Here is a 121,896-nt window from a genome sequence, read left to right on the forward strand (position 1 = left end):
AGAGACCTGCTTTCTATTCCTGGCTCTGCAGCTAGCTGACCTGGGGCTTCCCTTTCTGAGCCTCAGTTTCTCCATCTGTGAACGCCTTTGTAACAAGCGTGGCAATTTACCACTGAAAAGCCCTCGCTAAGAGCAAGGCCCTGCTATTATCACCTTGCTTAAAAACCACTCCATGCTGCAGGAGAGGTGAAATATGCAGAATTACTGAGTTGTACCAGCCAAGGACAGTATTTTGTAGATTTGCTGGAGTGTTGTTAATTTCACAAGGCTAAACGCCCATTAATCTGCAATATTGGACTTATTTACACATCTCCACTGGCCTGGAGCTTCATCGACAAAAATTAAAGGGAATATATTTTGTCTGGAACCCCCTGCCGCTGCTTCCATTTCCCCATGCAAGTACCTTCGTCGGGGATGATTAATTCCTATGGGAAGGGGGCCAACATTTAATTATCTACATCAAAGAGATACCCTTGTAAACAAACAGCGCTGCCGTTACTTACTAGCCAGCAGGGCTCATTTGCCTTCAGCTGGGATCAGAGTATTTTCACCTTTGCCATGAAATGTCTGAGTCAAAAAATGATGGGGGAGGGAGGGGGTAAATCTGCCCATCAGCATCTTCAGAAGTTAATATCCTGCCGGGTCTTAAAGGCGCCCTGGGTTGGTTGCGTCAAATGCTGTAGCATCTAAGGCTGACTTTGCACCCTTTTGTGTGTCCCTCTGTGAGATGTGGGGGATTTTCTTGTTTTTTTCTTGTTTTTTTCAATGGTTTGCATGCAGAGGGGGTGGAACTCAATTTCCCTGGGTGTTACTGGTTTAAGGAAGTGATGGGAGAGGGAGTTTGTTGTCACAGAGGACCGGTGAGGGAACTTGGGACCCCAGCCAATGACCTGGAGAATGGACACCACAGCAACTGGCGACCTGGTGACCCAGGGACCCCAGCCAATGACCTGGAGAATGGACACCCCAGCAACTGGTGACCTGGTGACCCAGAGGCCCAGTTCAGGAGTCGCAGCCGGTTCTGGCCAGTGGGAGGACAATGGGCTGCGGAGAGAGGACCCCGGTGCCCTGACCAGCCGGTTCCAGCCAGAGGGGGCCAGAGGACAGAAGAGAGGAGAGGAGGCCCCAGCGACCCTGTTTACCTGGAGAGAAGACAATGGACAGAGGCGGGGCTTGGGGCCAGTGATATCAGATGCCCAGCTGGGAAGCAGGGGGGCTCGGGGCTGGAGAGAGGGAGCAGGCTGAACCCACCTGGATGCAGGGGAGACTGGGATGTGCTGTGCTGAGGGAGGCCAGGCCTGAGGGCCCTGAGGGTTTCCTATGCTGCGTTCAGATGCTCAATAAACCCCCCTGTGTTACGCTGGGTGAGTGTCACTCCAGTCTAGAGATCAGGGTTGCATTATTCCCTTTGGGAGTGCAGGCCCCGGGGGTCCAGAGCAAGTGGATTCCCTGAGGGGGCCCACGTCAAGAAACAGGTGTGCTAAGAGTCAGAGAGGTGTGGCTCCAGGAGGCGAAGGGGCTTAACCCCCAAGAGAGAGTGGACCACCGAGAAGGGCTGTCTCACTGAAGGGGGCTCCCCCCACGGACCGCATGGGGCCAACAGTGGGCAGGACCTGTGAGTCCGTGACACCCCCTTTGTGTGGCTTAAGCTTCACTGGAACGTGCCTGTTTAACAAGCCTTGGGGTTGGTGTGGAAGTAGTGGACTGGGATCCAGGACTCCTGGGTTCCTATCCTCAGCTCCAGACGGAGCACGGATGGGGAGCCAGGACTCCTGGGTTCTGCGTATGAACTCTATGTGGGAGTGTGGATTGAGAGCCAGGACTTCTGGGTCCCTAGTCTCAGGTCTGGGTGGAGAACAGACTGGAGCTAGGATTTCTGGGTTCCCAGTCCCAACTCTGCGTGGGCTAGTGGTTAGAGCAGGGAACTACTTACAAGTTCTATACTCAGCTCTGCAACTGTTTCACTATATGGTCTTGAGCAAGTAACGTCCCCACTTGGTGCCTCAGTTTCCCCCTCTGAAATAATGGGTTGATAAATTCCTCCCTCCAAGAGCTTGAGATCTCAGAATGAAGGAAGCTCGACAGGGGCAGCTTGTGACTTAAGAATTCCTAGAGGGAAGGTCCTGGACTCCAGGCTGTAGGCACTCTCCCCAGTGGACCGCACCCTCAGCGAGCCAGGCAGCTCCGAGCTCCTTGAGCTGAAGAGGAATCTCCATGAGCAGTAGAATCATAGAATCATAGACTATCAGGGTTGGAAGGGATCTCAGGAGGTCATCTAGTCCAACCCCCTGCTCAAAGCAGGACCAATCCCCAACTAAATCATCACAGCCAGGGCTTTGTCAAGCCTGACCTTAAAAACTTCTAAGGAAGGAGATTCCACCACCTCCCTAGGTAACGCATTCCAGTGTTTCACCACCCTCCTAGTGAAAAAGATTTTCCTAAACCTCCCCCACTGCAACTTGAGACCTTTACTCCTCGTTCTGTCATCTGCCACCACTGAGAACAGTCTAGATCCATCCTCTTTGGAACCCCCTTTCAGGTAGTTGAAAGCCGCTATCAAATCCCCACTCATTCTTCTCTTCCTCAGACTAAACAATCCCAGCTCCCTCAGCCTCTCCTCATAAGTCATGTGTTCCAGTCCCCTAATAATTTTTGTTGCCCTCTGCTGGACGCTTTCCAATTTTTGCAAATCCTTCTTGTAGTGTGGGGCGCAAAACTGGACACAGTACTCCAGATGAGGCCTCACCAATGTTGAATAGAGGGGAACGATCATGTCCCTTGATCTGCTGGCAATGCCCCTACTTATACAGCCCAAAATGCCATTGGCCTTCTTGGCAACAAGGGCACACTGTTGACTCATATCCAGCTTCTTGTCCACTGTCACCCCTAGGTCCTTTTCTGCAGAACTGCTGCCGAGCCATTCCGTCCCTAGTCTGTAGCGGTGCATGGGATTCTTCCGTCCTAAGTGCAGGACTCTGCACTTGTCCTTGTTGAACCTCATCAGATTTCTTTTGGCCCAATCCTCTAAGTCTCTCTGTATCCTATCCCTACCCTCCAGTATATCTACCTCTCCTCCCAGTTCAGTGTCATCCGCAGACTTGCTGAGGGTGCAGTCCATGCCATCCTCCAGATCATTAATGAAGATATTGAACAAAACCGGCCCCAGGACCGACCCTTGGGGCACTCCGCTTGATACTGGCTGCCAACTAGACATGGAGCCATTGATCGCCACCCGTTGAGCCCAACAATCTAGCTAGCTCTCTGTCCACCTTATAGTCCATTTATCCAGCCCATACTTCTTTAACTTGATGGCAAGAATACTGTGGGAGACCGTGTCAAAAGCTTTGCTAAATTCAAGGAACAACATGTCCACTGCTTTCCCCTCATCCACAGAGCCAGTTATCTCGTCATAGAAGGCAATTAGATTAGTCAAGCATGACTTGCCCTTGCTGAATCTATGCTGACTGTTCCTGATCACTTTCCTCTCCTCTAAGTGCTTCAGAATCGAGTCCTTGAGGACCTGCTCCATGATTTTTCCAGGGACTGAGATAAGGCTGGGTCCTGGATCCTCCTTCTTCCCTTTTTTAAAGATGGGCACTACATTAGCCTTTTTCCAGTCGTCCGGGACCTCCCCCGATCGCCATGAGTTTTCAAAGATAATGGCCAATGGCTCTGCAATCACATCCGCCAGCTCCTTTAGCACTCTCGGATGCAGCACATCCGGCCCCATGGATTTGTGCTCGTCCAGCTTTTCTAAATAGTCCTGAACCACTTCTTTCTCCACAGAGGGCTGGTCACCTCCTCCCCATGCTATGCTGCCCAGTATTGAGGTCTATGACAGTATTGGGGGTCTATGACCCACAGAGGAGAAATTATGGTTCCCTCCAGCAGAGGGCAGTGGCGATGCACGTGCCCCAGCCAGGAGTAAGCGCTGGCTTCTGTTCAGAGTCCCGCAGCTGCTGGCACACGTCTGTGGCTCACTCTGCCCAGCTCACCTGTGCTCCCTCCTCTGGGACGCTCCTGCCTCCAGCAAAGTATATTGGGACGTGAAAGGCATGTTGCTGGAGCAGCGGCCCACAGGTCTCTGCACTGTTGGAGATTGAACACTCATCCCCTATTCATGCTTCCATCGGGTGCGCCCAGCCCAGATCCAGCCGTCACCGAGACAGGCTGGGTTCGTCCCATGGCAAGCTGCTCACTCTGCATGGCTGGATTGCTGCTGGCTCACCAGCGGAGAATGATGAAGCCCCAACCACAGGCCAGTGGATTCCCGTCACAAGCCAGTGCCCCTGTGTATCCTCCATGCCTGCGGGGGCCCAGCCGGAATCCTCTCTGACGCCATCGGGGCAAAGTGTTCCAGCACGTCTGGGGAGCAGCTGATTTCCTCCCCCTCAAGTTTCATGTTCGATCTTCATCCAGGCAGGCTGGAAAAACCCACAGGGCCAGAGTCTGCTTATCTGACATCGCTAGCCTGGAGCTGAACTGGTTTACAGCAGCCGAGGAGACTCTGGCCCCGCCTCGCATCCCTCCGCCCTTTGTGTTGTTATTATTTACTTCCAGTAGCATCGAGCCAAGATCAGGGCCCCATTTTACTGGGTGCAGAAGAGACCACAACCAAGATCAGGGCCCCATTGTGCCAGGCACTGCACAGACCCCGACTGAAAACAGGGCCCATTGTGCCAGGCACTGCACAGGCCCCAACCTGTTGTGCCAGGTGTTGACAGACACAGGGTGAGAGACTGTCCCTGCCTCCAAGAGCTCACAGTCCAAACAGACAAGGCAAGGAAAGGAGGATTATCCCCATGTTGCAGGTGGGGAAACTGAGGCACAGAAAAACACCGTGACTTACCCGAGGTCATCCAGTAGTCTGTGGCAAAACCAGGAACGGCACCCAGAGCTTCTGAGTCCAATGCCTTAATGACAAGGTCATCCTGGAGAAATAGCCAACCTTGTGACGAAACTGCATCCGAAAACAAAAGACGTTAGAAGGTTATTTAGATGGCCAAGCCCTTGAGAGGTAGGAAAGGTCAGTGTTAGGTTTGTCTGGGCACCGCTTCGGCCCCCTTGCGTGGCCACCCTGAGCTTCAAATGAGGCATGGGCCAGGTGCAAAAAACCCAGCACAGATGCTGCCGTGAAATACTGCCCGGTGATGCAAACGCACCAGAGGTGCTTCAGCAATCGTAAATCTGGCATCCCCTGGCTTTCAAGTACTTGGCTTTGCCACATAAATAACGGACCTTTTCTGGACAGGCTTTTTTTATTCAGGGAAAAAACAAACGTTCCCGTGTGCAAGGGCGAGCGCCCCTCCCCCCACGCCCTGTGTCAGCGGGAGCAGTGTTTCTCCGCCTTTTCGATGCCAGGGCCTGGTCTGCTGGCGCTGCCTTCCGAACCTGTGTCAGGGAGATCTCAGGGACCAGGGCCAGGCCACGAGAAACACTGATCTGGAGGGTTTGAACCCTGAGCTTTCCCCACAGGCTGCTACCACCTGAGCCCCAGCACGTCCGGCAGCTAGCAGCAGGAGAAAGCTATTATCCCCACTGGGGCCAGATGCCAGAGCTGTCTCTCCCCACACCTGCCCTGCTACAGCTCTTCCTATCTGTTCTCAGTGCAGCGGCGGCTGCTGCTTTGGTGTCGACGCCAACCTGGCCTTAGAAAGGGTCTTTATTTTGTCAGGCTGCCAACGGGTCCCCTGGGGGAGGCAAGCACGGAAGGGCATCGGTGATTTCTGACCCTTTAGATCTCAGCAAAAGCTGAGAAGGAAATTGCAATGCGACAAAGAAAAGGCACTTCCTGAGCCCCAGGGTGTTCCCAAAGCCAGCCCTCAAAGGAATGATGGAGGTTCCCGAAAGCTTTTAGAATGGGACAAGTTAGACAACCTAAATACAGGAGTATTGACCTAAATACCTGCTCCCCCTCTAATAATCAGCTCTGATGCCCCCTGCCAGGCTTCCCCGCTTCCCCAAGCTTTTAACGCTAAACATAACCTGAACCAACCAGACATGGATATTGCATCATTTCACTGGGATTGTACACCTATGAGGAGAGACCGCACTCGAGTCAGGCAGTCAGCACCTGTCTCTCCCGTCCTGTCTGGCCTCGCTGTAAACTCCTCAGGGCAGGGAGCTGTTTCCTGCCCTCGGAGCCTCTAGGATCAGCACAATGGAGCACTCGGAAAACACAAATGACTAATTAGAGACTGGGAGGCGGGGGGAATATGGTGTGGGGAAGGATAGCTCAGTGGTTTGAGCATTGGCCTGCAAAACCCAGGGTTGTGAGTTCAATCCTTGAGGGGGCCATTTAGGGATCTGGGGCAAAAATTGGGGATTGGTCCTGCTTTGAGCAGGGGGTTGGACTAGATGACCTCCTGAGGTCCCTTCCAACCGTGATATTCTATGACAGGAGCCAGAGCCTCTGGGAAATCCTGACCCTCTCTGTGCCCACTGGCTGAGATTAGAAATATTCCCACCAAGGCAGCTCTGTTCTCCACTGCCCTGGATTTTGGGCCTGATTCACCCTCCACCTACCCCGTGTACAGCCATCTGCCCCCGTGCAAAGTGGGTGTGAAACGCTACCCGCGCCGCTGTGCAAAGCATGGGATGGCAGCAAATCAGCTTTTCCACCCTGACTGGGAGCCCCCCCCAGCTCTTGCCAGGGAAAAGCCCGAGGATCTTTCAAACCCGCAAGGTCTTGGGTATGTCCCACCAGCTCCCAGTGACTCCGGAGCGTCTCTGCACAGAGTCTGCCCAGATCCCGAGACCCGTCCATCACCAGTGAGGTTCTAATGATGGGCAGCCTGCCGTGTGCGGGCGGTCGATGGATGGGCTTTGGCAGCAGGGAGGAGGGCGGCTTGCAGACATGTCCAGAAACGCACGTTTCCCGTCAGCTCCAGATTAGAAGCGAGAGGCCTGGAAAGCCACCAGTCCCTGCTTGCCAGATCCTCCTGTCAGCCGTCTGCACTGCAGCAATACGGGCCCCAGGCCACTTCAGTCGCTGCCCCCTCGTGAGCCCTGGCAGATGGAGCTGCTTGGCCAGGCAGACGCGCAGGAGCAAATCGCCCCTTGGCTAACCTGTGTCGTTTCCATTGATGTCAACGGAGCTAGGCCAGGCGTCACCAGCCCAGGAGCTGGGCCCTGTAGGAGGCAATCGGGCAGCTGGGGCGAGGCCAGGGATTGTTCTTTGCAGGGCAAATCGTCAGCAGGTGCAGAGCAGCAGGTGCTAGCAGTGGCCAGTGCAGACCAGTGTGTGTTAGCCCCCCTGCCCCCCCCACCGAGGCCCGATCCACAGGTGCTATGATTTTGTCACAGCTACCTCTGGGGTGGCTGGTCCTGGTGAAGCCCACATGAGCCGGGGTCTTTGCTTGTTACGCAGGGGGCCTGGAGATGTTAATATCGCCCTTGTCAGTGTCACTGCTGGTCCCATTTTAACGCCTGGTTGCTTGTTCCCCTGCCCCTCGCGCAGTTAGTTATGCCAGTGCAAGGCGGGAGCACAAGCCTCCCTGTTCTGTTTCTCTCACGCTGGGAGCCAGCCCCCTGAGGGCTTTTGCTCCCCCTCCACACACAAATCAGTGGGACTCTGGACCGAGAAGGGACCCGGGATCCGGGAATAGAACCCAGGTGTCCCAACTCCTGGTCCCCACCTGCAACAATAAGACCGAGTGCCTCTGACCAGTAATAAGGACGCTCAGCACTTATGGTGCTTTACGCGTTCAAAGCTCTGCACAAACATCAACTAATTAATGCTCCCAACGCCCATGGGAGGGAGGTGAGAGCATCTTTTCATCTTCAAAGTACTTTACCACCTTCAGCTAATCCTCGCACACTCCGGGGAAGTCGACAAGTGCTGTAGGTGTCATTAGCCTTCTTTTGCAGATTGGGGAGGAAACTGAGGCACGGAATAGTGACTGGCCCAAGATCACGCAGCCCATTGAGCGCAGAGCTAGGAATGGGACCCTGGAATGCTGGCTGCTACTGTCCAATATGGGATGCCGCTCTTTATAAGTGCGTCGGTGTTAAACAGCCAGCGTTTGTCTGCTGGTTACCAAAAGGGGCAGGGAATTTTACAGCAGCCCACGGGAGAAATAGGACAGTTGGACGGGCAGGTCTTCCCTGGTTAACGCTGAGCAGGCTGAGGCTGTCAGGCAGCATGCACTAGTGGTTAAATCAATGGGCTTGGAGCCAGGACTCCTGGGTTCTTCTGCCAGCAGCTGATCTTAAACAAGCCCCTTTCCCCTCTCTGTGCCTCAGCTTCCTCCAATGCTGACATGCCTGCCTTGCAAGGGGGTCTTCACAGTTAATGAGCCATGGACTGCAAAGCACAGTGGGGGTCCCCCAGTCAAAGCTGCTTTAGAAATGCAAAGAACTACAGGGGCCAAATGATCTTTTCCCTTCCCATCTTACTGAGTTAAATGCCAGACCTTGCTGGTGCTGCTTTACAACAGGGAAGAAGAGCCCTGTGAATGCCCCCATCCATCACACATGGAAGCCACTAAGCCAGCCAGCAGCCTGGGGCTTGAGCCAGAAACAGAGCCAAACGCTCAGGGCTTGAGCTAAGGTGCCAGCCGCTCTCAACCCACCAGCAGTGACAGGGGAATCCGGCAGCAGGGACCACGTAACACGTATCTCAGAACGACCAGTGGGTTGAACGCACTACGTGATCAGCTTCTGCTCTCTGGTGTAAATCCAAAGTAATCTGGACTCCACTGACTCCCCATTTACAACGGTGTAACTGAGGTCACGCTGGCCCTTCTGCATTAGCGAGAGCATAGACTTTCCGTCCCAGTAGTGGAAAACACAGTAACCTCATTGATGTCACAGCGGCCCCTCCAGATTCACACCAGTGTAATCCCCCTCTGATGAGTGTGGACAAACCCCCTTGAGTGCGGTGACACCAGCTGGGTGAGCCGACATGACTGGCTCAACTCCCTGCCACTCGCAGGCCGCAGCAATACGAAAAAACTCCGGCTCCAGAATCCCAAGGGGACAGGAAACCAGAGCAAAGGGGCAGGAAGTGGGTTTAATTAAAAAAAAACAAAACAGCTCTCCACAATCCAGCTTCGGTGTGCTCAGCCTGCAGTCTGGGCATGTGGCTCCCAGGAACGGCCCTGAGTCTGCCTTTGGAAGGGGTTAGTATTATGCATATTACGGTAGCATCTCGAGGCCCCACTCAAGAGCCAGGGCTGCAAAGCGCTGCAGGGACACATCCGTGTGTTCCAGGCTAGGATTTAAAGGTTAACTAACAGGGTTTAAAAGTCAAGTGTAGACGTGTTGACGCTGGATTTAATGCGTGCTAGGCAGCCTTTCCCCAGTGGCTGGAGTACTGCAGTGGGAGTCCGGGGCCATGGGTTCTATTCCTGGCTCTGCCACCTGGCCTGCTGGGTGACCTGGAGCAAGTCTCTTTCTGTGCCTCAATTTCCCCATCTGTCAACTGGTGATAAAGGCACTGACCACCTCTGTAAAGTGCTTTGAGATCTGCTGATGAAAGAGCTGGGATTATTAAAATGGTAGAGCTAAAGTCTAAAGGTAGAGCTAAAGGGGAGAGCCTAGCTTAGCCTATGTTTTGGGCCCTACCAAGTTCACGGTTCATTTTGATCAATTTCACAGCCAGAGGGTTTTAAAATTGGTCAATTTCACGGTTTCCCATGTTTACATCTGAAATTTCATGGTGTTGTAACCAGGGGGGTCCCAACCGAAAAGGGAATTGAGTGTGTGTGTGGGGGGGGGGGGTCACAAAGCTGATGTAGGGTGTTTGCGGGATTGCCACCCTCATTTCTGGAGTCCGAAGGCAGTGCAGCCAAAGAGCTTCCTGCAGCTGGGGAGGTACCTGGAGGTGGGTCTGATCTCCCCGCAGTGTTGGCCACACAGAGGAAGAGGAAATCCAGTCCCTCTCCAGCCCAGCAGACTAGCAGCTGGGGCCTGGTGAACGGTAGGGGCTCCTGGCGGGGGTGCCCCAGCTCTGCCCCTCCCCCCACCCCTCCGATAGCTAGATTTCATAGGGGAAGGTCTGATTTCATGGTCCGTGACATGTTTTTCACGGCCGTGAATGTGGTAGGGCCCTACCTATATTACAAGCAATGTGGCTTGGCTCCACTGGACGGTTAAAACACATTGGTAACAGCCCTTTAATCCTTGTCTAGGCAAAGCCCTGGTGACAGAGAGCCTCTGGGCCCACAGAGTTTGCAATACAAGCGAGAAGAACTATCAACTGCCTTTTACAGGTGGGAAACTGAGGCCCAGAGCCGGTTAATGATGTGCCCCATGTCACACAGAGCATTTGTGGCAGAGCCCCAGTTTGAACTCATGTCTCGCAAACGACAGCCCTGTGCTTTAACCACTAGACCAGACTACCCTGCTAGCAGAATGCCACCCGCGTGGATCCCAAGGACACTGGTGTCTGCACCAATTGAGCTGATCCAGAGCAGGGGGAAAGCCAGTTTACTCCATCAGCTCCCAGCCCACTGAATGGAGGCTGCTCCCAAATGCCACAGAGCCCCCTCCACGCTTGCTGCTTCGGATGTAAATGAGCTCATTGAATTCATTCCCCTGCTCCATAAGCAGACGTGTGTTGTCCAGATCAATTAGCTCCTCTGACAGTCCCAATCAGCCGGTCCCCGTGGTGTCAGCCCAGGGACCCAGCTGGGGGCCACTCATGCGCCAATCCAGCCACAAACCACCGAGCGGGGGGATGAGGGGGGTGAGGAGCACGGCCACACTAACAAAAGGCCGATTAGTGATCAAGAGCCTGTACAAACCCTCCTTCGTTAGGCTAGCCGCAAGCAGCGAGCTTCAAAGACAGAGGCCCCCAAATCAGTTCTTGGCAGGGGATACGGAGCAGCTCCCCAGCCAGTGCCAATGGGCCAGGCACCCTTGAGGTCAAAGGACCCAATCCCCAGCTGGTGTGAATGGGCACCGCTCTATCAGAGTCAACGGGCCTGATGCCCAGCCGGTGTGAATGGGCACCGCTCTATCAGAGTCAACGGGCCAGATCCCCAGCCGGTGTGAATGGGCACCGCTCTATCAGAGTCAACGGGCCAGATCCCCAGCCAGTGTGAATGGGCACCGCTCTATCAGAGTCAACGGGCCAGATGCCCAGCCGGTGTGAATGGGCACCGCTCTATCAGAGTCAACGGGCCAGATCCCCAGCCGGTGTGAATGGGCACCGCTCTATCAGAGTCAACGGGCCAGATGCCCAGCCGGTGTGAATGGGCACCGCTCTATTAGAGTCAACGGGCCAGATGCCCAGCCGGTGTGAATGGGCACCGCTCTGTCAGAGTCAATGGGCCAGATGCCCAGCCGGTGTGAATGGGCACCGCTCTATCAGAGTCAACGGACCAGATTGATGCATGTGACACTGAAGTCAAAAGGATCTAGCCCTGCCTACGTCGCTGGGTGGGGACAGAAACATCTCGGGTGCTTCAAGTCTGCAAGGAACCCTCCCCCCAAGCCAAAAATCTGTCGGTGCTTTAAGAAAAGCAGTTATATAATCCGCTTAAAGGAATTGAATTTGTATTCCCAGCGTGGCCAAGATCCATACTGGACAGACAAGGGAAGACAGAACCGGAGTGAGATAATGGTGGAGGGATGAGAGAGATCAGCCTTTGGTGGGGGAGGCAAATAATGACTAGATAGAGAGATAATGGACAGAGAGATAATGGGTGGGGGGGGCTGGCTAGGTGGAGAGGTAGCGAATGAATGGCGAGGTAATAACGTGGCGCTAACAGATGGATGTGGGCTGGGTATTGATCTGACAGTTTAATTCATTTGAGGTCACCGCGATGGAAGGTCACGGTGCAGCCTGAGCGTGGGAGAGCAGCCGTGTTTCCCCAACAGATCAGGGCTCCTCTCCGAGTCTGGGACGGAGATAATTGGGTTCAAACCTTCCCCAGGGGCGGGGGACGGGGGGGTCAAATGTACATGACGTCCATCTGTGGCAGCCGCTCGTGCTGAGTCAGGATTGCTGGAGCACACCAAGGCTCCCCCCCACAGGCCCGTATGCAGCCTCTGTGTGGGAGAGGAAGGAGGGGGCGGTGGTTAAGGCACTGGGTCGGGACCCACGAGACCGGTGCTCAATTGTCAGCCCCATGAGTGAGTCACTCCATCTCCCTGGGCTGTGTAAAACAGGGCGCATGGTCTAGTCCCCCTGTGAACTGCTGCCCCTCGCTCTGTGGGTGTGGGGCAGCCGGCACGATGGGGCTAGCCCCCCACCATCCCATCGGCTGCAGTAACACACGGAATAATGACACCCCTGCTCCTGGGCTGGAAGGGGGTGATGCAGAACGTCTCTCTTCGCCTGGGTCAGGGGAACCGCCCGCCTGCCCAGTGTCTCTGTTAATGGAATCCAGGGGGTTACATCATGTCCCATGGCAGGGGCTCTGAGTGCGTGGCTTGTGGGGAGCCCCGTCTGTAGAAGATTACACAGCAGACCTCAAACAGCTCAATGAGAGAGACCACAGGGAGTGCTGAGCTCCCATCCTAGCTTTTGTAGAGCAAGGGGCTGGCAGCCAGGACTCCTGGGTCCTATTCTCAGCTGTGGCATTAGAGGTTAGAGCAAGGGTTCTGGCAGCCGGGACTACTGGGCTCTATCCCCAGTTCAGGAGAGGAATGGCATCTCGTGAGTAAAGCAGGGTTGCAGGTGGCCTGGGAGTCAGGACTCCTGGGTTCTATTCTCAGCTGTGGGAGGGGAGTGGGGTCTACTGGTCAGAGCAGAGGGAGCTGTGACTCCGGAGATCTGGCTTCTATTCCTTGCTCTGCCTGTGATAAACCATCTGACCTTGGGCAAGTCTCTGCCCCCTCTGGGCCTCAGTTTCCCTCCCCGGTCCAATGAGCACAGTGGCACTTGGTGTCTCCGGGGAGCGGTGAGGCTTGGCGAGTTCGGAGCAGTCTGGCGCAGGGGGAAAGCTCGCTGCCAGTACGCAGCATCGTGGGCAAGAGAGCAACGGAGTCCTAGAAACAGCACCAGGGTGCCCATGATGCTACAAGAGCAATGTGAGGGCAGCTGCCTTGGACCCTTTCCTGTCCCGCCGCACAGCCCGGCTCACTCCATCGGCCTTAGTTCTTGAGACGAGGGGATTTTCCTGCTGGATGGAGATGAACATTTCCACTGCCGTGTTTATTGACGATTCCAAGCTGCCGGCGCCCCACCACCACCCCGCGCACCGACGCAGGTAAGTGCCACCTGCCTGGCACGCCAGCTCCCTCCTTGCCGCTTTTAAATGCCAGCTGCAAAGCCTTTCGCCGTGGCTGCCGGGTTCTCCCAGCCAGGCCGCTCGCCACTGATGTCCAGCCCGAGCTGTAAATCAAGTTTGAAGGGAAACGTGCCTCTCCTTGGAATCGCCTGGCGTAAAGCTCAGGCTGCCACCACAGCCGGCCATGGCACGGGGAAGGGCACAGAGCCAAAGCCCGGAGTCTGCCTGTGAGAGGCCAAGACGCTGCTGATGGCAAGTGCAGGTCACCGGGTTGGCGGCAGCCCGGGAGAGCAGTGGCAGCGTAGAAGGCACGGTTCCTGTTAGCCGATTCCCCTCTCTGCAATCCAGGGCAAACCCTCCGCTCAGGCAAGGCCTGAAAGCAGCTCTTTGGGTAGCCCCCGTGCAATGAGTTTGTGGGTTCTCGGCCCAGATCCTAGCCAGTTGGCATTCAAGTCACAGATGCCATTGGTGCGGCTACCTCCCCTTATCGGCAGCGGGGAGGGATGTTGCCCCTTTGATCCCAGCAGTTTGCCAATATCTGGAGTCTGGCTGGGCTGTTTCCAGTAGGAGGAGAATTGGAGGCTGTGAGCAGAGATAGTCTTTGGTGCAATCTGGATTATTTACAGAGGGTGGGCACAGAATCCTGTCCCCCTGAACACAGGAGAAACGAACAACAGCAGGGAGTCTCCTTGTTCTGAAGTCCTCAGGTCTGCTCCTCCGGCAGCTCTTTGCCCAAGAAACCCCGCCTGTCTGCTTCCTCTCAAGGTCACACAACTGCTTCCCCTGGTTTATAGCAACCAACACACACAGGCTGTGTCCCACCTCCTCACCCCTGGCCTCTAGACCCAGAGAAACCCTTCAGCCCACAGGGCTCAGCTCTGACCTACCATGTCCCTTGGGGGGCTGTCTCCATTGTGTGGAGCTCTTGCTGCTACCCATCATTGGCAACCTAGTCAAACGTGAGCCTGGCTCCCCGGGGTTTATCTACATTCTCACGGCGAAGCGTGTGGATGGAGACACACTACAACAGGGAAGAAGTCTGTACCGAGGCACTGGGCCGAGCCAGCAATGTGTGGTCTGAGGACACACAGGAAAGTGCCTGAGGGCTTTTTGTGTGAAGGGCGGGGTGGGCTTAAACCCATCTCAGTGCCCACATCAGACCTCCAGTGTAGACGTGCCCAAAGGGGCTTAGTTGTTCCTTCCTTTGAGACTGAAAGAGAGTCTGAGATTGCCTCTGGATCAGAGAGTCCCCTGGTGGGGCAGCCCTCAGCCAGGCACCTAAACCCCATTGAAATGCATTTAGGTGCCTAATTCCGCTGGGCTCCTTTAAAAATTCCAACCTAAAGCTAGAGTTTAACAAGGCTATAAACCCTCAAGCTTCAGGGCAGGACCCCCACCTCTGACTGCCGGGGTCAGGAGGGGACGTTACCTGGGGGCAAGTTCAACCATCGTGGCAGGGATTCTTATATGTCCCTTTGCAGCAGCTGTTGTCAGCCATTGTGGGAGATGGATTCGCAAGCTAAACTGGCCCACAGGTCTCATCTGGTGTGTTAGGTTGGGGGATGCGGAGCTAGAGGGATCCATTGGTTTGATTCTGGCTATTCCTGTGACTGTGAGATGGAGCTGCTGAGATTTCTTCCCATCAGAAAAGCTTTTTCAAGCAAGGCAAAGCTGCTTTTCAAAGGGGACAAACATATTCTGGGGGAAGGTTCCGTTTTTCATGAAAATGAAACGTTTCCCGTTGATTTGAATCACAAAGGGAAATTTTCAGGGATTTGTTCGTTTGGGTTTTTTTGGGGGGAATCTGTCCCATTTCTTCCTTTTCCTCCCCTTTTTTCCAGTGTGGGGGGAGGAGAAGGCGAGAGAGGGATGGGTGGTCACCCCCTATGCCCCTCCTACTCCTCCTGCCCCCAAAAGAAGAAATTATTTCATTTTGATTTGACAAAAAATTAAAAATTCCCAAGGAAAGTTTTTAACATATGATTTTCCCCATCTTTTTTGAATGTTTTCCCCAGAAAATATCTTCCAGCCAACCCTTTGGTAAGCACATCAGACCTCCAGTGTAGACGTACCCAGAGGGGCTTAGTTGTTCCTTCCTTTGAGACTGAAAGAGAGTCTGGGATTGCCAGATTCGCGAATCAGGATCCCCAAATCATGAGATTGGCTCAGAAATCGTGAGATTCTTTATATATATAAATATATAGAAACACTGGAGAGACAATATAGGTAAGATACTATCTTTTATTGGACCAACCTCACCTACCTTGTCGCTCTCTCATATCCCGGGACCAATACGGCTACAGCAACACTGCACACATATAAATATTGGGTTATTTTTTATTTGCCTTCTCTTTTCTGAGCCTTCTGGTCACACCCAAGGCATGTTTTCAAGATCTTCTCTGCCACCACAAGAGCTGGAGACTTGGATTTTTAAAAAACAATTTTAGCGTCTCACCCCATGCCTCAGTTTCCCCATCTGACGCGTGGAGCCAATGATACTAACTTCCTTTATAAAGTGCTTTGTGCTCGACTGGTGAAATGCACTAGGTAAAAATGAGGGATTATCATTAGACTGGCCCTGGTCACCATGGTAAAGCTGCAAAGGAAAGCTGGGGTTCCCACCTGCCTCTGGGTACTGGGGGCTTCAGAAACACACTGCAGATCACGAGACTTGGCAATGCTGAGCCAGGCTGCTGAGGGCAAAGAGCTGGCCATGGAGTTCCCTGGCAGCAGCAACGTTCAAGTGTCTCTGTTGTTCTCAAGGCCTCGGGAATTGAAGGGAAGTGGCTAATATCAAGAGCCCTTAACACACACGCGTTGCTAGATCCTGCAGTGTCACCCCCTCCCTTGCAGTTAAGCAACCGTGCCTGCCCGCAGCTACCTGCCATGGATTGGGAGAGCTGGGAGTTTTTTCTGGGGCAGGGCTGTCTTGAGCAAGCCCAGGCTTGGGAATGATACATCCACCCCCCGACTCACCCCTGCCCGCCCTCTGCCTAACCCTGCTTGCTCAATTTGTTGACACAGAAATGTGTAATAATTACAAGGGCCCAGGGGCTGGGAGGGCAGAATAACAGCAATCTGCCAGCCGCAGAACGGGGTGGGATGGCTCAGAATCCCTAAGGAAATGAGGCCGGATTGCTCACTCGGGCTGCTGGCTAAGCCGGCTTGCTGTTCTGTTTGGTGCAGGTTTTTATACCGTGGTATCTGAGCATTAAGCCCCAACACTGCGCCTCCATCATGCGTCGCTTGTTGTCTCATTCTCTGCTGCAGAAGGGGTGAGCGGCTGGGGGTTGACAAATACTCCTCACATTGTAAACACTGCACTGTCTTGTTGGCCCGCATTTATACTGGGTCTGGAACAATGGTCCATGACTGAAGCTCCTAGGCACTACTGTAATACACCTAATAAATAATGTACAGCGCCTGACACAATGGGGGCCAGGCGTGCAGCCGGAGCGCCCAGATGCTACCGTAATACACCTAATAACTAATATACAGCGCCTGGCACAATGGGCTCTGGTCCATGACTGAAGGTCTGAGGCACTGCCGTAATACACCTCCTAACTAATGTACAGCGCCTGGCACAATGGGCTCTGGTCCATGACTGAAGGTCTGAGGCACTGCCGTAATACACCTCCTAACTTATGTACAGCGCCTGGCACAATGGAGTCCAGCTCTGTGACTGTGGCTTCTGGGTGCCACCACAATACAAATAATAATCAAAGGCAGACTGGCTCATTTCACAGCTCTGGCTAGTCCGCCAGCCACGCCCCATGGAGATGCTCCCAATTTTTCCCAGGATGACAGAGGAATCGGGTCCGGTCTGGAGACAACTCTTCATCCAGGATGGAAGCCCCAGCGCCCTACGCAGCAGACAGGGCTAGACCCTCTGCACATGCGGGGTTTTTAAACTAATTTATTTGTGGGGACAAAGTGTCCACCGATGGGGCCTGTGATTGGTCACCTGAGTCATGTGGTTTTGTTTCTGCTCCCTCATTGGGTGACTGAGGATGTTTTTTTAATTAAGACTTCCTAGCTTGGTTCTTATATGGCCCCCCCCATCACCGTTGTATCTCGGCGGCCCCTCCCGCACGGGGATCAAAGCATGCGCTGGGCAAACTATCCTCTCAGTGCTCCCTGGGAGGGTCATTTTACATCCCTTTTACAGTGGGGGAAACTGAGGCACAGACCTGTCACCTTGCCACAGCCCTGAGCTTTGCACAGCTGTTTGCACCCATGGAACGTGTTGCCCTTCTGATTGGCAGCATTTCACCCCCACTGCGCAATAGGGAACCCAAGCAAGATGCAAGCAAAAGGGAACCAGGCCTGAGATTCAGTGAATGGAGCACAGAGACGTGAGCATTAGATTTCCAAAGGATCTCAGTGCCAGACCTTCAAGGCTTAACAGCCCCTAGTGGGGCCAGATTTTCCATAGTGCCCAGCAGCTACTGTAGGGACAGCTGTGATGTGAAGAACCCAACCCCAGACATCCTGCGTTCCTCTGAACAGCAGGTCATTTACAGCGATGCCTATGTAATTGGATGTTTTGCTAAAAGGTCTGCTCCAGGAACTACTTGGGGGCAGTTCTCTGTTATCCAGGAGGACAGATGAGTTAATCTGTGGAACTCCTTGCCAGGGGATGTTTTGAAAGTTGAGACTATATCAGGGTTCAAGAAAGAACAAGATAAATTCATAGGGAATAGGTTAGCCAGGATGGGCAGGGATGGTGTCCCTAGCCTCTGTTTGCCAGAAGCTGGGAATGGATCACTTGGTTATTACCTGTTCTGTTCATTCCCTCTGGGGCACCTGGCATTGGCCACTGTCGGGAGACAGGATACTGGGTTAGATGGACTTTGGTCTGTCCCAATATGGCCATTCTTATGTTCTTATGATCACAGCAGTCCCTTCTGGCATTCAAATCTATGACCCTATGAATACAGCAGCTGAGCTCTGCAGAAAGTCTGGCCCTAAATAATTTGCCCGATGTCAGGCTGGGAATCTGTAGCTTTGTTGTCTCCTTCAGCTCCCTTGTCTATCTGTTTGCAGTGTTACTGTAGCTAGGTTGGTCCCAGGGTCTGAGAGAGACAAGTTTGGGTAGAAAGAAAAGGAGTACTTGTGGCACCTTAGAGACTAACCAATTTATTTGAGCATGAGCTTTCGTGAGCTACAGCTCACTTCATCGGATGCATACCATGGAAACTGCAGCAGACTTTATATACACACAGAGAATATGAAACAATATCTCCTCCCACCCCACTGTCCTGCTGGTAATAGCTTATCTAAAGTGATCATCAGGTGGGTCATTTCCAGCACAAATCCAGGTTTTCTCACCCTCCACCCCCCCACACAAATTCACTCTCCTGCTGGTGATAGCCCATCCAAAGTGACAACTCTTTACACAATGTGCATGATAATCAAGTTGGGCCATTTCCTGCACAAATCCAGGTTCTCTCACCCCCCTCCCAAAAACCACACACACAAACTCACTATCCTGCTGGTAATAGCTCATCCAAGGTGACCACTCTCCCTACAATGTGCATGATAATCAAGGTAGGCCATCAAGGTTGGGTAGGTGACAGCTTTTATTGGACCAACTTCTGTTGGTGAGAGAGAAAAGCTTTCAGGCTCTACAGACTCTTCTTCAGGGTTGGGAGAGGTACTCAGCGCGTCGGAGCTAAGTACAAGGTGGAACAGAGTGTTAAGCGTAAGCAGTTAACACATGTTGCAAGAGACCCATCAAGGGGCCATGTGCAATTGACATCTCTGCCATGGTAGGCCAAAGGAGGGTCATAGATTCATAGATATCAAGGTCAGAAGGGACCACCATGATCATCTAGTCTGACCTCCTGCACAACGCAGGCCACAGAATCTCACCCGCCCACTCCTGCGAAAAACCTCTCACCTATGTCTGAGCTCAAAACTGAAGTCCTCAAATCATGGTTCGGGTCAGTGGGTTACAGATTGTTGGACTCTGAGATGTGACTCTGCCCAGGCCAGGATTTTTTAGTGGCCAGCGCCATTGTGAGTTTAAGCTCTGAGGCTCGCCTGGCGTCTCTTGTCTTAGCCTTTGGAAGCTCTTTGAGGCAGGGGCTGTGTTTGGTCTGTGTTGGCACAGTGCCCAGCCCAATGGGGGCCCAGGACTGGGCTGTAGCAGGAACTGGGCCCAGCTGTTCTGAGTCACCGTCCAGCATCAAGACCCTCCCTCCTTTCCCCAGCAGGCCCATCCAGCTCCTCTACAGGGGCACGGGGCCAAGGAAAACCAAGGCCGAAGGGCAGGGGGAGCTGCCCGGTGGGGAGATCTCAGCATTGCCAGCCGAGGGCGGCTGTGGCAGCCCCCCGTCACTCCAGATGTCATCCCACATTGCAGCGGAGGGAAGTACCAGTTGTTCAAAGAGACCTTCCCGAGATCTTATTCCTATGTTGACCCCAAGATCGGAGGTGGGACCTTGTCTTCCCAGAGCTCCCCATCCACATGTCCTCAAGGGGGCTGGAGAATTTGTTTGCAGAGGGTGGGAGGAGGGGAGAAGATCAAGGAAATCAACATCCACGGAGTAGTCCCCAAAGCCCAGCTTGGCGCCCACCCCCCCATCCTATCCCGCTTTGAGCTCATTAGTTCCAGCTGGCGCTTCCATTAGCACTGCTGGTAATTAGCGGGCCAGGGAAATCATGTGTGGCAGGCGTTGGATCCCACCGGGACCCCCGCATCCTAATCAACACAAAGTTTTTCTGAGTCAATAAATAAATAAGACAGGCGGATTATGATGCAGGCAGGCCCGGGGGTGGGGGAGTCTGAGCTGCTGGAGAGCGGGGGCGTGGTGGGGAATCAGGCAGTGGGAGCATGGTGGGGAGTTGGGGGGTCTGAGCAGCTGGGGGTGATGGTGGGGAACTGGGGGGATCTGAGTGGCTGGGGGGTCATGATAGGGAGTTGGGAGGTCTGAGCAGCTGGAAGACGAGCATGGTAGGGAGTTGGGGGTGGGGTCTGAGCAGCTGCGGGGAGGAGTGTCAGGCCTATCCAATCCCTTTGCCCTATTATGTGAGCTCTTGACTCTCTCCCACCAGCCCCCCAGGCAGGGCAGGGTCACATACCTCCCTCCCCCTCAGCCTGTTCCAGATCCCAGAGGGGGTTGCTCAGTCCTGGGCTCTGGGGTTCCTCCCCTTGCCTCAGGCAGGAGGTGGGGCCCAAGGGCGGGGGTCAGAAGGACAAGGATCCCTTCTGCCAGCTGCAATCCAGGTGAGCTGCCCTCAGAGATGGGGTCTTCAGAGATCATGGGGGCTTCCCACACCCCAACTCCAGTGATCTTCCCCATCTCTGTGGGCCTGGAACGTGGCTGACTGGGATTCATCTCTTTCTGATGGGCCCATCATCATAGTGTCTGGTCATTACATGAGCATGGGCCTGGTGCTCCCCCATGGCAGGGATTGAGAAGCTACTAGCTGGGAAAGATTCACCAGAAAGACTTTGGGGGTGGGATCTAGTGGTTAGAGCAGAGGGGCTGGGAGTCAGGATGCCTGGGTTCAATCCCAAGCTCTGGTAGGGAGTGGGGTGTAGTGACTGGGGGGTGGAGCGGTGGAGTCAGGACTCCTCCTGGGTTCTGTCCTCAGCTATGCAAGTGGAGTGTGATTTAGCTGTTATAGGAGGGGACAGAGAGCCAGGACTCCTGACTCTGGGTAGGCAGTGCAGCCTAGTAATTAGAGAGGGTGGTGGGATTGGGAGCCAGGACTCCTGGGTTCTATCCGCAGCTCTGGGCAGGCAGTGTGGTCTAGCTGTCAGAGCAAGGAGGAGGAAGCCCAGACGCTTGGGTTCTATGGCCATGTCCGGCCGGCCCTGACTCACTGGGCAAACCTCTCCCCTTCTCCAGGCTTCGGCTCCCCTTTGGTAAAAGGAGTTTGGTAAAAGGAGTGTTTGGTAAAACACTGACCTCCTGGGGCTGGCGGAGCGCCATCGATTGGCATGTGTAAGCCTGCAGGCCGAGTGTTACGTTACCCGGTCCAGTGCCACCAGCCGCTGCAGCTACTTCTGATCTCATCCCCGCCAGCAGGGAGCGCCCATGGGCAGGGGAGGGAGAAGACGGGGGTGTCTCAGATCCTGGAGCAGAGGCAACAGGGGTGTGAGGGAAGGGGGTGAGAGGGTCACCATCTCTGCAGCAGCCCCGTTCTCGAATCACCATTTTGCCGAACTAACAAGCAAAAGCTAATTGCTGGAATTAGAGGAGCCCTTTGCCTGGGAGGTTGCAGGGAACAGCAGCTTCATTTAGGAGGCCTTTCTGTCCTTTAACAGATGAGCCTGGGGGTGCTCATTTGCATCTCACTACCCAGAATGCCATGCTCTTCCTGCAGGCTCCTCCTGGTGCAGAGCTGCTCTGGAGAGGGGTGGCCTTGTGGTGGGAACCAAGTTATTGAGCAACCAGCTACAGCTCCTTTCAGTCAGGGATCTCAAAGCACAGTGAGCATTGATTTACAGTGCCTGGCTGTGTGGTTGGTGTCTTACTGAGGCCACTTAATGGGTGGGGAAACTGAGGCACGGGAGGAGCGTGTTTTGCCCAAGGTGCCACTGTAAATTAGAGGCCAGGCTGGGGATGGAACCCAGGAGTCCTGACTCCCAATCCCAGTGGCTCTAACTCTGTCTCTCCCCCCAGAGCTGGAGGATACAATCCAGGCATCCTGACTGCAGTCTACCCATTCCTATGTCCAAAAGCAGTCTCTAATTGCTAGGGCCTCCGTTTTGGGGCACCCAACTGGGGACCCCCAAGGGCCTGCAGCGCTCAGTGGGATGCTTGAGGCCATATTCTCACGGGCACTCAGCATCGGATGTGCCCCTGTTAGGAGCCCTGGGCCCGAGTCCCTGCAGCTCCCACTGACTTTGCTTGGAAGTAGGGTAACCCAGCATCCCCGCTCCCTGACGCCGGCCACTCGTGCCAGCGAGGCCTGGTTAGTATTTTGATCAATAAAACTTGTTTTATTTCTTCCAAACCAAAATTGTTGGGTGTAAATCATCAGGCTGCGGCTACGGGTTAGTAGGTGGGCTTACCAGGGCTTAGATCCCAGCTTGGTGCCCTTTCTCTGCTCTCCTGGACAGAAAGACACAAAGAATTATGATGTGGGGGGCACAGAACCCCTGGCACCAGGGTGGGGGGAAGAGAATGGGAGATGCTGGTATGGGGAGGTACAGAGAACCTGCTGTAGAGGATGGCACACACAGGAGATGGAGAGATGCAGGGGGCCCCCTGTGAATGCAGTGAGCTCAGCCAACAGATGCTATAAAGCATGTAAACCCCCAGTGATATTAATATCACCCCTCAACCCGCAGATCTCACAGCATTTTACAAAGCAGGGTGGTTTTCAGCCATTGTATAGATGGGGAAACTGAGGCACAAAGCAGGGAAGCGACTTGCCCAAGGCCACCCAGTGGCAGACCCGAGACTAGCATCCAGGTCTCCTGATTCCCAGTCCAGTGCACTATCCACTAACCGCCCTAATTTGAGTGTAAATCATTAGGGGCCTGATTCAAAGCCCACCACAGTCAATGGGATAGACTGGCCTGGACTTTAGTAGGGTTTGGATCAGACCCTAGAGCTAGAAAGCAAAACAGACTGAAACAGAAAGTGAACAGAGAACCGGTGCCGGCTGAGGGGAGTGCAAAAAGTGAACCCACAAGCGGGAAGGAAATCGGCCAGTTCAGAGTCTGTCTGAACAACCCCAGAGTGATCGGTTATAGGAAATGTGGGATAGACTATTTTTATCTTGGCACTTTTCTCCCTCTTACATTATTAGTGTTCTTAGGTTTGTTACAGTAGGGCCACACTGTCTCGGGTGCTGCACAGACACAGAATAATCGAGATCAGGGCCCCACTGTGTCGGGTGCTGCACAGACAGAGAATAGTCGAGATCAGGGCCCATTGTGTCGGGTGCTGCACAGACAGAGAATAGCCGAGATCAGGGCCCATTGTGCCGGGTGCTGCACAGACAGAGAATAGCCGAGATCAGGGCCCATTGTGTCGGGTGCTGCACAGGTTCAGATCTATCTATCCTTGCAGATGAGTACGCACACATGGCAGCAGCAGGCCTTTAAAGTCGCAGCGACAACCACACAATCATAAAAAATGGCTGATCTTTTTTAAACTTTCTTCTCACTTCAAAATCCCAGCATCTTAGGCTGCTGTGTTGCTAATTACACCGGCACTTTCTACCCAGGCAAACGGAGCAATAAAAACACACAACTATAAACACACTCACACACAAAATCCAAATGTATTCATCATCTTCGTGCTTTCTGATTTTAAGAGAGATCAGGAAAACGGTGGCATGGTTTAAGATCTTCTGAATGAAAATAATTTCTTCCTAGATTTATTTATTGGCAGGGGCATGCACAGGAATTTAAATTTGATTGCTTTTAGAGGGGTATGTTCTGTGCCCTGCCGCAGCCCCAGGGGCTGGAGGAGCCCGCTCTCGCCACCATGGCCCCAGGGCTGGAGGAGTTCTGGGCCCCCGCTGATTCTTGGGGGGACCCAGGCCCCTGCTTGGCCCCCCCCCTTTGTGCAGGCCCCTGTTTATCGGGGGCAGGAGCGTCACATATTTTTATTTATTCAATTCCTCCCCCCACCCGCCCCCGTTACTGATGCTACACTTTAAAAAAAAAAGAGATAGAGAGAGAAATAATTGGCTAATTAGCACCCAAATGCTTCTTGGAGTGACAGATGTTTTACTTAGCACAAGATTTGTTGTGTGTTTATTCCCCACACCCTCAAGTGCACCATTTGTGGCCTCCCGTCGTGTGGCACTAAACCGGGACTCCTCTGTGCACCAGGAAGAGCTGTGCTAGAAGAACACGTTCTAGCCATGCATTTCCTTGCTACCTGGGCAGGTGTCTCTCTGCAGAAGAGCTTGGGCAGTGCCAACATCTTGCCAAGCCAGCCCAGGCCAGCTTTGCAGTCTTGTCCTTTTAAAGCAGCGTGGGGGAGGGCGGGGGGGGGGCTGGGTTTCCACACACTCTCTGCTGCTTGCCCATTTCTCTGCGGAGATAATGAGTCCTCCCACAAGTTGTTTTCTGGCTAGCACAGCCTCAAGTCTAACTTGGGGTAGAAAGTGTGGGTGTGGGTGTTTGCACACGCATCAGGGAGAGAGAGAGAGAGTGTGTCTTCACTACAACCATGTTTACACTAGGAAGCAGGTGTGGTTTTAACGTGTTAGTTGGTGTGTATTAACTAACACATGTTAGCAAACATGAATTAACTAATGTGGCAGCTGATCTGTGTTCATTAGCATGTGTTAGCTGGCATGTATTATCTAACACACATTACCTGGCATGTATTAACTAGCATGTTAGCTGGCATGTATTAACATTATCTGACATGCATTAACTAACGTTAACTGGCGTGTATTAATTAACACATTAGCGGACGTATATTAACATGTGATCTGACATGCATGAACTAACATGTGTTAGCTGGCACGTATTAATTAACACACGGTAGCTGGGATGTATTAGCTAACACATGTCAGCTGGCATGTATTAATTAACACACGGTAGCTGGGATGTATTAGCTAACACATGTCAGCTGGCATGTATTTACTAACATGTGTTAGCTGGTCTGTATTAACTCACATGTTAGCTGACATATATTAGCCAACGCATGTTACAATCCTAACCCCACCGAAGTCAATGGCAAACCTCACCTGTACTCATTGGAGCCAGGATTTTAGCCCCAGGGCAGAGAAGACAAGCCGGAGCTTTAACAAGTTAGCTGGTCGGGCTACACTGTAGGCTCCCCTCTAGGGCTGGCTCCAAGTGGCTTAAGACATGTTAAAATACACACTGCCCTGTCTACACTTGGGTTTTAACATGGGTCCAAACACCCCGTTTCCCAGTGAAGACAAGGCCCTGGGATAAAAGCTTTTCAAAACCTGGGTCAATAGCCTAGGGCACCCGGGGAGAATGCATTTCACACATGTTTGTGGACTGGCATTGACCCTGACGCAGCTGGGCCATCGCTGAGCGGCTCCAGGAGTCCCAGCCACTCCCCGGGGGCTCAGCACCGCTGGGGGACAAACCCGCACAGAAGGGCTGGCGGGAACGGGGCAATCTCGCCCGCAAAACCGACGGAAAGGGGGTTTCGCTTCCCTCGGGCCCTCGGCCTGGATGGGCAGCTCGACGGCTCCGACGCCCCGTTGGAGGGGAAACGTCCCCCTTTCTCTCGCACTGGGGACAAGAGGAAATTCCGAAACGGTGGAATATTGCCGGGGAGCAGAAACGTGGCGCTTCTGGGGCGAGGGAGAACTTTTCACGGGGCTGCACCGAAGGCCAACACCTCCTGGCCCCCTTTCGATCCTCCCTGGCCCCTCTTTCCTCTCCTCCCTTCTTCTCCTCGGGTCTTTTCCTCCCCCTCCTCTGATCCCTTCTCCTCCCTTTCCTCCCCCTCGGGGCCATGGGCACCACCCTGGGGACGGGCCTACAGCCCGGGCTCGCTCCCCCTGGCTTCCCCCTTCCCTCTCCCCGCCGGCTGCCGGGGAGCGGCGCTGGCTGCTGCCAAGGCCGGGAGCAGGGGGAGGACTCTGGGCTGGGCCGGGGGAGGGGAGCGGCAAGGGCTGCGCGGAGATTGGCGCTGGCTGCCGGGGGAGGGCCGGCTGGGCGTTGAGCGGCGAGCCCGTGGCAGGCAGGGCTTTGTTATCCCCCGCCTCGGCCGTCGGGGCGCAGGGCCGGATTATAACTCGGCTGCGGGGCGCCAGCTCCCCGCACGCCAGGGGATCGGGCCCCGGACGGGGCGGCCTCAACCGGGGCTGCAGGGATCGGAGGTAAGAGCCGCGGCGGGGGGCTGCTTCCCTGCCAGGATCGGGAGTCGGGGGCTGGGGTCGTGCAAGGAGCCAGCCCCGGCTGCCTGTGCCCGGGGCTGAGCGGAGCCTGCCCTGCCCGGGGCGGGGGGGTGTCCGGAGTTAGCGATTTGACTTGCTCCGTGGCGTGAAACTTCTCCCAAAGGCGGGGGGGGGGGGCGGCGATCGGAGCCGGGGGGGTTCAGCCTGGATGTGTGTTTGTGTGTCTCTGTTCTGCAAATGGGGGGAGGCAACCCACCTGGGCGGGGAGGTGCGCGCGTTGACACTGCAAACGGAAGCCCCTGTTTGTCTTGGGGGTGGGGGGCAGCAATGGGGGGGCGAGGACACGGGAGGGGGGAGTAATTGCATGGGGGAGGGGGGATTGCTTGGCAAGCGGCTCGCATCCTGTGTCCAAGAAGTCTTGTTTGGAAACCAGTGGGTTGCAGCCAAGGCTCACACAGCTGGGAGGCTGTCTCTGAGCCGAGCTCTTGGGGGGGCGGCAGGGGGGGAGATTGAGCGGCTGCTGCTGGCCTGGAAATCTGCCCCCTGCTGGAGGTGGCTTCTCACCTGCTCCTAGAGCGGGGGGTGCCGGGGGTGGTGGTGGTGGTGGTGCCGGAGCGCTGGCTGGGTCGGCAGGGTGCACCCCTCTTTCCCCCCAGGATGCTTAGGCGACGCCGGGCGTGCGGGTCCGTGATCCCGGGGGTCCCACGGGAGTTGGCGAGCCCACCGGCCGGGCAAAGGGGACCCGGCACTTTGCATCACCAAGGACTAAAGCCAGCGCTAGGGGGGCTGTTGTAGGAGACGGTGCGTTTATAGGGGACAGACTCCCTCCCCCCCAAACAAGCTGTCAGGGGTACCCCGCTTCGCCCAGGGCTGCCCCCCCCCCCCAATCCCTTCCCGACACAAATACAGACAACCCTGGTGAATTGTGGTGACTGCACGTTTCCCCAGCACCAGGAGCGGCGGCGAGCCGCGTGTGCAGAAGCCCGGCTCGCAGGCAGGGAGGCTGGCTGGAAAGTTTGCAGTTTATTCATTATTTTTATGCCCCGGGTGTTGCCGTTCAGCACGGTAGCGTGGGGGCGAAAAGAGCCCCGGGGGCCCCCCGATATGGGGCGGAGGGGTGAGGGGAATTCAATCCCCCTCCTGTTTTGCAAGCGCAAGTTTATTTTAATCCGCTGCCCTGGCTCGGACCCCTGCCCGTTTGGGCAGCTAGCGAGGCTCGGCGTGGTCTGCGAGCCAGGCTGCTGCAGTGGACAGAGCCATCTGGGTGTCCGTGTTCTCCCCCCCCCCCCAAACCGGGGATCTGGCACCCCGGGGATTGCAGGGTGGCTGCTGCTGGAAGGGGCAGGGGGCTCAGTGAAATTCATTCGGGGTCCGATGGCTGCTTTGGAAACCTTGGAAGGAGAAATTCCTTTAGTGCCCTGTTCTCATTGGTCTCAATCGGGGAGGGGAATGGGGGGGCGGGGAGATGGTATTTTGGGGGATCCTGAAATCAACGGTGGAACTGACTCTTTCCCTCCCGCTAAATGCCAGGATCATGGATTTGCTCCCAGATTGCAACCCAGTGGCACAATAAAACTCCTGTCTCCGCAGGCTCAGATTTAATTTCAGATCCTCTGAATGGTGCATGTGGAAATCCGTCCTGGAAAAACAAAAACAATCTCTTCTGGTTTTTTTAACCCTTTCCAACCGCTCCTTCCCCTCCCGCCCGCTGCCACACTAGTGTTGGCAGCTGGGCGTCGGGGAGGACGACACCTGTGACATTGCCTGTGAGGCCTGGAAAGGAGTCAACTCTTTGCACGAAGGGCCCTGCGTGTTGTGTCAGAGGCGAGGGCTGGAACAGATCCTCACTCGTTTCCTTAATAACTTGGTGGCGGCAGGTTGCAGTGTCGGATTCGGAAGCTGTTCTCCGCCGATAATGCCATGCCTGGCACACCGAGGGGGAGCGAGATTCCTTGGGACTGCATTTGTACAGCGCCGTGCGCGTCCAGCCTCGGTTACTCCTGTTTAAGAGGAATGGGCTCTAACGCGAGAAGGAAAGCGGAAGCTCCCATCATGGGGCTGCTTCCGATGGGGCAGTCAGACTGAATCAGGCTCCTTGAGCTCCTGAGCCCCGGGTGTCACACTCTCTTCTCCAGTCCCTCATGCTACGCCCCAGGTTTGGCCCGTGAGGTGTAAACAAAAGCATTGTGTAGGTTTCACTGTGATGCACGAGGCTGTAATTGTGGTTATTTGCTATCTGGATTATGGTAGCGTGTGAGAGCCTGCAGACATGGACCAGGACTCTGCTGTGCCAGGCGCTGTACATTTTTATTGCTATTAGGTGGATTATGGTATCATTTAGGAGCCCCAGATAGGGACCGGATCCCCATTGTCCCAGAGACTGTACAGACATTTGCTCAGCAACTGGAAAGGTGTGAAAAAAGTTCACGCAGTCCGAGTTCCATGGTTTTTAGAGCCACCAATTAGCAGCTCCTCAAGCATTCAGTCTTCCAATCAGGGGGAGCTGCGACACCATGTGATTCAGAGGTGCCCAACTGCACACCTCAGATGGCAGAAGGGAACCATCTGAAAGCAAGGCTGGCGGCCAAAACCAATTTGTCCAAAGTGATTTGCTGACGAAGAGCAACCCGGGAGCTCAGAGAGGGCAGAAATTCATGGCTAGAGCTCTGCGGGGGTGGGCATTCCCTTTCACGAAGGCGTGAGATGCTGAAAGGGGTTTTTTGTTCCAAATCTTCCAATGGAATATAGTGGGTAGGATGCAAGCTGGAACTCAGGATGCCTGGGTTTTAAGCCTGGCTTTACCACTAGCCTGCTGGATGATTTTAGATCAGTTGTGTCCCATTTCTGTGCCTCAGTTTCTCCCCCTGCTCTTTATCTCTTCAGACTGTGAGCTCTTTGGGGGCAGGGACTGTCTCTGCCCCTATGTCTGTGCAGCACCAGACACAATGGGGCCCTACTTTCAGTTTGGGTGTCTAAGCACTGCTCTCTTACATGTAATAGCCCATATTATTCCTAATGGAAAGTTAGAGTGACTCTGAGGTGTTTTGCACCATGTCAGTAGGAAGCAGGTTATGCTGTGACTGCGAATCATATTACATGGATCCCAAATCCCATTAGCCTGTGGAGGTATGAAATGTATTCTAGGAGACACCAGAGAGAGGAGCATTATGTCTTGTTATGAACTGGTGGAGAGACTGCCCTCTGCTGGATAGAATGGGAATGCCTCGACTGCGTGTCATTGGCCCTGTACTGCTCACGTTAGAGCTGCTATGGAGCATCAGTGGGAGCTTAGCTTGAGTGTCAGGACCCTCTAGATCTTGATCTGTTGGGAGCCCAAGGAACAACTTAGGGGGTGAGGTGTGGGGAGGGAGAAGTCGCTCCCTTCTGTGGCAAAGCTCTGAGGCTGCAGTAACTTTGTGGAGTTACCGCTGGTGGTGGGGCATAAGGGGCTGGGAAATCATGGCGCCCCGGGTGCGTGCGTGTATGTATATGTGATCCCTCCCCATCCAGGTGGGCAAGAGTGGGGAGGAGATCTGCTTCCTATGCCCCACACATTCCACCCCCTACCCTGCCCCCTGCCCGGACGCAGACGGATCCCAGCACAGACCTGCCGTGGGGCTGCGGATCCCTGGCCAGGGTGACGCCTAATTCCTGCTGTAGTGTAGGCACCATGCTGCCCCCCTGCCCTCTGTTGCTGAAGGGCTGGGAGGTGCAGCGTGGGTTGGCGTGGCGTTGGCAGGATGAGAGCCGGCTGAGTCCTAGGGACGCAGCCCCGGATTCCGGCTCTTGCATTGTGGCTCTCTGCAGGGATCTCTCTCTCACACTGGAAATTCAGGACGTGGAGCCGCTCCCGCCCCTCCCCCAACCTCCCTTTAGTTATTATGAACAATAAAAGATGGGAAGAGGCTCTGGAGGAGCAGGTGAGGGGCTGGGGGTGCCCTTCCAGCCCTGATCAGAGCCAGCCAGTGTATGGGGGGCAGGGATTCTCCCCCCTCCGGCCCTCTAAGATCACAGCTCCTGGTGTATTCAGGCCAGGGGTGGGGAGCTGGAAATATCCCCTCCCTGCCCCCTGAGCCCGTCAGGGATTACAACCGGACGTGGGGATTGGCTGAGAGACCCCCTGAGACTCACTCTGTCTTGCCAGCCCCATCTTCCTGTTAGGGGGGCTGTTCAATCTCTTGATTGGCAATTAGAGCTGTGGAAATCAGCTGTTATTAGACTAGAACAAGCTGGTTTAACAGCCCTCCCCCCATCTCTGAAGTTGGGGTGACTGCCGGTTTGGCAGCCCTGGAGACTCTCACTCCACCAATCAGGGACAGCTGAGGAAGCATCTCTCTCCCACTCTCTTTGCCCTGCCCTGAAGGCACCAACTCTCTAGAGGGGAGTCAGGCTTGTGATCGTGACCCATTCTGCCCTGGGCCTTTCACCAAGGAGACCAGTGAATGCCAAGCAGGGTGGCGTCAGTTGCCATCCGCCTGGCCACGCGGCTCATTGGGCCTGGGACTGAGACCCAGCAAACTCGTTTCACGCAGAGGGGTGCAGAACAGCGCCCTCTCTTGGAGGCTGAGGGACGCTGCATCTCCCACGCTCAGGCCAGCCAGTTCTCCCTGGCCCCTGGGGCAGAATCTCTCTGCCGCATTTGGGGCCTGCACCCTGGCAGGATGGGGTGACACAGCCATGTGTGGATGGACATGCCTGGTAACGACTGATTTCCCCAGCGCTCTGGTCCCGTGATTGCCTCTTCACCAGGATCACAAACAGCAGCACGGGCCCTGGGGCCATCTCCTTAGCCTGCATCCCAGAGCCCTTTGTACAGCCGAACGCTCCCTGGCTTAGTGTATAGGAGCCTTTGGCATAAGCTCTGAGCCCTTCCTGCTCCAGGGAAGGGAATTCAGTTCTCCTGTGCAAATCCCCCTCCTCCACCCCTTTGTGGTTTCCATTAGAAACAGCATTTTTCTTCACTTCCTGTCCCAAATGGGCAGGCGAGGAACCATTGGGACAGATCTGGGGGAGGAAAGGGGGATGTGATGCAGTGCAGCAGCTGAGGCACTGGACTCCTCGGTTCTGTTCCTAGTCTTGACCAGCCTAGTGACCCCAGGGAAGTCATTCCCCATGCCTCAGTTTCCCCACCTGTGAAAAGAACATAATGATACTTACCCGCCCATGTAAAGCATTTAGAGATGGCTGGAAGGATGAAAAATGTCCCCCCTGAGAGCTGTTAGCACTGTGGGTGTTTTAAGGGTTAAGCAGTGGTGGTGCTCCACCCCAGAAGTGGCTGCGCATCAGTGAGAGAGGAACTGACTCCTGGACTGTGAGCAGTTTTATGAAACACTGCTCATTGTACAGGTGGGGCCGTATGCTGCCCTGTCATTGTCGGGCCCCCGTGGGGCTGGGGCTGCGTGTGCTGGTTTGTTTTTGTCGGGTGTGCTTGTTTTTGGGTGCGCCACAAGGGGCCTTTCCCTGGGGACAGGCTATCCCATGGCTGCAGGGTTTCTTGCAGCTGTTGCAGATCCACCTGGCCCAGTATAGCCAGTGACCGGAATCAGCTGCAGGGTTTCTTGCTTTGACGCAGCTGATTGTGGTCACTGGCTATACTGGGCTATACTAAATGTGATCCCACCTGGTAATTCTCTGTGTATGCTGGTTTGTAATGATCGGGTTGCTCCTGGGCCATCGGGCCATGCATGCTGGTTTGTTATTGTAGGGTCTCTTATGAGTGCCGATTACCAGCATGCTAACAAAACAGCGAGGTGTGCTGGGACGCCACAAACCCAGGTCCTCACTCTCCTGCGGAGGTCGGGGTGTTTGTCTCTCCCCCTCCTCCCGGCCCCGAGATAACTGCAGCTCCTAGCCCAAGGAGACACAGGAGAGATCGACCCACTGTCCTCCCACATTCACCAGGTGACAGAGCTTTGGTCAATAACCGGGCTTGGCCTTTCCTCCCCCAGGGCGTCCATTGTGAGATCAAATCCCATGCCCCGCTTGGAGCTCAAGGATGGAAAGAGCCGAGCAGAGATTTCCATTCACAAGAGGCGCCCTCTCTTGTTCCTCTGGAAAACTATGGGTTGGTTCCTCCGCTTGGGGCCCTGGCACAAGATCCATCATCTATTTTTATTTCTAATATATATATATATATATATATAATATATTTCCTTCGGCTGTTAATTATAGCCCGCGTGCCTCAGGCTGCAAACAGAGCACCCTGACATGATTCCTCCTCTCTGTCTTTTGTTTACGTGCTGGTTTGTTATTGTAGGGTCTCAGGTGACTGCTGGGCCACATGCTTGAGAATTTTAGCATGGAGTGGCGCTGGTAACGCTGGACTCTCTGTGTTGCTTTGATTCTGTGGGGTCACCGGTGACTGCTTTGCTGTACACACCAGCTTTATAACTATTATTATTCTTATTTATTAGATGTATTATGGTAGCAATTAGGAGCCCCAGTCAGGGACCAGGACCCTATTGTGCTAGGTGCTGTACATTTGTATTGAAATTAGGTGTATTATGGTAGCTCCCAGGCACTCCCAGGACCACTGGACACTCTCCTTTTTATTGCTATTAGATGTATTATGATAATGTCTAGGAGCTCCTGTCCTGGACCCGTATCCCAGTGTGCTAGGCGCTGTACATTATTTATATGGAGTATTACAGTAGCTCATAGGAGCCCCAGTCCTGGACCAGAACCTTGTGGCGCTAGGTGCTGTACACACACAGAACAAAGAGATAGTCCTTGCTCCAAAGAGCCTCCAGTTGAGATCTGCACTGAGCGGCTGGAGCTCTCTATAACAGTTGTTGGGTGACTCCGAGGCGCCGGGCTGCGCCTCCTTCTTTATTGTTGCAGGGTCTCTCTAGCACTCTGCAGCACCCGCTGGCTTTATTATTGTAGGGCCTCTTGCAAATGCTGGCTGGGGCAACCAAGAGTTATCGTTTGACCCTGAGGCGCTGGTTTGTTAGTGCAGGGGGGGCTGGGGAATGCTGGCCCGCATGCACTGTGTCTTGTCCTGCAGCCAGTTGTTCGTTATTGTAGGGTCTTCGGTGCGCTCGGGGCAAATCCGGTCGCTGGGAGGTTTGCCTGAAGAACGCCCTTGGCGTTTGGCTCGGTTTTCGCATCTCCAGCCCTGTGACGAGCGCTGGGGCAGCTGCTCTTTGCCACTACGTCCCTGAGCTGTGGGGCAGAGAAACGCAGGGGGAAATGGAGCAACATTTGGGCTATGTGGGTCTGGTGCCTCGCACCGTGTGCAGGTAGCTCTACTGCAACATTACTGCCAAGCTCTGTGCATGCTGCCTTGACACGGTAGGGTACTCGCGTGGGCCTGGGGCTGTGGTGCCCGTTTGTTATTGTAGGGCCTCTCGTGGGCCGTGGGGCTATGATGCTGCTTTGTTATGGTAGGGTCGCTACCCACCGCACACCCGCTTCGCAGCAGTGTCAGGAGCTGCACGTCGTGCAGGGGGCAGCGTGGCCCAACCCCACTGAGCTATTGCCCTGCTGCACTCAGGCACCACCTGCAGACTGGGATGTTATGACCAGCATGATCCTGGCTTGCAAAAAATAAAGGACCAGAATTGTCTTGGCATGTTTAAGCTTTTAAATGAACAAAAGTTGCCTCTGATGAGCCCCTACCCTGCTCTCCGTTGCTTGCCAAGTCGCTGCTTTGCTCCATTTCTGGTATTTACAAGCCTTTAAAACCAACCCCAAATTAAAATAAGTGAATTGATTATTTCCCCCAGCCCTGATTACTGGCTGCAGCGGCTGGAATCGCTCCTACTAATGCTGCCGCTTCGGCTTTCACAAACAGCGTATAAATAAAGATCTCTAGTCCGGCTTCATGGGTTACAATTATGCTCCCCCTTCCAGCCTTATCAGGGTGACCTTTCAGGGAGATGGCAGAGTGCTAGATGCAATACAAATGTGCTCTCGGGCAGCGGCCTCTGCAGATGGGTAGGGGGCAACCTCACCCCATTGATTTCCCCCTGCCCCCTGGGCTTTGCACTGGGAGTGAATACAAATATTTTGCATTGTAATGGGGCCGGTTAATCCTAGTGCACGGTTATAGGGTAGGAATGGAACAGAGGAGCGGCCAGGGTGGTGGGGGGAAGGGGCAGTGCGTGTGCAGAGGCAGGGATCTAGGGGAGCGGCCCAGGACCCCTCTGCAACCCCCCACGGGCAGCGAAAGACAGGAGTGACTTGGGGTGCGGAGCCTGCTCCCCTGCCATAGGGACACCCTGCAGCCCCATGCACTCTGCTCCCCCACAGCCAGAGGGGCAGTGCAGGGGGGAGCCCTGGCACCGCCCGCTGGCAGTCTGCACTCCCTGCTCTGGGGTGGGCGTGGAGATGAATGGGGTGCTTGGCTTTCCAGGATCCAGCCCCAAGCTGCGGGAAATGTAAATAAGCAAATGTGCATCTAAATATTTGTCCTCGGTGAGCAGCTTGGGTGAGATGTGGGGGCCAGGATTCTACTGGGTGGGGACTGAGAACCCATTCCCTGCCCCCATGGCAGGGTTGCTTTGCTATTTGACAGGAAACACCCCTGCTTTACCCTTTCCCCACCCAAACCTTCTCCTGAGATCAGTGGGAGATGGGCCATCAGGACTCCTTTTGTTGCCGGCTCCGGGAGGGGCGTGGGGTCTAAGGGTTAGAGCTGGTGGGCAGGGGATCAAGACTCTTGGACCCTGTTGCTATGTATGGAAAGAGTTGTGGTCCAGTGGCGAGAGAAGGGGACCATAACAAATGGGCAAGTGTGCGACCCTACAATAACAAACTGGCATGCACACACCCTCAAATAACAAGGACTTGCTACATTTACAATGACAACCTGGCACCGGCTTCGCTTCTGTAACCAGCTTGCATGGGCATAACCCTGCAAATAGCAGACTGGCACGTACGTAGCCCTACAATAACAAACTGCTGTGTGTACACAACTCTACCATAACAAGGGGTGTGTGTGCTTGTGTGTGATGGTACAGTAACAAATCACTGTGCACAACCCTACCATAACAGCCGGGTATGTGTGCAACCCTCCAATAACAAACTGCAGTGTGTGCTCACAACCCTACCACAACAATGGGGTACATGCGCAAGCCTACCGTGTGTGTGACGGAAATAACAGCTTTCAGTTCCCAGCTTCCCCATGCAAAGCCGGGGATGGGGGCGGGGAATGAATGATTGTAACACTCCGATCACGCTAGGGACGGGATGTTTGTGTTAAGAGTCATGGGAAGAGCTGGGCCGACTGCAGGAGAAGGGGGAAATCTTTCCCAATCTCACGCTTTCCCAGCCCCTGCCGTGTCCCTTCCCCCCCCCCCCCCCGGGAAATGGCCAGCAGAACTTGCTGCCGGGGGTGGCTTTCGCTGGTGGGAACTGAGCCATTGTGGGAGCGTCTGGGCTGCGTCCGCAATCCAGTGTGGCGAGAGGGCGCCTGGCTTCAGAAACCAGGGCCAGAGGGAGCAATGCTGCTTCACACCAGCCAGGGATCCGGCCCCTTTGCAGGCCTGCGTCTCGTGGAATCGTTTTTGCCTGTGCAAAATGCTGCCCAAGTAGAAGAGACGTGGATCACACACACGAGGAGGTGGGGCATGGGGATCATCCTTGAGATGCTGGGGGCACTGGCAGAGATCAGGCCTTGAAGCTCCAGGGGGATTGGACACTGGGGCAATCAGATCCTGCGACACGCTGCAGGATCAGGCCCTTGATGTTGAAACATTCCCGATTAGTATTAATCCCTTAAAGATAAAGGCGCAATAAAACCCCACACGGAGGTCAGGTTGGAGCCTCTGGGTGGATAACAGAAGATGTATTTAGTGGAGGAGGCCAGGCCGACACTTTAAATGAGAAAACCAATCATTGTTCCAAAGAAGAATGAGGTGGTCAGCAAACAGGCCGGGCAGTTACCGCTTCCACAACACTGCCCCTGTGTTTGCATCCCGCTCACACTAACAATTATTCTCACACCCACCGAGGAGATAGTGGGTCGGTGGGCGCTCGGTCCGCTGACAACAGAGTGAAGGACACCTGGTAACCCCCTTGGCGTGTTAATTGGAGCGCGCCTCTATTTTAACAAAACTACTCCTGTGATAAGCCATCATCCCACTAATGAACATCAAACTGCCCCGCATCCTAGTCCCCTTTCCGCCACCTCCTGATTGGGGCTTTACGGGACACGTTATTTGAAATAGCATCTGCACCCGTTGTGGGCAGCGCTGTTGTAGCCGTGCGGGGCCCAGGATATCAGAGAGACACGGTGGGAGAGGGCATATATTTTATTGGACCAGCTTCTGTTGGTGAGAGAGATGAGCTCTCAAGCTTCCCCAGAGCTCTTCTTCAGGGCTGGGAAACATCCTGAGGGTCACAGCTAAATACAAGGTGGGGCAGATTGGGTTTCAAGGGGCCATTCGAGGTAAAGTGGCCCCTTAACACCCCTGAAGGCCTAGGGGGGAGGAAAGCAGCTGGGTGGGGTTGTCAGTGGGTCACAGACGGGGCAACAGACGCTCCCTAAAAGTGTGTGAGGGGGGCACTGATGCCCAAACTGTGGCCCCGTTCCATGGTGCGATCTGGTGCAGGGTCCTTGTTTGGTGAAGGTGGTTTTGCGTGTGTTAAGGTGTGTATCCCAGACTTTCTCCTTGGAGCATATTCTGTGGTACTGAGGCCCTGGCTGTAGGTAACAGATTTCTTGGTGTGTTTGGGGTGGTTACTGGATCTATGAAGGTAGGTGTGGCTCGCGGTGGTGTGCCGTGCAGGGGCGGGGCTGTTGGGGTAGAGGCGGAGCATGGGGTGGGGCCTGGGGAAGGGGTGGAGCAGGGGCGAGGCCTTGGGGGAAGAGGTGGGCAGGGGTGGGGTCTTGGGGGAAGAGGCTGGGCAGGGGTGGGGTCTCGGCGGCCCAGTTACCAGCCATTAGAAAGGTGGTCAGCCTATCCATTACGGAAGCTGGTTGCGATGTCCAGGAAGTGGATGCTGGTGTGGGAGTGTTCCTGAGAGAGTTTAATGGACGGGTGGGGGTTGTTGAAGTTGTGGGACGTATCATGGAAAATATCATCCATGTGTCTCAGGTGTATCATTGGTTTCATGGTACATTTTTTCCAGAAATATGTGTTCACTACTTACGCTAAACCATCTGTTCCGTCTTATATTTCGCTGGGACTCTCTGAGTACGTTTCCAGCCCCGGAGAAGAGCCTGTGTAGCTTGAAAGCTTGTCTCTCTCACCAACAGAAATTGGTCCAGTAAAAGATATTCCCTCCCCCAGCTCGTCCATCTGCACCAGTCTCCTTCCCATACTATCACTATAGATAGCGGTTTAATAAAACATTCACAGTTCTTAAAAACACTCGTTAAAAGCCCTGCAGAGACCAGTTATAACCAAAACAGACCCACAGCTTACCCTCGGGTCTTGTCCTTGTCTCCAGCTCATTTTTAACTTTCTCACACTACCGACCTCAATTTCCCACACTGCTCGAGTTGGGCTAATTTCTACTTAACCTAAGCTACACCCGAGGCACCTGGGGAGTTTGGATGCCTGCTGCGGGTTCCGGAGGAGGTGGGGTGATCGAACCCAAGGGCACTAATTTGGATTGCAGTTGCCAGGTGTTTTCTTACAGTCAGACACTCCGGTCGTTGTCCCCGGTCCAGCCCTGGTGAGGGCTGCGGTGGTTCACTGTGGGCCCTGTCTCTGTGGCTTTGGCTACACTGCAACGAAAAGCCCGCGGCAGCAGGTCTCCGAGCCTGGGTCAATTGACTCAGGCTCATGGGGCTAACGGTAGCAAAGGAGACATCTGAGCCTAGGTTCTGAGACCCCGCAAAGTGGGAGGGTCTCATAACCCTGAGACGGGCACTGTGGGTCTGTAATTGCAGTGTAGACGTATCCAGTGTGATCAGACCCCTGTTGCCAGGGCTGGCCCTGCTGTGAAAGCCACGCAGTTGGCGTTGGTGGCCCTTTGGGCTGCGTGTGGGGGCTGAGTGAGCGGGCCAGGCTGACAACAGGCACGGTGGAGTCGCACCAGTGTGGCCTTGAGCACTGCATCCCGTCATGCGGGTATCAGCTGGGCTTTGCTTATCTGGCACCTTGCGAAACAGCCACGGCGGGCAGGGTTGGCTGCTTTTACAGAGGGGAAAGAACTTGTTCCCTGTCACACAGGAAATCATAGAGATGAGAACCCAGGAGTCCTGATGGACAGGTTCATCTGCTTTAACCACTAGACCCCACTCTCCTCCCAGAGCTGGGAATAGAACCCAGGAGGCTTGACTCCCAGTCTCCCTTGCTCTAACCACTAGACCCCACTTCTCTACCAGAGCCGGGGATAGAACCCAGGAGTCCTGATTCCCAGCCCCCCCTTGCTCTAACTACTAGACCCCACTCCTTTCCCAGAGTTGGGGGTAGAACCCAGAAGTCTGCAACATTACAGAGGACAAGGGGTGGTGAGAGGGCAATTGTAACAAACCTGGAACTTGCTTTTGCCGAGGGCTGGGGCACAGGGACGGGTGGATGGAGGAGCTGGATGGGTGAGGGGGGAAAGGCCCCCCCCGCATCCTGCATGGAGGAGACTCAGCCATGTGGGTGAGCTCTGATCAGAGCCCCCACCCTTCCCTAACCTTGCAGCCCTGAGGCTCCAGCCTCCCTGCTGAGCCTGGCTTGTCCCAGAGATGATGGCCCTGCTGCTCTGCTCTGCTGGTGTTTCAGGCCTGCTTTGCAGTGGGGTGTGCCCGGGGGTGGGGGGCGTGAGGGAATCGGGCTCCGTCTGTGGCTGATGGGGGATAGCAGGGAGGGGTGTCTCAGCCATGGTGGGGATGGTGCCCTGACACGCTCCTCTGCTCCGAGGCCCTGGGCCTGCATGGTCACTGTCACTTGCTGCTTTGGGCTAGTGCCCAGACAAAGGGCTTGTGGACAGATCCGGGGCCCGTTCCGGCTTCTGCTGCTGACTCTAATTGTGACCTTGGAGGAATCGCTCCATCTCTCCAGGCCCCACCTGTGGGACAAGGGCACTTCCTGTGTCTGTAGAGACCGGGAGCTCTTCAGGGCGGTAACTGGCTCTCACTCTCCCCGGGCAGCGACCTGCTCGACAGGGCCCTGATCTCGGTCACTCTGTGTCTGGGCAGCACCTGGCACCAGGGGGCCCTGATCTCGGTTACTTCGTGTCTGGGCAGCGTCTGGCATGACAGAGCCCCGATCTTGGTCACTCTGTGTCCATGCAGCACCCGGCATGGGGGGGCCCTGATCTCGGTTACTCTGTGTCTGGGCAGCGCCCCCACAATGGGGCCCTGATCTCAGTTACTCTGTCTGGGCAGCACCTGGCACAACGGGGCCCCGATCTCTGTTATTATGTGTCCGTGTAGCACCTGGCATGACGGCCCCTGATCTCGGCTAGAGCCTCTAATACTGATAAGAATTCTAACGTTGGTTGTTGCACCCCATTTCTAGCTGGGAGAGATGGGGAGTGCTGTGGGGGGGATTCAGAGCGATTGATTTGTGCCCCCTCCTTTGTAGGCAGTCGGCCGACGGCCTGGAGAGACCAGTGCTTTGGCACCGGGAGCAGTCCGGCCCGAGCCCATTGTTTATGGCCATGGTGTCCTTAGGTTTGGCTCTGTCTCCTGCCAGCGATTACCTCATGCTAACCGCTCACTTTAATTAGAGTAGGGGGGCAGCTGCCAGGAGCCCCCCGTGCCTTCAATCCAGCAACTGTGTGAACAGAAGAGCTGCCTGAAATCGCCTCCCCTCCACGCCAGCCTCCCTGGGGGATGGGCAGGGGCAGTGGAGTGTGGGGAGGGGCATTTGCCCTTGTAACAAACCAGAGGATCCAAGCAGGTAGCAGCCAGCTTACAAGAGTTGCAGAGCTCCAGGCTGGAGCTGTGGGGGAGTCAGGGGTCTGCTATTCGCCCCCGGGCAGGCAGGCAGGCAGGCAGACCGTCTCCCGCCCCGTCCACCCCTCTGCTCTTCTCCCTGGGGTGAAGGGTTCTGATGCAATGGGTCGGAGCTGCCGATCTTGGAGCCACGGCATTGCTCGAATCAGGATGTCTCACAGCGTTATTTGCTTCCTGCTATTGTCACAGACACTCTCAGGTCCCTCCCTTCCCTCATCAGAGCCGGGCCAGAGGCTGAGAAGGGGAGCCGATGGTACCTGGCATCCGCTGGGATGATTTAGAGCCAAGCCCGGCAGAGCAATCAGACGCTGCCATGCTGCAGCCTGGAGCAGTGGCCTGAGCTGACTCCCTCATGCTGCACCGATGACCCCCCACCCCCACAGAAACTGGGCTGAAATCCCAGAAACTCATCCCACTTGCTGGGCATGACAGGGTTCCAGGTGCGAAGGGCTAATTTGCTAGCCTGATCCAGCCTTTGTCTTCCTGTGTGCCCTAAAAGGTTGTGCAGCGTTGTGGGGTGGTTGCTAAACCACTGAAGCGCTCCACCCCAGAGGTGGCTGCATTTCAGTCCCAGGCAAGCAATCCCTCAAAGCAATCTCAAACCACTGCACCCCACTCCCTTCCCAGCACTGGGCAATAGAACCCAGGAGTCCTGACTCCCAGCCATGCCCCCCGGCTCTAACCACTGCACCCCACTCCCTTCCCAGCACTGAGAAATAGAACCTAGGAGTCCTGACTCCCAGCCATGCCCCCCCAGCTCTAATCACTGCACCCCATTCCCTTCCCAGTATTGGGCAATAGAACCCAGGAGTCCTGACTCCCAGCGACGCCCCCCGGCTCTAACCACTGCACCCCACTCCCTTCCTAGCACTGAGAAATAGAACCCAGGAGTCCTGACTCCCAGCCACGCCCCCCCCCCCGGCTCTAACCACTGCACCCCACTCCTTTCCCAGCACTGAGAAATAGAACCCAGGCGTCCTGACTCCCAGCCATGCCCCCCCCAGCTCTAACCACTGCACCCCACTCCCTTCCCAGCGCTGGGCAATAGAACCCAGGAGTCCTGACTCTCAGCTCTCTGCCCTAGCCATTAGACCTTGCTCGTTGCCAGAGCTGGAAACAGAATCCCGCAGCCCCAACTCCCAGCCCTGAACTCTGCCCGCTGCTCCGGCCTGCCTTCCCCCAGCTGAACCTGCTCCGATTTCCCCCTCCCCGGGGGACTGCATTAGGAACCTTCTAGCAGCTGCCCCAGCTCACCTTTCTAACAAGCGGAGGGAGCAGGGGAGCCGCCCCTGGGGTGAGGCCAGCCCCCACAGCTCAGTTCATTTGAGAGCCGGGGCCGTTGAGTGGGGTTTGATTTCCCTCCCGGGATGGCGCGCGCAGGGCTGGGTTTCCGGGGGGGGGGGGGAGGGCAGGGGGTGGTTGGTGCTGCAGCAGAACCGCAGGTGCACTGCATTTAATCATTAAGATGTTCGATGAAATCTATCGCCTGCCAAACGCAATCGAGGGAGGCAGCAGAATGCAAACCACCCCGGGCGCGTCCCCAGGGGGGCGCTGGGCACCGCTCCCATTAACCCTTTCCAGGGAAGTTAGAGAGAGGGTCCTCCTGGCACAGATCCACAGGGCTGGCCCGTGCTCTGACCTGTAACCAGTCCCTTGCGAGGGACCCCTTTAGCAGGCTGGAACCCCAGGGGCCTCAGTTCCACGGGGGCAGGCCCGGGGCTTGCAAGATGCTGAGACTGGCCCATTGGGCACCAGCGAGCCGGGTCTCTCTCCAGGGCTCCCTGCAGTGAATCCAGCCCAGCCAGACTCCAGCGGGGCGCAGTGCTCTCAGTGGGTACCTGCAGCCACAGCCGACAGCCTTCTCCCAGGATGGTTTGTTCGTCGCCTGGCTGCAGAATCTGAAAGTCCTGAGGCCAGCAAAGAGAGACAAAGGTGGAGCCATGGGCCATGCTGGCTAAGCCAATGCGATCAGCCTGCCATGCTGTCACACGGACTCCATTTAACTTCGCCACCTCGGCTCAGCTTCCCCAGGGAAAATCGCCTTCCTCTGGGCTGCTGTTTGCTTGTGGGCAAGTTCTGGGCATTGTCCCTCTTCGGATTCTCTCTTGGTCCCTTTGGTCTGCCCCTGACAGAGAGGCTATTCCGCCCATGCCCCATCTCCAGCTCTGCTGCAAGAGCACTGTTAACCCCTTTGCGCCCGCTGAGTAGTAATGCAAAATGTGGGGGAAACTGAGGTGCACAGGGGCTTCAGAGCAATACTATGGAAAATTCCCATTTCGCCCTGATAACGCATGAGACACGCGTGCGTCCGCGGGGCCAAATTGGCGAGGCTCCCCCTAAAATAGCACTGTTGCGTAGACAAGTCCTTTGGCATCATCCCCAGCTGGTGATAATATTAAGTGTATTAAGGTAGTGCCGAGATGACCCAGCTGAGATCGGGGCCCCATTATGCAGGGCGCTGCACAGACACAGAGTGGGACACGGTCCCTGACCCCAAGGGTGTAGGCCTAGATGCCTATGGGAGTCAGGTACCTGAATACCTTTGAGGATCTGGGCCTCACAGGCTAAATAGACAAGGAGTGGGCAGGGAAACTGAGGCACGGAGCAAGAAAGGGCTTACTCAAGGTCAGTAGGAATAGAGCCCAGGTATGCTGTCTCCCAAGCCACTAGGTAACGCTGCCGCCTTGGCCTGCAAGGATTTTATTTCCTTGGGGCGGTTTAACCCTCGAAAGCCTGTGGTAGTTAGCCGTGAGGAATCCCCCTTGCCACCCGGCCCGTGGAGGAGCAGCCACGTCCCAGGTGCTAGCGGAATTGCAGGCGATGGGGTTAAATTGCCGAAGTCGGAGTGACTCAGAGCCCCAATCAAATCAAATTACCACCCAGCAACCCATTAATCTCCCTCACCCGCGGTTCATCTGCATTGGCTGCCGTGCCCAGAGGCAACAAATTAGACGCTATTTATCAGTAAGCGGGCGAACGGATTAATCAATATGGCATTTACGGTCCCGCTGGCTGCAGGAGGAAGAACCCAAGTAGTAACGAAATTGTTCCAAGTTCCCTTCTGTGGCGCGGCGGTGACCCGTTCAGTGACTCAGAGCCCCAATCAAATCAAATTACCACCCAGCCACTGAGGGGCGCTCAGCGGCTGGGTGATGCCAGTGGAGTCTGGCACCGGGATCTGCAGGAAGGGGGGCATTGGAGGAGGTGGTTGTTCTAATGCCCCAATGTGGCACTTGGGGGCGCTGCTGCTGCCTTGTGGCTGAGCCCTGAATAGCAGTGCTGGATGAGTCACCAGCTAAGGCACTGGGCATTAGGGCACCTGGGTTCTAGGCCTGGATCTGGCAGATCTTCTGCCTCAGTTTCCCCTCCCATCCTTAGTCCGTCTCGTCTGTCTAGATTGTTAGCTCCGAAGGGCAGGGGTATCCCTCACTGTGCATCTGGGCAGTGCCCGGTGCAACGAGGTCCTGATCTCAGGATCATAAGACCAAGGACTGAAGAGTCCATGAGGACAGCCCTCCCCTGCTGGCAGCCACATGGGGTAATTCTAGCTAACTAGCTTCCCCTTAGGGTGTTATCCTGCTGCCCACCACTGAGGTGTCTGGGCACCTTCCACATAAAATCAGGAGCAATAGCAAAGCCCCTAATGGCCTTGATGGAGTCTCTGGCTCTTCTCCCTTTCTGGGCCCGGAACTCTGCTTAGGGTAGGTTTTGTGGGGGATGGGAAGGGATTGGTAGGGTTGGGAGTAAAAGGAGCGTTTGTCCTGTGGCAGAAAGGCTCCCTGGCAGAAGAAGGTGGTGCGACACCTCCTAAAGCTGGTCAGACTCTGGATCCGCCTGGTCTCCTCGGGGGGTTTGATCGTATCCCCAGCTCTCCTGCGCCCCAGCCAGCCTTGTCCCAGCTCCGCTCAGCTGTCGCGGGCGTGTGTCGATGGATATTCACTCCCTGAAATTGCTGAGCCATTTGTTGCTGGGAGAATTAGGAGCAGGGCCTCAAACGGGCGGGGGATGCTGAGTGGGGCTGGTGCAGGGACTGGCGCACGGTGGCCTGAGCCACGCAGGGGGTGGGCAGCCGTGTGCCGTACCAGGCTGTCCATCGTCTCCACTGTCGTGGAGTTAGGGGGACCCAGCCTGGAGGTGACAGAGGCCCAGGGCACCAGGGCCGGGAGGAAGGGTGAGCTGGAGGCGAAAGGAATAGCTGCGGGATGGCGGCATGTTACCCAGGGTTTTTAGACCCCACAGCAGGGCAACTTCACTGTTTCACTCAGGCAGCGTCAGGAAATCAATCAGTGGGAACACAGCAATTCCATCTGATAAAAGATTAATGCGAGTAACCGTGCGCTATCTAAAATGCAGTTTATTAGATTTAAGCACACACAGGCAGAAGCAACAGGTTTAGGACACTCCAGATATTTACCTTAATTCTGAAACAATATTGGGTAATTAACAGCGGGTTCGCAGTGGCCAGTTGCTCACCCACTGGGGAAAAACCGGTGTTATGAAAAAACATTCCTCAAAATGGCTTCAGAGGACGGCTTTGAAGTCCACTATATTAGCTAGTTTTTTATAACTCGCTTTTATAAAAGACACAGGTTACAATCACCCCTAGAAAATTATTACATTTTAAAATTTGTAATAAATGTTTCATATTGAAGGCACCCAGACGTAAGGATTTTTATTTACTTAATTTATTTTTACTTTTATTTGTTCACTTGTTTTCCCCCTTTTTCCATTCTAATTAGCAGAAACTGCCAGCTCGTTTTGACCTTGCCTCTAAAAGCTTGCTTTCCAATTAACCCTCTACTGTGTGGTGTTTTATTTGATTAATTTGTGATGGCTGAATGCACATAATATGGTTGCAATTAGTTTGATTACAATCTGGGGTACACACACCCCTTAAATCTGGGGTAACAGGGAGCACCCGCTGTTAGGATCCAGACTGGTCTTGCCCTGGAAAGCGTCAGAGAACTTCAATCTTCAGCCCCTGCCCTTCCCCGAAAATGGTGTTAAATTCACCCCCAAATATGAGAATGATTGTGTGTGGGGGGGAGTGTTAGTCCTGACTCCAAATCCCCTGCTCTAATCATTACACCCCACTCCCTTCCCAGAGCTGGGAAATAGAACCCAGGAGTCCTGACTCCCAGCCCCTGGCTCTAACCACCAGACCCCACTCCCCTCCTTGGGCTAGATATGAAATTCAGGCGTCCTGACTGCTAGCCCTGTGCTGTGCCCACTGACCCATCCTGTCTCCCGCAGCTCTGCCCGCTTTGATTGCCCTCTCCCCTGCTAAACTCCCAGGCTTCAGCCAGAATTTTCACAAGAGCATTGCACGTTGGATGCACATTGCTCTCCATACGCGGTCGTGCACACACACACGCATGCACAAATGCATATGCGCACATCCACACACGTGTGTGAATGCACACGCACATTTCTGCATGCCCCTTCTGAAGATCTGGCTCCTGTTGGGGGCTCTGCACACTTGGCTTCCAGACCCCGAGCCCTCATGGGAGTCAGGCCCATTTCTGTCCCCCGCTAGTTACAGCCGAGAGGAGGTTGGAAAGCTTGGGCTCTCCTGTGGCTTCTGCTCTTTGTCTGCACCTCTCTGGGCTGGGGCGGGCAAGGAGCCAGCGTGGTCGGCTCTGCTTTTGGCTGGAGCCAGCCTGGGGCCGCCCAGAGCTGGTCACTGCCCCTCGGGTCGGGGAGGGGAGGGGGAATGCTTGAATTCCCCAAAAAGGAGAGGGAAAGCAGCTGGTCAGTTTCAAGAGGCGCTCAGGAAGGATCAGGGCTCCAGCCAGTTAGACCTAGGGGTGGGGACTGCCCCAGGGACACCCCCCTGCGAACCGCCACAGAGGAGTGCATCCTCCAGCCTGGGAAACCCCCACTGTCATTGCACAGCTCAGCCCCACGGAGCATGGGCCAGATCCCCAGCATGTGTGAATGGGCATCACTCCGTTGGAGTCAATGGGCCAGATCCCCCACGGGGTAAATGCGCGTCACTCCATTGGAGTCAATGGGGTCAGAACCCCCGCGGTTTAAATCAGTGAAGTCAATGGAGCTGCGCTAGCTTGCGTCCGCTAACGATCTGGCTCTGTGCCGTGCCCATTAAATCAAACCTGCATGTGCTTAAAGCACCTGGGTGTGTCTCTGAGCTCAGGGCCCAGTGACCAGGCAGGTCCCATCTCAGCTGGGACTTCTAGGCATTAGTGGAATACAAATAACGAATACAGGGGGGCCGATGCACCGTGGCCCGGCCGCCGGGCAGTTGCCTGCGCCAGTGCAAAGTGGAGGGGTGTGGGTGGGAGGGGGGACTCGCTTTGCCCTGATGCAAACGACTGGCTGACCACAGGGCGACAGGGCATTGGACCCGCTGAGCCTAGTTCAGGGGAAGGATTCGGGGTGGGAGGGCAGCTGCATGAGCATGCAGGTATCCATGCACGTCCTAGCTTGTGCATAGAGATCAGTGCTCTGTGTGTGTGTGTGTGTGTGAGGGTGTGCACCACGGTAATCAGTGCAGCTGAGCACCTCTGGACTGGCTTCGACGAGCGTCGGGCCGGTGAGGTCTGGGCCACGGCGCAGGCTGCAATCCGGTGTCGTTCCCGTGCCCGAGGCGAGCCATAACTTACCCCGTTGCTGACTCTCCCCACACCAACAGTAGTTAGCTGTGATACATTGTGGGCTCTTTAATAATTAAGAAGAAAGTTGGCAGCCCTTAAAATGGCTCCCCGCCTGCGCTAGGATTCACACTGGGGCTGTTACTTCGCCTCCTTAGAAGCCGTGACTTCATTCGCTTCAGCGATGGCTTCCAAGTGCCGCCTGCCACCCACCCCGTCATGTGCCCACAGACACAAACACAGAGACCTGCGTGCAAAACTCCTGCGCACACAAACGTGCACACACATATATACCTGCCCACGTGCATGCATCCACACGCACATTCTTGTACATACCTGCACACACGTGCAGGCATCCAGATACATGCTCGTGCACATGCACCCGCCCGAGCACACGCGTGTGCATGCACACGGATGCACGTGCCCAGCCATACCTGTGCGCGTGCCTACACATGTGCAAACACGCCTGCACACACAAATAAGCACACATATGTGCGTGCACACACAAGCCCTCCTCTCCTGTGGAGCAACCCCTCCTTCTTCCACCACATTGTGCAAAGTCGAGCAGGCTTCCTCCCCTGTAGTGGTGGCCTTGCCAGCCTTGAGCGGTGTGAATCCTGCGTCGGTGTCAGCCGTTCACAGCGGCTAAAGGCAGCTGCAGTTTGGTGCAGAATGGGCATTGGCCATGGCAGCCTGGCGTTTTGTCAGGGGCGGGTGCCACAACGGAAATGGGGCTGCCAGCCAGCCAGCTCTGCCCTTGTTAACCCTTTGAGGCCGGCCGTCATTGGGCAGCATGGACTAGTGATTAAAGCACTGGGCTGAGAGTCAGAACTCCTGGCCCCAGTGTGAATCCTGGGGTCAATTCCCTGCCGCGTGTCCTGAAGCACATTACGTTGCCCCACCATGCCTCAGTTTCCCCACCCGTAACATGGGTCTGACAGTGACCACAATAAGCCATTGTTTGTAAAGCACCTTGTAGGGTCTCTCATGGATGCTATTGTAGGGTCCTTCACAGACACTGACTTGTTATTGTAGGGTCTCCTAATGATGCAGCCCGATGCACTCCCCTCTCCCATCCCACTCACACCACTCCCTGCCCTGACCCTTGGCATTAATAGTGATTTATTGTCTTGAATTTAATTATTTACGTTTCAAATAATAAAGGCGGCTTTAGGAGTCCTGACCTCATTAATGGTCCAGTCGATACAATTGCATGGATGCTTAACGCCCCGCCTCCTCCGGGCTGCTCTGGGCACTAGGCACGCTGACCGCCCAGTGGGGGTGAGGGCGGGCAGGAGTCTGAGCTGGGGGGCACTCACCAGCAGGAGAAGACAGGAGTGGGTCTGACCTGGGGGGGGCACGCGCCCAGGGATGGCACAGCATAGCAGCTCCGTAGTTCTCCTTTAACTAAAATCTGTGATGTGCCCGGAACTTATTGCCTTTGAACCCAGGAGTCCTGACTCCCCTGGCCGAGAGACCATGCTCCTTTGAGGAACCCAGGAGTCCTGACTCTCCAGCTCCTCCCTGCTGTAACCACTAGAGCCCTTTCCCCTCCCAGAGCTGGGATCACAGCCCAGGACTCCAGGTTCCCACCCCGCACCCTGCTTTAACCACTAGGCCCCGCTCCGTTCCTAGAGCTGGGAAGAGAACCCAGGTGCCCTGGCTCAGCAATGCTCAAAGGCAGGAGCACGTCCTACTGAACCCCCCACCCCACAGCTCCGCACCCCCTGCTGGGGCACTGCACTGGCTCAGAGAAGAGCGCCCTCTGCTGGGGCAGCAGCTGCGCTATTCCCCACCTGTCCCCAGTACTACACAAGGGCTTTGGCTCAGCACTGCCTCCTGTTGGGTCTCCCCTGCCAGGCTGCACTCGTATCGACGCCCCCCACCCGGCGCTGGGAAACACCAGGCTCCAAAGAGTTCACCGGGCTAGGTCTCCTCTCAGCAGCAGCCTGTTGGCTTTGGCTGGGGAGCCAGACCAGGACAAGGGCTGCTGTGGTTTCCTCTTGTCCACCACAGGAATCAGCCACTGGGTATTTGACAGGAGTCAGGACTCCTGGTTCCCAGCCACTCCACTGAGACCAGTGGACCCCACTCCCTTCCCAGAGCTCGGAACAGAACCCAGGAGTCCTGGCTCCCAGCCCCCCACTTTAACCATTAGACCCCACTCCCCTCCCAGAGCTTCATTCCCAGCATTGGGCTTGATGTCAGGACTACTGGGTTCTATTTCTGGCTCTGCTCTGCCCTGTTGTGTGACTGTGGTCACTGTGGGAGGCAGGATAAAAGGGTGGATGGACCCTGGTCTGATCCAGTTCGGAAGTTCCTGTATTTCCTTCCATTAAAACACATAGAGAGTGAGCCCCTAAGAACACCCCACTCATTGCACTGATGGCTGCTGGCTCAGTTGTCAATGAGAACAAGTAGCCTGGTATCATGCGGGGGCCCTGCTCTCAGTTGTGCCAGGCACTGAACACACCCGACAGGCTCTCAGTCAGGGTCTCTGCAGCGCCTGGCACAACGGGACCCTGCTCTCGGTCGGGGTCCGTGCAGCGCCCGGCACAACGGGACCCTGCTCTCGGTCGGGGTCCGTGCAGCGCCCGGCACAACGGGGCCCTGCTCTCGGTCGGGGTCCGTGCAGCGCCCGGCACAGCGGGGCCCTGCTCTCGGTCGGGGTCCGTGCAGCGCCCGGCACAACGGGGCCCTGCTCTCGGTCGGGGTCCGTTCAGCGCCCGGCACAACGGGGCCCTGCTCTCGGTCGGGGTCCGTGCAGCGCCCGGCACAACGGGGCCCTGCTCTCGGTCGGGGTCCGTGCAGCGCCCGGCACAACGGGGCCCTGCTCTCGGTCGGGGTCCGTGCAGCGCCCGGCACATCGGGGCCCTGCTCTCGGTCGGGGTCCGTGCAGCGCCCGGCACATCGGGGCCCTGCTCTCGGTCGGGGTCCGTGCAGCGCCCGGCACAACGGGGCCCTGCTCTCGGTCGGGGTCCGTGCAGCGCCCGGCACAACGGGGCCCTGCTCTCGGTCGGGGTCCGTGCAGCGCCCGGCACAGCGGGGCCCTGCTCTCGGTCGGGGTCCGTGCAGCGCCCGGCACAGCGGGGCCCTGCTCTCGGTCGGGGTCCGTGCAGCGCCCGGCACAGCGGGGCCCTGCTCTCGGTCGGGGTCCGTGCAGCGCCCGGCACAGCGGGGCCCTGCTCTCGGTCGGGGTCCGTGCAGCGCCCGGCACAGCGGGGCCCTGCTCTCGGTCGGGGTCCGTGCAGCGCCCGGCACAGCGGGGCCCTGCTCTCGGTCGGGGTCCGTGCAGCGCCCGGCACAGCGGGGCCCTGCTCTCGGTCGGGGTCCGTGCAGCGCCCGGCACATCGGGGCCCTGCTCTCGGTCGGGGTCCGTGCAGCGCCCGGCACAGCGGGGCCCTGCTCTCGGTCGGGGTCCGTGCAGCGCCCGGCACATCGGGGCCCTGCTCTCGGTCGGGGTCCGTGCAGCGCCCGGCACATCGGGGCCCTGCTCTCGGTCGGGGTCCGTGCAGCGCCCGGCACATCGGGGCCCTGCTCTCGGTCGGGGTCTGTGAAGCGCCCGGCACATCGGGGACCTGCTCTCGGTCGGGGTCTATCCAGCGCCCAGGACAACGGGGCCCTGCTCTCGGTCGGGGTCCGTGCAGCGCCCAGCACATCGGGGCCCTGCTCTCGGTCGGGGTCCATGCAGCGCCCGGCACAACGGGGCCCTGCTCTCGGTCGGGGTCCGTGCAGCGCCCGGCACATCGGGGCCCTGCTCTCGGTCGGGGTCCGTGCAGCGCCCGGCACAACGGGGCCCTGCTCTCGGTCGGGGTCCGTGCAGCGCCCGGCACAACGGGGCCCTGCTCTCGGTCGGGGTCCGTGCAGCGCCCGGCACAACGGGGCCCTGCTCTCGGTCGGGGTCCGTGCAGCGCCCGGCACAACGGGGCCCTGCTCTCGGTCGGGGTCCGTGCAGCGCCCGGCACAACGGGGCCCTGCTCTCGGTCGGGGTCCGTGCAGCGCCCGGCACAACGGGGCCCTGCTCTCGGTCGGGGTCCGTGCAGCGCCCGGCACAACGGGGCCCTGCTCTCGGTCGGGGTCCGTGCAGCGCCCGGCACAACGGGGCCCTGCTCTCGGTCGGGGTCCGTGCAGCGCCCGGCACAACGGGGCCCTGCTCTCGGTCGGGGTCCGTGCAGCGCCCGGCACAACGGGGCCCTGCTCTCGGTCGGGGTCCGTGCAGCGCCCGGCACAACGGGGCCCTGCTCTCGGTCGGGGTCCGTGCAGCGCCCGGCACAACGGGGCCCTGCTCTCGGTCGGGGTCCGTGCAGCGCCCGGCACAACGGGGCCCTGCTCTCGGTCGGGGTCCGTGCAGCGCCCGGCACATCGGGGCCCTGCTCTCGGTCGGGGTCCGTGCAGCGCCCGGCACATCGGGGCCCTGCTCTCGGTCGGGGTCCGTGCAGCGCCCGGCACATCGGGGCCCTGCTCTCGGTCGGGGTCCGTGCAGCGCCCGGCACATCGGGGCCCTGCTCTCGGTCGGGGTCTGTGCAGCGCCCGGCACATCGGGGCCCTGCTCTCGGTCGGGGTCTGTGCAGCGCCCGGCACATCGGGGCCCTGCTCTCGGTCGGGGTCCGTGCAGCGCCCGGCACATCGGGGCCCTGCTCTCGGTCGGGGTCCGTGCAGCGCCCGGCACAACGGGGCCCTGCTCTCGGTCGGGGTCCGTGCAGCGCCCGGCACATCGGGGCCCTGCTCTCGGTCGGGGTCTGTGCAGCGCCCGGCACATCGGGGCCCTGCTCTCGGTCGGGGTCTGTGCAGCGCCCGGCACATCGGGGCCCTGCTCTCGGTTGGGGTCCGTGCAGCGCCCGGCACATCGGGGCCCTGCTCTCGGTCGGGGTCCGTGCAGCTCCCGGCACATTGGGGCCCTGCTCTCGGTCGGGGTCCGTGCAGCGCCCGGCACATCGGAGCCCTGCTCTCGGTCGGGGTCTGTGCAGCGCCCGGCACAACGGGGCCCTGATCTCGGTCGGGGTCTGTGCAGCGCCCGGCACAACGGGGCCCTGATCTCGGTCGGGGTCTGTGCAGCGCCCGGCACAACGGGGCCCTGATCTCGGTCGGGGTCTGTGCAGCGCCCGGCACAACGGGGCCCTGATCTCGGTCGGGGTCTGTGCAGCGCCCGGCACAACGGGGCCCTGATCTCGGTCGGGGTCTGTGCAGCGCCCGGCACATCGGGGCCCTGCTCTCGGTCGGGGTCCGTGCAGCGCCCGGCACATCGGGGCCCTGCTCTCGGTCGGGGTCCGTGCAGCGCCCGGCACAACGGGGACCTGCTCTCGGTCGGGGTCTGTGCAGTGCCCGGCACATCGGGGCCCTGATCTCGGTCGGGGTCCGTGCAGCGCCCGGCACAACGGGGCCCTGCTCTCGGTCGGGGTCCGTGCAGCGCCCGGCACAACGGGGCCCTGCTCTCGGTCGGGGTCCGTGCAGCGCCCGGCACATCGGAGCCCTGATCTCGGTCGGGGTCTGTGCAGCGCCCGGCACATCGGGGCCCTGCTCTCGGTCGGGGTCTGTGCAGCGCCCGGCACATCGGGGCCCTGCTCTCGGTCGGGGTCCGTGCAGCGCCCGGCACATCGGAGCCCTGATCTCGGTCGGGGTCTGTGCAGCGCCCGGCACATCGGGGCCCTGCTCTCGGTCGGGGTCTGTGCAGCGCCCGGCACATCGGGGCCCTGCTCTCGGTCGGGGTCTGTGCAGCGCCCGGCACATCGGGGCCCTGCTCTCGGTCGGGGTCTATCCAGCGCCCAGGACAACGGGGCCCTGCTCTCGGTCGGGGTCCGTGCAGCGCCCAGCACATCGGGGCCCTGCTCTCGGTCGGGGTCCGTGCAGCGCCTGGCACAACGGGGCCCTGCTCTCGGTCGGGGTCCGTGCAGCGCCTGGCACAACGGGGCCCTGCTCTCGGTCGGGGTCCGTGCAGCGCCCGGCACAACGGGGCCCTGCTCTCGGTCGGGGTCTGTGCAGCGCCCGGCACATCGGAGCCCTGATCTCGGTCGGGGTCTGTGCAGCGCCCGGCACATCGGGGCCCTGCTCTCGGTCGGGGTCTATCCAGCGCCCAGGACAACGGGGCCGTGCTCTGGCCCGGGGTCTGTGCAGCGCCTGGCACAGCGGGGGCCCTGCTCTTGGCCAGCATGACCATAATACACATATCAACAGCCAGGGCCCTGGATCTCACTGCAGCGGCTGTTCCGCAGGCTGGATGGAGATTGGCCCCACGCTCCTTGGCCTTGGGCTGGCCAGCACCCAGGGACTTCCAACGGGCTGGTCTTGGCGCTCGCATATGGTGTCACGCTCCACACAGCAAACTTCTATGGGGGGCAATTACCTTCTGCCGAGAACCGTCCGGGAGATCAGCCAAGGGAGCTGGGAAGAACATGAAGGGGGAGGCAGCTTAGCTGGGTCGCTGAGCCCTGGACATCCTTCGCTCCCCCAGGCAGCTTAAACTCTTGATGCTCCTGTGCAGAACGTAGATCATGAGTGAGGCACGAGTTTCTCCAGCCAGGGCATGTTTCCTGGAAAGCCCCTGGGTGATTCAGCCCTGTGGTTCCAAGCTAAAGCCCGTAAGAGCCACGAGCTCGGGTTCTCTCTGTTTCCCCACCATGCTCTGCACCTCTGGAGTCCCCCGTCCCCCTCGCCACGTTTTACAGCAGTGCCGTCCCGTTGCACCGTCTGACTGTTGTTTGGGATGCTGTGGTAGCACCAACCAAGATCAGGGTCCCCTTGTGCTGGGGGCTGCACAGATGCAGGGTGAGAGACAGTCCTGGCCCCAGACAGCTCACAGCATGAGCAGAGCAGACAAAGGGTGGGGGGCAGGTCTCCAAGCTCTTTGTGGCAGGGATTCTCCCTTAGTTCAGATCAGCTCAGTGTCCAGCATAACGGGGCCCTGCTCTCAGTCGGGGTCTGTGCAGCGCCCGGCACAACGGCGCCCTGCTCTCACCCGGGGTCTGTGCAGCGCCTGACACAATGGGGCCCTGCTCTCAGCTGGGTCTATCCAGCGCCCAGGACAACGGGGCAGCACCTGGCATAACAGGGCCCTGCTCTCGCCCAGGGTCTGTGCAGCGCCCGGCACAAAGGCGCCCTGCTCTCGCCCAGGGTCTGTGCAGTGCCTGACACAACGGGGCCCTGCTCTCAGCTGGGGTCTATCCAGCGCCCAGGACAGCGGGGCAGCACCTGGCATAACAGGGCCCTGGTCTCGCCCGGGGTCTGTGCAGCGCCTGGCACAATGGGGCCGTGGATCCTCTTGCAGCGGCTGCTTCCCCAGGAGCTGGCAGGGCCCCGCATGGGCAGCGGGCAATCTGCCCTCAATTCCCTGCTCTGCACAGAGACCGGCTCCCTCCTCAGGATTTCCCACACGTGTTAGCAATCAAGGCCGATCAGACCTTTCTGAGGGAGCTGGAGTGGAAAGCGCAACAATTACACCCCTGTTATAGCCCCCCTCCTGCTCTTTCTCTTAGGGACACCCCCCCATGCATTTCATTTCCTCTTCACTGAGCCCAATTAAAGCGCCACGTTTCCGTCACGGATCCGATCTGCTTTTGTTTCCCTCCGACGCAGCCCAGCGAGCCTGGCAATCTTGGGTTCGCAGTGGGCGGGGAGGGGGGTGAGAATATCCCTGGTCCCCGGGGGCAGGCGTGGCGGCCGCGCAGCTGGACTCAGATGTCAGAGCGACGGAGAGAGGGAAATTGACTGGGAAAGAGGCTGTGGTTGCAAAGCTTCAGTTGTACCGCCTCCGTGTCTGGAGAACTTCATTCGTCCCGCAGGGAGCCGCTGAGCGCCTCGTGAGTCCCCCCCCCCCCCGGCCCCATGCTCCCCGGGCACTGCCCAAGAGCCAGCCCTTTGGTCCGGGCTGGGAGCAATGGGATCTGGCAGGGCTGGGATAGCGCGGGGGGCGGGGGGCTGGGACAGAGGGGCACTGACAGTTTGATCGGGGCCCCGAGTCTGGGACTGCGGCATGTGCCCTAGGGTCAGAGCAAAGCGTGGCAGCAGAGCTGCCCAGGGGAAGCTTGCATTGCCCCTGCCTGCCTCACGGCTGGCAGTACCCCCCCTGGCTGGTGCTGCCCATGGGCCACATGCCCACGGCTGCTGAGCCAGCATGCTCCCTGACCTGCTTGGAAGCTGTTCCTAACCTCCCTAAAGTGGGCGTAATCCAGATCCAGCTGTTGGCGTTTAACCAGGAAGCCTTGGCGCATCTGCCTCGGGCACCGCAGCCCGCGGGAAGACTTCATGGAGTTTCTCTGTGCCATGCAAATGAAGCGGGACGGCTCCTGTGACACCCGGGCAGCCTTCAATCAGGGAAACAAAAGGCCTCTCTGACTCTGCACTGAATCTCCCCATTCATCCCGAAATTGCCTCTTGCATGGGATGCTGTCCCATGCGGGTCGGCTGATCCCTGGCTCAGATAATGCGCCTCCTTAGGGGTCGCATGGCCAGGGGCTCAGACTCACCCTGCTGCTCAAGGCCTCTCTGAAGGCGGCCTGGTAACACCCTGTGGCCTCGGTCTGAGCAGCCAGGTAGGGAGAGAGCAGCTGGGGCAGGCGTGGGTAGATCAGGTTTTGGGTCACACGCTTGCCTGCCTAGAAGGCTGGAGTAGCACGATGCGGCCCACGGGGAGCCCCGGATCGAATCTCGGTGGGGGAAGCAGCTCGTGACTCCGCATCCGACTCGCGGCGCTGGTCGTTGGGGCTCCCCTTTCTGCGGGCGCGGGTGGGCGGCAGCTGAGATTTCAGTGGCACCTGGAGGCAGGGAGGGTCCCTGTGTGTGCCTGTCACCGTCCACCCTGCCTGCCTGTCTGTCCCTCCGTCCGTCCCTCCGCTGTTCTTTCCCCAGGCAGAGCAATTTGGGGGAGCCCCCTTTCCCTGCTAGGATGCTGGCTCTGCCACTTGACCCTGACTGTGAAGACCAAGCGGCTTGTCTTGCTGGGCTGGCATCGTTGGGCACCTGCCTCCCCCGTCCTGCTGGCCCGGGCACCTTGGGGGTTCGGTTACACAGTCAGGGCTGGACACCCTCCTGTGCTCCCCGAGCCGGTTTCCAGCCCCCCTCACCCGTTCTTCTCAACCCCCTAACCCTTTCACTGCCGGTTTCCTCTGCACCCTCCCCACCCAGCCCTGCCATTAGCCCTCCATCCATTCGGGGTAGGCGGGGGCGTGATGGGGCAATCTGTGCCCCCCCCCCCAGCTCCTTGTCAGCGCCCGCAGCACCCACCTGGGGAAGCCCCACTGGCTGTCGCCACCTGCTGGAGGGAGAGCATGTGGGTGGGTCTGACGGGGGGATATGTATAACCTTGCTCAGTGGCACATCTGCAGCCGGATTGCAGGGCTCGCAGCACAAGGGTCTCGTTCCTGCCCCCCAACCCTCCGCCGAGGCCGGCTATCTGGAGACCCCCCTGCCCCGTCCGCCATAGGGATCTATATCCATTGATGCAGGGCTCTCTAACAGGGCTATTTCTGTCACGCTGCTGACTTTGCTTCCTTCGGAGTCGCCGTCCGGCTAAAAATAACTCCCCCCCGGGATCGTCTGGTGGGAGCTCCATCCTGGGGCCGTGTCCCCACTGGGACTAGGGTCACATGCTTGGGGGGTGAGGGGGGTATGCGCCGGGGGACAGTGCTGAGAGTGCCTGGCTCAGAGGTACCAGCCGGCACGAGGTGAAAGGGTGGCAGATGAGGTTGGGTGTGCCCAACCTGTGGGGCAGGGAGGAGGCGGCTCCCAGGGGTGCCTGTGAATTATGTGAACCTGAGCACAGCCCCTGTGCATGCCCCTGGCCGCACCCAGTCCTGTGCTGTGACCCATCAGCCCAGGCCTAGTTCCCAGGTTTAGCTCTGGGGCTTCGGGGGAGCTGGGAGTTCCCCTCTGGATCAGGCTGTCCCCTGACTGCAGACGCGGGGGTGGCTAACCTCTACTTTGCTTCCTCTGTCTGTGTATTTGGGGGTTGCGTATGCCCATGCGTGTGCATGCCTGGGGCATGCGTGTCAGCCACAAGCTCCCAGCCTCGCCCTCTCTGATCGGTGGCACCTGATCCAGGGGGACCCGTGCCCAGTGGGAGTCTCGCCCAGTGCCAAAGAGGAGTAGCGCTGCCCTGTGATGCCCAGATGCTGTCCGGCAGGCACTGCCCCCCCCCACTTGGCCTAGCCAGGCCTGTGTCTCTCTTACTAGAATTCTTCGGTTCGTTAGTGGTTAATTACCTTGGGGACCAATGGGCTACTTGGGCCGTGGAGCAGACGGCAGGGCTGGGGCACTGTGCCCCTGGCAGTGCCACGATCCTGGTTCAGTGCCATCCCCATGCAGCTGACTGAACACAGGTCCTCGATACCCCCCCGTGCTGCCTGTCTGACCTTGTATCTCACCTCCCTCCCCTTTGAATTGTGTCTCCCCTCAGCCTTGCTGGACCCCCAGAGTCGCCCAAGTGCCTGGCCAGCCCCGGCCGTGCATAGCTGCCCCCGGACCCTGGAAGCTAAGGTAAGGCCGCGGCCGGCAGTAGGGTGTGGGGGCGCGGGGGGGGGCATTCTCGCCTTGTGCTTTGCAATGCCTCCTCCTGAGCAGCAGGGGGTCTCTTTGCCCCCCACAATATTCAGGCTGCAAAGGGGCGGGGGGCTGGCGCTCTCTGTGGTGTCCCAGGAGTGCTCTAGGCATGTATATCGGTCAAGAGTTAGGAGATAAGGGGCCAGCTGCAGGCACCTGCCGAGTATGGAGCCCAGCTCCTTGCAGGATCTGTGCACCTCAGAGGATTGTGTGTTTGGTGTCAATGGCTTCCTCTGGCAGCTCTCCTCAGGGGCGGGGTGGGGGTATTTCCATTGCAGTTTGATGCCCCTCCTGGCATGGTGTCTTGGACCCAGCGAGCCAGGATCTTGGGATGATGCAGAGCACGGCGCAGGAACGGGACAGGGTTGGTGGTTCAAGGCTGAAGCAGAGGGGATGTGGCAGTTCCGAGTTATTCACGGGGTACAGAGCTGTGATCTTGGGGTCCCAGTTCAGGTTGTCGCAGTCTTGGAGTTTGGGCGCAGGAGGCTTGGATGCAGGGCTTCTGGGGCAGCTAGGGAGTTTGGTTTTGCCCCCATGGCCTCTGGCCAACTCCATGCTTCTGGGTCTCTCAGCCCCGATCTCTCCCACCGATTGCCTGGGCCGAGCCCCTTCTTATCCCATCATGGTGATGCGGTGGGAGCCCTCTCTCCCGCCTGGGTAACATGGCCTGTCACTTGCACGCACCCCTGCCTTGGCCAAGGATGGGGTAAGACTGGGGCCTCGGTTAGGCCCAGGGAAGAGCTGGAGTCCAGAAGCTGCTGTTCCCTGCTTTCTGAGGAAGGAGTGATTGGCTGGATACTGGGGCTTTCGCGCTGTGTTGTCTGCCTTGCCCTGAGTCAGCCATGGGGTAGCACCGCACTGGCATGGAGTAGTAACTCACAGGCAGAGTAAGGTAGCTCCCATGGACTTGAAGGCTGGAGACACCCAGCCCTCCCCTGCCCCGCGCCCTTCTGCAGCAGCCAGCCGGGAAAGTCACCCTTCCCCATGCAGCCTTCGCGCAGCATCCCGTGAGAGCGGCTCTGGGAGCTGGAAATAGCATGGCACCTTCCCCCTGCTCCTAACTGCCCAGAACAAACCAGCTGGCTGATCCGTGCGATCCAACAGACCCTCTGGGTGGTGCTGTCGATCCACAGGGCGCTGGCTGCTGACAGTAAGCTAGGGGGAGAGGTAGATATACTGGAGGGTAGGGATAGGGTCTAGAGTGACCTAGACAAATTGGAGGATTGGGCCAAAAGAAATCTGATGAGGTTCAACAAGGACAAGTGCAGAGTCCTGCACTTAGGATGGAAGAATCCCAGGCACTGTTACAGGCTGGGGACTGACTGGCTAAGTGACAGTTCTGCAGAGAAGGACCTAGGGGTGACAGTGGACGAGAAACTGGATATGAGTCAGCAGTGGGCCCTTGTTGCCAAGAAGGCTAGCGGCATATTGGGCTGCATTAGTAGGAGCATTGCCAGCAGGTCGAGGGAAGTGATTATTCCCCTCTATTTGGCACTGGTGAGGCCACATCTGGAGTACTGCGTCCAGATTTGGGCCCCACACTACAGAAAGGATGTGGACAAATTGGAGAGCGTCGAGCGGAGGGCAACGAAAATGAACAGGGGGCTGGGGCACATGACTTACGAGGAAAGGCTGAGGGAACTGGGCTTGTTTAGTCTGCAGAAGAGAAGAATGAGGGGGGATTTGATAGCAGCCTTCAACTACCTGAAGGGGGGTTCCAAAGAGGATGGAGCTAGGCTGTTCTCAGCGGTAGCAGATGACAGAACAAGGAGCAATGGTCTGAAGTTGCAGTGGGGGAGGTTTAGGTTGGATATTAGGAAAAACTATTTCACGAGGAGGGTGGTGAAGCACTGGAATGCGTTACCTAGGGAGGTGGTGGAATCTCCATCCTTATAGGTTTTTAAGGCCCAGTTTGACAAAGCCCTGGCTGGGATGATTTAGTTGGGGATTGGTCCTGCTTTGAGCAGGGGCTTGGACTAGATGACCTCCTGAGGTCTCTTCAAACCCTAATATTCTATGATTCTGTGATTTTATGACTGGCAAACACCGCGCTGCACCGAAGGTCTGAGATCTCAAAGCACTTTACAAAGTTATCGTTGTCCCCATTTTACAGGTGGGTAAACTGAGGCACAGAGACGCTCAGGCCACTAATTTCGAATGTGGCCACTGCTTTGGGTACTGGATGTGAGGCAGCCAGGTTCTGGTATGAACAGAGTTCACCTGGCACTCCGATTCGGGCACCTAAAGAAGGGCCGGATTGTCAATGGCTCCGAACACCCCACAGATCCCTGGTGTGCTGGGATACTCAGACCCCACATCCGGAGTCCTGTGGGCAATCCTGCCCCTAAAACCTCTTAACACAGGCAACCAAGATTAGAGGCCACTTTGGAAAATGTTGGCCTCATTGACTTGTTGATGGCCAAGCTATAAATGAGTGTCAGCGGTGGGATCCGAACTGAAGTTAGTCTAGAAATTTTTTATGAAAATTTTTTTGCTGAAAAAAGCCAATTTGTCAGAACTGAAATAGTTTGTGGGGAGAGGGTCAGATGTGGCAAATTTCCCAGCTAGAAATTTTTTTTGAAAAAAAAAAAAAAAGAAATAAAGGCTAGAAACTGTGGAAATGGGACATTCTGGTCTGTTCAAAAGGAAGAGTTTCATATTTTGTTTTGTTGTTCGAAACACCCTTTTGTTGCCACTTGTCCCTTAATGTAGGCATTTAAAAAACCGGTTCCACGGAAAGGAAACGTCAAACGCCAAAGAAAACGGTTCAGAATGATGAAAACAAAAGGTTTCGATTGCCCCAGACTGAAAAAAATTGGTTCATGGACACTTTTGAGATGTCAGAGTAGCAGCCGAGTTCATCTGTGTGTGCGGTGACACCCATTGTTTCACGTTCTCTGTGTATATAAATCTTCCCACTGTGTTTTCCACTGAATGCATCCGATGAAGTGAGCTGTAGCCCATGAAAGCTTGTGCTCAACTAAATGTGTTAGTCTCTAAGGTGCCACGAGTCCTCCTGTTCTTTTGCGATTGGGATTTTTCATCTCAATTTGGGATGGAAAAAAAATTCAAAATCATGCAAGTCCTTGTGGGATGGGAAAACAGATCCCCCCACGCAGCTCAGCAGGGTCTTTTCCAGTCTGACACGGGATCATTCCTTTTGTTTCCTTTCAAGGGGGGAGGGATAGCTCAGTGGTTTGAGCATTGGCCTGCTAAACCCAGGCTTGTGAGTTCAATCCTTGAGGGGGCCATTTGGGATCTGGGGCAAAAATTGGGGATTGGTCCTGCTTTGAGCAGGGGGTTGGACTAGATGATCTCCTGAGGTCTCTTCCAACCCTGATATTCTATGATTCTATGATCCTTTCTGGGGGAGGCTGAAACCAACAACCTTCCACCCAGTCTCTTACCCACTGATCTGTTCCTGCACATCAGGCAGCTTCCCCAGGGGAACTTCCCTTCGCTACTCCCCTGTCTGCTGTGGCCTTGGAAGCCGCCGGATGGCAGCCTATCGCTGTACTTATGCCGCCAAGGCTGGTGTGCGGGGGCAGGGACTCCGCAGCCGGAACGCAGCATCGCCAGTAGACGCAGCACAGAGATGCCCTTAGGAAACGGGCATCAGCTTTTTAAACAAGTCAGATTGGTTGTTTCCACCTGCCCCTTTCTCTAGAAGAAATGAAAGTGATCCCCCCCGCACCCATCCCTGGCTCCGTCGATGGCAACGGGTTTGGGGCTCGTAACCATAACCCGTTCCAGTTTCCAGAATAAAAGTTACAGGAACAGAAATGGGGCCGCTCGTGCTCAGTGCAGACTGGACCAGGGTGGTGCCCAGCATGGACTGGTCCAGGTCTGGCCCAGGGGAAGGGATACCCAGTGTGGACGGGGGGTGCTGAGTGCAGACTGGCCCAAGGCATGCAGGTGTATGCCAGGCGTGGAGTGACTGGCCCCAGGTGCTGTTGGCCCCAGCTTGCTGTGGGGGTGCAGTGATTCGCACTAGCAGAGTGAGAGCTGTCTAGTACACAGCTGGGCCAGGGGTGCACGCTCCTGTCTGTGTTAATATTGGCACTGTGATGTAACAACGAGGTCCTGACCTCTGGGATCTCTTAGGTTCTCACTGTCCTGCGGTGTCCCGGCTCAACACCGCCTGCAGGCTTTCAAAACGTCCCTCCATTTCCCAGGAGCTGTGGCTGGAGACAGGGGCCCAGATCCTCTGCTGATGCAAACCAGCTCCATTAAACCTCTTTGCACCTGCTGCGGATCTGGGTCCAGGGTCACTTTTGTCACCTCCTGTCCTCATGGCAGTGGGAGGGGGACACGTCCCCGCCGCGCTCCTGGCAGCAGTGCCTAGGGCTTTGACGCTTGCCAAAGACGTGGTGTGTGTGTCAATCAAGAGCAATTACAGCCCTGCCCGGATTGAAACTAACGAGTCCCTCCTGACTCCCCTTCCCGGTCCCCCCGTTCGGTGTCCCCCCCTGCAGCCAGCTCCCTGCTGCTCACAAATGGATCCGAAAGCAGAGTCACTTCTCCCCCTGCATAAATTACTCCCAATCGGTTTCTGTCAGGTTCATATTCTTATTCATAAAGGCGACGGGGACTGAATTATTTATATTTTAATTTCCGATGCAGCCAGCCGAGGGCCCGGGGGAAGGATGGAGGGGTGCACAGGGCAGACGAGTCTGGGGAGCGGGCCAGGATCTCACCTGCTCAGCGGTGTGTACCATAGCCCCTGCACTGCCAGCAGCTGGCAGGGATTCTCCTTTAGCAGTTTGGGAGACAAGGAGGGGCGAGGGGCAGGCTAAGTAGGGGGATGGGGAAGCTGAAATCACATAGTGGGGGCTGCCGCGCCTGGTCAGCTCATCACTCTGTTGCACCTCGGTGTCCTGCCTCCTCTTCTCCAACAGGGACTGGTGCAGAACAGCCCCACTCCCCTGGAGTGGCTCCCTGTCTCCCTCCAGTGGCTGGTTCATGTGTAGCAGTTTGGCAGAGGGTTCCTTAGCCCCACAGCTAGCGGGTCTGAGCTCCAGAGGCTGTGGGTTCAATCCCAGGCAGCAAAGCAGGCGAGGGGGAGGCAGCCAAGTCAGGCCATGGGGAAGCTGTAGGTTGCAGGAGCTCACGGGGCTCCTGAGGGGGCACAGTGCACCAGGCTGGCTGGGCTCTCCTAAAAGCTACAACTGGATCCAGCTGTTCCCCCCTCCCCGCCCCCGAACCCAGGGCCCTGTTGCACTGGGCACTGCACAGCTACAGAGTGAGAGACAGTCCCTCCCCTGAAGAGCTCACAGGCTGAACAGACCAGACAGACAGTGGGTGGGAAGGGAAACTGAGGCACAGCGTGGCGGAGTGACTTGCCCACAGTCACTGATTCAGAGGAAATCCCCTCCTGACCCTGTTCAGTTGGTGGTGGGCTCAGGCCCTAAAGCTGAAGGGTCCCTAGTCCTTTATAAACCCCATCTTCTCTCTAATGCAACAGTGGCTGTGGACCCTGTTCAGCCCTTGGCCTCAAGGACATCATGGGGCAGAGAGTTCCACAAGTCACTCATTAGAAAACGTTTCCTTTCCTCATGCTGCGCATTAGTTGCCTTTTAACTTCATTTGTCCCTCTCCCCTACTGCGAAGGGAAAGGGTGAATCGAGCCCCAGTGCAGGGGGAGGGGGCAGTTTTAAGCCAAGCCCCTCCCCAGGATCTCAGTATTAATGCGCCGGGGAGGATGCATTTGACTCATAGGGTGCAGGGCTGAGTGCGGGCTGGGGGGCGGGGGTCAGGACTCTTGGGTTCCATTCCCACCTCATGTGAAACAGGGGTTGGAAGCAGAAGTAAAGCTGAGAGAAGGAGTCACTATTGCGTTGTACGGACCTGGTTATTAGATGCCAAGGCCCAGCTCTTGCCTCAACCCAGTGTCGCTGGCCTGGAGGAAGCGGAAGAGCCAGCTGGAGCGCGGTCTAAAATTAGCCACTGCTCCGAGACAGCAGAATATAATGTGGGACTGATGAGACGTCATACATTAAATTTACATTTCGAATGGCCCAAGGTAAGAATTATATTGGCATGTGGGGTCCTGGCTTTTAATTGGCGTAATATTTCATTTAATTACATTGTCTATTTCAGACACCCGGCGTCTTCAATAGTAATAACCTTTCTCAATAGAGCGCCATTAAATCTGTGCCATTAACTCAGCATTTGCTCCTTTAACTGCTTGGTGCCTGCTTGGTGAGTGGGGCATATTGGTCAGGGCATTGCAGCTGCCTGCAGTGGGTGGGAGCTAGATCCCACTTTCTGTGACATAGTGGATGGAGCACTGGGCTGGGAGCCAGGATGGCTGGGTTTGATTCCTTGCTCTGTTACTGGCCTGCTGGGCGAATGTGGGCAAGTCACTTCATTCCTCTGTGGCTCAGTTTCCCCTCCTGCCTTTTGTCTGTCTGGTGTGTTGCGACGGAGCCCTTCAAGGCTGGGGGTGTCTCTCACTAGGCGTGTGTGCAGCGCCTGATGCAACAGGGCCCTAATCTTGGGCTGGTGCTGCTGTGATATGAATAATAAAGGAAAGGGACATTGGAATGGGTAGAACTTGGAGCAGAGAAAGATCTCAGAGGGAGTGTGGTTTAGTGGTTAGATCAGGCAATGAGCTAGGACTCCTGGGTTCTGCCCCCTGCTTTGGGAGGCAAGTGTGGGCTAGTGCTTAGATCTGGGAGCTAGGACTCCTGGGTTCTATTTGCAGCTCAGTCACTGACTTGCTGTGTGATCCTTAAGCCAAGTCTCTGCCCTCTTGTGACTCAGTTTCCCCCTCTGTGATACAGGGTTATTTATACCTGACTCCATATTGGATTTAGACTTGACCCCTGGGTGTTTTTTAAGCATCTTGAGGGTGACTGAAGGATAGAATTAGGGGTCAAAAGCCCCAACCCCCAGCTAGAGTTGAAGGAGAATCCCCGTTAGCAGTGACGGGAATCTGACACACAGGCGAGCAGTTCTGTTTCCATCCAGCAGAGGGAGATGGTGTGCCCATTACATCTCCTCCACCTCTCTCTGGCCCTGGGGTCTGAGCAGATTTTGTTTCCTAGCGCTGCAGCCCAGAGCATAGCTGAGACCAGCGGCCCTGGTTCTCCTGGCCTCTGGAGGGCGGCTGCAGCGGGGGTGTGTGGGGAGGGGGAACTCTCACTGCCTTTGCCAGCAGGAACATGCTTAATGGCAAGTGCTGTTTGTGAGAGGGGCTTTGGGGATAACGGCCTCGCAGACATGAGGGGCACTGACCCCTCGCTCCCTGCGCTTGTCTCCAGCCTGCAACACTGAGCTGCCGAGCGTCAGAGCCTTGATCTGTAAATAGGAACATTTAAAAGCTTTATTTCTTCTTTTCACACAGCGTTAAAGTGAGATGGGAATTGAACCCAGGAGTCCTGGCTCCCAGCCTGTCCCCATTGCAGCAACTAGATGCCCCCTCCCCCCGCACAGAACTGGAGGCCTGACTCCCAGCCCCACCCAGCAGTCTCCCCCCTCCCAGCCAGGGTAGAGGCTGCTGAGAAGCAGGCCTGCATTCTCGACCCTTTTTATGCCCTAGTGACACGTGCCCATCAAATGCCCCTCCTCCACACCCCTCCCTTCACGCTGAGCCCCACCTACACCAAGGCCGTGGCATCCCCTGCTCTCCCGGCACCTGGCACCGGCCCAAGGCTGCTTGGCGTGTCCCCGTGGGCTGCTGGCAGCGTTAGGCAGCCCCGCCTTGCCCCTCTCCCCTGGCGCTGTGCCCCGCCCGGCTGGGTCGGCATGAGGCCACGGTGCTGAACGGCGGTTCGTTCCTGGAAAAGCCCTGGGCACCGGGAAGTCGAGCGGCCTCTGGAGGGCTTGGCTGGGTCCCAGCTGCTGCGCAATAGCTGGGAAGGAGGCGGCGGGCAACAGGCTGGAGAGCGGGGAATGGGAGGGATCTGTGGGGTGGCCTGATGGGGGAAGGATGGCACCCTGAGGCAGCTCTAGGTTGGCACAGAGACCCAGACCGGGTTCCCTAGTGCTCACCCCGCTGGGCTGAGACACCAGGGCTGGCAGCTGGGATCCCCTTGGGCACGGAAATCCTCCCACCACGGGGGAGCCCTCTCCCTCCTTGGCCCAAAGGCAGAGTTCCCAGCCCCACCCCGTGCCCAGCCCAGAGTGCCCCAGAGGCCGTGCTAGCCACAGGCAAGCTAGGCAGCTGCCCGGGGCTGCGGATTTCTGGGGTGCTGCCTAGGGTGGCAGATTTAGCCCGGCCACCCAGCCGTCCTGAGTGGCGCGGTGACCTCGTGTGCCAGGTCACCAGGCCACTGGCTCAGAGCTGAAGGGGTGGCACATTGCAGCCTTGCCTTGAGCAGCCTCTCTGCAGGCTGGGCACATGCACCCCTCTGTGCCCACCTTGGAGGCATCAGTGCTGCCCAGCCCGGTGGGTGCATGATGCTCATCGCAATGCCCAGCAGCACACGGCGGGTGCGGGTGCCCACTGGGCCTGAGGATTCTCTTCCGTCATCCGGAGAGAGCCTGGGGGTGGGAGGAATCGCAGCACCGGGGACACAGCCCCATAGAGGGAATGGGGGAGGGGCTTGCAGGATGCTCAGAAATGGGGTTCCCAAGCCAAACCCTTGGCCGAGACCAGCCTGCACCCACCGGCCTGCTGGGGGGAAGTGGAGGCCGGTCCCACCTTCACTCCATGCCGGGGAGGGCGGCTTGTGTCTTCCTCCCCTGGGGGGATAGCGATGACAGAAGAATAAACCACAGCACAGCTGTGGTGGGTGGTGGGGGAGGTGCTTAGTCCCCTGGCCCAGGGCTCCCCCCCGCTCCCCAATCCTGGCAGGGCAGTTTGAGAGGCTCCTTGGCCACATCTGGGAGCAGCCGATGAGGCCACAGGCTGCTGCGGTCTGCAAAACACAGGGTGATACGTGTCTTCCCAGCCCCAGCCTCTTGGGCCAGGGGGCTGCGTCCCGGCTCGTTCTTTTTGTCACTGAGGAGATGCTAAGGGCCGTGGGAACCAGGGATCAATGGGGCAGGGTTAGAGCCAGGGGGAGCTGCTGTGCTTGTCAGCTCCAGCCCAGACACAGGGGTCCCTGCTGGTTCATTGATGGGTCGTCCGTTGTGACCCTCGGGCAGGATTTAAACCCAGGTCTGCGGAGTGGAACGACCATTGCTTTAGCTCAAACTGCAGCTAAACCCCTGCTCTCCCCCACCTCTACCCTATAGGCTGCCCCACAGCCTCTACGCTAAGCCAGAGGTGGGATCTCCCCAGGTCTGGCATCTCCATAACCCGGACTGGGCAGCCCAACTTCAGACCCTCTCAGCTCACCCCTCAGCTGACCCCTGGATGCTTTTTGGTCATTTCCGCTCCCAGAGGCCTCGCTGGCCTAATGCTGTGATGTCTTGGAAGGCCAACCCGTAGAAAAGGCAATGCGGCCTACCAGGCAGGGTGCTAGGCAGGACACCTGGGTTCTTTTCCCGCCTCTGCCACCGACCGGCTCTGTGATCTTGAGCAAAGCACTTTCCCTCTTGGTGCCTCCATTTCCCTTCCCGCCCTGAGGATCCTCTGTCTCTCACTATATGCTTGTCCAGCGCCTGGCGCCCTAGGGCCTGGATCGTCACAGATTCCAAGGCCAGAGGGGACCATTGTGATCATTTACTCTGACGTCTTGGACATCTCGGGCCAGAGAGCTACCCCAAAGGAATTCCTAGCGCAGAGCTGTTAGAGAAACAGCCAGTCTTGATCAGTGACGGCGAATCCACCACGACCCTTGGGAAATTGTTTTGATGGTTAATTACCCACCTGTTAAAAACGTGCACCTTATTTCCAGTCTGAATGTGTCTAGCTTCAGCTGCCAGCCATTGGATCGTGTTTGACCTTTCTCAGCTAGACTGAAGAGCCCGTTATTAAATATTTGTTCCCCATCTAGGTACTTATAGACTGTGATCAAGTCACCCCTCAGCCTTCTCTTTGTTAAGCTAAATAGAATCACCTCCTGGAGTCTGTCACTCTAAGGCAGGTTTTCTAACCTTTTAATCATCTTTGGGGGTCTTCTCTGACCCCTCTGCAATTTATCAACATCCTTGAACTGTGGGCACCAGAACTGGACCCAGGATCGCACCAGCGCCAGATACGGAGGTCAAATCACCTCTCTGCTCCTACTCCTGATTCCCCTGTTTGTACATCCCAGAGTATTAGCCCATTTGGCCACAGCATCGCACTGGGAGTTCACGTTCAGCTGATTATCCACCAGGACCCCCCTTCCCTCACCCCCGATCTTGTTCAGAGTCCCTGCTTCCTAGGACAGAGTCCCCGTCCTGTAAGTACGGTTTGTGTTCTTTGTTCCTAGATGTATGCGTGTGCCCTCAGTTTAGCCAGCGATCCAGATCACTCTGTATTAGTGACCCGCCCTCTTCATTAATCACCACTTCCCCAATTTTTGCATCATCTGCAAGCTTCATCAGTGAGGATTTTTTGTTTTCTTCATTCATAAAAATGTTCAATAGGGTGAAGCCAAGAACCGATCCCTGCGGGACCCCACTAGAAACACACCCCCTCAATGGTTTGAATTATATCTGGAGACCTATCAGTTATCCAGCTTTTAATCCATTTCATCTGTGCCATGTTAGTTTGATATCTTTCCACTTTTTTAATCAAAATGCCGTGCAGTACCAAGTCAAATGCCGTACAGAAGTTTGTCTATTACGTCGACGCTATTACTTTTATCAATCAATCTTGTAATCGCATCAAAAAAAGATCATGTTAGACCAGATTTATTTTCCATAAACCCATGTTGATTGGCATTAATTATATTACCCTCCTTTAATTCTTTATTAATCGAGTGCCATGTCAGCCACTGCATTGTCTTGCAGGGGGCAGTGTCAGACCGACAGGCCTATAATTACCCGGTCATTCCATTTACCATTTTTAAATATTGGCACATCAGCAGCTTTCTTCTAGTCTTCTGGAACTTCCCCAGTGTTCCAGGATGTATTGAAAAGCAATATTAATGGTCCAGCGAGCTCCTGAGCCAGATCTGTTAAAACTCTTGGATGCAAGTTATCCAGACCTGCCGATTTAAAAATTTCTAACTTTAGCAGCTGCTGTTTATCCTCCTGAGATACTAGTGGAAATAAAAGAGTCTTATCTTTTGTTTTTCTCCTAAATACAGAATAGAAATATTAATTGAACACTTCTGCCTTTTCTGGATTGTTCTTGATAATTCTACCATTTCAATCTACTGATGGACCAGTATCATTGTTAAGATTCTTTTTTTCCCTATATACTCTAAAAAACTCGTTATGGTCCTTAATTCTGCTGGACATAGCAGTCTCCTTGTGTCCTTTGCTTCCCTTATCAATTTTCTACAGTTCCTAGCTTCTGATTTATTTTTGTTACTATCAGCTTCCCCTCTTTTCCATTTTATATATATTATTTTTTTTATTTTTATAACTGTCTTCACTTCCCCTCTAAACCAGACTGTTGGCTTTTTTTTAACTAATACAGCCTTCTTCCTTGATTGTGAAATTGTGTTTTCTTGGGCATCCACTAAAGCATTCTTAAACAATTCCCAATGATTGTTCACATTTTTCTGATTAAATTATTCCTCCCAGCTGATTTGGCTTATAATTGTTTTCGACTTTGTGAAACTGGCCCTTGTAAAGCACCAAGTATATCTGTTGCTGGTCTGGACTTTATTCTGTGTTCTATTCTATTCTATTATAAATGTGATCAAGTCTTGATCACTTATACCTCAGTTACCATTAACTGTTAGTTCTGTGATCTGTCCCTCTTTATCTGTCAAGACAAGGTCTCATACAGAATTCCCCTGTGTTGGCTGCAACATGTTTTGAGTTAGGAAATTGCAATCTATAATATTCAGAAATTCCGAGGATGTTTCGCAGCTGGCAGCGTGAGACCTCCAGTTTGTGTCACTCAAACTGAAATCTCCCATGATCATGCAGTTCTTGTTTTTGTTTTTTTGCTACACATTTTAGACAGGTGTGTAAGGAGCTGGTTGCCCTGTTGCCTAGTGTGATCAGGGGGCTTTCAGTTGCACTGTAAACCAAAGTAGGAAAGGGGTAGCCTTGTTGGCAGGACACTTAACGGGGACCCAGGAGACCCACTTCTATTCCCACCTTCAAATACATATATATTTTTTTTAAATTGTGGTGTGCCTCAGTTTCCCCACCAGTTAAATGGGGACTAATCCTTGGCAGATAAATCCCAGAACTCTCCACTTGTTTATTGCCGTAGCGCTGGGGCTCAGCACCCCACCCAGACATGCAGCCCATTTCTCTACCTGTGGCACAGTGATTTCTCTACAAGTTCCCAGCCCAGGTGACGCATCTGCAGTTAGAGATGATATTTAAATTGCAGCAAAGCACCAATTTGAGGCTGACACAAATTACCACTGAACGGGCCTGCGGGAGCGGTTGTTACTGGCTGGATCCTCTTTGATGCAGAGCTTAATTGTCTGCCATTAAATTTGCATTAAACCACAAAATGTTGCTGCATGAGAGATGAGGGTATGTGTGTGTGTGTGGGGGGGGGGCAATTCTCTGGCCTCTTTGCCCCATCCTGGCAGCATAAAAGGACCTTGGAGTGGGTGGAAACAGCCTCTCTGTGCACCAGCCCTGCTACTAGTCCCTGCTCCCAGCCCCTTCCCGCCCCCCAGCATTGGGGGTGTGGTCAGAGCACACTGCGCTCTGGCTATTCTCTGCCCCCAAAGGGATCATGGGAAGTAGAGAGTAAGTTAGAGGCACCTCGGGACTGCTCTAACTTATACCCTGGCTGGGCTGCCTGGATACAGGTGTTCAAAGGGGGCTCAGAGCAGCTTGCCATCCCCACGTCCGTCCCTGTCCCACATGCAAGAATGGGACACCTCCTCTGAGAGTCAGGCCTGGAAACTGCAGTCCAGGCTCCCATCTCCCCTCTCTGGGATGATAAGGGAGCCATGGGGATTTGAGCACTGGAGAGGAGATGAATCTTCCCTCTGCAGGGCCATGCCCTTTGTCCCCCCTGTGTTCCCATGCTGTTGGATGGGAGAAGCTGCCTTGGGAGACTGGGGCAGCTTGAAGGTGGGAGCAGGTCCCGGAGGTATCTTCGTTACTGTGCAAGCACTGTGCATGGTTGTTACCCCGTGGTCACAGACACCAGGGACCAGACCCACAGGTGGGGTAGTTGGCCATTAGCCTTGTGCCTGCTAAGCGTCAGTCCCTCCTGGGGACTGATCTGTTGCAATGTGGGGAAAGGACCCTAGAGAGCGTGTTTGTGTCTCAACAACCTTTGTTCGGTGGGAGAGGCGGGACAGAGAGAGGGAAGCAACTCGCCTAGGGCCACACTGGCAGAGTGAGGAAATAGGACCCAGGAGTCCTGACTATCCCCCACCCCTACAGCCTGGCTCTAACCATTAGACCCCATTCCCCTCCCAGAGCTGGGAACAGAACCCAGGAATCCTGGCTCCCCCAACCTCCTTCCTCTAACCATTAGACCCCATTCCCCTCCCAGAGCTGGGAACAGAACCCAGGAATCCTGGCTCCCCCAGCCTCCTTCCTCTAACCATTAGACCCCATTCCCCTCCCAGAGCTGGGAACAGAACCCAGGAATCCTGGCTCCCCCAACCTCCTTCCTCTAACCATTAGACCCCATTCCCCTCCCAGAGCTGGGAACAGAACCCAGGAATCCTGGCTCCCCCAACCTCCTTCCTCTAACCATTAGACCCCATTCCCCTCCCAGAGCTGGGAACAGAACCCAGGAATCCTGGCTCCCCCAACCTCCTTCCTCTAACCATTAGACCCCATTCCCCTTCCAGAGCTGGGAACAGAACCCAGGAATCCTGGCTCCCCCAACCTCCTTCCTCTAACCATTAGACCCCATTCCCCTCCCAGAGCTGGGAACAGAACCCAGGAATCCTGGCTCCCCCGGGCCCCGCTCTAATCATTAGTCCCCAGTCCCCTGCCAGAGCCTGGGAATAGACCCCAGTCCCTATCCCATAACCTCTAGCGGCCCAAAGCCTGCTCTCCATGCTCACACAGTGAGTTCCAGGCGTGCTGTGCCGTGCCGGCGAGGGGCTGGGGGCAGGCGGGGGGAGGAGGCTGAGCCCAGCTTTCCAGCCGCAGTGTAATTAACCGCGCTAATGACGCGTGTGGCAGCAACATCAGCGCTGGGATCTTTCTTTAAAAATAATAGAGCGGAAAAAGAACTGATGGATTCAGAGGGAGAGAGAGGTGTGGGGAAGGGCGAGACCGGCCGTGGCGGGGTGGGCCCGGACTCCTGGGTTCTCTCCGCAGCTCCGACACAGTCACTGGCCTAGGGATCCCAGCCACCGGTTGCTGGAAAGCAGCTACGTCCGGGCAGCGGCAACGAGCAATAACTGGAGCTGGGGTGAGGCCAGAGCTACTGACTCCTCAGCACTTGGAGGATTTCGATCCGTGGCCTCCTGTTTGGCCTCAATGGGGCAGAGCAGCCAAGCCAGCCGCACGGTGGCACCCCCAACCCAACCTGTCTGTGCACCCTCCCTCCCTCCAGCTCTGATGCCTTCCCTGCCCCCCTGCCAGCTGCCTGGAGCCCCTCGCAGGACCACCTGGAAGGCAAGAGTGCATCACAGGACGGCACCGGGCAAGCTGGCAGCTGTAGAGAGCTCAGGTTGGTGGGGGGGAGCAGGACCCACTCTGGGGGTGGGGGGGGCACAGCCTCAGGAGCCTCATGCCAGCACCTGCATCCTCAGCGGATGGCAATGGAGCTTCGCCAGCTTACGCCAGCCCTGGCGGCGCCATCGGACATGGGGGAACCTGTCCAACGGGTTCTCTTTATAAAGGGTTCAGAAATGATCGTCCTCAGAAAGTTTAATCAATCCCTACAGAGCCGAGTGACCAATCGCTATAGGTCGTGTCTAGCCGTCTACAACCCCGCAGTGCCTATAACACGCCTGTGACACACCCCGGCACGCCTGCGACATGCACACGCAGCCTCCGGCCCTCCCTCCTTCCCCGTTTAACCAGAGGCCTGAATTCCAAGGCCAGAAGGGACCGTTGGCACCATCTCGTCTGACCGCCAGCGTAACGCAGGGCTTGGTCCGCCCTGAATTAATGTGGCCAAGCTCAGGTGGGCCCAATCCAACCCTCCCGCTGTGGAAAGGCTGGCCCGTCGGCGCCCCCCAGGGGGCAGGGAAGAGCTCAGACCTCAAGTGTGTGGTGGGATTGTTGCACCCCTGTGGCTCTTCCCATGCGCTGCCAGGATGCAAAGGCTGTGTAACCCCTGAGGGGGGGGTGTGTGTGTTGCAGCTTCCCCCCTTTGTGCCTGGTCTGACACAGCTGTGTCTCTTCTCACCTCGCCTCGGTCGCCTCGGGAGCCTTCGCTCAAGCATAGCGGCTCATGCGTTTCGCTTCGGTGGTCGCTGGTTCAAATCCCCAGCTCGTCGGCCGAGAGGGTGAATATCTCTGTTGCCACAGGGGTCGCGGATTGTGCGGGGAGATACTGCATAACGCTTCGGGGCTGTGCAAATATCCCTGATAACGAAGACCAGCATTATTGTCATTGCTGTATGGCGGGCTGCCCTTGGAGTTCACTCCCCAGGAAGGGTTGCTCCAGGCCCGTCTCTCTAACCTGGCCCTGGGGGTTTGCTGGTTTCCGGCTAGGGCTGGGTGATCTGTGCTGGGAGATGGGGTGATGCTCATCTGGCTGGGCTGGGGTATATTGCGATATAGGCCCGGCTGGTGAAAAGACCCGATCGCTTTACGAGAATGGGTGGTAAACTACTGCCCGGTGGTGTGATTTGGTCAGGCAGCTCTTAGGAACCGTATGTGGGTCCTTTGAATGCCCTGGCTCTGCCCCAGCGGGTTGCCCTGTGATGCAGAGAGAGGAGCTCACACTCCGTGGCCCATTCCATCCTTGGCCTCTCTGCGGCGCCTGCCCGCCGGGGGGCACAGTCAGAGCTGGGTTGTCACTGGTACTGCAGGGCCTTGTCATTGGTACTGCAGTAGCATCTTTTGGGGGTGGGGGGAACTCATTTTGCCCGGCGCTGTACAAACACAGGGGCTGCCCTCGCGCTCGCTTGTAGTCAAAATAGACACAGGCCAGGAGAGGAAACTGAGGCACCGAGTGGGGGAGTGAGTGGCCCAAGATTGCAGGGCTGTGTCTGGAACTCACAGCTCCCACAACCTAACCTAGTGCCCCACCCACCAATACACACAGCCACCCTGATTCCTCTGCCAAGGGTGGGCCTCCATGGAAGAGGATGCCTGTGCCCCATCTAATCATTTCCATGGAAGGCAATGACCCACCCAGAGATAAAGTTTGCCTGCTACTGGGTTATTATTAATGTCTATTAGATGTATTACGGTAGCACTAGGAAGCCCCAGTCATGGATCAGACCCCATGGTGCTAGGCGCAGTACATTACCTATTAGGTGTATTACAGCAGCGCCTAGGTGCCCCAGTCATGGCCCAGACCCCATGGTACCAGGTGCTGTACATTATCTATTAGGTGTATTACAGCAGTGCCTAGAAGCCCCAGGCATGGCCCAGACCCCATGGTGCTAGGTGCTGTACAAACCCAGAACAAACAGACAGTCCCTGCCCCAAAGAGCTCACAATCTAAGACAAGAGACAGCAGATGCAGACAGACAGAGGAGCCCAAGGATCCAGTGGGCAATCTCCAGCCCTAGCCTTGGAGGTGAAAGGCCCCTTGAGTGTCCCCATGCACCGGAGCCACCCTGTCCCCCTCCGCCGCTGTCTGGCAGCCCTCCCATTTATCACAGCAGCTCGCTGGTGCCTGCACCAGGCTCATTCCTGGCCTATCTATAGTGCCACCCAGGCAGGTGTCTTTCTCCCAGACAGATGGCATGACGGCGCTGCCGTTTCGACAGTTTCTCAGCCTATCGGCGGGTCGTCCTTCACATTTGTGCTTTTCCCCGCCCTTCCCTTCCCTTCCCTTCGGCTGGGCTTTAAAATTGTGACACGTTTTTATGGCACAACGGGGGGGGAAAAAACGAACACCTCCCCCGCCCTGCAGAGCTAGACTGAAATCGGTCCACGCTCCTCCCCGGGCACCATGGGGAAGAGCCAAAGCAGAGAGGCCTTTGCTTAGGAGAGAAAAACTGTCTCCAGTTCTGACTTGTGGGGGCAGGTTACCCTACCTTCTGGAGGGCTTGTTATGCCAGCCTTTTCCATCTGATGCCAGCCACTGGCAGATGCAGGCTCCCGGCTAGATTAAACCCCTGAGCCAGCCTGGTAAATTGCTACAAAAGGTTCCAGCTTAACAACTCTGTTCATCCACGGGGGAGCTTGTTTATGATGGGAGCGCCTGGTTTCCAACCGAGAACAGGGCCTCCTTGTGCCAGGCGCTGTACGGACAAGACAGCCCCTGCCCTAGACGAAATAGACAAGACAGCCACAGGCGAGGGGGGCAGGGAAGGGGTTGAACGTGCATGCGGAGCGAGCGGGCAGATGCCATGGTAACGCCAGGGATCTTTGGGCTCAGTCTTGTTATTTAAATCCCTTTGGTGGGGGAGAGGTTTGGCTGGATGGGCAGGGAGGGACTGGGAAGGGGAGGGGGGCTGGAGGCTGGGAGGAGGGGCAGCAGCAGAAGGGGAAGATTCTGCACTCGCCACCCCACGCCAGGGCCTCTCGTCTTGGACACGTCGACCCGCGGGCTGACCAGACCGTTCGGCTGCCGTGGACCATGTAGTCCATGGCCCCTCGGCTGACGCAGCCAATCAGGGGCTGGTAGAGTGATGAATCCCCTGGGAGCATTTGTGGCCCGAGGTCCCCGCTCCCCCAACTCATTTCACCCACTGGCGAGTTACAGAGACCAGAGACGGCGGAGCCTGATGGACCCTCTAGGGGCCGGGGCTGCTCCCGTGAAATGCAATAAGGGAAATGCAATGGGACGTTGGCCATGGATCAGGCCCACCAGGGTACGGATATGGCCCAGAATTGTTATGTCTGTCTATCCAGCGCTTTGTGCTGCCCAGTGTTGTACACCCCCCAAGCAATGGGGCTCCCCCCAGCAGCAGGCCTGTCCAGTGTGCTCTAAACTCAGAGGCATTTGGGGGGCTGGTTCCTCCCCCATTACTCAGCTTCTGGAATGGGGGTTAATGTTACACTGGGGATGACTGGCACAAAACTCTCTGAGGGAGCTGATAGGACTGACATGAGTCCAACACCCTTAGGCTGCCCAGGAGGCTGTAGTGCAGAGGACTGGGAGCCAGGACTCCTGGGTTCTATTCCCTGCTCTGGGAGGGGAGTGAGGTGTAGTGGGTTAGGGCTAGGGAGGGACAGGGAGCCAGGACTCCTGGGTTCTATTCCCTGCTCTGGGAGGGGAGTGAGGTGTAGTGGGTTAGAGGTACGATGGGATTGGGAGCCAGAACTCCTGGCTGTGGGATCTAGTGGGTTTGAGTAGGCAGGCCTGACCAGCAGGACTCCTGGGTTCTAATCCTAGATCTGGAAGGGCGTGTGGCCTAGTAGGTAGAGCAGGAGGAGCCATGAATCAGGACTGCTAGTCTCTTCACACCTGTGAGAGGGGAGCGGAATCTAGTGGTCAGAGTAGGGTATACTGGGAGCCAGGACTCCTGGCTTCTATTCCCAGCCATAGGAGGCAGTGTGATCTAGTAGTTAGCACAGGGGCTGGTGGCTCAAGACACCCAGCGCTGCTGCTTCCTTGCCGCGTGGGTCTGGGTAAGTCACTTCCCATCTCTCAGTCTCATTTATCTCCATCTGTCAAGTGTGACAAATGATCCTCGCCCACCTTTGCAATCCCCCGGCGTGTATCGCTCTGCAGCCCACAGCCTGGGCAAGCCGCAGCCGGGAGAGCTGAGCGCTGGCTACTCTCTGCCCTGGGGTAAAAAGAACCCTTCTCTCCACATGACTCACTGTCTATTTTTAAATGGTGTTGAAAACATAAAAGGGCCCCTTCCCCATCAGTCTAATTATAAATCAGCTGGAACGTCAAGTTTATCAAAGGAGACAAACGAGAGCTCAGAGCGTGCCCCGCTGGGATTCTGGGAATGGTGCCGATCCAGGCACGGAGTTTGTGGAAGAAATTAATTTTCAGTCTATATTAAAAATGTGGCTTTGTGGTCTGTTTCCCGCCGTGAAATTCCCAGCTTTTCAGATATCGTGCTGGCTTCACGGCACCTGGTTTGGAGCCTCCCATCAGTATCGGCTCCTCATCGGAATGGGATCCAGGGAAGGGATCTGGCCAGCTCTGCAGAAGCAGATCTCACTGCCCGTCATGCTGGCCCAATGTTGTCTCCTGGTTTCCTTGCTCTCCCCCGGCTGTCTCCACCTGCTGTCTCTTGTCTTATCCTAAGGCTATGGCGACACTGCAATCGTAGGGTGTGATTGCATCATGTGTAGACGTACCCCAGCTAGATTTCCTGGGGCTTGCTCAGGTGCTGGAGCAGAGAAGCCCTGGCAGCAGCTGCGCAGGTCCCCCCACCCGCTGGGAATTACTTGGGCAGCTAGCCCACGCTGAAATCCATCCTGCCACAGCTTCGCTAGAGTAAAGCTAGCTTGGGGGTGTCCATACACGCTGCAGTTACACCCGAGGCATCCCAGGCCTCAGCTCCTGTTTGTAAAATGAGGATAAAATTCCTGCCTTTTCCGTCCCTTGATGTGTTTGGGCTGGGAGCCCTCTGGAGCAGGGATGCTCCCTGCTCTGTCTGTGCAATGCCTGGCACATTGGGGCTCGCATCTCAGCTAGGGGCATTCCACGCTACTGTCGTAGCTTCTTGTAAAAGAAATCAGACCGGATCCAGGGGGAGCTCTGTGCATTCTGACGCCCTTTAACAGCTCCCTCTTTTCCACAGATCTCAAAGCACTTTACAAAAGAGGTCAGTACGATTATCCCCATTTCACAGATGGGGAAATTGAGGCACCGGGTGCCCAAGGTCACCCCGCAGGCTAGTGGCAGAGGTGGGTCTAGAACTCAGGTCTCCTGAGTCCCAGGGTAGCGATCCACCCACTAGGCATCACTGCTCAAGGTTAACAGTAAAGCCGTCCTAACTGTACCAAGCTTCTGCAGGATGTTAACCTAGGCGCTCAGCTGTCTCCAGGCAGTGACGTACGGCTAAGCTGGCAAGCCATGTCAATGGAGTGATTTGACTCCCCCCTCATTCAGTGCTGTCTGGAGGTTCATAACCAGCGTTCTCTGGTGTCCTGGCTGCTGACAGGCAGTGAGCTTGGCGGAGGGGGAGGGGGGGCAAATTCTCATCTCAGTCACTCACGAGTGAAACATATGATCAACCCCGGCGCCGTGTGTATTTTCATTGTAACTCAATCACCAGGAACAAGCGCTGGGAGACAAGAAAAGCAAAATGCAGTGAGCCTCCCGCAGGACCCTGCTGAGACTTCCTGGAAAACGCCAATAAACGGCCGATTCCCAGCCGGGCCTGAGGTTTGCTGCAGCCATCTCCCCCTATTACCAGGGAGCAGTTTAGATGCAAACAGAGAAACCGTGTGGCTCAAGGGCTTGCCCAGCTGCTGCTGCTTATTCCTGGCTCTGAGACGGCAGCTGCTCCATTTCATTGGATGCAGGGCAATTAACAAGGTTCTGGAGAAATGGCAGCTGGTGGTTTAAGGGTGACTTAAACCAGGATTTCCTGGCTTTTATAATGGCTTAGTTACCTTACGGTAGCAACTGAGGTAGGGGTAGGGACCCCATTATGCTGGGCACTTGACAGATGTGGAGTGAGAGACAATCCCTGCCGCAAAGCCCTCCCGAGCTAAATAGATGCAGGGGAGGGGAAACTGAGGCACGGAGAGAGGAAGGGTTCTCCAGCCCAAAGTTATCCAGCAGGTGACTGAGCTGGGGATGAGAACCCAGGTCCCCTGCATCCATCGGGAGCCTGGGGCCTCTTGTTGGCTGTGGGGGGTGATAAGTGTGATTGAGCAACCGGACCTGGGCGTGAATGGAGTTTTTTGATGTGGCCTGGGTGTTTCCCCTGTTGGCAAAGGGCTCCTGGCTGCGCTTCATGCCCCAGTGCGTCAGTTCAGCTTTCTTCATGCTCACGAGTCCAAGCCAACAGACTGTACCTCCCTCCACTCCAGAGTCCTGGTCCCCCCACCCCAGTATGGGGGACTGTGCGTCGGATCCATTGAGTAAACGGCAAGGAGTAGCGGGGCATGGCTGAGAATGGCGCCCAACATTGGGGGGCGTCTTCGGGGGCCAGGTTCTTCCCCCACCAGCCCCTCCCAGCTACTGCCCAAGAAAGCGACCTGCAGAGCCGCCTGGCAGCCTGTCTTTGTTCTAACCTGGTGCCTCATCACAATCAAATTACAGCTCCCAGCTAATCAGTCCCAACTTCCAATTAGCAGGTGATTGGGATGGCGCAGCTCGTCATAATTAGCAGTGCAGCAGGGAGCTCGGGCTGACGGGCGGGGATGGGGTGCTGGGACTAGCAAACCTGCTGGCGAGCTCAAATCATTCCCCTCTTCCCAGCCCCTGCTCTCCCTCCACGCACACCCCACCCCAGCTACCTATCTGAGCAAGAATTAGGTTGCTGTGAAGACACAGGGGCCAGATCCTGCTGCCTGCAGGTTCTCCAGGAAAACCCATTGGTAGAGAAGCATGTAGGATAATAGGTGGATAGAGAGAGGCGCACGTATGGCACTGGATGGATGGATGGATGGATGGATGGATAGGTAGACAGAAAAGCAGGTATCCTGAGAGGTGGGTTAGATGAGTGCATACGGGAATGGAGGGAGGGGTACATGTCATGATGAATTGGTACATGTGACACTGGATGGACAGCGATGAAGGGAATGGAGCTGTATGTAAAGAACAGGATGGATGGAGGGAAGGAGGGCATGTGTGTGCGGCACGGGACTGAAGGGAGAAAGCGAAGGCTGTGAGTCACAATAGGTGTATATATATAGGGTATTATGCCATTGGACAGATGGATGGAAGAACGGATGGAGGGGTGTGTAGGGGATGGAGGGGATGGATGGATACATGGACGGGTGTGTAGGTGATGGAGGAATGGATACATGGAGGGGTGTGTAGGGGATGGAGAGATGGATGGATACATGGAGGGGCGTGTAGGGGAGGGAGAGATGGATGGATACATGGAGGGGTGTGTAGGGGATGGAGAGATGGATGGATACATGGAGGGGTGTGTAGGGGATGGATACATGGAGGGGTGTGTAGGGGAGGGAGAGATGGATGGATACATGGAGGGGTGTGTAGGGGATGGAGAGATGGATGGATACATGGAGGAGTGTGTAGGGGAGGGAGAGATGGATGGATACATGGAGGGGTGTGTAGGGGATGGAGAGATGGATGGATACATGGAGGGGCATGTAGGGGATGGAGAGATGGATGGATACATGGAGGGGCGTGTAGGGGATGGAGAGATGGATGGATACATGGAGGGGCATGTAGGGGATGGAGAGATGGATGGATACATGGAGGGGTGTGTAGGGGAGGGAGAGATGGATGGACACATGGAGGGGTGTGTAGGGGATGGAGAGATGGATGGATACATGGAGGGGCGTGTAGGGGATGGAGAGATGGATGGATACATGGAGGGGCATGTAGGGGATGGAGAGATGGATGGATACATGGAGGGGTGTGTAGGGGAGGGAGAGATGGATGGACACATGGAGGGGTGTGTAGGGGATGGAGAGATGGATGGATACATGGAGGGGCATGTAGGGGATGGAGAGATGGATGGATACATGGAGGGGCATGTAGGGGATGGAGAGATGGATGGATACATGGAGGGGCGTGTAGGGGATGGAGAGATGGATGGATACATGGAGGGGCGTGTAGGGGATGGAGAGATGGATGGATACATGGAGGGGCGTGTAGGGGATGGAGAGATGGATGGATACATGGAGGGGAGTGTAGGGGATGGAGAGATGGATGGATACATGGAGGGGTGTTTAGGGGATGGAGAGATGGATGGATACATGGAGGGGTGTGTAGGGGATGGAGAGATGGATGGATACATGGAGGGGAGTGTAGGGGATGGAGAGATGGATGGATACATGGAGGGGTGTGTAGGGGATGGAGAGATGGATGGATACATGGAGGGGTGTGTAGGGGATGGAGGGGATAGATACATGGATGGGCGCGTAGGTGATGGATGGATGGATACATGGCCGGGGCGAGTAGGTGTTGGGAATGACAGCTGTTGTCTGCACTCCCACACATGTTGCCTGCATCCAGGAGGTGCACAGCAACAGGAGGGTGGGGGGCTGACCCTAGGCCAAACCCCGGGCACCCAGGTGTGGTGGGTGCTGTGCTGCTCAGCTGCTAGTGGGCTCTGTGTGGGGGCAGATTCGCAGGGCAGGGGCAGTCTGGGGCCCGTGCCCAGGGGCGCACTGGGATTCACAGCAAGAGGGAGGCCAGGGTTGGAGCCCAGGTGCTCTTCTCCAGGATCCAGGCAGGTGAGTGGCTCCAGCCCTTCCCACTCAGCGGGTGCTGCTGTCGGACTGCAGAGCCCACAGCCCGGGTGGCCCATCAGCACCGCGCCAGGACTGATCAGCCAGGGCCTGGCATCTAGACTGCAGGCGCCATCCCAGCCCGGCCGCCCTAGCAGCCACTGAGGGCACAGGGGCTGGAGCGCCAGGACCCAGAGCTGGAGCTCGCGCATGGCTATGGGGCTGTGTCCTTGAAATGGTGTTCCATTCATCCCTCACCCCCCCAGCTAGACCCCCCCCATGCATTGCCCCCGCAGCTGCACACACACACACCATGCATTGCCCCTGCCTGACTACACACACACACGTACACGCATCACCCCGTCCCAGGTAATCCCCTCCATGCATTGTCCCTGCCCAGCTACTCACACACACCCCACGCCATGCATCCTGCTGCCTGGATATACACACACACACGCTCCTATTCCTACGTTCACTGACACACACCCACGCACGCTCTTGTTCTCACACACACTCTCATTCCCAGTCATTTCCATACTCACACCCCTCCCGGCTGAGCTCTCCCCCCTCAGCTCCGCTCCCTCTTTCTCTCCCTCTCCGTCCCTGGCACGCTCTGTCTCTCCCCCCTCTCCTCCTCTCTCTCAAGCTCAGCCCAGCCTCCCTCCATCTCTCTGTCCTTAGTGCCTCATCTTCTCCTCTTTTCTCTCCTTCCTCCCTCGTGGCTAACCCCCGCTGCACCAAGCCAGGATCCCAGCCCCACTGCCCCCCAGGTGACACTCCCTGTAACTCCGGCATAATCACGGCTAATCACTGCTCACCACTCCGGCCTGACCGCGTCAGGTTATTTATAAAGCCTGGCATTTGGCTCCCGGCTGGAAAACCGCCCTGGAACGGGTCCCCCCCCAGCTCACCCCACAAGCCTCACTGTAACTGTCGTTTTCTGCCGTCATGTTGGGCATTAATTGGGCTTTGGCAGCAATTTCCCGCTCCCGGGGCAGGTCTCCAACTCCTCCCATGGCCCAAAGGGAAAAGGGCGCAGCGCCGAGATAGCAGGTGGCATGGAGCAGTGGTTAGGGCAGGTGACTGGCAATCAGGACTCCTGGGTTCCTATGGCCAGCTCTAGGAAGGGAATGGTTTCTCGTGGTTTGAGCAGGGAGAGGGGACTGGGTGTCAGGACTCCTGGGTTCTATTTTCGGTGCTGGGAAGGAGCTCAGGGCGGGTAGTTGGGTCTAGTGGTCAGAGCGGGGGGGGGGGGGGAGCTGGAAACACTCATCCGGAAAAGAATTTGTTTTCATGTTTTTCCTTTTAAAACAAGTCTGTCTGTCCATCCATCTGGGGCTCTGCTCCAAACTGCTGCTGAGCTGGGCTTTGCAATAGCATCCCCATGTCTCTCCCCCCCCCCCCCAGTTGGCTAGTCTCTATCCCCCCTTGCCTGTGGTCTGGGAAGCCCTCCGGGGGATGAGCCAACATCCTGCCTGCGTGGGAACTGCCTCCTCCCTCCCGGAGGGTGGGGAATTGTCTCAGGTTCACCCCGGTGACTTTCCGGGGACGCCGAGCTCCGTCCTGGAATAACCGGAGAGATTTCCTGAGGCTCCCGCAGGGCCCAACCCACGTCAGCCCCCGTCAGCGCCACGCTGAGCTGACGCCAACACCTGCCTCTGCTCCGGGGCATTGGCTGCCCGCGGCACCCATGGGGGGCCCTGTGGGCAGGGCCTGCTAATTAGCAGCCCAGAGGATGGCTCTCCTGGGGTGTGTAGCTGGGGAGAGTCACCACCACACCTCTCACACACACCCCTTGTACACACACCACTTTTACACCCTCATGCTCCTCACACACACAGTCCTTGTACACCCCCCACAGGCCGTACACCCCCCTTATACACTCCCACACTGCCTCTCACACACAGCCCTTATACACCTTCACATTCCCTCACACACAGCCCTTGTATACCCTCCCCCACACACGCAGTCCTTGTACACCCCTCCACAGAGCCTATACACCCCCTTTATACACCCCCTCTCACACACAGCCGTTATACACCTTCACATGCATTCTCACACACAGTCCAGGTATACCCTCACACCCCTCACACGCCCCCTTGTACACACACCCCTTTTACACCCCAGACCCCGCACAAACACACACACAGCCCGTACACCCCCTTATATACTCCCACACCCCCTCACACACACAGCCCTTATACACCCTCACATCCCCTCTCACACACAGTCCTTGTACACCCCCGTACCCCTCACACACACCGCCCATCTATGCCCCCTCACACACACCCCCTCACACACACAGCCCTTATACACCCTCATAGACACCCACACCTCCCACACACACAGGCCATACATCCCCTCACACACACAGTCTGAACACACACCCCTTATACACCTCCCCTTATATGCCCTCACACACAGCCCTTATACACTCCCACATCCCCTCTCACACACAGCCCTTGTACACCTTCACATCCCCTCATACACAGCCCTTTACACTCCCACACCCACTCACATACATCGCCTGTACAACTCCCTTTACACATCCCACACTCCCTCACACACACACACCATTATACACCCCTCACTCACAGCCTGTACGCACACACTTATACATAGACTCACACACACCCCTTACACACCTGCCCACAGGTCTACACACACAATCTTTACACACATATAAACCCTTACACACATATAAACATAGACACACACATGCACACTCTTTATACACCTCTCACACACACCGTTTTACACCCCCTTACACACCTTCCACACCTGTTCACACACACAGGCACGCACACACACAGGTATACACAACCATTACACACCCCCACACCCCCAGGGGTCTACATAGCACACACCCCTTACACATGCAGTCACACACACAGGTATACACTCACACACACAGGTTTCAGAGTAACAGCCGTGTTAGTCTGTATTCGCAAAAAGAAAAGGAGTACTTGTGGCACCTTAGAGACTAACCAATTTATTAGAGCATGAGCTTTCGTGAGCTACAGCTCACTTCATCAGATGCATATTGTGGAAACTGCAGCAGACTTTATATATACACAGAGAATATGAACCAATACCTCCTCCCACCCCACTGTCCTGCTGGTAATAGCTTATCTAAAGTGATCATCAGGTGGGCCATTTCCAGCACAAATCCAGGTTTTCTCACCCTCCACCCCCCCCCACAAATTCACTCTCCTGCTGGTGATAGCCCATCCAAAGTGACAACTCTTTACACAATGTGCATGACAATCAAGTTGGGCTATTTCCTGCACAAATCCAGGTTTTCTCACATCCCCCCCACCCCCATACACACACAAACTCACTCTCCTGCTGGTAATAGCTCATCCAAACTGACCACTCTTCAAGTTAAAATCCAAGTTAAACCAGAACATCTGGGGGGGGGGGGGGAGGAAAAAACAAGAGGAAACAGGCTACCTTGCATAATGACTTAGCCACTCCAAGTCTCTATTTAAGCCTAAATTAACCTTCCATGCGGCCCAGTATCAGTGGGGCTGGAACAAGTTTTCCAGTGGGGTTGTTGTATCTGGGCTGTTGTTAATACTTCATGCCGCAGCACCCTAGCATTCATCCTGCAGGGGGTTAGCCATGATCCAAAGGAAAGGGGATCGGGGAAGAGGTGTGGGTCACCTGGCATGGATGGAAGGGGGAGAATGGGGTTACTTCCCTCCCTCCCCCCCGCACGCTCTCCCCCCTCTGATCTCTCCCTTCCTCCCCTCACAACCCAGATCTGCTCCCACTGTAACTTGACCCCCTGCGCCAGCTGCTAGTCCCTAATGCTTGCCAGCCCCATGTGCGAGCCAGGCCGGGTCAGGGTCTGGTACCCGCTTTATAACCTGGCCTGGGGAGAACTCCAGCCCGCAGGACAAAGTGGGGGTTGGGGGTGGGGGGGAGTGTCCACGCCCCTGCCTGTCCCCGCTGGGGCTGACCCCGCGCTCCCAGCGCACCCGTGTCGACCGGGTATTCTGGGTGCACCCTGGGCAGGGCTTTCTGTGCTCCTGCCTGGAACAGGCCTGAGTTTTCAGCAGTCCTCAGCATCCCCAAATCCCAGGTGGCTGCTTGTAGGGCCCCTTGGCATTGGGCGTGGTGTCTAGTGGTTAGAGCGGGGCTGTGGGTAGGCTGGGAAAGCCAGGGCAAAATGAAGAGGCCTTAAAGCAGGGGTAAATTAAGCTGATGCTCCCTTTATGGACCCTTTATGCTGCCAGAGGGGCATGAAGGAGTCTTAATGTAAATAAGAATCAGGCTACAAGGTCTGGGACTCCTGGGTTCTCTCTCCAGCTCTGGGAGGGGAGTGTAATCCAATGGTTAGAGCAAGGATGTAGGAGTCAGGGCTTCTGGGCTCTAGGGAAGGGGAGTGTGATCTAGTGGTTATGGGTTCTTTCCCAATATTTGCAGCTGACCAGCTGTATGGCCTGGGGTAGTCACACACCCGCCTCCCACCTGCCTCAGTTTCCCCATATGTATAACAAGGAGGTGATGCTTTCGCAGGGATGCTGTGGGCTTTAGTGAGTCAATGCTGGCAAATCGCCTGTGTCTGCCTTTCCCTCCGATTGACCTTTTGGCTCTGCTGTTACAATAGACCCTTACATGAATTTTTTGTTGTGGGGGGGCGGAGGTTGTGGGTGCGGATTGACCACCTTGCTCCCATTTGGCCTTACGGCTTTTCTGGAGCCTGCCCAGCCTGGCTCACGGCACCCGTGTGCTTCCCATTCCCTCCCCCCTGTGCCTGGTTGGACCGACCAGTGCCAGCTGTCCTGCACCCCAGGCATAGGGAGCGGATGGTCCTCTCTGTCTGCACAGCACCCTCCTTTCAGAGCCATCTCCCTGGAAGGATTAACCCCCATCGTTCCTGTGCCATGCCCCACTAGGCATCAACCAGCAGCAACCTCAGGGGGGCGCTAGCTTAAGTTGAGGGGGTGCCTGGAAGGCAGGGCTGGAGCGTGTCGGCAGGGAGGCAGAGTGTGCGGGAAGCTCACCCGGCACAGCCCCTTTGTCCACCCCGCCCTGGCTCTGGGGTGGAGCGAGGGCTTGTGAGGTACGGTGGGGGCGCGCCTCCGTCTTCTGGAGAGGAAGAGGAGCTGAATGGAGCCAGCACCGTGGGCTCCGAGGCAGATGTGACAGTGACAGCCCCCCCCACCCCCGTCTCCGCAGGGCCTGCTGATGGGCGAGCGAGCAATGGTCCAGTCTTAAGGCCCAGCCGGTTCCACTCTGCTCTCCGGCTGGGAAGGCCACGAGGATGCCCCCCTCCTGCCCTGCTGCGGCCGCTCTGCTCCTCCTGCTGGGCCGATGCCTGCTGCCGTCCGCGCTCTCCTTTCCCAAGGACCTCGCTCCCCTCAGCACCGTGGGCCTGCCGAGTAAGCCAGCCCAGTCGCTCCCTCCACGCTGCCCCCCGGAGCAGGGAACCCACGGCTGTCGAGCCACAGGCCTGGGCTGAGACCTGCCACGCTCGGGTCGCCCGAGGCAGCCGCCTGCAGGACGGGACACTGGGCGAGCCATGTAGTGGCCACAGCCGCTAGACCGCATGGCCTGTGGCTGGGACCCGCCCCCCACGCCAGAGGGAGAGCAAATGGCATGTTCCCTGCCTGGGCTGGGGTGTCCAGCTGGGGTGTCTCCCCAAGTCTGGAATGAACCCCTGGGAACGGAACAGGGTCTATCAGGGGGGGTGATGTATGAAGGGCACTATGGGGTTCCCCTCAGCCGCTGTCCCCACTCCAATTACACCCCCACCCCCAGTGTTGGGATGTCACTGGTGGCCATCGTGCCGGGGCGGGGACCCTGTGCCAGGGGAGGTGGAAGTGTATAATGGCCGCTCTTGCTCTCTGCCACCAGCGACCTCCCCCTACCCCTGCTTCCGAGGCCTCGCCGGCGACAATGACACGGCCCAGCTCGGCCTGGACTTCCAGAGGATGCTGCGGCTCAACCAGACGTTCCTCATTGCCGCGCGGTGAGTGAGAGAGAGAGAGAGAGAGAGAGAGAGAGCCCCCATGGGGCATCGCACCGGCGCATCTCACGTGCAATGCGGGGCCCCTGCACTCCTCGCCCAGCCGCCGGTGTGCACAGGCCCCTCGCCCAGCCATGTGCACGCCCCTCGATCAGCTCTGTGTACACGCCCCTCGATCAGCCGTGTGTGCACGCCCCTCGATCAGCCATGTGTGCACGCCCCTTGATCAGTTCTGTGTACACGCCCCTCGATCAGCCGTGTGTGCACGCCCCTTGATCAGTTCTGTGTACACGCCCCTTGATCAGCTGTGTGCACGCCCCTCGATCAGCTCTGTGTACACGCCCCTCGATCAGCCATGTGTGCACGCCCCTCGATCAGCCGTGTGTACACGCCCCTCGATCAGTTCTGTGTGCACGCCCCTCGATCAGCCGTGTGCACGCCCCTCGATCAGCTCTGTGTACACGCCCCTCGATCAGCCGTGTGTGCACGCCCCTCGATCAGTTCTGTGTACACGCCCCTCGATCAGTTCTGTGTGCACGCCCCTCGATCAGCCGTGTGTGCACGCCCCTCGATCAGCCATGTGTGCACGCCCCTCGATCAGCTCTGTGTACACGCCCCTCGATCAGCCGTGTGTGCACGCCCCTCGATCAGCCATGTGTGCACGCCCCTCGATCAGCCGTGTGTGCACGCCCCTCGATCAGTTCTGTGTACACGCCCCTCGATCAGCCGTGTGTGCACGCCCCTCGATCAGTTCTGTGTACACGCCCCTCGATCAGCCACGTGTGCACGCCCCTCGATCAGCCGTGTACATGCCCCTCGATCAACTGTGTGCACACGCCCCTCGGTCAGCCATGTGTGCATGCCCCTCGATCAGCCACGTGTGCACGCTCCTCGATCAGCCGTGTACATGCCCCTCGATCAACTGTGTGCACACGCCCCTCGGTCAGCCATGTGTGCATGCCCCTCGATCAGCCGTGTGCACGCCCCTCGATCAGTTCTGTGTACATGCCTCTCGATCAGCTGTGTGTGCACGCCCCTCGATCAGCTGGAGTCTGCACACCCCATCCTACACCCTCACAACTACAGCACAAACCTCCCCTGGCCCTCGCAGAACCACAGCGCGAGCACAGCCCTCCCACACGCCCCCAGCCATGGCACACGCCTCACGCGCCCCTTGCACAACCGCGTGTGCACACCCCGCCCCACACCCCACAGCCACGGCACACGCCTCACATGCCCGTTGCACAACTGCGTGTGCACATCCCCGCCCCACACCCCACAGCCACGGCACACGCCTCACATGCCTCCCACACAACCACAGTTGTGCACACACCCCTCGCCCAGCCACAGTGCGTGCATCCCCTCCTACGCGCCCCCCCAGCCACAGCGCACACCTCACCCAGCCCTCGCACAACCGCAGGGTGCCCATGGTCTCACCCCCCCCCCAGCCACAGCGCACTCCTCTCCCATCCCACGCAGGGTCCCAGCACACAGCTTGCACTCCCCTCACACAACCAGAGCCCTCTCACACACCTTGCGCATGACACCGATGCTCAGAGACCATCACAACTCCCCTCTGCCCCCAGCCGTGGTCCTTGTGCTTCCTCATGTGCTCAGGAGATGGTCACGTTCCCTGCTCTCTCTCCACAGGGACCACGTTTATGCCTTTGACCTCAGCCAGACCCCAGAGGAGTTCTATCCCGAGAGGGTAAGGAGGAAGGGGAGTCGCGGCCGTGGTACGAGGGTGGGTGGGAGGGACTGTTTGGCAATCTTCCCTCATGTCAGAATGGGGTGCAGTGGTTAGAGCAGGGGGCTGGGAGCCAGGACTCCTGGGTTCTGTTGTCAGCTCTGCAGAGAGAGTTTCAGAGTAACAGCCGTGTTAGTCTGTATTTGCAAAAAGAAAAGGAGTACTTGTGGCACCTTAGAGACTAACCAATTTATTTGAGCATGAGCTTTCGTGAGCTACAGCTCACTTCATCGGATGCATGCTGTGGAAAGTGTAGAAGATCTTTTTACATGCTTTGTGTGTATATAAAAAGATCTTTTACACTTTCCACAGTATGCAGCCGATGAAGTGAGCTGTAGCTCATGAAAGCTCATGCTCAGATAAATTGGTTAGTCTCTAGGTGCCACAAGTCCTCCTTTTCTTTTTGCAGAGAGAGTGTTCTTCTGCGGTGAGAGCAGGGGGCTGGGAGCCAGGACTCCTGGGTTCTTTTGTCAGCTCTGCAGAGAGAGTGTTCTTCTGCGGTGAGAGCAGGGGGCTGGGAGCCAGGACTCCTGGGTTCTATTTCACTTCTGGGTCGAGGGGAACAGTGGCCTGGGCGTTCTTGGCCCACCCTGCTCAGAGTTAAAAGCTGCTGGCCAAGGCTGTCCACAGAGCAGCCTGTGACCTCAGCTGCCATCCTGCCCTGCCCTGCCCTTCCTTAGCCAGAGGCCTGCGTGGTCCCATGCTCCCCCCAAGAACACCTTTGTGCCCCTCCTAACCCCCTTCCTTTGCCCCCCACCCCTTCTCTAGCATCTCACCTGGAAGACCCAGGACATGAAGAACTGCGCCATGCGTGGGAAGCTGCGGGTAAGAAATGTGGCTCTGCCTCCAGATGTTCCTGTACAGATGTTCCCTCCTAGGCCACCCCAGGGAGAGGAGGGAGCTGGAGTCTGAAAATGCCCCTGTGCAAGTCCTGGAGCCTCTCTCTCGCCCATAAGAAAGGCCATCCTGGGTCAGACCAAAGGTCTATCTAGCCCAGTATCCCGTCTTCCGGCAGTGGCCAGTGCCAGGTGCCCCAGAGGGAATGAACAGAGCAGGTGATCATCAAGTGATCCATCCCATCACCCATTCCCGATGGGTGTCTGAGCTCCTATAGCAGGGGGCAGCTCTGGGCACCTGGGAGATTCATCCCCCCTTCCTGGGAGGTGCGCTCTAAGGGCTCAGTCCAAAACCCATGACATCTACAGCTTCAGGGGGGTTTGGCTCGGGGCCCCACCCCCCAGCTTTGTGCCATGCCCCGTGTGCCCCTCAGATGTTGCCCTCCACCCCAAGGGTGGCTGCATTCCAGTGGTGCTCTAGGCACAAGCATCCAAAATGCTTTGAGATCCTCCAGGCTGGAAGGGGCTAGGGAAATGTGATATCTCCTTGTTCCAGTCTCTTTTCCTTCTCACTCATCACTTAACCCAGGTTCCGGTGCCGGGTGATGTACACACCTGTTCCACCCCAGGTGACTCACTCCTCATCCCCATCAGAGCCAGCTGACCACGCCGCCTTCTTTGCCCCTCCATGCCACCTGATCACACTTCCCCTATTCCAGGAAGCCCACAGCCACCCCATAGACCCCTCCTTCCCAGTGCTAGGCAAACCCATGCCTCCCCCCCCCGATGCCAGGTGACCCCCACCCCTTCCCCAATCCCCTTTAATTTGGATCATGGCTACCTCCCCCACAGGACGAATGCTATAACTACATCAAGGTGCTGGTGCCCAAGAATGATCAGACCCTCTTCGCCTGCGGGACGAATTCCTTCAATCCCATGTGCCGGACCTACAAGGTGAGGACACCAGCCACTCGTTCCCCGCACTGGTCTGTCTGCAGCATCACAGAGCCCCATGGGGACCAAGCTGAGCTCATGCAGGGGCTGAGGTGGTGGGGCTTGGGGGGTGGATAGACACTGGTTGCTGGCTGGATCCCTTTCTCACTTTGCGCCCTGCACACACTCAGGGCTGTTCCTGGTGGCCCACATGGCTGGACAAATCTTGTTAGGCGCCAATGAACTTCCAGCGACCGTGCTGCAGGGGCTGGCCCAGCTCAGCAGGCTCTTAGGTTCCAATCCAGGCTCAGGGCTCAAAGGCTGGGCCGGCAGGCGGCTGCTGGGTGACCCCCGGGTGAAATGAGTTTGCTAGGGCTCAGCCCAGGTGTCCAGGACTCAGAAACCACCCCCTTGTGGGCAGCCTCAGCGGAGAGGCCAAGGAGTGAGTGGGTCCCACAGACTGGAGTCTCCCCCAGGTCAGGTACGAGCGCGCCTTGTCTGATTCTCCCAGGGTCAGAGTGGGGCAATGCATGCTGGGAGCAGGAGGCCCCATGGGCCGCGTCTCCCTATCAAAGTTGATGGGTGGCCAACAGCTACGTGGGCAGCACTCAGGCCACCCAGGACCTGGGAGGGTCAGGCCAGCCCAGCCCTCCCTTGACGGGGCCCCATGCATCGCTGTGGCGTGCTCTCCTGTGGGGCCCTGGGGTGGTGTTTGCATGGCTCATGAGTTCACCTTGGCCCTTGGTTCCCAGATCAGCAGCCTGGAGCAGGAAGGGGAGGAGCTGAACGGCCAGGCCCGCTGCCCCTTCGATGCCAAGCAGACCAACGTTGCCCTCTTTGCAGGTACGTTGCCACGCCCTCGGTGGGTGGTGGGACACAGGCTGAGTGGTGCAGCCAGCCTCCAGATGCCGTGCCGGGATGGGGGGGTGACAATCAGGGTCCAGACACCCCATGGGGAGAACAGGGGGTCTGATCCCCACTGAATACGCAATTGCACAGGCAGAGGGGTCGCCCTGTGCAGGGGAAAAGCCGCTTCTCCCTTTGTTTGGTCACAGACTTTAAAGCGTAATGTCAGTGAGCAGCGTAGTCCTGTAACGTGCACCCTCAGCTGAGTCAATTGCTTATTCTCTGGGGTTCGGACCCCTGTTCTCCCCTGAGGTGTCCAGACCTGGGGGTCGTTCTGGGGCTGCGGGGGGGGGCGCACAGTTCTGACCCACATGGGGGTTTGCATTCTGACACCCTGACGTTGGGGGGTGTGGGGTCTGTCTATCTATCCCCATACCCCCCTCTATCTATCTATCTATCTATCTATCTATCTATCTATCTATCTATCTATCTATCTATCTGTCTGTCTATCCCTGGTCAACCCCTCTATCTACCTATCTGTCTCCATACACCCCATCTATCTATCCATCCATCCATCCCCACACACTCCCTCTATTTATTTATCTATGTATCTAATCTTCCCTTTACTCTCCCTCCCTCCCTCTCCTCTCTCTTGTTCTTCCTCCCCTCTTCCAGATGGGAACCTGTACTCAGCCACCGTGGCAGACTTCCAGGCCAGTGACGCGGTGATTTACCGCAGCCTGGGCGAGAGGAGTCCCGTGCTCCGCACCATCAAGTACGACTCCAAGTGGCTGCGAGGTGAGGGGGCCGGAAGCTGCGGGGAAGCCCTGGATGGGGGCAGGGGAGCAGCAGGAATACATCGCATTTGGGAACCTTGCCTCCAGGCCAGGATTTGCTTGGAGCTGTCCCAGGGAAGCAAATGACTCATATCAAGGGAACTAGCAGGAACCTTAGCTCTAGCAGGGAGTATAGATTAGTGGTTAGAGCAGGGGGCTGGGTGCCAGGACTCCTGGGTTCTGTTCCCAGCTCTGGGAGGGGATTGGGGTCTAGTGGTTAGAAGAGTGGACAGGCAGTCAGGACTGCTGGTTTCTCTCCCCAGTTCTGGGAGGGGAGTGGGGTCTAGTGGTTAGAGCAGGTGAGTCTGGACTTCTGGATTCTATCCCTGGCTCTGCTACTATCTCCGGCAAGCCCCTTCCCCACCTTTTGCCTCAGTTTCCCCCATGTGTAGTGGGGATAACATTGACCCAGCCCTCGGTGGGGTGGGGCTCTGAGGCTTGCTGAATTAATATCTGCAAAGTGCTTTGAGCTCCTTATGTGGCTCCTCCCGACTTCACCCCCCTGTCTCTGCCCCTCCGCCCAGAGCCCCACTTCCTCCACGCCCTGGAGTACGGGAACTACGTCTACTTCTTCTTCCGGGAGATCTCCATGGAATACACCACACTGGGCAGGGTGAGTGCCGAGCGGGGGCCGAGGGGACTCAGCGTAGCCAGGCCCCAAGGGGTGGGGTGCAACCATGGTGGGTAGGGGTTGGCATGCTGATGGTCGGGGGCACCGTGCCCTCGGGGGCTGCCTCCTGGTGGCACCCACAGCCCAGTATGGGCATACCCCGGTCCCTGGATGTGTTAGCGCCCTGATGGCCAAAGGGGCCGATGCCCAGCACCTCCCAGCCTGGGCTTTGCAATGGGATCAAAGGGAGCTGGGCATCTAAATCCCATAGACAGAAAAGATGAGGGGATCCCTGAACCCTTTAAGCCACTTTCTAAATCCCTGCCCCGTGGCTCTCCATGGGGGGATGGACAGGATTCCCTGTTGCTCTCGATGGGGGATGGGAGGGATTTTTTATTGCTCTTGATGGGGGGATGGGAGGGATTCCCTGCTGCTCTCCATGAGGGGTTGGGAGGGATTCCCCGTTGCTCTCCATGGGGAATGGGAGGGATTCCCCATTGCTCTCCAAGGGGGCATTCTCAGTGGGAGCTGCTGGGTACTGAGCAGCTTTGAACAGTCCACCCCCTTAGGCTTGGAGCCCACTGTGTGCCCATCACTGTGGCCTCTGGCCAGGCCCTGCTTCAGTTGAGCCCCACAGCAGGAAGAGAACGCTCCCCCACCCCCCTTAATCCGAGGCAGCGTAAACACTCAGCCCAAAGGCGAAGCCTGGCCCCGGCTGGGCCTGCCTCAGGGCACCTCAGCCTGACTGGAGCGGGGTGTCAGCAGCCCCGGCAAGGCCAGCCGGCCCCTCCCCGTAACCAGTGCCCTGCCCCAGCAGGTGATCTTCTCGCGCGTGGGCCGGGTGTGTAAGAACGACATGGGGGGTTCGCCCCGCGTGCTGGAGAAGTACTGGACCTCCTTCCTCAAGGCCCGGCTCAACTGCTCCGTGCCCGGAGATGCCTTCTTCTACTTCGACGTGCTGCAGGCCATCACCGACGTCTTCCAGGTCAACGGGCGCCCCGCTGTCTTCGGGGTGTTCACCACCCAGTCCAACAGGTACCGCAGCCCCCCTCCAGCCCTGCCAGTTTGCTCAGTGGGGCGGGACCTCGTGGGCCCTCCTGCTAACGGCCCAGCAGCACCCAGGGTACCAGGCCTTGGAGCATGGCGCTGGGATGCCATATGCCTGCAAGGCACCGTGTGCCTTCAGGGTCCTCCTGGGGGCGCTGGGGCTGGGGGGGAGGAGTCTGAAGGTGTTGACAGGAGAGGATGAGTTGGGATCCACTCCCCAGTCTGGGGAGGAGGGAGCTGGCTCTACTGCTGGCTTCCCATGTGACCATGGATAAGTCACTTGATTGCACCGTGCCTCAGTTTCCTCTTCAGTACAATGGGGATAAGGAAATGTCTCTGCCTCCCCGGGGGGAGGGAGGATCAATCCATTCCTGCCAGTGGTGGGCTCCGATATGGAGCAGAGGAGCCTGCTAGAAAAGGCTGAAAAGGGCAGGCGCAGAACTGTGGGAGGGGGCCCGGATGTATAAATCCCCCTGCTGTGCCTCCCCCATCACCCTGTCACTTCCTGCCTGCAAAGCCCTTTGGGATTCTTTATAAATGGCCCTGCGATAACAAGTGGTGTGCGCAGCCCAGAGACCCTACAATAACAAACCAGTGTGCATAGCCCAGAGACCCTACAATAACAAACCAGTGTGCACAGCCCAGAGACCCTACAATAACAAACCAGTGTGCACAGCCCAGAGACCCTACAATAACAAACCGGTGTGCGCAGCCCAGAGACCCTACAATAACAAACCAGTGTGCACAGCCCAGAGACCCTACAATAACAAACCAGTGTGCACGCCCAAAGACCCTACAATAACAAACCAGTGTGCACGCCCAGAGACCCTACAATAACAAACCGGTGTGCGCAGCCCAGAGACCCTACAATAACAAACCGGTGTGCACAGCCCAGAGACCCTACAATAACAAACCAGTGTGCATAGCCCAGAGACCCTACAATAACAAACCAGTGTGCACAGCCCAGAGACCCTACAGTAACAAACCAGTGTGCACAGCCCAGAGACCCTACAATAACAAACCAGTGTGCACAGCCCAGAGACCCTACAATAATAATCCAAGCTGGGCCCAGCAGCAGCTGAGTGGAGGTTGGAGCCACCAGCAGCCCCACTCAGGCCTCCCCTCATCTCTACCACCCCCACAGCATCACTGGCTCGGCTGTCTGCGCCTTCTACCTGGACGACATTGAGCGAGCGTTCACTGGGAAGTTCAAGGAGCAGAAGAACGCGGATTCTGCCTGGACCGCAGTGCCGGAGGAGAAGGTGCCTAAACCCAGGTAAACAGCCCCCTCGAAACGGAGCAGGACGTGTGTGGGCTGTTACTGGGCACAGCCCCTGGCCTGGCCTTTGAGGCAATGGGCCAGAAGCCAGGACTCCTGGGTTCTATTTCCAACACTGGGACTAGGGGCTAGAACAGTGGCCTGGGCATCAGAGCAGAGGGTTGGGAACCAGGACTCCTGCGTTCTTCTCCCGGCTCTTGGAGGGGAGTATGGTCTAGTGGTTGGAGCATGGGCGGGCGCCTCTTCGGAGGGGGAGGGCGGGAAGTGGGGTCTAGGGGGTTCTACCCTGGCACCTTAATTATGTAGAGATGGACACATGGTTTGGTTAACACAACATCGGCTCCCTTGGGGGCTCCCCAATCCAACCCTGTGGGTGGGACTGGGAGCTAGGCAAGTGGAGCAGCTGCAGGATGGGGGGCACTGCCCCCTACCCACAGCCAGCTGAGGTGCTGCCCCTGGGCCGCCCACGCCTGCAGCTGGATTCTCTCTGTCCCTACAGGCCAGGCAGCTGCGCCAGCGTTGGCCAAGCGGCCGGCTACAGAACCTCCAACGAGTTCCCCGACGAGACGCTGGCCTTCATCAAGTCCTACCCACTGCTGGATGAGGCCGTGCCCTCCGCCACGGGAAGGCCCTGGTTCACCAAGACCACCAGCAGGTACCACGAGGGCACTGGGGCTGGAGGGGCAGCCGAGGAAGGGCCGATGCTTCCTGGGCAGCCAGTAGGTGGGGGACCATCAAGCCGAGCCAGGTCCCACCTAACCCATTGCCCAGGGCTGGGTTCTCCTGTGCCGGATTCACTCCCATCTACCCCATCAAGATCGTCCTCTGCCCTCCAAGGCGTTGTCTCATCCTATGGCGAAAGGACCGCGGGGAGGGGGCTCCCAGCCCTTCCCCTGGGAGCTGATGGTGTCCAGACGTTTTCCTTTCTAAATTGTCCTCTGGCTCCGTTTCAGCTAGGGTGACCAGACAGCAAATGTGAAAAACCGGGACAGGGGGTGGGGGGGTAATAGGAGCCTATATAAGGAAAAGATCCCAAAATCGGGACTGTCCCCATAAAATTGGGACATCTGGTCACCCGAGTTTCAGCCCATCCGCCCCAGTCCCTGCTGGCTCACCCTAAACAGCCCCGTGCAGCCTGATCCTCCTGCCTAACAGGAGTCAGCGAAGGGGAAGTGCACCAGGCTCTGAGTGGGATTGAGGGGCAGCCATCAGTGGCAGAGGCAACCGACCCCGGTCTCTTGCGGCTGGATCCTTTGGGGCCAGTAAACTATTACCAGCAAACGGTCTTTGACCAGTGATCAGTGAGAATAAACCACCTGGGCCCTGGCAACAGACCGGCCTCTGCACATGTACCGATGTGTGCCGATGTGTACGTCTTCGCCCTGGTGGGGTCACGTGTGTGCACAATGGTGTGCGTGCGTTTGCGTGTGTGTGCGCCACGCCCAGATGGGGTTCTGTGCGTGCCCATCATGCACGTGCGTTTGCAGGTGTGATCACGTGTGCACAGGTACGTGCGTGTGTCTGTATGTGTCTCCCCTGGGCAATAGTGCTTGTGCGGGGACGTGCGTTGAAGTGCACACACGTGGCCTTGTGGGTGCACGTGCATATTCATGTGTCTGTGTGTCCAATGGCTTCCAAGTCCCCTGGGCTGCCACACCAGGCTCGTGCCCTGAGCTAGCGCCCTGCCACCCCCCACAGGTACAAGCTGACCCAGCTGGCAGTCGACCCAGCCGCTGGCCCCCACAGGAACTACACGGTGCTGTTCCTCGGCTCGGAGGACGGGAAGGTGCTGAAGGTTCTTACGGGGACTAAGGAGAACTCCAGCGTGGAGACCCTGCTCCTGGAGGAGATCAGCGTCTACAGCCCGGCCCAGTGAGTGCAGCTGGGGCACCATGCGCTCGGCCTGGAACGAGAGATGGAGAGCAAGCAAAGCACTCGCTAGAGAGAGTGGGACCTACTGGTTAGAGCAGGACTCCTGGGTTCTAGCCTCAGTTTTGGGGACGCAGGGTCGAGTGGATTAGAGCAGGACTCCTGGGTTCTAGCCTCAGTTTTGGGGACGCAGGGTCGAGTGGATTAGAGCAGGACTCCTGGGTTCTAGCCTCAGTTTTGGGGACGCAGGGTCGAGTGGATTAGAGCAGGACTCCTGGGTTCTAGCCTCAGTTTTGGGAACATGGGGTCTAGTGGTTAGAACGAGGGGGAGGGGGATCTCGGCTTCAGGGTTCTGTTCCTGGATGTGGCTGAGTGATTAGCAAAGGGACCTGGGAGTCTGGATTCCTGCGTTCTATTCCCCTGTGCCACTGACTAGCTGTTTAGCCTGGGAGTCTTGCCATGCCTCAGTTTCCCCACCTGTCAAACAGGGAGAGCCATTCTGCTGTACCTGTGCTCTCGTGGAAGGAGGGGCGCGGGGCGTGGGGGCGCGGGCTCGGTTTTGACTCTGGCTCTCTGTGCTTGGCCCCAGGTGCAACGTGAAGAGGGAGGACAGGCGGATTGTGGGCCTGGAGCTGGACACGGCCCACCAGGCCCTGTACGTGGCCTTCTCCAGCTGCGTGCTGCGTGTGCCGCTCAGCCGCTGTGACGCCTATGGGAGCTGCCGGAAGTGAGTGGGGGATGGGCCGTGGGTTGGGCTGCTGCCTCCTGGCATGGAGGGACCCTTCCCAGCAGGGTCCCGAAGGTCCGGCAGGGCCGGGGCTCCATTCACACAGTGCGGGTGCTGCGGGGGTGAGAGGGAAGGGAACTGTGTGTGTGCCAGGTGGGAGTGTGTGTGGGGGGGTGTGCACGCAGGGTGTACAGCGTGTGTGTGTGTGTATCTGAGTGACAGGGAAGTGTGCACGTGTGGGGGGGGTGTTGGGGGAAGTCTGCGTGTGTGTGTGGAGGGCATGAGGGGTGTACAGCATGTGTAGGTGTGTTGGGGAAGTGTGTGTGTGTGTGTGTGTGTGTGTGTGTGTGGAGGGCATGGGGGTTGTACAGCATGTGTAGGTGTGTCGAGGGGAAATGTGTGTGTAGGGGAAGTGTGTGTGTGTGTGTGTCGAGGGCAGGGGGTGTACAGCATGTGTATGTGTGTCGAGGGGGAGCGTGTGTGTGTGTGAATAGGGTGTGTGTGTTAAGGAAGTGTGTGTGTGTGGGTAGGGTGGGGGGGTGTACAGCATGTGTGTGTGTCAAGGGAGTGTGTGTGTAGGGTGGGGGGGTGTACAGCATGTGTGTGTGTCATGGGGAAGTGTGTGTGTGTGTGTGCGTGTGTGTGTGTGCGTAGGGTGGGGGGGTGTACAGAATGCACTTAGGACGGAAGAACCCAATGCACAGCTACAGACTAGGGACCGAATGGCTCGGCAGCAGTTCTGCGGAAAAGGACCTAGGGGTGACAGTGGACGAGAAGCTGGATATGAGTCAGCAGTGTGCCCTTGTTGCCAAGAAGGCCAATGGCATTTTGGGATGTATAAGTAGGGGCATAGCGAGCAGATCGAGGGACGTGATCGTCCCCCTCTATTCGACATTGGTGAAGCCTCATCTGGAGTACTGTGTCCAGTTTTGGGCCCCACACTACAAGAAGGATGTGGATAAATTGGAGAGAGTCCAGCGAAGGGCAACAAAAATGATTAGGGGACTGGAACACATGACTTATGAGGAGAGGCTGAGGGAGCTGGGATTGTTTAGCCTGCAGAAGAGAAGAATGAGGGGGGATTTGATAGCTGCTTTCAACTACCTGAAAGGGGGTTCCAAAGAGGATGGCTCTAGACTGTTCTCAATGGTAGCAGATGACAGAACGAGGAGTAATGGCCTCAAGTTGCAGTGGGGGAGGTTTAGATTGGATATTAGGAAAAACTTTTTCACTAAGAGGATGGTGAAACACTGGAATGTGTTACCTAGGGAGGTGGTAGAATCTCCTTCCTTAGAGGTTTTTAAGGTCAGGCTTGACAAAGCCCTGGCTGGGATGATTTAACTGGGAATTGGTCCTGCTTCGAGCAGGGGGTTGGACTAGATGACCTTCAGGGGTCCCTTTCAACCCTGATATTCTATGATTCTATGATTCTATGTGTGTGTGTGTTGAGGGGGAGTGTGTGTGTGTGTGTGGGTAGGGTGTGTTTGGACCATAAGCAGCCATTGGCTCTCCCAGTGCCCCTGCCTGGCCCGTGTCCCAGCCCCGACAGGTGTGAATGCCCGACCCGAGCCAGTTCCAAGAAACACAGAGCCCCTGCAATCTCTCTCTGACCTTTCCATGTCCTTTATCTGGCAATTAAGACCACCTATAAAAAGCCCCCAGCGAAGCCCTGAGCAACCCCCCTCCAAGTCATCAGAAGAAGGGATAACAGCACACGGAGCAGAACAGGGCTGGCATTAAAAGCATGGGGGCCTGTCTAGTGGTTGTGGAGGAGGAAGGGAGTCAGGACTCCTGGGTTCTATTCCCAGCTCCGGGAGGAGACTGGGGTCTAGTGGTTGGAGTGGAGGAGGGGGAAGGGAGCCAGGACTCCTGGGTTCTATTCCCAGCTCTGCCAGTGATTTGTGTGATCTCGAACAGGTCATTTCTGCTCTCTGAGCCCCATTTTCTATGTGGCTGAAACTGGCCCTCTGGGGGGGTGCTCGGGGGCGGGGGGTGATGAGTTTTGTTTCTGCAGCACGTGTTACCAGCTGCATCATCTCTGCACAGGCTAGTCATTGATGCTTGGCGCTCTAATCCTTAGCGCTTCTGAGCTGCCTCATCCCTGCAGCTCCCAGTACCGTTCACCTCATTGCACAGAGAGGGGTCGGGCAGATGGCGGGGCCGGGAGCAGAACCCAGGAGTTTCCTGCTGCCTTGCATTCGTAGTTCCCCCGCCCGGTGCAGCCTGCACGACCCAGCAGCACCCCTCACCCTCTGGGTGGGAGGAGCTAAAGGAGCACGCTGGACATCCTGACCCTGCTCTCACGCCCGCGTGTCCTAGGATCAATCCATCAGTGACACAGGCATCGAACCAAGGTCTGATCTGACACCTAGGGACGTCCCCCCACTGACTTCACTGGCCTTGGATCGGGCCATACGTGAAGGCAGAATCAGGCCCCAGAACGCACCAGTGATCCACGTTGACTGGTTTCCTGACAGTGTCCCATGCCAGTTATTTTGGAGGCAGGTAAACCACCCCACCCCCCATATGAGCGTTAACTACCCCTGGGGCCAGGAGTGGGGGATTATTTCCTGGCCCTCAGAGGATGATCTGATGCTGGCTAGCCCTGTCATAGACTCATAGAATATCAGGGTTGGAAGGGACCTCAGGAGATCATCTAGTCCAACCCCCTGCTCAGGGCAGGACCAATCCCCAATTTTTGCCCCAGATGGCCCCCTCAAGTATTGAACTCACATCCCTAGGTTGAGCAGGCCAATGCTCAAACCACTGAGCTATCCCTTGCCCCTGTCCAGGCTGCTACCATTCATATTATGTAAGCAGATGGCTGAAGAGATCTGGGAGCCATTAGTGACTATCTTTGAGAACTCATGGAGGACGGGAGAGATCCCAGAGGGCTGGAAAAGGGCGAACATAGTAGCTAGCTGTGAAAAGGGGACTAAAGACAATCCGGGGAATTACAGACCAGTCAGCTTAACTGTGGGGTACCTGGAAAGATAATGGAGCAAATAATTAAACAGTCGAGTTGCAAACACCTAGAAGAAAATAAGATGATAAGTAACAGTCAAAATGGATTTGTCAAGACAGACCATGTCAAACCAACCTAATATCCTTCACTGACAGGGTAACAAGCCTGTGGATGGGGGGAAGTGGTAGGTGCGGTGTAGCTCGACCTCAGTCAGGCTTTTTATACTGTCTCACGTGACTGTCTCGTAAATGAACTAGAGAAATAGCTTAGCGATGACTCTACTATAAGGTGGGTGCACAACTGGCTGGAAAAGTGTACTCCGAAAGGAGTTATCAATGGCTCGCAGTCAAGCTGGAAGGACGTGTCGAGTGGGGTCCCGCCGGGATCTCTCCTTGGTCTGGTTCTAGTCAATATCCTCATAATGGATGTGGATAACGGCTTAGAGAGTACACTTATGAAGTCTGTGGGCATGCCAAGCTGGGAGAGGTTGCAAGCGCTTTCGGGGACAGGATTAGAAATTCAAAATGATCTTGACAAACTGGAGAAATGGTTTGAATTAAATAGGATGAAATTCAATAAGGACAAATGCAAAGTACTCCACTTAGGAAGGAACAATCAGTTGCACACATACAAAATGGGAAATGACTGCCTAGGAAGAAGTACTGCGGAAAAGGATCTGGGGGTTATAACGGATCACAAACTAAATATGAGTCAACAGTGTAATACTATGGCAAAAAAAGTGAACCTCCTTCTGGGCTGGATTAGCAGGAGCGTTATAAGCAAGACGCGAGAAGTAATTCTTCTGCTCTACGTGGCACTGATAAGGTCTCACCTGGAGTATTGTGTCCAGTCCTGGGCGCCACACTCCGGGAAAGATGTGGACAAATTGGAGGAAGTCCAGAGGAGAGCAACAAAAACGATTAAAGGTCTAGAAAGCTTGGCCTGTGAGGAAAGATTTAAAAAATTGGGTTTGTTTAGTCTGGAGAAGAGAAGACTGAGTGTGGGACATGATAACAGCCTTCAAGTCGGTAACAGGGTGTGATAAAGAGGAGGGTGATAAATTATTCTCCTTAACCCCTGAGGATAGACAAGAAGCAATGGGCTTAAATTGCAGCAAGGGAGATTTAGGTCAGACATTAGAAAAAACTTCCTAACCGTAAGGCTGGTTAAGCACTCAAACAAATTACCTAGGGAAGTTTGGGAATCTCGTTGTTGGAGGTTTTTAAGAGCAGATTGAACAAACACCAGTCAGGGATGGTCTAGATAATATTTAGTCCTGCCTCGGTGCAGGGGATTGGATCAGGTGGCCTATCGAGGTTCTGTCCACCCCTGCATTTCTGTGATTCTGCGTCTGATCTGCTTCCCAATCCATCACAGGAGCTGCTTGGCCTCCCGCGATCCATACTGTGTCTGGCTCAGGCCAGGAGCGTGTGTGGGTTTTGGACAAGAAATCAGGTGAGTGGCTCTGGTTAGAGATTGGGAGGGGCGGGGGATTTCCCAGGGGTCTGCAGTCCCGGGTCAGTGTCTGCTCACAACACAAGGGACGGCTGTTGAAGCAAACCAGATGCGGGTTTCAAATGTGCCCTGACACAACTCAGCTGGGGGATGGAAGAATTTACTGTATGTCCCTGACTAGCTGCCCTGCCTTGGCCGACTCCACCGATCTCTGAGCCTGTTACACATTGCCCACCCGGCGTGCGCTCGTTTGCACCAGTCAAATCAGGACAGTGGCCTTTCACCCCCACTTCAGGGCAGCAGGGAGCCCGGCTCAGATTCTCCTGTCCTCTCCCCACCCCTCTGCACCGGTCTCCTTCACACCGTGTCGCTCCTCTGCGTCTCTGGTGGGCAGGGTCGGCCTCTCTGTCACTGCCAACTCTCGGGCTCCGTTCGAGTCGCTCTTGCACCGTCTGAATCGGCTCCCATCCCGGAAACCCCCACGGAGCTTGGCAATACGGAAAACTCTCCCCAAGCTGAGTCCCGAGGGTGCCGTGAGGCAAGCCCCTTCCCGTCAGCGGGGGTGTAACACCCACACGCACACAGCTGTGACGAGTGTGATCCAGTTGTCACAGCTGATGTGCACCTGTTCCCTGATTGCACAGTCGTTTTCCCCAGCGCACAGTGGGTGTGACAGGCTGCCGGCGCCATCTGATAGCACCCTGCTCTGTGTACCCGCCTGTGCTATCCATGCCTGGCTATGGAGAGTCAGGCCCGAGGCCCCCTCGTTCCCCTGCCCATGTGCTGGCAAAGATGGTTAGCAGAGCTCCCCTTCCCCAGCCCCGCCCTCCCTGGAATGCCCAGCAGCTGGGTCCCCTTGGGAAGTGTAATGCACACGGCACTGGGCACCACCCGATGCCAAAGCTGCCTCGCTCCAGCCCTCTGGGGGTAGTGGCTCCTTTCTCTGTGAGCTGGTGCAGTTGCCAGGCTGACCATTAGAGGGAGACAGAGTCGCATGCGCTAAGCCAGCGTAATGCAGGAGCAAGCTGAGTGCCGCTGTGCCACGGCAGAGCTGGCTCTGCGCCCATCCGGGAGCATTGTGTCCATGCAGCGGGTCCTGCCCTGTGTCAGCCGCTCCCTTCAATTCCTGGTTCCCCCATCCCCCCGGCTGGCCAGGACCCACTAGGCGTGTGCTCTGAAGCGCCCCCTGCTGGAGAAGACGCCTGTGCCAGGACCCACTAGGCGTGTGCTCCGAAGCACCCCCTGCTGGAGAAGACGCCTGTGCCAGGACCATGAGAAAACCACAGGGCACAAACCCTGTAATTAGCCTCATTAGGGCTGCAGCACAAGTAAACCCCACCGCCGGCTCCTAGGGTGGGTGGAGCTTGGTGGCATTACAGCCCTGCCTCCCAGCTGCATCGGATTAGGATCTTGCGCTGGGGAGCAGCTGCCTGGGAAATAATGGGCTCTGGGTTTGGTTAGGCCTGGGAACACGCATGGAGAGGGAGACACAGCGGCACTAGCCAGAGGGCTCCCCGGCACGTTGCCTTCTGAAGCTGCAGAACAGGGCGCCTAGCGGGGGGACGCACAAAAGGCTCCATCCCTGAGAAAGCTCGGGACAAACCCCGCTCCCCGGCTACACGGGCGGCTGGGCTCACCCGCAGAGCAGCTACCGCAGCTCCTGCGGCCCCCCGGACTCCTGGGTCCTCAGCCAGCCTTGGGAGTCCCGCCAGATCTGGGTGTCAGAAAGGAACCCTTGAAACCGAGCCTGTGCGGGGCTGGGAGGAGAGGAGGAAGGTGGAGCTGGTTGGAAGATTTTTTATGAACTGAAATTTCACGGAAGCTGAAATGTTTTGAGACAGGCTGTGACGAACCAGGTTTTGGAGCGGAGGGGGGACGGGGGGAGTCGTGTTCTGTAGCCTGGGGGAAGAGCCAGATTCTGCTCCGGGTCAAAAAATTCAGCTTTGACCCAGGCAAAGCAGGGACTCCCCCATCCCCAGCCATTGGCCTCACGTCCTTGGACATTTCAACTCCTCTCTTTTGCAAAAACGGTCGGAGAGGCTTGGCTTCCGTCCCAGGCAGGACAATACATTTCTGAGCCTTGAAAGGGGATTGTCTGGTCGGCTCTGGAAAGGGTCTGAGTGGTTTGGTAGTGGGGGAAAGACAGAAATCAAGGCTGTTGGTTTGTCAGTGCCTGCGATCATGCGGGTGTGATATGGTTTACGGTGAAACACTTCAGTGTCGACGCCTGGGGGGTGGGGGGAAGTCCAATGGCTGGCGGTCAGCCAGGAGGTCAAACTAGATGATGTGGGTGGGGCCTCCTGAGCTGAACATCTCTCCGTATGGGTCACCCCATCTCGCCTGTTCTGTAAGCCCCACAGCCTTCCCCTAAAGAGATAGGTCTGTGCAAGTGCCCCCATCTCACAGATGGGGAAACTGAGGCATGGAGAGCCTGGAATGAATGGAGAGAATCAAACGCAGGAGTCTTGATTCCAGGTTCCCCTTTTCTCTAGTAACTTGGCGCCACTCCCCTCCCCAAACCAGGAGCAGAACCCAGGTGTCCTGATGCCAAGTCCCCCCTGCTCTAACCACTAAACCACACTTCCGCAGAGGCACTGTCTATTCCATACAGAGTGTTTTATGGGGTCCTCATGACCCCACTAGCCCATCGCAGCCACAGGCTGGACGTTGTTTGCCAAGTGGAAGCCTTAATGCCGGCGGGGAGAGTGTGGATCTGAGAGCAGCCCAGCTCTGCCATGTGGTGACCCTGCATCCAGAAGGGTTGGAGGCGGGGGTGATAGTGTGAATGAGAGCAGTGGGGAGGGGGGTCCTTTTATTGAGCCTCATTTGCCTCTGAGCCCAGGTTGTAGGGGGCAGGGTAGAAGAGGCCTCTCCTAACTGCCTCTCACCTGAATTCTAGATCTCCTGGGTTCTTCACTCTAGCTCCTTCCCTGCTTCCCACCTCTGCCCCCTCCTACCTTTGGCACGAGACTAAGTCTCTAAACATCCATGCGGCGAATTGCATCCAAGATCAACCCAACTAACCAGCCAAGGGAAGACATTACAACAAAGCCCTGCACGTCAGGCTCCTCCAAGCAGAGAGATGGCTCGGGCTTGGGGCGGGGGGGAGAGCTGCTTTGGGGGAGGGGCTCCCGTGCCTCTAGCTTTATCTCTGTATGGTTTTTTGGAGCCCCGATTAACGAGCAGAGGGTTTAATTGAGGCGACAGGCTCCTTCACCGCCGTCTTCCTTGGTTTCCTTCCAGGGCTGGATTCGAACAAGATGTTGAGAACGCAGCCAAGCAGCCGGGGAGCTGTCAAGGTAAGTGAGGCCAGGGCTGCGCCCCCGCCGCCCCCCCCCCCCCCGCAGTGGCAGCTGCAGGGGCAGGAAGCGCTGGGGGTCTCCGCGGAGGAGAAACGGGATGAGTCAGCATCCCGGGCTGCCCATAAAACAGCCCTGGCCAAGCAGAACAAAAGTGGTGAGATGCAAAATTTGGACCTGGATTCTAGGGGGGGAAATCCTCGTGTTTCCATTCTGGGGCAGTGGAGGGATCCGGGAGGCAGGGAAGGGGGTATGAGGCCTTTCGCTGCTAGGAGGCTCGCACCCAGCTGGACCCTGGCCGGGGCACTGGCTGGCTCAAGGGAGTTAGGAATGGGCTATGGGGACTTGCCTTTCTAGGCCTTTCACCTCCCGGGCTCTGGTTCCGACCGGGTGGCTGTCCTAGCTGTTCTTGCTAAAAACCCCATGTAGTCTGTGACAACTGAACCCACAAGAGCCCCAGTTTGCAAACCAAGCTCCAGGTCTCCCTGGCCCGCGGGGCCGCCCAGATCCTTAGCAGTGTCGCTCCAGTGGATGCTGCTCAGACGCAGGGAGTGGGTGGACCAGGTGCTGGATTAATCCCTGAACCTGTCCCTTGCCCTGTAGTTTCCCACCCTGACATTCCCCCCAGCTCTGCTGCAGTCTCCCCATTCCTGCCCCCTCTCCCCGCTTTGTTCATTGTTGATATCTAGATACCGCTCTCTTCTCCTTTCTGCAGATGCCGTGACCTCCATGGGAAATCACAACAGTGCCAGTGACTCCTCATATGGTCAGTGACCCCGTCTCCCCACTCTCACTTTCACCCTCCCTCCAACCCTGCTGCCCCCCAAATCCCTCACCCCTAACCCTCTGTGACGTCTCCTCCCAAAGCTCTGTGAAGGGACGGGCCCTACGTGGTTTACTACTCATTGCGGTTCTGCTCTCACCCCCCACCCTGGGGCCGGGAAGAGTTTGAGGGTGGGTTACAACACAGAGGGCTTGTCCCAGTTCCGCTGAGACCCCAACATCGGGACATCCCATGAGCACGCCATGCTGGGACACCATATTGAGACAGCCTGTGAGGACAGGACAGTGGGACAGCCCATGCAGACGCCATGTTGGGATGCCATATTGGGCTGCCCCATGAGGACTCTATATTGGGATGTCACGTTGGGGCATCTCATGGGGATAACCCTTGGCAACGCCATGTTGTGGAACCTCAGGGGGATACCATGTTGGGACGTTACAATGAGACACCTCATGGGGATGCCATGTTGGGTCACCTCATGGGGATGCCATGTTGGGACGTTACATTGAGACACCTCATGGGGATGCCATGTTGGGTCACCTCATGGGGATGCCATGTTGGGACGTTACATTGAGACAGCTCATGGGGAGGCCATGTTGGGACGTTACATTAAGACACCTCATGGGGAGGCCATGTTGGGACACCATGTTGCGATGCCGCTTGGTGACGCCATGTTGGGTTACTCCATGAGGGTGCCATGTTGGGAATCCCCTGACCCCCCAGAGTATTAGCATTGTGCCCCTGTCTGCAGTACCACCATTGCTTCCTGTTGGGTAAGGGTAACACCCTCCACGAATCCCCCTCACCATCCTACAGGGGCAGCGACAAGTTCCCTCAGGGCCAGGGCCGGTGTCTCCTCCTCTGGGAGTCCGGGCCTGCTGAAGCCTGGTGTCCAAAGATGGCTCCCACCAGGCCCGACCACGTCCAGACAAAGAGCTCCCCAGCCAGTGAGGCTTGGCAAGTGGGCAGTTGGGGTGCTGGGGAGGTAAGCAGCCACTGCCCTGAGCAGAGCTCATGGAGAGAGGCCAGAGGGTGCCCACCATGGGTGCCGGGGGTTGCATCACTAGTCTGTCACCATCCACACTGACACGAACCGCGTCCCCTAACCACCATCGCTAACCCTGTCACCTCTCATCACCCCACCCGCCATCTCTGCTCGTCATCACTCAGAACATCCCGCATCACCCTCCGCTGTGGCAGGGACGGAGCTGCGGTCAGGGCTCCGACGAGAGGTTGGGATCCTCCAGGGCCAGGTCTGGAGGAGAAAGCAGGGGCGGACAGCTGCGTGCATAGTCACTGTTCGAAAGCAGCCAGGAAGGGGCACAAATAGGAGCTGGGTTTATTGAAGAGCGGGGTTAGATTGCAGCAGGCGATGCCCCCTGGCATGGGATGGGGGCTGAATCTGTCCTGTGGAGCGTCACAAAGAGCCGTGGCAGGGGGCAGAGCACGGGGCTGGTGTCTCTCTCTCATCTTCTCACCCCTCCGGACTGGGGCTGAGGACACAGGGCCAGCCATGCAGCACCATAGCAAGTGAGGTGCTGGGCCCAGGCTCTGAGCGTGGTGCTCACGCCGGGTGCTATGTACACGGAGCTGGGCACAGCATGGGCAGGTGCCATGCAAGCTCCTCCTGGGCAGTGCTGGGCTTTTCCCCACCTCACGCACACCTCTGCCGGTGCCCCTCAATCCCGACCCTCAGCCCCCTGCTATCCCGGCCCTGGGCTCCCCCCACAGCTCTGCCGGTGCCCCTCAATCCCAACCCGCAGCCCCCTCCTATCCCAGCCCTGGGGTCTCCCCACTGCTCTGCCGGTGCCCCTCAATCCCGACCCTCAGCCCCCTGCTATCCCGGCCCTGGGCTCTCCTGGGGCTGTATCACAGGCTGGGCTTCTGTACCTAGGCCCACCCTGCAGTGATCAATGGGGCCAAGACTGAATGGAGCCCAGCGAGTGAGCTCCTCCTTCCTGCTCCCTCAAGGGGGGGTCTCTCCAGGGCAGGGCCCGGGCAGGGGGGCAGGGTGTGGGGGAAGCTCTCTCTGCGTATGCTCTGTGCAGAGCCGGCGTTGGTCTGTAGGGCTCCTGATGCAGCCTCCAGTGGGATGGATCTGGGAGGGGGTATTTTACCATCCAGCAGGGGGTGCTGGCCTACCTGCTTTGCCGCGGGCCTCTGGCCCCTTGTGCCGGCACCTGGAGTCACTGGTGATAATGCAATAGGTGGAGGGGGGTGGTCCAGCCCTCCAGCAGGTTGGAGGGGGACCCCCTACCCGGATCCCGCAGGCGTGCGGGCTCATGCTGCCGTCACCAGCCTGCTGTGTCCCCCTGACGTTTTTCTTTGTCGTCGGCAACGCAGGGCAAGTCCGACCCGCTAGCTCCACCGCCAGTGCTGCGCCCTTCCTGGCGCCCACGGGCCGTACCCAGGTGGGCACGGCCCGAGACGCCCACCCCGCCCCTGGCGCCGGCGACCCGCGCTCCACCTTACGCGTGGCTGTAAACACTCAGGGTAAGAGGGGATTTGCCGGCATGGAGCTGCACGACGGGCTGTCACCGGCACCATTAACTCAAGCCCCGGCTGCGGTTCCCCAGAGCGAGGATTAACCCATGGGAGCATGGCACCTGTTTGCAAGCAGAGAATAACCAGCTCTCTCCCTTTCAGTGGCGTTCGGTGGGGGGCGGGCAGAGGGGGCAGCTTCCCTCAGCGCCTAACCCCTGGTGTGCAAGGAGAGGGGCAGGATCGGGAGGCGAGGGGGTGTGTGCATATGAGAGCGGTGCGGGGCCAGACTCAGGGCCCGTCTAGCCCAGTGTCCCATCACTGGATGCTGCAGGGGGGGCGGTGAACGCCACCGCAGGAGGGGGTGCTGCTGGACCGGGACGGGGGTGAGGTGACGCAGCAGGGTTTTCATCAGACCCTGAAACTTTTTGCAAGTTTGCGCAGGACGTTCTCTGAGCCAGGCTGGGATTTCACGAGGTGGGAGAGAGAAATACAGAGAGAGAGAGAGAAGCCATAGCCCAGTGCCCACCGCGGTCACCTGGCACGGGGAGACCTATGGTCAAGTCCCTGCTCTGAACCTCGGTCTCCTGCATCCCAGGCGACAGCCCCGATCACTGGGCTGCTGGCTGTTCTGGGGAAGAGCGGAGCCGCTCTCGCTGGCTGGGTTTTCGTGAAGAATGGCAAAAGGGCGCGGGGTTAGTCCCAGGCCATGCAGGGGTCGTTCTGAAATCCTGAACATTGTCAAGGGCCAGGAGAGAGAGTTCCCACCTGGCTGTAGTGCTCTGTGTGTGAGAAAGAGAGAGAGAGCTGTGTGCGCAGGGTACTGTGTGGGGGGGGCGTGTGCGCAGGGTACTGTGGGGGGGGGCGTGCGCACAGGGTGCTGGGGGGGGCGTGTGCACAGGGTGCTGTGGGGGGGGGCGTGCGCACAGGGTGCTGGGGGGGCGTGCGCGCAGGGTACTGTGTGTGGGGGGGGCGTGCGCAGAGGGTGCTGGGGGGGCGTGCGCGCAGGGTGCTGGGGGGGCGTGCGCGCAGGGTACTGTGTGGGGGGGGGCATGTGCGCAGGATGCTGGGGGGGGCATGCGCACAGGGTGCCGGGGGGGGGCGTGTGCACAGGGTGCTGTGGGGGGGGGGCGTGTGCACAGAGTGGTGGGGGGGCGTGCGCAGAGGGTGCTGGGGGGGCGTGCGCACAGGGTGCAGGGGGGGGCGGGTGCACAGGGTACTGTGGGGGGGGGTGCGCACAGGATGCTGGGGGGGCGTGCACACAGGGTACTGTGTGGGGGGGGCGTGCGCACAGGGTGCTGGGGGGGCGTGTGCACAGGGTGCTGGGGGGGGCGTGCGCGCAGGGTACTGTGGGGGGGGCGTGCGCAGAGGGTGCTGGGGGGGCGTGCGCACAGGGTGCAGGGGGGGCGTGTGCACAGGGTACTGTGGGGGGGGCGTGCGCAGAGGGTGCTGGGGGGGCGTGCGCACAGGGTGCTGGGGGGGCGTGCGCAGAGGGTGCTGGGGGGGGCGTGCCCTCAGGGTGCTGTGTGTGTGTGTGTGTCGGTGGGAGGGGTGCACATGTGTGGTGAGAGGTGCGTACGTGTGTGTGTCACGGAGCGGCTCATCCTTAGCTCGTCTCCCCTCGATCCCCCAGGCCACACGCAGCAGAGCCAGTGTCATGATGGGGAAACAGGCACAAAGAGGGGCCGGGACTTGGCCAGGGTCCCAGAGGGAATCAGTAACAGAACCAGTCCCACACCCTGTCCCCAGCACAAGTCAGGACTCCTGGGTGCTGTTCCAGGTGCTGGGTGGGAGGTGGTTAGAACAGGAGACGGCCCGGTGTCCATGCTGCTGTCGGTGGGCCCTTTGGCCCCGCTACCCCAGTGTTCTGCCCTCTGCCATCAGAGCGACCGCTTGGCACTTGCCGCTGCTCTCTTAGTGCCAACAGGGAAGGAGCCATCAGGATTCGGGTCCTGGGGCTGGGAGTTGTGCTGCACAGACAGATCCGCAGCTGGTAAAGACTGGGGTAGCTCCTCTGAAGTCCAGTCCCTCACCCCCCTCTAGGCATTGGGCTGCACCTCCCCCCACCAGAGCCTGGGAGAGAACCCAGGAGTCCTGACACCGCTCTAACCACTAACCCAACGCAGGGACCCAGAGCAGAACCCAGGAGTCCTGAGTCTGCTCTAACCACTAACCCAATGCAGGGACCCAAAGCAGAACCCAGGAGTCCTGCCGCTCTAACCACTAACCGAACACAGGGACCCAGAGCAGAACCCAGGAGTCCTGAGTCTGCTCTAACCACTAACCCAATGCAGGGACCCAGAGCAGAACCCAGGCGTCCTGACCCGAAGGCGGGGGAGCTCTGATGTCTTCACCCACCTGAGGCTTGTGGTATGACAGGCTCCAGGGCTCTCAGTCCATCCCTCGTGCCCCACGCAGAACTCACCTGCCGAAAACCAGAAAATGAGTCCAACCCTTTGGAGAGGGGAGGCACAGATGCCCTTTGCCTGGGAGACAGCTGAAGGGCCAGAGCCGAAATGGCTTTTAAAAGCCAAGCCATTTGGGGCATTAGGACTAATGTCTGTTTAAAAAAAAACAGCCAGACACACGCCAAGCTATGAAAACAAAGCCAAGCAGCGAGAGACGTTGCTGCTCCTGGCAGGAGGGAAGGCAAGAAAATAGCCGTCAAATTGCAGCGAGCGCTCGGAAGAGGGCTCTGGAGTGAGCGGAAATGGGTCGCAAAAAGCAGCCAGATTATCTTCTCCGCCCGATGCAAATGAAAGGCTTGTCTGGCCGTATCCAGTCAGCACTGGCACCAGGATGGGCAGGGGGAAGGACCACAGATTGCTGGCAGCTCCGAGCCCTGGATAGAGCCACCGACCCAGCAGGGTACTGGAGGATCAGAGGGGATGATTTCAGGGGACCCTCCCCCATCTCCCAGAAAAAACGGCTCATCACACACGCCCCTTATATATACTGCCTGGAAAAATCAGTGGCGAGGCTGTGGTCTAATGGTTAGAGCACGGGACTGGGATGCAGGACTCCTGGGTTCAATTGGCTCTGGGAGGGGAGTCTTCACTTGTGGTTAGAGCTGATAAATGGCAGTCACGAGTCATGGTGTCTGTTCACAGGGAGGCAGTGGTCTCTAGTGGTTAGAGCAGAAGGGGCTGGGAGTTGGGACTCCTTGGTTCTAGTCTTGGTTCTGGGAGAGGAGTATGGTCTAGTGGTTAGAGCAGGGGACGGGGAGCCAAGACACCTGAATTCTCTTTCTGACTGCTGCGAAGGGCTTGTCTGTATGGGAAAGTTATACCAATATGAGATAAGATGAGAATTTAAACCACTAGGGAGATACCAGGATAACCTCCCTGAGAAAGCTCTATTTCTTTTCGGCTTGGCATATATCACTTTGGACAGGGATTATGCCAAACCAAAAAAAAAAAAAAAAAGCCCCTCATATTGGGATAAAATGTCCCCTCGTCAGTTATATATAGCTAGCATGGTTTGAATTCACACCTGGTCTACACATAAAATGCAGGTCGACATAGCTGCATCGCTCAGGGGTGTGAAAAATTCGCAGTCCTCCGCTCCGAGGCTGTGCCAGCCTAACCCCCGGCCTAGACGCGGCTAGGTCGGTGGACGGATGCGTCAGTCAACTAGCTACCGCCGCTCAGGGAAGTGGTGTTCGTACGGCAACGGGGAAGCCCCGTCTGCCACTGCAGGAAGCGTCCCCACTATGGTGCTACAGCGGCATCGCTGGGCCGTGCTAGCTGTCCGTCAAATGGACGAGTCCTGACACCGGGATAACGTTCCCCTGTGAACAAGTCCTGACTCCGTGTGTGGCCTGGTCTCTGCCTCCCTCTGCACCTTCGCTTCCCCGGCCATCAAGGGTGGGAAATGGGACGCATCCGTCCCGGGTGTAAGCCAGGGACCGAGCAGAGATCTGACTGTGACCCTGGACGCCTGTCCCTCGCAGGGCGCCCGTGAGGCTGAATTCATGTGAGCAGGGGCTGGCAGGGCCAGAGCAGCAGGGTGAGCAGTTCTGCATGGGCACGGCATCTGACCCCTGCTAAGTCAGTGGGGCGGGAGCCCTGAGGGGGGTGTCCCAGTGTACTGTCACTCACGTGACCTTCTAACCAGGAGTCAGTCGAGGACCATCTGTTGTCACTGTTCCCAGAGCCAGGTGAAGAGAGCAGCTCCTGGTGAGCCTTCCCCAGCGCGGAACCTGTCCCCAACTCAAGGGCCTTCTGCAGCAAAAGGAGGAGGGTGTTTGGTGCCATTCTAGGGAGACTGAGCAGAGGCCAGGGTTGTTAATAACCAAAATCTCTCAAAGCCTCTGAGAGTGACTTTACTGCTACAGTTCTTACTTCAGCCTCCTCTGACATGCAGCCACCTCTGGGGTGGAACACAGCAGCTGTTTATAAAGGACCCAGTCATTCACCACTAACATGCAGCCACCTCTGGGGGCGGGGAACACAGCAGCTGTTTAACAGCCCCGCAGACCAGGCTGGGACACAGAAGAGAACGTGCAGGGGTAGGGTAGACAGTAATTACGCAGGTTAGCGTTCAGGCTGGAGAGGGGGTTTAACTCCCTGACACTAGCTGAAAGTGCCTCAGGATCGTCACCAGCCACAAAGGGTTATGCCTCCCCTGAAATACTGCAGCTCCCTGGACACTGGGGTCAGCACCCCCCTTGTATCCACCGGGCTCTTTGCCGGGGGTAGGGGAGGGTCTCTCCTCCAAGCTCCAACCTCCCCAGCCCTGCGGAGCCAGGACCGCAGCGCAAGGCAGCTCAATGCCAGCCCCTGCCCTCCAGATGAGCCAGCCACTTTCCATCAGCAGCACTTCCGCCGCCTTGCTTCCAGGGTTACTCATTGCTCTGCCTTGAGCCATAATGGATGAGGGAATGAGACGGGAGCCGAGCTCCCCCATCACCCTTCTGCTAAACGCGGGCGCCCCAGAGCCCTTCGCCTGCCCCATGGAGTTTATCGGGAGGGGTGTCAAGGAAGGGGGAGCTTAGACATGAGCCTGATGCCCAGACTGTAACGTCCAGTCTGAGGCACCAGTCCCACCGGCTTGCTACGTTTCCCTGCCCAGCCACGCAGCCCCCGTGGCTTCCCCGGTTAGCCGTGCTGGGACAGGCTCCGCGGCGCAGATGGACGGCACCCGCTCCCCTGCGCGCGAGCAAAGGGGCCTGCCCTGGGAAATAAATCAGAGATGGAAATGGCAGGTCCCAGGGCAGACCAGGGTGCCCCATACCGCAGCCTCGGATAGCCAAGTGTGCCTAAGGCAACCACAGTATCACCCCCCCCCGCCCCCCCATACCGCAGCCTCGGATAGCCAAGTGTGCCTAAGGCAACCACAGTATTCCCCCTGCGCCCATCCCTATACCTCTCCCTGAGGCTGGCCATGTCATTGGGGTCAGATTCTCAGCTGGTGTGAATGGGCATTGCTCCATCGGAGTCAGTGGGCCAGATCCTCAGCTTCTGTAGCACGGTTGGCTCCGATGGAGTGACGCCCATGTACACCAGCTGAGGAACTGGCCCCTTGTGGCACGGGGAGACGAGCTCGGCCCCCTACAGCTCGTTGCTGGCAGGCTGGGGAGACGCTTGCCACACTCATAAAAAAGCATCTTTCGCACGTAAATTGTGCTCTCCCCGCTGGGGGGGCTGAAGTCCTGAACAGCCAAAGGAGGGGGTTCAGACCCCCAGGGAATTTGAAAGCACAGAGTCCCTTGAACTTTGGCTGAGTAACAGATTGATTCTGCATAGATGCAGATTTCCTGTGTCGTTAGTCAAGCTCCCATTTTTAACAAAGTCAAGAGGGTCCCTGTGTCCAGCAGTCCTGCCCCTTGCTCCCCACAACGAAATGCAGCGGATTAAAGGGATACGCTGTCTTCTCTTTAAAGGCCTTGCGTGGCCTGGCGTTTGTAAAGTGAGCAGCACGCGGGCGGGAGGGAAGGGAGGGCAGTGGAGGGGGGCTATCATAAGCTGGGAGCTGCATCTGTGGTAAGAGCACTTAGCGTGTGCCCCACAGGGACCCAGCTCAATTAACAACTGTGCCCCTTGTGTCTCCCCCTTTGAGCACAGAGCAAACAATAAAGTACAATCCCCTCAAATGAAAGGCATTGGAGCTGCAGAGCTCCTAGGTACCAGTGGGTTAAAAGTCCGTGGCGAAGGGGCTGTGGGATGGATTGTGGACCAGTTCCAGCCTGTGATGTGGCGCTTTGGTGTTTTCCCAGCCAGGGAGCAAATTCCTGCTCGATGGAGCTAAAAAAAAAAAGAAATGAAGAAGAAAGGAAAAGAAACCCAGTTCTCTTCCAGCCTTCTCCCCTTCCCCCTCTTCAGGGATTTTTAAGATTTACAGCCTCAGCCCAGTGGAAAGGCTGATTTCAGCAGAGGCTGGGTTGGGGGTGTTAACTCCCAAAAGCTCGGGTGCAAAGGAGCTCTTTTGATAGCTTTGCTCTGGGGAGACGTTTGCCTTTGGAAGATGCTGGCTGGACCCAGTTCCGGTCCTCCTTCCCTCCCGGCTGCTTGGATAAAAGAACGACAGATGTCCAACTCTCCTGGCCCGAGTAGAAAGAAATGGTCCGTTTCCATGGATACTTTATTACCCCCCCTTTTTTTTTTAATGGAAAAAATCATTTTTTCCCTTGACTCAAAGCGTTTTGTACCTGGTCACAATAATCAGCCCCCTCCCGTCTCTTTCATTTCTCACGCCATATGTGAAAAATTCAAGGCATGACTGGGAAGACGGTGCCTTTCTTCCTGACTCCTGTGGTAACATAAAATGCCTCTAGTCTGGCCGAGCTGTGGGAGACCACGCACGACCACATGACTTAGCATCGCGATCCCCCCACAGTTCATCTGAACCCTGCCGGAGCTTGGGAGGAGGAGTCAGGACACCTGGGTTCTATTCCAGGCTTCAAGGAGTAGGGGCCTGGCAGTCGGGACCCTGGAGTTCTGTTCATGGCACTGAGAGGAAGTGTTTTTCTAGTTGTAAGAGCAAGGGAATAAAAGCCAGGACGCCTGGGTTCCTTGCCTGGCTTTGGGAGGGCAGGGGGCCTCGACGTTAGTGTGGGGGTCTGGAATCCAGGACTCCTGGGTTCCACTGGTGGCTCTGGAGGGTATGTTGCCTGGCAATTAGAGCCAGGGAGGGAAAGAGGATATTTTTAGGAGACAGAAACATGGATCATGGCTCTTTGTTCTCTTGGTCGACTGACCAGCTGTTGGGTGAGTGTGAGTACTTGGGGTAGGGCCCCCCGATCCTGTGTCATGCACCAGCCCCTCCACATGGGCAACATCCCCCAGGACAGTCGTCATTGCTGCATGGAACGCGTTACTTGCCGCTGTCACCTGCACACGCTTTCCTGCCACGGCCGGCTGACCAGCTCCCCCTGCAGCTCCAATTCCCCAGTGGCACAAATGCTTCTCATTTAATTACTAACTGCACGGAGTGTGATGAGTCCCTCGGGGCTGGGGAGGGCTGGGGAGGGTGCGTGTGTCTGGGCAGCATGCTGCTCCCGTGGCATCAGCCTGGCCTGCGCAGAGCCCTTGGTGTCTTGCGCCGTTTCAGGACAGACCTATGCTCATCACGTGCTCTTTGGGATAACTGCAAAACAGCACAGCCCTGCCGCTGACCCCCATGGCCCCAGCTGGGTCCCCGGGCTCTATTCCCCTACTGCCTTCCCAGGGGAATCTCCAGAGTGGCTCAGGACAGGGCTCTGTCTAGCCGCAGTCTCCTCTTGCCCAGTGGCTGGTACCAGCTGCATCAGAGGAAGCGGCCAGGATCCTGCAGCGATGGGAGAACCTGCCCACAGGGAATGCTCCCTCCTGACCCCACGAGTGGTGGCTGGATTATGCTCTCCAGCTTGAGGGTTTCTCCTGCCTCTGAGTCCTGAACCCTCCCTTCCCTAAACCCATCTTCCCAGCAGGACCCACTTGGGTCTCTCCACAGGCTGCAGGGATGGGACGGGCCCCGTGGCTGCTCCACCAGTCAAAGCCCGCAGGACCCTCCCTGCTGCCCCACTCGCCTTCTCCCTTTGCTACCTGGCACCCCCAGAAAGAGCTAAACCAGCAAAGACCCACAGGGGCCATACAGCCAGCCTGGGGCTCTGGGCAGTTTACACAAAGCGGCCCAACCCAAAGGCCTTGGAAGCCAGTGGACAAATCATGGACAAACTATCCCCATACCCCCCTCTATCTATCTATCTATCTATCTATCTATCTACCCCATACACCCCCTCTAGCTAATCTCTTTTCTCTTATCTCCATGTCTTTCTTGGGGCCCAATGGTGCCCCCTCCTCAGTCCCCCTTGTTGGCCTGATAGCCAGAGGGAGAAGGGTGGGGGAGGGTCCTTTCCCTCTCTCTCCGTGTCTATGTTTCCTTCTCTCACTTTTCGCTAGTTTTCCATTCCTCTGTCTGGTCTTTGTCTCTCTCTCTCTCTCTTTCTCTGCTGCCAGCTTTCACAATTAGCCATCCGGCAGCCTGATTGCTTTCCCTGCCACTCTGTGCTTTAGGCCACTCATTGCTCTCCACAGCCGCCTGCCTCCTGGCTGTCTTGGGCTCGGCGGCTCCATTCCCTGTTTGGAGCACGCAGCTTTGAAATTAATCAGCTCCCTCCGTACGGTGCCATTAGAATAAATCCTCAGCGGCTTGCAAAGGGGAGGAAAAGAATAAAGGAGCAGAAACAGCTGCAGCGGCCCAGCTAACGGGATGATTGAATTTCAAGGGATTTTCCCACAGGAAGCCGACACGTTGCCGTCCCTAACTGGAGCAACTGGGGAAGCTGGTGAGGGCCCATCACCTCAGCCTCCACCAGAACCCACTCGGGTTCTTCAGGCCTCCCCCGGCTGCTGTTTTTCATCTTCTCTTGGCAGTATTTCTGCCCCCGCCAGAGGCAGGGACTGTCCTACATCCCCCATGTTCCCACAAGATTTCCATCCATATTGTTTGTGAGCCCAAAGTTCAAAGCAACAACATTCAAGATGTGGAGCAACATCCAAAACTTGAGTCGAGTGCAAGGTTTTGGTGAAGCCAGGGGGAACTGGGTGATAGTATCTGGCCTGTGGCCATACGGGAGGCCCAGCTGCATGATTGAATGTTCCCTTCTGCTCTTAACCCCTCTGAATCTATGACCTTCAGATGCTCATCTGAACCCACCGCCTGAATCTCCTCTTCATTATATCACTGTGACTCTATTGACTTTAAAGAAGTTGCTCCCAAATGAGGCCTTCAGGTGGCCTTCTTGGCATGCCCATCACTAGAAATAATAACCCCCTCCCTCTCCCACCCTGGGCACCCTTGGAGTTTCGCACTGGCTCTGCGCTGGCATAGCTTTCCATGCGGGACAGGAGCCACTGGGCCAGATTTCATCCCTGGGCAAAATCAAAGGAGTTAGTTCCCGCGGGAATCTTCCATGTTGCACCTTCATTGACTCCATGCTGGCCATCCGATTCCATTCCCCATCCCATGTCATTGCCCCTTTCTGCAGTCCCAGAGATTATTCAGCAGGAGCACAAATTTGGCGATTTCCTTGGCTTGTCCCTATTTCATTGTGAACAGAAAACAAAAGAGGAAAGGCGCTGTGAGCTAAAGTCTCCATCCTCTCCAAAATGGGCCCCGACCTGGGAAGGGTATTTCACTCAGCTCCAGCCCACAAAAAGGACATTCCCACCCCAGCCAATTCTTCTGAGACTCTTGAGGATGTTGCTGGATCGACGGGTTAACCTCCCATCTAACTCTCTCTTTGTGTGCGTGTGTTGTGTTTCTAGGCGTGCGGCAGGACTCCGAAGACAAAGATAGCTCCAAGAGCGTCCATTTCACCTTCCTCATCGGCTGCGTCTTTGTGGCATTCGTCCTCGGGGCCTTCTTTTCCGGCTTGCTCGTCTCCTGCTACTGCAGCCACGTGTTGCAGAAGAGCAAGCACGTCAGCAAGGACCCTGAGAACACGATCCAGCGCCCCCTGTCCCTGCGGAGCTTGGCTAAGATGAACGGGCTGCTGGACAACCCGTCCAAGGATGGGCTGACGGAAGCCTCCTCTCCGAAACTGTACACCACGCTGCTGCCCAGTGAGAAGGAGCTGCACAACGGGACAGGCAAGGCCGGCGTGAAGGAGCACCCAGAGCTGTCTGGTTTGCCCACACCCGAGTCCACCCCGGAGCTGCCCATGAAGGCCATCAGGAACCAATGGGAGAAGAACCAGAACTGCAACAACGCCAAGGAGTCGCAGGGCAAGGGCCAGCTGTTCCCCGGCCCCGTCTCTGGTGCCCAGGTCTTCCAGTTCCCTGGCGCCATGGTGCTGCCTAGCAACCTCCAGGGCTACAACCCGTCGCTGGCCGGCTCCCCAGAGGAAAAGAAGATCCCCAACGCGGACCGGGTGCTGGTGCGCCACTCCCAGTGCTACCTGCCCAAAGGGGTGGAGGTGACAACGTTGGAGGACCTGCTGACACACCTCCACGAGGCGAGCGGCTCCCCGAAGAAGCTGCTGAGCCACCAGCCGGCCATCAGCCCCCACGCGGCCGTGTCCTTCGCCAACAGGGTGCAGCCCAAGATCCCGGACACCGAGAGCGCCCCCTATTACAGCTCCTCCACCCTCCCCAGGGACAGCTTGCCCCGGAGGTTGGACGTCCCCCCCGGCGTCACGCCGCAGTCCTGCCTGGAGAAGCAGAGGCCCTCGCTGTGCTCGGCGCAGAAGCTGATGAACCTAGCGGTGGGCGGGGGGCTGATCTCCCGGCAGCCAAGCCTGAGCCGGGCAGTCCGGCAGCACCCGCCCCCCGCACTCCTGACCCGCATGCACTCCACGGGCACCCAGGTGCCCCTCGAAGGGCCCGGCCTCTTCCAGAGCTCACTGCCCAGGCCCGGCGGCATCAAGAGATCGGCCTCCATGAAGCCCGACGTGCCCCCCAAGCTGCTCTTCATGCCCTCGTCCCCCATCAAGCCGGCCGCCCAGTTCAACTACTGACCCCGCCAGCATGAGCCGGGGGGGGGGGGGCCTGCTTGCCGGCTCCCCCTGAGCCCCCGTCCGTTCCGGGGTGGGGGACGGGAGAACAATCAGCAGCGGCCGGGCAAATGGCCCCGCCTTCGGCCCCCTGGATTTGTAGTTTTGCCTCTAAAAGAGCATGTTTTTTTAACATGCATTCAGCACACGTCCCCTCCTAACGCCCGAGCAAAGGGGCTTCAAGACCATGGGGCGGGCGGAGAACACGTCCCCCGGGCCCCCTGCCACCACATCCACCCCATATGAAAAGCTGCCGGGGGCGCGACGCTGTCAACCAGCTGCCTCTTCTCCCGCTCGGCCTGTTACGATTTGCGGAGAGGCAGGGCTGGTGGCGCCCCGAGAGACACGAGCGCCTCCTTGCCGTCGCCTGCGGCTTGCCAGGGCCCGAGGGAACGGAAGCCAGGCCAGCCTGCCGCGCCCCAGCTCCATGAAGCCCCCGGTAACCTGCCGCTCGCTGGTTTTATTTATTAGACAAAACTCATTTAAACGCCCAGGCCCCATTGTAGCATCAGCCCATGCTGGAGCCAGTGGTTTGACACCCGGCGGCGTTAACGTTGCAGCGAGGCCGACTGCGTCCCATCACTGCGGCCGGGCAGATTTCAGAGCCCTCAGCCCGTCATGGGGCAAAAATCAATTGGGGGAGAGCTCAGAGAGCTCCCAACCCGGACAGCGACTTGACAGGGTTGCAGGGGGCTGGGAAGCCTCAGCCAGATGGCCCTACGAGCCTTGTGGAATATATATATAAACACTGTACATAGCTATAAATATATATATCTATCTTTCAAGGTAACTTCACATAAGAGAAGTCAAATTTATCCTACCGTGTAGGAGAGCGAACTGTGCACAAGCCAATGGTGCTGCAGCCATGTACATGCGGTGTCGGGACAGACACAGCCCATGCTGATGCCTGAATTATAGCATCTCGTCATGCCCTGAGTCTTGGGTGGTTTTTTGGGTGCGGGTGGACAGGGTCAGTTACCCTCCAGTGTGCTTTGTACCAGAGCGTCCAAAACAGGAGTTGGCCCCGCCAGAGAGCGCCAGGGTTCAGGCTGGCGTCTGACCCGCCGGATAAGTGCAGGGGGGATGTGTGGTGGGGAGTCTCAATGGGGGTCCGGGTCTGATCCATCTCACTCCCCCCACGGGAGTCCGGGTCTGATCCATCTCACTCCCCCCATTGGGGTCCGGGTCTGGTCCATCTCACTCCGCCCACAGGGTTCTGGGTCAGATCCATCTCACTCCCGCCCCCATTGGGGTCCAGGTCTAATCCATCTCACTCCCCCCACACGGGTCTGGGTCTGATCCATCTCACTCTCCCACACTGGGGTCCGGGTCTGCTCCATCTCACCCCCCCATAGGGGTCTGGGTCCGAACCATCTCACTCCCCCCACTGGGGTCTGGGTCTGATCCATCTCATTCCCCCCACTGGGGTGTGGGTCTGATCCATCTCACTCCCCCCACTGGGGTATGGGTCTGATTCATCTCACTCCCTGCTCCCCCCCCTGCACCGGGGTACAGGTCTGATCCATCTCACTCCCCACACTGGAGTACGGGTCTGATCCATCTCACACACACACACACCCTGCGATATGGTCTGATCTATCTGACCACCAGCTGCACAGGGATGTGGCTCTGGTCCAAAGCCCAGGTCGCTTCCCATCACCTCCAGCCTGCTTTGGATCCAGCCCCAAAAGCTAGAATTTCAGATGTGTCAGCACCCAGCCACCCGCACTGAGAACAATGGAGTATCACACACACACACTACTATTGAGAACAATGGCTTATCCTTCCCCCCTGCCTGTAGAGAACAACGGCTAACTCGGCATAGAAAACAATGGCGAATCCTCCCCACGCCCGCACCGAGAACAATGGGAGCGGAGCACTCTTGGAAATCTGGCCCTTCACAAGGTACTGGGCTGGCAAGAACCAGGCCATGGGAGCACTCGGCTTGGCCCAGCTTCAATCACAGGTAGGAACTGAAACCTGAACCATGGGCGCGCTCCGATTTTGGCTGAAGTCAGTTGGGAGCAGGGTTAATTTACACAGAAATGAACCCCCCTCTTCCCAGAATCAGAGTGAAACCAGCTTGACTGGCCCGGTGCAGGCTCCTGGTGTTTAGCCTGCTCTTCAGGCCCAGGGGAGCGCCACTGAATTCGAGAGCGTTAACCAGCGCGAATGAGTCTCAGCCCAGTGGAGTCATGGCAGATTCACGCGGAGCGCAGAAGCCAGCCAGTGATTTTAAAGCAGAGCGCGTGGGGGCGGAGGGGGAACCATGCCGGTGAGTGACTCCCAGTGGGCCGTGCTGGAATGCTCAGCAGAGCTGGATGTGAAGCAAAGGCCATGTCTTCCGGACAGGGCGCCCGATGCCAACCCAGTGCACCGCTGGAGTGTAAAGAGAACTGAACCTGCAGGAGACCCAAAGGGTCTGTCCCTGTTAAGGGAATGTGGGGCAGTCCCGTCTACACCATAACTAAGTCAGGGGAACCAGGTACAAAGGCAGACAGGAGCTCATCTGGTCCCTCTACCTGGGCTAAATGCTTAGCCTGCCTGCGTTAGGGGACCCGGTAAGACCCAGTCTCACTACAGTTTTGTGCCACATAACTCATTGCAGGGTGATGCGCCATTGGTTTTTAATGGCCAGGTGCCTGCAAAGAATGGGGCAGGGATTGCCAAGGGGTATGCTGAGGGGGAAAGCCCCTGTTCCCCGGGAAGGCTGCTGCTTATATTCCCTTGGCATTCCTTCCCAGCATGCACTGCTGCTGAGTCTACAACACCCACCAGTCCTCCTGGACTACAAGTCCCGGGACGCTTTGCCAGCCCCCTGTACCGGCTCACCCCTCAGGGCTAGTCTCTGCAGTTGGTCAGCTGGTCAGTACAGGGCCCATCGACCTCACCTGCAGGGCATGCAGTGG

General features: G+C 57.1%; 1 protein-coding gene across 2 annotated transcripts; it reads left to right on the plus strand.

Moving 5' to 3' along the window:
• The first annotated feature begins 25,814 nt into the window (after positions 1-25,814).
• SEMA6C (semaphorin 6C) lies at positions 25,815-119,923 on the plus strand. Of its 2 annotated transcripts, XM_084613868.1 has the most exons (20): positions 25,815-25,970; positions 56,833-56,912; positions 85,509-85,711; positions 86,187-86,301; positions 87,949-88,006; positions 88,814-88,870; positions 89,734-89,835; positions 90,567-90,657; positions 91,336-91,458; positions 92,021-92,109; positions 92,924-93,141; positions 94,298-94,429; positions 94,932-95,087; positions 96,131-96,304; positions 96,891-97,028; positions 101,371-101,448; positions 104,692-104,747; positions 105,463-105,513; positions 107,875-108,024; positions 117,762-119,923. In XM_084613868.1, the coding sequence occupies exons 3-20, from the start codon at positions 85,594-85,596 to the stop codon at positions 118,949-118,951; spliced, it is 3,096 nt and encodes a 1,031-aa protein (XP_084469994.1). In that variant the 5' UTR covers positions 25,815-25,970; positions 56,833-56,912; positions 85,509-85,593; the 3' UTR covers positions 118,952-119,923. The 2 variants fall into 2 exon arrangements, with proteins under 2 accessions (XP_084469994.1, XP_084469995.1); XM_084613869.1 differs by lacking the exon at positions 107,875-108,024 and having other exon boundaries at positions 25,816-25,970.
• Positions 119,924-121,896: the final 1,973 nt, after the last annotated feature.

This window comes from Lepidochelys olivacea (genome assembly GCF_965140295.1).
Source record: "Lepidochelys olivacea isolate rLepOli2 genome assembly, chromosome: 24".
Taxonomy (NCBI): Eukaryota; Metazoa; Chordata; order Testudines; family Cheloniidae; genus Lepidochelys; species Lepidochelys olivacea.

What these genes read in the sequence shown, in the direction of transcription:
- SEMA6C (XM_084613868.1), top strand. Translation starts at nt 85,594, where the DNA reads ATGCCCCCCTCCTGCCCTGCTGCGGCCGCTCTGCTCCTCCTGCTGGGC. An exon ending in CAACGTTGCCCTCTTTGCAG is followed by an intron (nt 90,658 to 91,335) that starts GTACGTTGCCAC and finishes CCCCTCTTCCAG; the next exon opens with ATGGGAACCTGTACTCAGCC. An exon ending in GCCTATGGGAGCTGCCGGAA is followed by an intron (nt 97,029 to 101,370) that starts GTGAGTGGGGGA and finishes AATCCATCACAG; the next exon opens with GAGCTGCTTGGCCTCCCGCG.